Source organism: Phyllostomus hastatus, unplaced genomic scaffold, assembly GCF_019186645.2.
Source record: "Phyllostomus hastatus isolate PE091 unplaced genomic scaffold, TTU_PhHast_1.1 phas_contig_58, whole genome shotgun sequence".
NCBI classification, from domain to species: domain Eukaryota; kingdom Metazoa; phylum Chordata; class Mammalia; order Chiroptera; family Phyllostomidae; genus Phyllostomus; species Phyllostomus hastatus.
This window is the reverse complement of record NW_025333916.1, coordinates 27,953,804-28,075,699: the sequence shown is the minus strand read 5'-3', so window position 1 is coordinate 28,075,699 and position 121,896 is coordinate 27,953,804. Positions and strand designations below refer to the sequence as shown.

Here is a 121,896-nt window from a genome sequence, read left to right as displayed (position 1 = left end):
AATGAGTCACTGTGTGCCACAGGCCTGCTCAGCAATAATCCCAGATCCTAAGACACAACTCTCTGAGGCAGGTAACAAACTAAAAATCTCCAGATCTAAAATTCATCTTGTTACCAAAGGCCAGATGCCTGGTGAGGGCAAGTTTGTGTACCAGCATGGTCATTGAATTTCAGCTCTTCTCTGCCCCCAAGAGTACTAGCATGGTCCATATCACTGAACTACTGCTTCAGATTTTTCCTCAGCTCTGCACTTTTTTTTGGAAAATGGAGCCCAGCTCTGTATCTCAACCCACTTCTCTGTGACCTCAAGTCTTGCTAAGCTCTTGTCTGTTGGGAGACTTACTCCAACAGACCTCACTCACAGAGGATACTGCCACCACTTACATAGCTTCCCCTTTTCTACTTATGTTACTGCAAGTAATGTAAGGGATTTGCCTTATTTGACTTTGTATCTTCAGCAACTAGCACAGAGTAGGTCTGAGTCATGTTTTTTTGAACTCTCCTCCTGCAAAAAAAAAAATCTCTAGTTAAATGAGATTTCCATGAATATTTGAGCTAATATGGAACCCGCCCATTTTGTCCTGACTCTTTGGACATGATAAAATGGACAGTTAGTTCCCCATCAAGGAGCAGTTCTCATTGTTTGAGTCTTGCCCAGACCCTCCTTTCTTGTCAGCTTCTACCACTGACTTCCCAGAATGCCTCACAGTCAGGAATGAGTCATGACATTCAGCATTTGCTATCTCACACTGACATCTGTGTGGATGGTTCTGAGAGTGAAAGTTGTCATCTGATTTCTTGGACTCCCTATTGCATGGCCTAGTACCCTAAAAACACCCGACAGTCAGTAAAGTTTTATTGCTGATGATGATGTGGGTTTACTGTATAAAACTGAAGTGCTCCATTGTCTTTTGGTCTTGTAGTGAAGAACTACCCATCAATCATTCACTCTAAGTTTCTTATTCCTTACTATATCCCTGGATTATGCCAGATTCAAATATTTCTTCCAGATGTGGGAACTCTCAGTGTCCTTACCTAGGAGCTTTTCAATAGTTTTTATCACAGTTATAACTATACAGTACCAAGAAAGATTGGATTTATAAAAAGAAGGAAATTAGTAGTTCTTTTTAATATGCAAAAAATAATCAAGTGATAATAAAGACCTTTCCTTTTGAAATTTCTGGATAAATTAACCTTTATTTCTGTCTTATCTATTTTATGTGTATTCAGACATGCTCTAAAAGCCTATTGTTACACCTTTCTCTGACTAATATTATCTTATAAGGTAAGAATTATCTTATATATGTCATTTGGTCCACAGAGTCAACAGATTATTAAAGCAGTCATTTAATTTTACAAGTAGTAGTTAGAGCCTCAATGAATTATTTAGGTATAATATGAAAGTATAATAAAGTTGCTCTGACTTTAATCAGGTTATTATTAGAAACCTTATTTTAGAGTTTAGTTTTAATTATCTTGAAATAACAAAAATGATTATGCCTATTTTTGAGGGAAGAATGAAGGAACTAAACTATTTTTTGCCAGAAAATAAAAAAGAACCTGAAAGGTGACTTGATATGACTCTTCCAGGATGTGAGGGTCACTGTAAAGAGAGCAGTGGCCACATTGTAGCCATGGTCATGCAACGAGCCCGTAGAGCTGGTGATGAACCCAGCGCTGGCAGTTTTGGAAAAGCAAGGACTGCGGCTGCATTTGTTGCCAAAGTGAAAGTCAGATGCCCTCTCCTTATGCCAGACTACCAGAACAGAGACATCATCTAAGCCCTTCCAACTTCCACAGAAACAGACAGGGGGCAGAATGAGCCAGAACGAAGGGGCTGGACTGTATCCTGGTCTGATGCTGCAACCTCCACCCTGCATCATCGGCCGCCTTGTTCACCAGCTACCTGGTGTTGGGAGTGTCCACTCTCCCAACCTAATTGGTTCTGTCAGAACCCCAGTTCTGTCAGAGTTTATAAATGTCTTAGATACACCATGATATTGAAAAGCCAGCTTTTATTTTAACTCATCTATCTTACTTTAAGTCTGGAAACAAATGTTATTTATTTCCCATATTCACTAAAGAAATGGAATTAAATTGTTCCAGGGAGATACCCATGTATGTATTTAGAATATACATAAAGAACAATGTACTGACTGCAAAGTTTGCTGGATGCTAGGAGAAGTCATCGAGAGGAATTATAGAATCTTTTTCCAGAACCAGCCTTGAGGAAAAAATACAGGCCAGGACCTGAGCTGGCCTCCCTAGTGGGAGACGGAAGGTCCCTTCCCACCCTCCGATGCATCAAAATTTCAGTAATTAGGTTAAAAACTCAAGAGTTTAAATGCCTCAGTCCCCAAAGTCAGCTAATGGTGCTATTTTGTAGCTTTTTACTTATTCAACAGATTATTTTATTAACATATTCTAAGGAACTAGGTACTTTAAACCTGGATTTCATTTTCAGTATTTCACTAAGGTCAACAATCCTGAATTCCTACTGAGAACTCTTAGAAAGATTTTCTAGAGTCTTCTCATTTGTAAAAAATCAGTAAATTCCATTCATTTCCATTTTGGACCACATTCTTTCTCCTCTGATGCTTTCTTTCTGCAATTATGTCTTCTTGTTAAAGCAACATTTCTCTGTGCTTATCCACTGCTTCCAACACGTCCTTTAAAAGGCAGACACACACTTACCAGAACCTGCCATTCTGTAACAACTGTCTTATCTCTGTTCTTGCTCTCTTACTTGTCATGCCTACCTGTGTCTTCCATTTCTTATCCTCATTGTTCAATTACAATGTAGGGTTTACTCCTTCCATTCATGAGATGTGCCAACTTTCCACAATGACTTCTGCTTAGAAAGGTATTTTTCTAAGTCCTTTTCCTCCTTTACACTTCGGGGACAGGGTCCATCTCACTTCTTGACAGTGACTCTGCCTTTTGCTCTGTGACTCAGCATTCAGCGGATCCTCCGTCTTTCTGTCTGCCTCTCCTCCATCTCTGTGCTGATCCTGTGCCTCCTCTCACTTCTTAACTATTGACGTGTCTCAGGACTCATCTTCACTCATCTGCCATTTTTCCTTCCTACACTTAATTCTTCCTAGAAGCACACCCATTCTCAAGGCTTAATTGACACCTTTATGCTTCTTCCTTCCAAGTTTCATCTCTAGCCCTAACCTGTTACCTAGTTTGATATTTTCAGTTGCCCAGTTCTATCAGGGAAAGCTCCATTTTATAATTTCTCAGAGTAGGAAATTCAAATGCATCTTTTACTTTTTTTTCTAATCTCTACACTGCCTCTTTTTCCTAATAGTAAGCAATTTGAAAGCCCACCCTTTCAGAGATGGGCCACACCAATTCAGGGCTACTCACAGAAGCAGGTGTTCTGGGATCATAGGATGTGAGCATGGGGAAGGGAGCATTACCAGTCTGTAGAGTATCAGCCTACAGAGATTCATTGCTCAGACTGAGTCATCGGAAGTCTCAGAGGTAAGAATATAGCATCGAGATAGAAAGTCAACTTGGCATAGATGGTAGGTAGAAAATAGACAGGGGGAGGGTAAGAATAGTATGGGAAAGGTAGAAGCCAAAGAATTTATATGTACAACACATGGACATGAACTAAAGTGGGGGAATGTGGGTGGGAGGGGGTCTGCAGGGTGGAGGGGAGTGAAGGAGGGAAAATGGGACAACTGTAATAGCATAATCAATAAAATATATTAAAATAGAAAAGAAAAGTCAAGTTGGCGCAAATTTAAAAGTTTCATGGTATTGAACTGGCCAGTAGGTGGAGAAACAGGTGTTTACTTTTGTAAGTTTCCAGCATGCATGTAATTTTACATGACCACTTTGGAAAGAAATTTTAGAGACTCCTTTACAAATGTAAATGCATGTACTCTAGGACCCAGCTTCGTTAAGAGTTTTATCACAGCATGGTTAATAATATTAAAATATTGAAATAATATAGCTATCCCAATGAGGGAATGCTTTTGCAAACTATCATGTATCAATTATTCTAGACTACTATGCAGAAGTACATGATTGAGGTATATGTATGCTAATACAAGTCTCTCCAAAGACGTAGTGATGGCTATAAAGATAAAAGGCTTGCTGCAGAATGATACATGTATCCTTTCTATCAATAAATTCACATACATAAACAACACTGAAACACTATATATCTTTACAGGACTAAGTTAATACGCAATTATGTAATAAATAGAAGATCTAAATAGCAAACCGATAAGAAGAATTATTTCTGGGGAAGTGGGAGAGGACTGAGGCAGGGATGGTAGTCGAAGAGGACTTTATCCTTATTGACAATGTATTTTTTTAGAACAAGAAAACTCTATGTTTGTATTGTGTTATTATTAGAAAGACAGAGAAGAGAGAAGAGGGGGTTAAGAAAAAGAGAGAGAGGGGAAAAAAGGAGAGAGAGAGCACTCGAGAGCATGCACCAGCCAGCCAGACACAGGAGGAACCAGAGAATATAAAGCAAAGGTAGGAAATGGAATGGCCAGAAATGAGCCAGGGGGCAGGTGGGTCAAAGGACAGTTAAGGCATTGGTTCTGCAGACACAGCCTGTCCACTGCAGTGTTCCTGCAACATGTTTTGCGGCATACTTGGCAGGCCCAGAAGTGTCCTTAAAGGAACCAGGTTGTATTGGAAAGAATGGCCACTGCAGACAGGGTTGGTAGGACTGGCAGAGGAAAATGGGGCCAGCAAAGCAGTGGCTGACTAGTGCCTGGCTCTGGTGTGGTACAGATGACCTTCAGGTCACAGCCATGGTTAGCTAGAAAGAGGTCTAGTTAATGGGCAAGAGACTCAGTACAACCCACAGACAAGAAAGACTGGAGTATGGCCAGTGGGTACATGTCCCCTGTGTATAGAAGGCAGGAAGTATTCTACAGAGCCAGCATTAAATGCAAATTTCAGGGATAATAGTTAATAACTTTTGTTATCTCCATGGGAGTTTGAAACACCTGTTGCTTTTTACCTTGCTTTTATCTTGGATACTTTAGGTTGTTTTCTAGTCAGTCCTGTTATGAGGTAATGCTTTGACCGTAATACCCTCTTACAATTCTCCCTGATTCTTACTGGCAGTCAGGTTCTTCCTCCACTTGGATTATTACAATAGCCTAAGAAATGGCTTCACTATCTCTTCATTGCAATGCATACTATATATCACTGCCAAATTAATTTCCTTAAAACGTCACTTGCCTCTTATTAATTCACTTAAGAAATGGCAGTGGTTCTCTTTTGTTCGCAGCCTACCACAGCCTGCATCAGGTTCAAACTCCTCTGTTTCACTCTAAAAGTGCTAGGTAATTTGAGTCATGCCTTTATTAGCTAGTGCTAACCCCCAGTCTATCCATAACTTGTATTACTGATTCCTCGAACACTGGAGTTCAGCCTCCAAGTCCATTCCTTCAAAAGTACAGAATGCCTGTGGTAGACATCAGATTGGTCCTTTGGTGTATCAGATTCCGTGTGTACCCTCAAATCATGTACATTACTGTCATCCAAAGAAAATTGTTAGGTTTTCTCTGTTTCTCACCTAATGTCTACTTCCTGTCTGAAACCAAAGGAATCAGGCCATTTATCCTCCTTCTGTGACCTCACCCAAACCACTGTTTCACCCTCCAATTCAGGTCAGGCTCCTTACGTACGCCATTCTTGTGCCTGCACTCCTACTAGTAGCCAACTCCACAAAAGCTTTCCCCACTCCCCCATCTATCCAGATCCTACAAATACCTACTTCAGGCTGCATACCTACCATGTAGCCTTTTCTAATTACTTCAGCCTACGAAAGTTGATCTGGTCGCTAAATTTCTCCAGTATGTACATAAGTCAAAAGATAAAACTAGTAAATATTGTATTGTTCTTCATGATTTCATGTACACATGTATTCATCTTCCCAGTGTAAGTACCTTAGAAGGAAAATATCATATCTTTAATTTTGCGGTATTCTCTTAAGTTTTTTACACAGTGCCTTGTTATAGTGAACACTGAGTAAGTACTAAATGATGAACTGACTTGATGTATCCTGTACTTGTGCACAATTATTACTTATGGATTATATAAATCAGGATTTTAATGCTGCTAAATGGTAGTAACCCAAACCAAACTGACTTAATTGAAAAGTGATTTGGTGGATGATTGGATAAAGAAGTTGTGGTACATATATACAATGGAATATTACTTGGCCATAAGAAAGGATGAAATCTTACCATTATCAATAACACGGATGGACCTAGAAGGTATTATGCTAAGTGAAACAAGTCAGTCATAGAAAGACAAATACCATATGATTTCACTTATATGTAGAATCCAAAGAACAAACTAAATGAACAAGCAAAACAGAAACAGACTCATAGATATGGAGAACAAATTGGTGGTTGCCAGATAGGAAGAGTTTTGGGGGACTGGGTGAAAAAGATGAAGGGATTAAGAAGCACACTTTGGCATTTATAAATGTAGCTACAAGAATGTGAAGTACAGCATAGGGAATATTGTCAATAATATTTTAATAACTATGTATGGTGCCAAGAGGGTATTAGACTTATTGGGGGGTCACTTTGTAAGTTACAGAAATGTCTAATCACTATGCTATACACTTGAAACTAATATAAAATAATATTGAATGTCAGCTATAATTGAAAATGAAAAAAAGAAAAAGAAATAAAATAAATGGGATTTGATTCCCTCAACTGAAATTGTAGGTGTAATATGACTTAAGGCAAAGCTGGGTGTACATGTCCCAGCTTGATTGATTCCCAATGATAATATCATTAAGAATCAATCTCTCTGCAATTGCATCAAAACAATAAAATACCTAGGATAAATTTAATCAAGGAGGTGAAAGACCTGTACACTGAAAACTATGACATTAATGAAAGAAATTGAAAGACACAAATAAATGAAAGCTATTTCATGTTCATGTGTTGGAAGAATATTGTTAAAATGTCCACACTACCCAAAGCAATATACAGATTCAGTGAAACCCCTGTCAAATTCCAATGGCACTTTCTACAAAAATAGAACAAATAATCCTATAATTTGTATGGTACCACAAAAGATCATGAGTAGCCAAAGCAATCTTAAGAAGAACAAAGCCAGAGGCATCACACTCTCTCATTTAAAACTAAATTACAATGCTATATTAATCAAAACACTAAGATATTATCGTAAAAACAGACACACAGATTAATGGAACAGACTAGAGATCCCAGAAGTAAACCCACGCATATATGGTCAATTAATTTCTGAAAAAACAGCCAAGAACAGACAATGGAGAAAGGACAGTATCTTCAATAAATGGTGCTGGGATGGCTATATGCAAAAAAAAAAAATGAGACTGGACCACTATCTTAAACCATACACAAAAAATTAACTCAAAATGGATTAAAGTCCTGGCTGGGTGGCTCAGCTGGTTGGAGCGTCAACCTGTACACCAAGAGGCTGTGAGTTTGATTCCCAGTCAGGACACATACCTAGGCTGTGGTTTTGTCCTGTGGTCAGGACATGTACAGGAGGCAACCGATCTATGTCTCACTCTCTCTCTCTCTCTCTCTCTCTCTCTCTCTCTCTCTCTCTCAAATCAGTAATCATATCCTTGGGTAAGGATTTTTTTTTAAATGGATTAAAGACTTGAATGTAAGACCTGGAACCATGAACTCCTAGAAAAAAACATAGATGCTAAGCTCTTTGACACTGATCTTGATGATGAGTTTATTGAATCTGACACCAAAAGCAAAAAGCAACAAAACAAAAAATAAACATGTGGGATCATAAATTTAAAAGCTTCTGTACAGCAAAGGAAACCATCAACAAAATGAAAACCCAACCTATAGAATAGGAGAAAATACTTACAAGTCGTATATCTAATAAGGGGTTAAAATCCAAAATATATAAAGAACTCATACAACTCAATAGCCAAAAAAAAAAAAACAACAACAGCAATCCAATTAAAAATGGACAGAGGACCTGAATAGATATTTTCATAAGAATGAAATCTTGCCACTTGCAGTTCATCAGAAAAGGGAGAATAAAAACAAAGGAGGTAAAACACCAGATGCCCACAGTGCATATAATAGACACCAAACACAAGGTAAGGAAGCCTAAACTTCAAGGAACCTCACTTGCACAGGCTCTGCCTGAGACCATTTATCTAATTTTGTTTTTAACTTTTGGGATACTTTTTCTTAAAGAAGGGCCCCCAAATTATATAAGCTCTAAGAGCAACAAAACCCAGAACTGCACTAACAAAAACACTCAAAACTATTTGTAAAATTAACAAACAAGTGTTCCTGATATATTGTGCTTCTGTTTGTTTTTAGCGGAAATGAACCATTTATTAGATAGTTTATTCACTATATTCTTCACAATAACTTAATCTCTCTTGACACTAACAGAAAATAACTAGATTATTCCCTTCAGATCTCCCCAATGTCTCAGAACTCAGCATCTTAATGTATTTTTCTTTGCCTCTATCCCAGACGCACACAGGTTAAGGTCCTTCTTCACTTTTGCCCCTCCTTGAACTTTACTCCAAGAAGAAACCTGCCTCCCAGCATCTCCTTTCATGAGAGGCTGGTCCAGTTTGAGATGGGTATCTCTGGGCCCCACCATGGCTTCTTACAACACCAATTTGAGGAAACTTACCAAGTTGCTGACATTCACTCAAAACTAATGTTCATTTGCTTAGAATTCCAAATCGAAATGATTTCCCTAACATTGCCATAAAGAAAACATGAACCATATAGTGGATCTTATATTGGAGTGAATCTAGGATGTGACTCGGGTCAGAGCCATAACTGTATGGAGGACCCATTAATGGAGCTGTGCAAAAATTGGGTCTGGATAACCAGAAAACATGCCCCTGTTGGAATTTCCAACTGCATCTATCCTTCTCTTTGGCAGTTAGACAGCCCCAGGAATGTAAATGCATGCTGTTTTGAATGTGGGGGAAGGTGAGGGAACTAAGCCTGCATGCTGCTATTCTGATTACAGCATTTGTCCCTGGGAGAGACAGCTCTGGGATGGATTCTGTATTTCTCCATTCCCAGGAAAATGGCTTGGGCTGCACCTACAAATGACAGCTTCTGCTTAATCCCCCTGTAGGTTTCCAAATCTGTAGTCCTTCAGATGTGGCACGGAGTTTGACCCATTTTTCTCCTCCCTCCACCTCCTGCATGAAATATGGCATAGCAACATGGCAGTACAATCGTGTTGCACGGGTTTTTGTGGGGTTTTTTTTCCTTTTCACTTGTTGAAATTGTCTCTAGGCAGAAGAAGTGGGGGGGTGGGATGGGGGAGTAGAAACCAGATGGTTGTAGCTGGAGTAGAAACCTACTACTGAGGTCCTTTGAGATGCTTAAATCTGGTGGCAGTCACTATTTCCTGCAGGGAAAGGGGATGAAATAACAGAGTGGTGGCAAAGGATGTCCAGAAGCCTGACCTCCAGTGTTCCGTTTTCTCTATCCTCTGCCTACACACATGTAAAATGCAGCCCCTTTTCCTTTAACTCTCCAAAGCAACTCCAACCTCGGGATGAGCAGACTTTCAAGGTAGGGGTGGGGGGTAGATAGTGATAACAAACAGGGTTTATGTTACAGCACTTAAACTATTTACAAATGATTATTATCCCTCCTTCCTTAAAGCCCCTTAACACGCCCCTATACCTTCCCCCTCTGCATCCCAATCACCCACTAAATCCCAGCAAATCCCACCAAATCACCCCATGTGTTCCTCAAGCTCTCCTCTAATCACAGGAAATAGAAAGAAAATTGAGACCAAGGGAAAGAGGAACAGAGTTGATGAAAAGTTAACCTCTGTTTCCTTCCTATATTTGGGGAGATTTGGCCAACAGAAGAGCCCTTCATCCTGGCCTCTGGGCTATCTGAACGCCCACAGAACAGAAGCACACCAAGGCATTGGGTGGGTGCTGATGCTTCTCTCCCTCACTTTTGTTAGGGAAAACTGACTCTCAATCTTTTGTGCAGTAACGTGCAAATACATTCGAGTACCCGTCATATGTCTACCTATTAGTTTATTTTCCTCCCCAACAAACACAAGGAATCTTTTTCAACACTACTCCAACTCTCCAAAACCAAATGCAAGTCCTACAACTCAACTCAACTCAACTCAACTCAATTCAATTCAATTCGAACACTAACTCTGTCTGCAGACTCCACAAGTTTAAGGGCTCAGTCCCACAAGACTCCCCTCAGTCTTCACAGACGGATCACCAGTATCAAGTCCCTAGGTTACCCACACTTCCATTTGACCAGGCTACAAATTCAGGGGTTCCAACATACTTTACCGTTTAGAGTTAATCATTTGCTAGAATGACTAACAGAACTTGGGAAAGCACTCTCCTTACCTGTTATTATAAAGAATACAATTCAGGAATAGCCAAACTGGAGAGATGCATAGGGCAAAACATGGGAAGGGGAACACAAGTTCCCATGGCTGTCTGGGCAAACCTCCCCCAGAGACTCCATGTCTTCAACCAGAAGCTCCCCAAACCCCACCAATTTGGGGTTTTTATGAAGATCTCATTATAGATTTTCATGATTAAATCATCTCCAACCTCTCTCCCTAGAAGCTGAGGGGAAGAGGGGTTGGACTTGGTCTTTCTAGTGACAAGAGACTTATCATAAGAGTGGTAACTCTTATGACTTATGAAGGTCCAAGGGTTTTAGGAGCCCTGTGTCAGGAACTAGGACAAAGACCAAGTATGTTTCTTATTATATCACACCATCCCATTATTTTTACCTGACTTGTTAAAAAAAAAATCTAACATCTCCTTAGGGTGTTAGCCTTCCTGGCTATATTTGGCTCTCCCTGTCCCTGTGTATACTCTACATATCCCCCTATGAAATTGACCAGGAAGCTCTGTGAGTTCTTCACTAGGCTTTCTCAACACATAATTAGTTCCCCTGTGGGAGACCTCTTTGTCCCCTCCAAAGCTGCCCCAGCACCCAGCATCCTCAGAGCATTGGGATTGAATGCTCACTTCATTTCACTTCCTCCCTGAAGAAACTCAGGCTGTACGCGGTAAGGATGGACGTAAATGGTCCAGGAACTCACTCCCACCCTCTCTCATGCCGGCATCCTCTCCACTTCCGGGGGCCAACTCCATAGACCTCCGTGTTACTAATGTCCCATAAAGGAGAAGAGAGTCATTCCGAGTGGCAGGGAAGGCCTGTTGGCTCTCACTTGTGCATGTCTCTGTTGGGAAACTCTCAGAGCAGGGGGTCCTGACACTCTGGAATGCAAAACCCAAACTTTACTAATTAAAACGGGATGAGATGAAGACCAATTTGACTGATGGCCTCAGTGCATTCTGCCCCACTGGCTTCCTGTCCCCCTTCTCAAAGACAAAAAGCAACAACTCCACAAGAACAAAACCCAGGGAAACAAAGCTTTCCTAGTATGTTATCAAGACATCTTCCTTTTGAGTAAAAACCCCACCACCTCCTCGGTTTGGGCTTTGATAGCCTGTGGCCCAAGGGCCCTCAGACAGGGAGGCCTCGAGCCCACACTAGTTGATTTGAAATCCCTGTTTAGATCCCAGCATGTGACAATGTGCTCCACTCTGGTGACACTTTTCGTTTCTAATAATAGAGCAGATGAAGTAATATTGCCATTGATGTTCCCGGGGATTTGATTGGATAAGTACATAAACTGTGGAGGGGGAGAGGGTTGTATGGACGGATCACATTAGTATTCTGGTCCTATCAATGTGCTGGGCCGCGAAGAACGTCAGCGGACCGATTCCCTGCGTCTGCCAGTCCCGCCACAGATTCATTTGGGATCCTCAAACAGAGGAACCCATAGAGACAAGGGATCAAGGCAGCAGATTAGAGCCAATTGCCTGCTTCGGGGACTGCCAGCCCTTCCAGGCCTGGCAACGGGGAAGGGAGGGGAAAGACGAGCCCAGCTCCTCTGCGGGAAGACACCGAAGCAAGAGCTACACTCGCCCCCCTCCCCTCGCCCCCCACCTTGCAGCACTAGCTTTGAAAGCTGCTCCCCCATCTGAATGGAAACTCGGAACCGTGGGGAGGCGCGTTCCTTCTCGTCCAGCCTTGCAATCTATGCCGAGGGGAAGGTGGTGCGAGCCAGCGCCAGTGCCCAGCTCCCGGGACAGGAACGGCAATGCTGCTGAGCAGAACTTAACTGAGCCTCTTCCTCGCTGCTAGTTGAAGCGATGCTGCACGGCACAGCCAGCGCTTCCCCGGCTCTCCTTCAAGCTGAAGGTTACCCACCCGCGCAGCCAGCCCCAACCCTGTGAGTGCCGCGCCTCTGGTTCTCGCTCCGGCTGCTCCGCTGCAGCGAGCAGGGCAACGACTGGGCCGCCCGAGCCGGGGCGCACTGCACCAGTGGCTTCGGCTTGGTGGATGTGTATGCATGAGTTCTGCACCGAATGGGCGCAAAAAGCGCCCCAGCCGGTCCACCCGCTCCTCGATCTTTCAGCTCAGCAAGCCCCAGCTGCAGAGCGGGGAGTGGGAACGCAGGGGCAGTGGCTCCGATTGCACCCACAAAACACAGCGAACCCTGGACGACTGCAAGATGGTAGGTGAAAACTGCGCCCTTTTTTTTTTTTTGGAGGGAGAAGCGGTGGGGGAATCGTGTATGTTAATCATTTGTTTGAGTGCCAGCCACTCCCCCACCCTTAGCGCTTCCATGCCGATCACGTGCACAAGCACTATTTTTAAATCTGCCGTCCTCCAAATTCGGGGTGACACCCAGGTGGTGGTAATGGCCCCTCAAAGAAGTGCCACGGGCAAGAATCTTGGGGTTGTGCCTCTAACCCCCCTGAGAATGGTGGATACGGAAGACAACGTGAACTGGATTGCTCACCAGGGAGGGAAAGGACAGGGAGGTGGGGGTGCTGCTTTGTGGGGAGACGGTAGAAAACAAACCCAAATAGAGCGTGCGAGGCGATGCGGAGGGAACGAAGGTTCCATCTCAGAAGCTGTAGCAGGTCTTCCCATCAGGCTCTGGAGTCTGAGTAGTTCAGTGGCCCCGCAGAAGGTGAATAGTTTGCCTGTAACAACCCGCCTTTGGCCTTTATCCCCACGCAACTTCAAATTCATATCCTAGCTGTAAGAGACGGGAGAGTTCTATGGGAGAGTTCCCAGCATCGCTCTCTAGTGACCTGGGAGTGGCAATGGTAACGCTCCAAATTGCTTTCTCGGTCTTCAGAAACGGAGTCTGAACGGGTGGGGGTGAGTAGGTCTCGAAATAGAGCTTCCATGACCGGACTTACCGATGGGAGGGAGAAAAAAACCACTTGCCTACGAAAAAGAGAATTTACCATCTTTGCGCCTTAATCTTTAAATAATTTGTAGGCTTTTTAAACTGGAAATTGGGTGTGTGTTGGGGGGGGGCTCCAGTGTCAGTGAAGCCCTTGTTTATGTACCCCCAAAATAGGAAATTTTCTGGTTAAGTGTTTCTTGAAAGAAACTCCCTTCTTTTCCAGCTTGTCCAAGAGTTCAACACGCAAGTGGCCCTGTTCCGAGAGTTGGTCATTTCTATTGGGGACGTCTCGGTCAGCTGCCCCTCACTCCGGACGGAAATGCACAAGACAAGAACCAGAGGCTGTGAAATGGCCCGTCAGGCGCACCAAAAACTTGCAGCCATCTCAGGGTAGGAGACGCTTGGCGTTAGATGGTTATTCACACGGCATGCGTGCATACTGACAGCTATTTTGGTGGTCAAGGACTTATAGGTGAAGTGTGCAAATTTGGGATTTTAACCAATCATCCTGAGATCAGGGTTCTTTAAACAAACTATGGGCCAAAGCTACATCAAGGGCAGTCTAATCATCATGCCCTAAGATTATTTTGTCATCTGCTGCTAAACATCTGCACAAAAGCCCTGTTCAGTGGAAGGAAAATCTTTGGTAAATCCCAGATTTACTAAACTATTTATACCATGAGATAAATAAAATCCCTAACATGAAATCTTGGATCTAATTGACTCTCTGATTTGCTGGAGTTAGGCAAGAGGGAAGTTTTTTCTTGTGTTGTATTTTTGTGTGTATGTGCCTTTGGGGGAGGGAGATACAAGTAATTGACATATAGCATAATATTTGATGCCAATGTTATACATAGTGACCATTATTGGGATATAAAGATTAGGAAACCATATGTTACCTCTCTTAATAACTAGTTTACATTTGAAAACAGGCATTTTCTATGATAAAAACAGATACACTTTACTAACCTCCTTGAAGTGAGTGAGAAATAAAATCTTACAAACCTATTTTATTCAGTAGAAATATTGAGAAGCCTTATCCTTTTCTGTTTTAATTGTTATACTGTACTTAGCAGGAAATGAGTCTGGAAGGTGGAGGGAAATTGTTTCAGGAATTGAGGGAAGAAATGCAACTATAATACATACCAGACAAGAATGGAGAAAAAAGTCAGAAACAGGAAGGGGAATCATGACGGATTAAAAATGATTACAGAAACAATGATTTAAAAGGAAAAACAAGTTTTAAACAGATTATTTTATGCTTAGGGCTCAGGAGTAAATTTTGTGTCCAAGAGTGTCAAATGGGGTTATAGCCATGGTCCCTTTAAGTTGGCATTCAATTTGAGGACACGTCCTAATCAGAGAAGGCGGACTGCCAAAATGAATAAGGTGTTCAATTTGTTCTATTTTACTATGTATGTGACTCAGGTTCCTCTAAAGGCTTAGGAAATAAAAATCCTGAAACTAATGGCTAAAAGTTGAGTTTTGAGGGTCTGAGGTGGATTTTCTTACTCAGGGGTTTGTGGCCTTTTGCTCCCTGCTCACTTGTTACCTGAGGGTTGATGTTATCATGGGCAGTTTTATAAGAATTAATGGGAAAATATATTGTGCTTGGAGCCATGCAAAGCTAAGGCCAACTTGATAAAATATTCTACAGTAGAATTTGAAATGGTTTCCACCTTAAAATAATAATTAAATACAGTTTAACCTTTCTAAGAAATGACAGTAATGTAACTGGAGGAAATCCCCTTAGCTCTCACCATCTGGGCTCCATTTAATGAAGGATGTAATTCCCTTAGCGGAATTCCATTCCTGATGCTGCTAGTTATTTCAGACTTGAGGTGAAGGCTGGTAGGGAGGCTGTAGGATTCATCTTAAAATTTGAAGCATATTAGGTAAGTAAAGCAAAAGTTTTGGGGGGAATGTGTAGAAAGTCTGGATTTTTTGAGAGCCCATTATTTGTCGCACAATCCAGCTAATTCATGGAACAATCCTCTGAAGTAGGAATACTATCTTTGTCCTACAAATGGGCCTCAGAGAGGTTAAGGAACCCCCCCAAAACTACATACTTAACAATCAGCACAACTTTGCTTCAGCCCTACCTTTGCATGCTCCTGAAATTCATGATCGTTCCTCTATATAATATGCCATTCCAAAAAGTGTTATGTAAAAAGGAACGAAGTACTGAGACACACTAACAACATATGGATGAAACTCACAAAAAAGTGTACTAAATGAAAGAAGTCAGTCACAAAATGCCACGTATTATAGGATTTATATGAGATGCTCAGAGAAAGCAAATCTGTAAGAAGCAGTAGATGAGGGGTTGCCTAGCGCTGGGGGTGGGAACAGGAAGTGACTGCAAATGAGCCTGAGGGATCTTTTTGGGCATGAAAATGTTCTAAAGTGGAATTATGGTGATAGTTATGCAACACTATATTTATTGAAAACCACTGAACTGTATACTTAAATGTGTGAATTTTAAGGAATGTAAAGTATACATCAGTTGTTGTTTTTAAAGGTGTGATCACCATCACCATAATTAACATTTTCCTTCCCTTGGCTTTATTCTTTCCTGCTCGTGTAACTATTAGTGAAAGGGAATGAGCTGTAAGGGATGGGAAAGGAAAACTTAGCTCCCCATGCGTTCATCAAGATGCCTGCCCGACTGCTAGCATCTAAGCCTGATGTTTGCTCTGCGTAGGGTTACAAGTGAGAAAAAGGAGTAAATGAGGTCCCTCACTTCTCACCAGCAAAGACCACTCCTTTCCTGTCTACTGCCTGGTTTGGGGCCAGAGGAGAGAGACAGGGTTGAAGGAGGACAGGGCAAAAAACGAGGAGGAGGTGAGATAAAATAGAAAGAGAAAAAACAATGCCTTTGAATTAAGCAAACCACAAGTGCTCCATCCCTTTTATTCCTGACCAGCTGAAACCCTCGAGGACTGGTGACCACAAAAGAACTGTGTTTCTCACTGACTGGCCGTGGGTTGAAAGCCATCTTCACACACACAATCACAACACTCTCTCAAGTTGTGTTTAGATCAGCGGAAGTTTGGGTACAGCATTTTCTTTCTTTCCTTTTTTTTAAGATTTTATTTATTTATTTTTAGAGAGAGGGGAAGGGAGGGAGAAAGAAAGGGAGAGAAACATCAATTTGTGGTTACCTCTCACCTACCTCCTACTGGGGATCTGGCCTGCAACTCAGGCATGTGTCCTGACTGGGAATTGAACTGCTGACCCTTTGGTTCACAAGCTGGCACTCAATCCACTGAGCCACAAAAGCCAGGGCCAGACTTTTCTTTAAAGGCATCCGATGATTTCTGGACTGAGCCAGCCAGGTGAATCAGATGTCTCCTCTGACTGGCTTGATTAACCACGGTTATTGTCCCTTTACAATGCTGATCCTCTCCTAGATATTAAAGCTAAGAGGGGCCTTAAAGATCACTTGGTATCACAAAAGAAGTTTGGTCCCCAAACTTCTTTTAGCAGAAGAACCCCGCCCCCCGCTTTAAACACGGAAAGCCAGAATTATAAGGCCAAAGTGGTGTTGCACTGCAGTGTGTGTATGTTGGGGTTGGTGTGTGTATGTGGAGGGGGGGTGAGTGTGTGTGTGTGTGTGTGTGTGTGTGCGTGTGTGTGTGTAGCTGTCTTGGCCCTGTCTCCTTGGACTTCCTTCTCCAAATGACTTCTGAGACACCTTTGAAGAGTCCCTAGGGCTCCACAGCAGAGAGAGAACTAATTTAGCACAATTACCTTGTTTTATATTTGACTAGTCTAAGATTTAGAGGATTTAAGTGACTTTAGAGGCACCTGGTCAAGTATACAGGAAGATTTTGCATTCAGGCAGGCCTCGACAGAATAACATCTTTTGTGACCTTGATGGAATTAGACTTAACTCTCTGAATCCCAGTTCACTCACCTGTAAACTAAGGGTCATGCTCCTCGAGCGGTTGAGAGCATTAAGGGACTCCGTGGCACGTTGCCAGGCCGAGGCTGCTCTAAGACTGGAACCCAGGTCTCTTATTCCCCAGTCTAGCACCTGTTCCATCAACCACACCACCTCCTGAGAATGAAGAGAGAGGAGCAGAGCACAGCACACAGGCTAGGGGTGACCTGGAAGAGCCAACACCCTCCAGTGAACCCTGAGAGTCTTTGCTGGGGCTGGCAGGCTGGTGGTTCAGATTCCTTTCCCTGTACTGCTTCTGTGGTATCTGTTGCACTGGACTTTCTTCACGGCCTTCTGCTAGTGTCTGCTGATGAAAGTGAAAGTGGAAGTTTACGTATGATAATGTGAGAGGCAGTAGAGTACATGATGGGAAAGAGCATTGATCCTAAATCAGATTAGACCTGGAGAAAACTCCTGGCTTTACCACTTATTAGGGATGCATGTATATTGATAGGCAAGTTGCTTCATGGGGTGGGAACTGGTAGCCTGGTACAGTGGTTAAGTACATAGACTTTGGAGCTAAACTGCCAGTGTTCAAGCTTCAGCTGCACCACTCACAAACAGTGTGATTGTGGACAGAGGTATCGTCTCTTGCCTCAGTTTCCTACTCAGCAAAATGGGATTAGTAAGCAATGGGACCAAAGCATATGGTATTGTGTGGATTGAGTAAGTTACCATCCATCAAGCATTTAAAAGACAGTAAATGTTATTTACTGTTAGTGTAATTATCAATAAGATTTAAAATTCAAGTGGTCAAGATACATTTATATAAAAATATATTTCTCCATCAAATATTTTTTCAAATAAATGTTTTGACTGGAATAAATTTGTTTTACCTTAGTTTCTTACACTATGTTCCAATGAATTTTCCAAGTTAACATTTCCCAGATGGTTATCAAAAGGCCTCTTCTTTAATACCTTAAAAAGATTACGGAAATGTGAGGGTTCAAAAGTAGTTTAAAAATGTTTTCTTTATATAAATTGGCCTGGATGCTTCATGAATCCTATAATATTTATGAAATCTACTCATGTAGCTCTAGTATAATCTGTGTGGCATGGGACAAGTCTGTTAAACTCCAAACATCTCGGTGAGAGGACTGAATCTGCATGGGGAGTCAGTGTATCAAGGTAATTCATGTAGAAGCACATAGACTTGGTTTACAAGCAGAGCTATGAAAACACGCACAATGGAGGAAGTTTGAGGATCAAATTCCAGAAATAATTTGCCAAGCTGTGAACATAGCATGTTCACAAAAAGAATCTTAACCTCATAATGGCTTTCTGGAACAATATACTGGATATCTTAGAGATCCAGATCCACAAGTTTCAGGGTTTTCTCTCCAGCAATTATTTTTCTGACCAACCATGCCTGTGTTCCTCTATTTTTCTCCTAACATCTCTCCTCGCATTCTTTCTTCTATTTATTTATGTGTTGGAGGGCTCTGTTTTAGTTTTATATGACTCCTCGTTGACTTTGCTGCTCTATTTTTTCAGGCCCACTTCTAGCTGGTTCTTCTCTGTTTCCTATTCTGTTTCCTGGCAAGCTGAGAGGTGGGGGAGGGGAGGAGAGCACCAAGGCCCAGTCGGTGATGCTCCCGTGCAACACTCGGGCTGAGGCAGCAGCAGTTCGTTGGGGTGGTAGAGGACAAAGTGCCTGGTGACCTGGAGGCCACTCTCTCACCTCTCTTTGCCCCACATGCTGGAGAAGGCCTTAAGTGTAGGTAACAGAGGCCTGGCTGGCAGGCATGCCAAGCCACCCACTCTTGTCCTTAATTTTCATTCCTAGTACAGGTGCTTTTGCTTTCAAATGTTCAACTCTCACTGATCAAACAGTGAAAGGCGAGTTATAGCTGCACCAACAGAATATGCTACCTATCAGCCATGATGCTGGGAGAACAATTCTTAGTGTGATAGGACTGCAGTATCACAAACTGGGTTGCTTAAACAGCAGAAATGTCTTGTCCCTCAAGTCCAAAATCAAGGTATAAGCAGAGTTGGCTCCTTCTGAGGGCAGAGAAGAAGCATCTGCTACTCTCCTTTAGCTTTTGGTGGTTTGCCGGTACTCCTTGGCTTATTGATGCATCTCTGCCTTCATCTTTCCATGTCCCTCTCCCTGTGTGTATATGTCTGTGTCCAAATCCTCCCTTTTTATTAGGACATCCGTTATATATTGGATTGGAGGCCCACCTTACTGGAGCAGAACCTCATGCTAACTTAGTTTATTATACATGTAACAACCTATTTCCAAATCAGGTCACAGACTGAGGTGCTGGGGGTTAGGACTTCAACATATGAGTTGGGGGAAAAGGAAGGGAGACATAACTCAACCCACAGCAAATTCTCTTGAACCACGTGCAGTGGAATGCACATTTTGGCTTGTTTTGCTCAATGGGGATGGAGCTTTGCCCAGAACTATCTACATACTCTCTCAACACTTTTGCACAAAAACTTACCAGTGCCCAGTGTTTTATTATTTGCAAGACTGCAGCTCATAGCAGGGGGGTTGTGACTGTGGAATAGAGTGCTTTCTGTATGAAATGGATGTGTCCACAAAGGTACTCAGTCCTCAATACGGTTGGCATCTCGCTCTCACCAATTTAATGACTAGTATCTGAAGATGGAACCAAAAATCCTACCACAGAAGAGAATCCTGGCGAGGGATGGGGGTAGGGAGAGGCCGCTGACTGTCCACACAGAGGGCACTCACGTTCTCAGGTGTACATGGGAGAACTCAGCAGGTCCTTGTCACCTGGCGGTGTTAATACTGCTGCTTAAGGACCATAAGCATACTCTAGAACAAGCGACAGAACACTGACTCACGTCAGATTAAAGAAGAGGGCCGTTACTGGCAATGAAACTAAATGCGATATGGAATCTAGACAAGTGCTCTCCGGTTGCTTGTTGAAGCTTAGCCCTTTCATGTTTGAACAATCTAATGGCTTTCACCTTGTTAGGGCCCTCTTAATAGATTTTCCAATTAGAGGGAAAATTAGATGCTAAACCAAACTTTAGGAAAATTTGTCACTTTACTATTCATACTGTGAAATACAAGAGAGCAAGACTGTGTTCATTCATGTTCGCACCTGAGTGGCACTCGGTAAGGAAATGTATGTCTTGTTTGTTCATTAAGGTGACTTAGTATTTTAAAATCTGGTGTTAAAAGAAACTGCGACTTGACATAGACTTTAATTTAGTAAGACTTGAAAAATTAGATTAGCTTACATTTTATGACATTTCTATTATATTTGACTATATTTTTCTGGATTGTGACTGAAATGCCATTATGTTCATTTGTTAAACAAAGGAGGGATTGAGGAGCACATCTAAGGCAGACTCTGGGGCACAGAGTTTATTATTACAACAAATTGGGGGGAGTGTGTCTTTTAGAATTACTGAAACATGAATTGTGTCTAATGGAGGTTATCTGATAGGATATCATCCCAACATCTGTCTGCTTGGTGGCTTTATACTGAGTAGTTACATAACCACTTTCCACTAAGATTACCTTTTAAATCCATTTTAAACTTTTAGCCCTTAAAAGTTTAACTGTGCCTGATCCAGAAAGATACGTGCATAAATCCCAGCTCCCGGGTGGTAGCTATACCACCAGTCCGTTTATTTATTTCCTCTGCTCTACATGACATGACTTTTTAAAAACCTCATGAAAAAAAACTTTTAATTGCTTGTCTAAATACATGTATGTAAACAAATACTAAGATTTGTGAAGTAGACACTTGTTAGGATAAAGTGTCCAAGCCCTTAAATAAAAGAGCTGATTTGGCAAAGAAAGGCCTCCCATCTAATGGGAAGCTCTAGGCACCATCAGGTTAGCAAAATCAACTTAGCATTGGCAGCTGTAGAGGCCCAGCGACCTAGCGGTCAACAGCAACCGAACCGAGCTGGAGCAAAGGAGGGAAGTGCGTACTCACCAGAAGAAGCCAGACCCCTAGTGCAGTCTTCAGCCACTAAGAAGTATTTTCAAGTCCACATCACCCAGACTCTGTCCGCTACTAAGTCCTGTATTGTTTTATCTTTTTCAGTGTCTATTGTCTCTCTTTTTTCCCATTGCTCTGACCACTCTCTTAGTTCAGAATCCTGTCCCCTCAGGCCATCAGCTACTGTAGTGTCTCCCAGTGGGTCTCTGTACTATCAATCTGTCACCTCTTCTTTTCAGTTTATTCACTAGATCCAGAGTAATCCTAAAATTCTTCTCTGATTTCATCACTTCTTTACTTTAAAACTTCCAAAGGTTCCCCATTGTCAAAAGAGGTGTTTCTTCAAAAGTGATTCCTGGATTGCTTGTCTCAGAATCCCCTGGGGGTAGCCTCAGGCCTCGAGAAACAAAATCTCTGAGGAGTAAGGCCTGGAAATCCAAATTTTTAACAAGCATTGCCCCATCCCCCAGGGGACTCTTGAACACGCTGAAGACAAGGCCTGTCCGCCTGCAGCGGTGATTCTCAACTGGGGCTGTGCACTGGAGCCACTTGGGAAGCTTTGAAAAATTGTTGGTGCTTGAGTTGCATCCCTAGGGTTTCGGATTTAAATGCTCTGGGATGCCACCTGGGTATTGGGGTATTTTTGAAAGCTCTCCTAGTGAGCCTCTTTATCAAAATGGATTATATTTGGCTACACTGAACAAAAAATTCAAAGGAGCAGTTGCTTAAAGACACCAGGGTTTATTCTCCCACAGAAAAGCAGCCCTGGAATGGGCAATTCAGAAGTTGTCTTGTGGCTTCATGAAGTCATTGTTCTGTCTCCAGGTCTTAGTTTTCGACTTACCTCAACCTCGCTTTAGGATGCAAGATACTGCAGGAGCCCCACCCTTAGCCCGAGTTCCAGACTAGAAGGAAAACGAAAGGCAAAAGGCCCCACTTCCAAGCCGGGTCAGCCCTCCGGGTGTGGTCCCAAACAAAGCTGCTTCCAAAGCTGCATGGCAGGGCACACCTAGCCACAGGGGGACTGGGAAATGCAGTCTTTGCCACTGCCACCTTGAATTGAAGGAGAATCTCATTACTAAGTGAAAGGGAGAAGATGGACACTGAGAAACAGCTAACACAGCCTGTCATAGCCCCCAGCCTGTATTCTGCGACTTACCTTTTACCACTGAACTTGTAAAAATTCTTTACCTACTCAAACGGTCTGCTCTCTATTCCTTCAGTGTGCATAACAGGATGGCCCTGTCCTATTAGTGTACATCTATGGTTTCTCTATGTAAGGCATACTCTTTAGCCATTAAAAGAAGCGATTGACTCTCCTCAATCTCAAGGTCTCACTCAGCATCTCATCAAAGTCTGCCATGCTTTTCACATGGAAACCGGAACAGAAGGCAGGGTATCAAACGGAATAAGACTGTACTGCTTTGAAATGGACTCATGGAAAAGATAAGTGGTTCAGGAAACCACACGGGAAGGCAGGGAGTTAGGCAAGGTGCCTTTGAAAGGCTCGGATATAATTTCCACAAGACAGGATGTGAAATGGGATAGAGCTTGCAAGGACGTAAGGAGTGACACTCAAGAAATCAATTTTAAAAAAATCTACCTGAGATTGAATGGGACTCTGTAGCCCCTAATTCCATAAACTATAAACCTATCCAACATCTGCGACAGTGTTTCCTGTGGGGAAATATATTCATGCCCAGCTCTGGAAGTCATCTCCTTCCCTGGGAACCTATTCATAGAACACTCACCATAGGCCACATGCTTTTAGGTGCTGGAGATACTACAGTTCTGAGCAAAGCAGACAAGGTCCCTATATTGATGGTAGAGATGATTGAACATTGCTATACGTTCTGCTATATAGTCTGAATATTTATGTCCCCGCCAAATTCACATGTAGAAATCCTAATGCCCAATATGATAACAGTATTGGGATGTGGGGCCTTTGGGAGGTGCCTAAACCCCCAAGAGTGGTGCCCCCATGAACAGGATTAGTGCCCCTATAAAAGAGACCCCCCACTCCTTCCCGCACGTGAGGATGCAGTGAGAAGGCATCAGCTATGAACTATAGGAAGAGGGTCTTCACCAAACACAACCCTGCTGGTGCTTGATCTTAGATTTTTGCAACTCCAGACTGCAAGTGATACATTTCTGTTAGTTATAAGCTGACCAGTTGGCGGTATTTTGTTATAGCACTCAAATGGACTAAGACAAAAAGAAACAAGCCAAGGAGAGAATGTTTCAAATGGTGATAAATGCAGTGAAGAAAATTGGATTGGATAATGCTATTAAAGAATGATGGATGCGGTGCGGGAAATTATTTTCAGAGAGGGCATTCAGAAGGGCCCCTCTGAGAAACTGATATTCTGACTTAAAGTCTGACTTTGAGAAGGGATCAGTCAGGTGATGGCCAAGAGGAAAGCATTTCAGCCAGAGGGAATGGTGAGTGTAAAATGTCCTGAGGTGAACCAGCCCTAGCATGTCTGAGGGGGAAAAAAGACTGGATTATCAATTTGGAATCATCTCATCTTCAAGTAACACAAACCAGATTTCAGTGACTTAATTAAACACATACAGATTTATTTGTCTCACATAATTAAAAACCCAACAGTAGAGGAGAGCAAGCATCAGTTCATAATTCAAGAACATCCGGGCTGAGATTTCTGTAGTGTTCTAGGCCTTTTCCTCAAGGTCCCAAGATTGCTGCTTCAGCTCCAGAAATTGTATCCATGTTCCAGGCAAGCAGGAAAGACAGAGAGCAAAAGGCAATTAAGTGTGTCCCTTTTTGAAGGATTCTCTCAGGAGCCCCGCACAGAAATTTCCATGAACATCTAGTTGACCAGGACCGTGTCAAGGGGCTTTCCAGGCTACAGGTTTTATGGCCTGATTTACATACATCTCTCTCCACACGAGCTGTCTCGTGAGAACAAAAATACTCCGATCTGTACACCAAATTGATGCTTCTTAAGGCATCCTTAGCAAGACAGGCAGGGCAGGGTGCTTAGAAGGGAGAAGTGAGGAAAAGGGTACTGGAACAAAGAGAAAGAAGTACAAGGAGGTCCCTTAGCACCTCCCTCTCCTTTCTGCCCCTCTCTTGTTACTGTGTTTGCCCATTCATCTGTGCATTCAACACTGAGCACCTACTATGGGCCAGACACTGTGCTAGGCTTTGGAAGTGTACAGATGAATAAAACCCAGCCCCTGACCTTGAGGATCATATCACCTAGAATCTGTGTAGGGTCAGACATATGAATAAATCATTGCAAGACAGTGTGATCAGTGCTGTCACAGAAATATGTGGGTGATACTGTAGAGGCGCGACGGAGGCAGCAATCAGCTGTTCTTGAGAGGGTGTAGCCAGGAAGGACGACTTCATAAAGGACATGCTGCCACTCAGACCTGGCTTTGTAAGAGCAAGTGGCAGTGTCCTTTCTCTTTTACTTGTGGGGCCCCGGGCCTCTACAATGAGTAAACCTTAGGGGACACTATTTGTCTGTCTTGAACCACGGGAAACAGAAATAGGAGTTCAAATGTGTGGAGAAGCAATTTCTGTGCCATACCTTTTGATCATATATTACTGCATCATTAAATGAGTTCATCTGAAATGATATTTACTTGGAAATCCAGTGGGATAATGCCTTGAAAGTTCGATAGGCTTGCTAAGAAGTGCATTTACCTGTGAGAAACAGAGATTAGCCGGTGGTGGGCTAATCACAGAGCCCACTCTGTAGGTAGGTAGGAGCTGGGATTATTTCACAAGTTTGAGCATGTCAGCACTGTTGTTCTTGTGATTCTTTTGGCTCTTCCCCTATGGCCCCCCCATGGTGATTCCTTCTATAGCCAATGAGGGTCCAGGGCTGTCTCTTGATTCTAGATGAGACACCTGGAAGCTTTCTAGAGCACCGGATATGCCAGATATTTTTTATGTCTCCACTGTGTAGTGGACTTAGGTTCAGAAAGGTAAAATATTTGGTCAAGACAATTGGTGGGCTGGGGTTTGAACACTGGTCTCTCTGGTGCCAGAGTCCCTATTCTTGACACCACACGAAGCTGTTTTCCCAAAGAGCCCCTCTCTGTGGTGAAGTGGCCCCGGGATCGGCCTGTGTGCTTTGCTTCCCTTCCACTGCCACAAACTATTATTTCCACTCCGAGTGTCTCTCCTCCTCTGGGCACACTTCAGGACAAGGACCTCTTTAGCTGGCACACAGCTGATTTGAGGGTTTTTAAAGTTTACTCAGATAGTAAGAAGGGGAAAACAGAAAAGGAGGGAAAAAATCACAAAATTCTGGCCTTCCTGAAGCCGCCAGCAGATGTGGCCGATCTTGGCTCTGCACTCCAGAGGCCTCAGCACTTCTCTCTGGGCCCCGAAGCTGTCCGGCTTCCTTCCTCCACGCTCAGTCTACTTGAACTGCTCCATCCTCAGGCACCTCCACCTTGTACTTTTGCCTGAGCAACCACTAGAAATGGCTGTGTTGGATCAGACTTGGGCCCAGGCCTGGGTAGGCAGAATTCCCAGTTTCAACAACTGACCTGCTTCTTCCCAGCAGGGGACATTTGAGGAGGAGGAACACACCATCGCCACAGTGACCCTGGCCACCCAGGGCCACTCCAGACACGAATGGGTGCAGGGTGCAAAGAGAAATGGAGGGAAGGGTGAGGAGTGGTACCAAGTGCTGGAGGCACTCAAAGGAGAGAGAGTTCCCACTGGGGTGATGGGAACACTCAGGAAAGTTATGCGGAGGCTGGGTGAAAAGGTGGGAAAGACTCACAGGGAAGGAGAATAGCAGGAGATTCCCAGGCTGATCTCCAAACACCATTTCTTCCAGCACCTCGCGCCCTTGTCAATAAATCCACAAGGGCTCCTGTTCTCCCAGCAAATGGAGTTGGCAATCATACTAGGGATCATCTAAGTTGCCCCCTTGGTGGGATTTCCAGTTTTTGGCCGTGATGATGGCTTGTTAGGGCTTTGGTCTCTAAGTTTTAGACTCTTGCTCCCTTAGTGCATCTAATCTTGAAGTGGTCCAATTTGGCTTAGAATTCTTGATTCCACCCTTACCATCTACTCACTGGGCTAAGGAATTATGTAAAGGTGCTTAATTTTTCTCTCTCTCAGTATCAGGAAACATAATTTCTGATTGTTCATCTTTCAATACCAATCCATCACTCTGGAAATTCTTATTGTGTTAGAATTAAAGAATAAACCATTCTCCCTCATCTGGCACCAAAATATTTCTGAGGGTGAAATATGTTTTAAGCTATCAAGTGTGTTAAGAATGAGTGTGGCTTTACTTTATTCTCTAAATTTTAGAGTTAGGTTATTGTTCAGGCACGAGTTGTAGATGTGATATGAAAATGAACTGAGTACCTATTTAGATGTAATCTTTGCAAAAGAAATGTCATCACAATTCACTCTGGGAAAGTCTCGCCTTATGCCTCAACAATTATAAAGGCATTCTCCGACTTCTGCAAAGGCAGCTCTGTGGGATGTGATGGGGGAAGAGTCAGGAAAGGAGAATGATTCAGCTGGAAAGGAAGAAAGAAATTGGGAAAGGGGGAACTAATGTGTTCTATAGGAACAAGGCTGCTTAAGGAGTCGGTGCTGCGAATGGACAAAGGGAAGGGAAACAAAGGGGAATACATGGTTGGTCGTAGGGTTAGGGGTTGGAGGCCGTGTGTGATTCAGGGTCTCCAAACTCAGGTCCATCAGGGCCCAGGCTGGCGCTGTGAGAAAGGGAAGAGGCTCAGGTGGGGCGGCGTCAGGCTGGGCACACGCCTGCGGATGCGAAGCGGGCAGCGGACGCCCAGACTTCACTGCTTGCTGACTCCCATGTGGAAATGTGGGCTAAGTGTGCAATCTTTTGGCTTTTTTTTCTTAAAAGTATTCATGAATTCCTGTTTGTGTGTGATATATCATGATTTTTAAATGTTGGCCGGCAGAAAATATTCGCCATTGTGTTAGAATTAAAGAATAATATTCGCCAACCAAGAATGGACCTCAGCCATTAGTAACTACCTCTGTAAATGATCACCTGCTTGCTTGCTCGGAACGTGTGTGGACTGTTAGATGTGAACAATGAAAAATACACCAGGATGTGCTATCGTTTGTGTTTGGGTCAGTAACTATGGCCTCTATTGCCTTCTTAATTTCTTTGTTGCTTTCAGAATGGCACATAGTAGAGTGTTAAAATTTGTCAATACCTGTCACCTCATTTTAAAATAAAAGAAACACCAACCAAATATAGCAAAAGAGGGGAAATGTATTCCAGCCGTGAATTGTTACTTAATTAAGGCCAAACATATTTGAGCCTTATGAACATGTTAAACATTTCTGGAATTAAAACTAAGGAAAGAAATTCCTTGCCAGTACTCAATATGTCTCTCCTCCCAACTCCAGATTAATGTAGGCCCGTGGATCATCCGTTCTTCTCTTGCCCTTGCCCCTGCCTACCCTTCCCTCCCTCAGACAACTGGAACAATAGCTGCTGGGGCCCATATTCCTTCCTAGGTGGTCACATGAAGACCCTTTGGGCTCCCTACCAATGCAGGGGTTCATTGAGCTCATAAATGTAAAGTTAACATGGATGCTGTATATAATTCCTTGACTTCCCAAACCTTAGGGGCTCCTGAGAGGTACATGTACCCTTCCCTGAGGAGACAGAACTCACTATCCCTATGCATAACTAGTGCTTTACAGGATGCAAAGTGCTTCCACAATTATTGTGTCATTGCATCCTTTCTACACCTCTGTGCGCTGGGAATTATTTCCCTTATTTTATATATGGGGACACTGAAGCTCTGAGAGGTGAAGCGTCTTGCCTTTGGCCACATAGCCTGGGAGGGACAGAGTTGGAATGAGTAGCCAGGTCTCATGCTTTCCGGTCCACAGCCCTGACCACTGCCCCACAGGTACCACTCTCCCTCATCCCCTGTGATGTGTTTGTAAGGAATTTCTGTACAACTGGAGTTGACACCCATGCAGGTTCTTCTGTCTCTTGTAAATGGATGGGCATCTCCCCATTTGTACCCCCTTGTTTACCCTCGGTGTATGTTCTCAAAGATCCAAGGACTCCAGATCATAGGGCAGGACAGCAAGGAGTTCCCAGGAGCAAAGCTGCCATGAGGAAGAAGGAATCGGCACTTTGCTGCCGTTTCTAAGAGAGTGGTGCTCGGGATTTGGCATGGCCCCTAAACTCTTTCCAACCCAGGTCCTTGGATGGAACCTGTTGGTATGAACTGAAAACTGAATCACTAAATGCTAGAGCTTTGCGGCCCAATTAACTTTGTTTCCAGATGCTTCTGCAAATAAATGGAAGGCACAGCAAGCAGGCTTTTTCTAACTCTCCGTCTCTGACCTGAAGGAGTGGTGGGTAAACTCCTCGTTCCCAGCCTCGGGGTACAATTTCCAGCTCCACTGGAGCCAGAAAGGGGAAATGACAGGAATGGCCAAGTTCTAGTCTGATTGGCATCTCTGTGGGACAGGTGGGGCCTGAGGCTCAGGCCAGTTTATTGTGACAGTGAGCTGTTTAGACACCTACCAGTATTTTCAGAAACACAACCCCAGGGTTCTTGGAGAAGCCTGGGGAGGCTGGCTGCCACCAGGCAGGTGAGGGCTCAGGGCTGGGAGCTGAGGGCTCATGCTAAAGGGCTGTCTAGTTGTAAGAACAGGGGGCCTAAAAGCCCAAAACACAGATTTCCCTCAAGCTGTAGCTCCTCATTTGCCCTCCAGGCCTTCCCTTGTCCCAGCTCTAAAGCAAACATCCAGAGCTCTCAAACCTGAGCAGTTACAGTTGAGAAGTTACACTTCTCTTTCAACTTTCATGATAAAATACCCCGTGAAAATTGACTAAGAAGTCACCAGAGTATCATACGTGGGTGCTGTGGGTGCTGTTCGTGCAAGAAAAAATAATCGTGGGATGTTTCGAGTTCCCCCTTTAACTTGCAGGAGCGAATGCTGGTAGGATCCCAGGACACCTCTCTGTGTGGTCCTGATCCCAGAAGGTTCCTGGTGTAGAGCAGGGATCCTAACCCTGCTGCACAGCTGAAGCCCCAGAGGGGCTTTTGAAAATACGGATGCCCGGCCTCACACCAGATCAGTTCAACCAGAATGTCTGCAGTGAGGCCCTAGACATGATATTTTTAAAAATCTCTGTGGGCGATTTAAGAATCTTCGGTAGGTTGACAGCCACTGGTGTAGAAGAAAGAGGCCCAGAGTGGTAATAGTCTAAACTGTTAGCCAGACTTTCAACTGGGTCATTTTGATCAACTCCCTGACTACTCTGAACTGTAGTTTTCATATAGTTTCTAAGTTTTCTTTAAGCTGCAAAACTATAAGTTCATTACAGCATCGCTTGCAACAGTGAAAGCTGAGTGATCTAAATATCCAAACAGCAATTAAACAAATAACAATATACCCAAGTGCTTACAATACTATACACACATTCAAAATGGCATTAAGTGAAAAAAGCAGATTATAAAAACAATTTTACAGTATGACCCTATTTTTGAAATAAAATGAAACCCTATACAGCTAGATATAATTGCAAATATGTATACCAAAATCTAGTTTTTCCTTTTTGGGAAAGTGACCTTCATTTTCTTCTTTTTACATTTCTGTTTTCTGTATTCTCAGTACCGCTAAGTAGTCTGAACTAAATACTAAGGGGAAAGAATCTACTCACACAGGTGAAGCCTTGAATATCAATCTTGAATACAGGTCTAGGAAATTTCAAATATAATCACACTTATATATGCAGAGTTCCAGCTCTTATATTTCACTGTGTGCAAAAACCTGACATTTTGCTTGCCCTCTAGGTTACCTTCAAAATGTCGTACCCTTGGACTTGTTCATCTTCCTGATTTGGACTTCCTGATCTAAAATATATATATGGAAGCCTTTCTCCTGCAGCATTTGTTTGTCCTGGGTCCTGATGGGGCTGCCCCCGTTTCATTGGTGAGAATAATTAGAGAGGAAGCAGAAGCAAGAAAGTCAGGAGGACAGAGAGCCAGGAGAGAAGGCTCTTGATCTGTTTTTCCTCCTTAGAGCATTCTGTTGTATTTTTGTGTGTGTGTTGGTGGTTATGAAGCTAAAATGAGACACCGTGAAAAGACTTAGCACACATTTAGGCACGCAATTGCTCATTAAATTTCAGTTCATTCACGCATTTTCTCTGCCTCTGAAAGAAATGACTTCACTACCTTAGAGCACTCTCATCCCTAGCAAGCTTCAGTTTCCACCCCTGAAAAAAGTTGGGATAATAACATTACAGTGTTACCTTCACTGGGTGACTGGGAGAATTAAATCATGTGATGCAGGTAAAGCACTAGGAAAACATCAAACACGTAAGTGCTTATTACATGCTGTTATCATCATTACACCTTAGTCAAGTATTCCTTAACCAAAAAGACTCGAATTATTGATAAGATTCTTATCATAATCCAGAAAAAAGAGAATTGTACCAGTTTATGGCTTTAACAGTTTGGGATAGGAATGATAAAAATAGATTGGAAGATTATATTTTGATTAGAAATGTATTTTGTCACCATTTCAGTCCTTAAAAAAAGTATTATTTCAAGCATTGACTCCTCTGTGATTTGACACCAAAAATAGAATATTTCATTTCAGAAAGAATACCTTGGAGAAACAATGAGCCACTGATAAAAGTGGTTATACTAGAAAATGACTTTGAGGCAAGTATTTTTCTGTTGTAAAAATGACTAGAGCTTTAGAAATATTTTCAAAGCAACACAGTATATGGATATAACATAATGAACGTGTCTTGACTTTTGTTGTCAGGCTCAGGGTTCAAAAGAACCAGGACTAGGTAGAGAAATGGAGGGAAAAGAAACTTTTTCAGTTTATAAGCTTTATGGAAATAGAGTATGAGAACAACACTGCCGATGAGCCCCAAATTTGTGATGTCCATTGGAATCCTCTGGGGAGCTTCAGCAAGTACTAGTGCCTGGTCCCACCCTCTGAGACTCTGATTGACATGGCATAGGGTGTGGCCTGGGCTCCAGAATTAATTAAATATCCTCAGGTGATTCAGATGCATAGACAAATTTGGGAACCACTGGCACAGATGAAGGATCCACCTGAGCAAACACTACCCCCAACCCGCCGCTCCGACACCTCGCCACCCCACCACCCCATGTCTCCTTCTCTGTTTGCCCAAGAGGGGGTTCCCAGGGTGCTGCAATGAAGAGTAGCCCTGACATGGGGCCCTCTTTCCTTCCCCCTTTTTCCTGCCCTCTGCTGGAAGAGTTACACCAGCTGCCCAGCAATAATTTATGTTTCATCATCCAAGACCAACAACCCGATGTCACACTGTAGCCGTGGCTGTGCCAGCCTGAGGCCACCTCCTCTTGTTGCCTCTCCACCTCATTTTCCACAACTCTCCCTTTAGCTGCGCCTATGTCACATGACGAGAAAACTTCCATTTGGGTCCACTTAAGAGCCTCCTTCGGCAGGACTTTAATTTATACTAAATGACATCACTAAACCAGGAAAACATGTTTTAACCACTGATTTTAGTTGGAAGCCAAAGTTCGGATAGTGGCCTCTAAGGAGCTGGTGACCAGTGAGCAAACGAGCTGTGGTTGGAGCGCTGCTCATTGTGCGTGTGTCTGTGTCGGGGAGGGGAGGTGGTCAAAGAGAAACTTAGGTTTTGGAAGGAGAACAAAAAAGTTATCTACCCATTTTTTCAACATAGCCTAAGCTTTCCTGCTTACATTACAATAAGGTTTTGTTTTGTTTTGTTTAACTAGAATTTGAAGCCTCCTCCCAGGCTCTATCTAAAAATGAGGCCCTGGCTGGTGTTGCTCAGTGGATTGAGCAGAGGCCTCGAACCAAAGGGTCACCAGTTTGATTCCCAGTCAGGGCACATGCCTGGGTTGTGGACCAGGTCCCCAGTGGGGAATGTGCAAGAGGCAAACACACATTGATATTTCTCTCCCTCTTTCTCCTTCCCTTCCCCTCTCTCTAATAAATAAATAAATAGATAGATAGATAGATAGATAGATAGATAAAAATGAAAGTAGGAAATATACCATGGTAGATGTGGATTGTGTGTAAAATGAGATTATAGCAAAGAGATTTTGTGGCCTAGGATAATAAAAATAGGTCTACAACTTAAAAGTGCTATCATGATCAGACTAATCCCATATTGTCCATAGAGCATAGCTGTGTGATATTTTTATTCTAGTGCTGTAGGTGAGGAAACGGATGCTCATAGAGTTTAACTGTCTTGCCCACGGTCACACAGTCAATAAATGGTAGTAGGGTCAGTCCTTGATTCAAAGGCCACTAGATTTGCACTGTGTTGTGACTGGAAGAACACAAATAATGTCTTAATATAGCTAAAGTTTATTAGATAAATAGATTTATCTTCATTTTATTCATAACTGCCAGGAATAAGCTTAGCTCTGTTATTGATCAGTAATTACGATGTATCAATTACGTTTTCTTTGTTTGGTTGTTTTTTTGTGTTGGTAAGCAAGATTAGCCTGCTCTAGATATCTTAAACAAATAGAATTTCTTGAAAGATTATGGGGCAGGGGGAGGATTGTACAATCAAATTCGAAAGCTCCAGGGAAGGCTTAGAAGATGGACACGAACCGAGAAAACCACAGAGACTGCAGAGCAGAAACAGGCTGGCCAAGATGTTGCCCCAGCCAGCGCTGACAGCCGCTGACGGCCCAGTGAGGCCCAAGCGCCCCTTCCTCCTAGGTCCACACCCTGCAGCGCGGAGCCCTGGCAGGAGGGCCCCATTGGTCAGTAAACATCCTGGCTGCGGTCAGCCAGGCTGAGGCCTTCTTCCTTTCACCGTCTAGAGCAGAAAGCAGGACATTGTGACTACTGATAATGCCACTTTAGTGCCACTGATAATGAGGACTCTCCCCACAACAAGAGGGTTGAATATTGGATGGCCCAAGAAATGACAAATGTCCCCTTGAGAACAACAGTAGTTAAAAATATATATCTCTTTTTCTTGCAGTTTTAGAAACTCTCATAAAAGAGGTTTCTAAGGAAAATTACAAGCTACTGTGAAAACAAGAATATTTTTCTTCATTCTTTTAACTTAAAAAAATCTGTGTTTAATCACTCAAAGTCATTGGAGACATCAGTCAATTTGCACATTGAGAAGCAAACACTCTGCAGCTGGGAGTTTGTGAGGCGCTCTGTGGGCACACAGTCTCTCTCGTTAGCTTTCCGATGGAGCGCCCATGCCTGGAGAAGCTGCCCCAGGCAGGAGGGCCAGTGTGGCTGTGAGCCAGAGTCTGGAAACACGCTCCTTGATCGTCCATTCATTTGACTGACATTTATTGAGTTGGCCCAAAAGTCTGTTAGTTTTTTCCATAAAATAAAAGACATATTTTTCATTTCACCAATAACTTTATTGATTTGGATATTTTGAGTATGTCAGCTATCTCCCACTATTAGCTTCTAGTGGGTAGAGGCTAGGGGTGCTGCTAAACATCTCCCAATGCATAGGACAGCCCCACAGCAAAGAATTATTTGGCCAAAATGTCAATAGTACCAAGAAACTTCGAAAACCATTTTTGACATGTTCCATCATCACTGCACCTTCTCCATACACTGCACAAATCTTTTTTGTGTGTTTACCTTTCTTGAAATAATAAAGTATAATATGCTGAAAATGTTCCATATTTTCTTCGATTTCAATGTTAAAATGGCTACACAATTCACCAATTTTGACAAGTTTTTTTAAATGGACACTGATATGACAGCTGTCACTATACAATATAACAATATTGTTTTGAATGAACTTACAACTAAGTATACTACAGCCACCATACAAAAAAAAACTAAATGTTTTTTTTTTTACTAACCCAATATTATTCACTTTTTAAAAACTGAGGTTTTCAGTACCTGGTTCTGGGAATACAAAAATAAAATAACTCATAGATCCTGGGAAAAAAAAACAACTTTGTTTGTGCATGTATGTAGTGGGCCTGTCCTTGCATGTATGATTTTGAGTGTGTATATGTTGCAATGCAAGAATTAGAAATAATCTAATTTTTCAAACCATGTGGGAGATGTTGGTAATTTACAGAACCTCTTTATCAATAACACTGGAGTAGAGAGGCTAATATGTTTAGACAGTCTTAAAATTTTTATCATCTTCAAAATTTACTTCCTGCTCGATTTTTTTATACCCATTTTGCTACATACATACACACACAACTAAAGAATAAAAATTCCTTCTCAATAGGGAGGTACCATTTTTAGAGAGTGTTTCAGGTCTTGAAAGATTTTGTTTCACAAATCTTTTTGACATGCTTACTTATATCAGAAAAATAAAGAGAACTCACCAAAGACACGTTTATACTTAAAACCAGGCTAATTTCGGTGATAAGAACTGAGCTGGAGCCATACATGGGGAAGAGCTAAACAATGACTTAATGTTATCATGGTTTAAATCTTTTTCTAGACAATGCAAACACCACCGCCGTTTGCTGTAATATCCTCTTTCCTGAAGCTGTACCAGGGTTGTATCAGGTCGGTGTGTGTTTTCATAAACCGAAACAGAAAGAAACCCAGAACAATGAGGCTTAATCTGCAACGGTAGAGGGGTGGAATGGGCATTATAAAGAACATTTACTCTTAGGAGAAACTGTGTAAATACTGTTTCAAGGGTCAAAATAATAACCTTTTGTTTCTGGAAGGTAAATGTTAGAGTATTGATGTTTGCTTTCTAAGTGTTTACTGTAGAAGGCCATTTCCCTTTAAAACAATACATCTAATGATGATCTTAGTCTGCCGTGTCATGGAGAAAGTATGTGAAAGCATCGGCTGCTCAAATATGCCTGTGAATAATGAAAGTTTCTCTGAGTTTCTCAGTTCCTGGGGGACCCCTCTTACCTTCAGTCCCCATCTGATAATCTCTGGGGAACGTAGTGCCCTCCTTGCCCCCATTCTGCTCTGGGTGGCAGGGAACAACGTCTGCTGTTGAGTCAGCCCACGCTGAAGCCTGAATCACTGAAGTTACCAGACTACTTTCTCTCCAGGACCACTCTTGCCTCCTGTGTCTCTGCATCTTTCCTTGCAACTTCATCCCATGCACACACTGATTGAAACCTGGTCTTCATTTCCCAGAGCACTGCTAACTTAAACTTGCTGTTACCAGGTAATCTCCCCTGCTGACCAATCATGCCCTGGACGCCCTCCCTGAGAACTCTTCTACCTAGTGATATGGTCCAGATGATAACCATACCAGCTTCTCCATTGAACCCACATGTAGCCCCTTCATTGCTATTCTCTTGAGTAGAACATCACCTTCCCACCTACATGCATTTCTCTTCTCATTGCTTCTGAAACATCATCAGCCTTTTCATTGCTTTCCCAGTTTTGAAGAGCCTGACGTACTTGGTGATACTGAAATTCAGCCAGGCCTTTCCATCCCTGGGTGTATCAATGAATAAAAAGCTATGGAAACCTCTAATACTAGGTTCTAAAAGCAATGGCTCCATTTTCCAGATTTCATGGACTTTGGAAAGCGTATTTCATGAGGTCCAATTATCCCCTAGAACAGGGATTCTTGACTGTGGCTGCATATTAGAAATACCTGGAAAGGTTTGACAGGTTATGATGCTCAGGCCATAGGCCATGTCAATTGCATCAGCTCCCTGGGAGTGCACCCAGGCTACCTAGTGATCCCAAAGGTGAGAAGCACTGCCTTTGAAAGCAGCAGGATTAGGAAGTAAACATAAAGATCATCACCTGATGTATTTTTTCCCCTGAATGAATTTAACCACCTACCAGAGACCTGAACTTTAAGAACAATTTCACACACATTCAAAGTCTTATGTTTTTTTCTACTTGCACACATTAAAGGCAGTAAAGGCAGTAAGGGCAGGTAAAATGATATTACCAGTAAAGGTTGGAAGTTATCCCAGTCTCTTTTCCTCATGTTTCTTTCTGAGCTAGTTATTCTATCCACAAAGATTTGTTGAGCACCTACTACTATATACCAGGCCTGAGGATATCCCAGAAAATAAAGCAGATGTGCTGTGCCCTCATGGAATTTATATCTGCTAGAAAACACATATAATAAATAAGAAAAATAATCAAGATAATTACAAAACTGTGTGTGTACAAAGACAATAACTTGAAAGGATAATGTGACAGCAAGTGTGTCCCATCCGGGGGCAGGGCAAGGGCAGCTGTCTAGGGCAGTCTTTACATGAAAGTGTCAAGGAAGGTCTTCTCTGAGGAGGTGACATTTGAGATGAGACCTGAATGGAATGACATGTGACAATCTGGGGCAAAGCATTCCAGGCAGAAGGGGGAGCGAGTGCCAAAACCCTGAGGCAGGAACAGAGTTGGCAAGTTCTAGAACCTGCCAGACTGGAGTGTGGCAAGAGGGTGGGAGAGCAGGACAAGACAAGGTCAAGGCCAGAGCTAGCCACCAGCCCACAGGGACTTGTTAGGTCAGAGGGAAGAGGGGATTTGATTCAAAAGGCAGTGAAAAGCCATTGGAGAATGAGATTTGTGATTTTAAAATGTGTGAGGGAAAGAGAGACATCAGTTGCTCGGGTGATAGCAGCTTATTTTAGAGGCATTGTTTGAGAGGTAAGGCCAGAAGGACTTCCAGATGGATTGAGGGCTGGAGGGGGTGGGGTGGAGGGATGAGGGAGAGGGAAGAATCAAAAATGAGTTCTTCATTTTTGGCCTGAGCAACCGACTGGATGGTAGTGCCACGGAACAGGGAGGTCTGGGGGAGGCGCACTTTGGGGATGAGAAAGCAGAAATCCAAAGCTCTGTTTGAACATCATAACTGTGAGATTCCTTTAGGCATCTATTGATATCTTGATATCCATTAGAAGCTAATGTCCATTAGCACAAATCTGGACCTGAGAGGAAAGGCCAGGGCAGTAAATTTAAATTTGGAAATCATTGGCAGGGAGGTGGTATTTAAAACTTTGGGACAGGGTGGGTTCATTTGGGGAGATAGTATGGGCAGGAAACAGAGGACAGCGAAGGACTGAGCACTAGGGTACTCTTAAAGTTTAGGGGAAAAACAGATCGGTAAGTAGACTGAGGAGAGGCCAGGGACTTAGGGCTACAGAGCCCTGGAAGTCAAGAGAAAAAGTGTCTCAAGATACAGGGTGAAATAGCTGTGCCAAGTGCTGCTGAAGTGTCACAGAAGAGGAGGATGAGGGACTGCTGGATTTCGTGAGAGAGGGGTATTTGGTGACTTTGACATGAGTAGTGGGGACAGAAGGTCAGACTAGAAAGTTACAGAGGCAGTGAGAGGAGAGGAACTGAAAACAGTGGCTACTAACGTGAGCACCGAGAAGTGTCACTGTGCCAGGAGCCATGTACTTCCTCCCTATCCTCAGTGAGACCTTTGAACAGAGAGATTCATTACAATGTGCATATTCCTCTTGTTCAGGGCACAAGTACGCACACTAGAAGCCTGACCGCAGTTTGAACATCTTATATTCAGAGGATCCCTTGCTTGGGATAATGGCCTCAAGAAAATTGAATCAGTGTTTGGGATAGAACTGGTTCTGTTCTCAACCTGTGCAGTAACTTCTGGAAAGATGCTTCCTCCCAGGCCCACCTCTCCAGCTAATCATCGTAACAAAAGAGCGAAATATATGGTCAGCTTCAAAAGCTGTAATTAAAAGTTGATTATTAAATGACAGGAAAAGCTACCTAACATAGAGAGATTTGATTCTAAATAGCATAGAGTAAGGCTTCCATACATTCCTACCCATTTCCACTTAAAACTTGAATAAATTTATACGGCTTTTTGGGTGACCTAGATTTTCACCTTCCTAACATAGCAGTTAGGAGCTTCAATAGTCCTGCTAGTACCTTTGAAGCTGTGGCCTCAAGAAGCAACTGAATGCATTTTGCCAGTTACTGTCAGTGGAACAGCTTAATGTCTGTTTTAAAAAGCAAAAAGCTAGTCTTTGGGGAAAGAGTCTCCAGAATCAAAATGGATAACACAAAAAAGACTCAGAGACTTAGATGTCTGGGGTATCCACATAGACAAGCCCCTTGGGGTACAGTCACTGCCAATATAAGGCACTGGAGAGGTACCAATTGAAGTCTCTCTTTTACAGAGGAGGATAATGTATCACTCTCAAAGTCAAAATAGTCTTGCCCTATATAGCAGCACTTTTAGAACCAGAGTCCAGAAGTCTCTTCAGGTAGGTAATATCTTCATTAGACATTAAGCAACAGCCAAAAAGTGGCTCATAATTTTGGAGCAGGGCCAATTTTTAAGACAATATTCTTTCTGCCATAGCAGTAAAAGGAAGATAGTTCTGAGTTCTGTGGGCAAACCTCAGTTGGGAGCAAGAGGCAGTGATTACAGTGAGGAAGTAGAGAGGTGCAGGAAATTCTTAGAGGAGCCATGTGAGGAACCCAGTAGGCATCAGATACCCATGGGAGAGGGAGCCTGGAGAAAAAGAAATTGTATTAACCGGGGTGATTATGTTCCTTCCGGTGTTTGCCATGTACATTCACAACAAAAAATCCAAATATGTTTAGTAGTAGCAAGAGTAGTAGTGGTAGTAGTTGCTTTAGGATGAAAATCTTGATCCTATTTGCACTTATTTCTGCAATTCATCTTTGTGCAGAGAAGGACTGATTTCTCATCAAGACAAGGAACACATATCACACATGTTACTTTTCAAAACAAAATGAAAGCACGCACAGTCTGTCAACCAACCTGCATTCCAAGTGCTGTAGCTATTCTTTAACTGACGTCACTTCCTCAAGGCACTGAATTAAGGGAAGCTATCCATTCTCTCTGTGAAACCTACTAACGCCCATGTTAGCATCTTCTAATTCCTGCCATGGACTACTGCCCCACTAGTTGGGTTGCATGCTTACTAAGTCCGTTATGTTGGTTTATGTTTATGCTGTAATTCGGATTAGGTGATCTGATAAGACAGGAGGGCCAAAAAGAGAACTGTTAGGATAAAAACTAAGTAGCCGAATACTTTGAAAGTGACCATAAATGTGAGCTTGTAAGAAAATAATTGCCATCAAATTAGGTGTATACAAAATAACTGGAAAGGGCTATGAGTAATAATAAAATTCTAGGAGGGTTCTGTGCTTGGTGTGCATCACTAGTGTCTTTCCGTTCTTGCTGCACCTAAAAGAAATTGAAACCAGAAACTGGAGGTAATGTATAATGGGCATAAATTTTGACAAATGGACAACCCCAATCAAGGGATCCATAACTCAAAGAGCAGATTCTCACTAGAAAACTAGTGGATAAGTATGTAATTATCAGCTTAAAATGACAGTATATGGTAGAACCACCCAATTACCAGTCTCAGTGACAACAGGTAAGAAAATCTCTACTGTACCTGATAGTTATGTGCATTGTGGAGTCTCTGAGCTTTTCTTAACAGAATCTTGGCTAATATCATTTGTATTCAAGAGAGCTATCCTAGGAATATGTTAGCCTTGAGTTTCTCTAAGTTCTATCAGTCAGATCCCCAGAAAGCGACATCACAAAACATTTTGTTCCTGATGATGATGGAAATTCCTTCACAGAAATATGATTTTAGGGTTAGACTCTTTGCTTTTATTGAGGGTCCATAAAAGAGATTACTGTATGAAGAATATCTCTGTCAAACTGCTATATAAGCTTTCTGATATGGTATTGAAAGCCTGGTACTTGAAGAACCACATGGTAAACTGCACTCCATGTTAAATGCCTGAAGGCAGCTACGTGGGAAGAGTGGGAATGAGAGGAAAGGAAGAGGAGAGAAATCATAGCCTTAGACATAATTGTCTTAGCCAATTAAATATAAGGCTCCTTTTCTCTCTGTTTTAACATGTTTGCTTTTGGATTTATGAATTTTAAAAGTTGGTATAACTAATAAACATGCTTTATTTTATCCACACAACCTAAAACCATATATATAGCTAATTTCAATTAACATACAAAAATTGTGAAAGTACCTTAAAATTAAACCTTAATTTTTTCTGCTTCAACCATTAACATTGCCCAAATTTTCCCTTTTAGTCCCCTACTTTATTTTTTACACTTAAAAAATTTATTTAACTTACACTTAGTATAATTTTTGTTGTACATTTCAACAAGTTTTGACACATGCATAGAGTATGTAAACTCCAAAGCACCCCCAGCATCAAGATACAGAAGAATTCTATCACCCCAAAACACTCTTATCAGGCTGCCCCTTTGTAGTCAATCCCTCACCCCCATCCCCAACTTTTGGAAAATGCAGATCTGTTCTTTACCCCTCTCATCTTGCCATTGTCGAAATGCCCTACAGCATGTAGCCTTTCAACTCAGGTGGCTTCTTTTACTTCTTTTACTCATCTGAGATTTTCCCATGTTGTTGAATGTTCATTTCTTTTTTTTGTCCAGTAGCACTCCATTGTGAGGATAATCTGTTGTACAGTGTGTTTATCCACCCTTCAAATGAAAGACATTTGTGTTGTTTCCAGTTTTGGTGATTTTGAATAAAAATGCTGCAAGCATTCATATATGGGTTTTTACAAAAATATAAACTTTTATTTATTTGGGGGTCAACTCCTAAGTGTGAAATTTCTGGATCATATGACATTCTATTTAACTTCAAAGGAAATTTCCAAACTGATGTACCATTTTGCATTCCAATGAGTGATGAATAGAATTAAAATTTCTCTGTATCCTTGCCAACACTTAGTATTGTTAGCTTTGGGTTGGTAGTTTTAGCCATACTAAAAGAATATAGAAGTATCTTATTCTGTTTTTAATTTGAATTTGCCTAATGACTAATGATGTTGAGCATATTTTAAAGTGCTTATTTGCTATCAATATACAGTTTTTGGTGAAGTGCCTATTGAAGTCTTTTGCTTAATTTTTATCAAGATGTTTTCTTACTGTTGAATTTTGAAAATTCTTTATAAATGCTTTGTAAATGGAGTACAGTTCTTTATCAGATAGGTGATTTGCAAATATTCCTCTCCATCTGAAGTTTGCATTTTCAGTTTTTTAACAGTGTCTTTCACAGAACAACTAAAAAATTATTTGATGGGCTCCAATTTTCCATTATCTTTTATAAATCATGTTTTTGGTGTCTTATTTAAGACCTCTTTGCCTAATCCAAAACAATGAGGATTTTTGGATTTTTTCCTGTTTTATTTTAAAAGTTTTATACTATTATTATGGCTTACATTTAGATCTGTGGTTCATTTTGAGCAATTTTTTGTATAAAGTATGATGAATAAGCTGAGTTTATATTTCTTAATGTAAATATCTATTTGTTCAGGCACCATTTTTAATCAATTTGCATTTTCAAAAATTAATAAAATCTAATTTCATTGAAGGTTACTTTTAATTTTAGAAAATTTTAAAAAATCAGGAGAATAAAAAATAATATTACCCATAATACTATCAGTCCCCCAAATAACCACTAATTATATTTTGATATTACCCTACTTGTTTTGCAAGTGTGTATGTAAGTTAAATCGCATGTATTTTTGCCATAAAATAATGTGTTTATTATAGAAAATTTAGAAATTACAGGAAAAAGCACAGAGAAGAAAATTAAAATTATATCTTTGACTATATACTTTTTCTTTTGTGTATATGTATGATTATATATACCACTTATAATCTCTTTTCACTTAAAAGTATAATTAACTTCCCATATCTTATAAAGATAAGTGAGACCATCTATGCTATTTTATTTTATTGGATATAATAAAGGATTGGATCCAATCCTTTATCATTAGTTTATTTTCACTTTTTATATTTATTTTTTATGTTTTAATATATATTTGTGTTTATTATAAACAACACTGTCAAATAATCCTCTACAAAATTTTTAAATATACCTGTTTATTTCCTCAGTATCAATTTCTAGAAGTGAAATGTGGGTCAAAGAGTATTACTACAGAGGTGGGCAAAAGTGGTTCAGAGTTGTGAGTAGGTGAAACACTGAGTTTATTCTTTCTTGTGTTATTGTAGTCATGACCTGCATGTCTTTCTCTGTATGAACAACTGTAAGCCTACTTTTGCCCACTCCAGTAGAGTGTCTTCCAGAGAGAGTATACTAATTGCTTTTCTGCAGTTTGGATAAACAGACATTAACATGAAATTAGAAATGAAGGATTAAGGGGAGAGGGAGCAGAAGGATAGGAGGAAAGGAAGAATGGGTAAGCAGAGCCCCAAATTGCTGGGCAGCCCTGAAAAAGTTTCAGCCAGCAAAGGAGGAACTTATGAACACTATTAACTCTGAGAGGAGCCCTACATTGGGCAGAGGTGGCCCAGTTCTAGTGACTCCACCATGCTCAGTAATGGCTGGGAGCCCTGGTGAACATGGCCTCGCAGTGAACACTTGGGTGGATCCCAAAGGCAAAGCAGCTAGAGGCAGTGAGCTGGTGGCACAGCTCCTGGCCTGTTCTCTGTGGCAGCAGCGTCTGTGAGAGCAACTGCATTCTGGAACCCTGGTCAACACTGCAGGGCATTAACATTATTCTTAAAAGTTGTAGACAAAAAAAGAAATCACATCTTATTTTTTCTTGTGAATTTTCTTGATTAGTAATGTAGTTGTTATGTTCATTGATGAAAGTTGATATTTCTGCATTTGACGATTATCATCACCTTTGCCTTTTTCCTGTGGTGATATTAATTTTTTCAATCATTTTTAAACTCCCAACATACTAAATCCACTTTTTTATAATGGGGTGCAAATACATTTCTTTACGTTTTCTTTGTCTATCAATCCTTTCCCTCCTAGTTCATCCTTTTTCAATAGTTCATTTTTGTTGCATTTTTTCCATTACCAGTTATCCCCTACTAGTTCATCTTTTTATTTCTTTTTTTTTTGCTTAGAGTTTACCTGCGCCAAAATCAGAAATATTTTAATATGTTTTTCTATTTTGTCTAGATTTTTTAGACTTCCCCTTTTTATTTTTATAATATATAGTCTAAGAAAGGGATACATTTATTCCTAAATATTTACCAATTTTCACAGCACTATTTTTATAAATAATGTATCCTTATTCTGAAATTCCACTTTTATGAACTTCTTATTACATACAAATCCGTTGTGTGTTAACCAAACAGTTGAGTACCACCCATCTGATCCCATCACACTGTAATGAGAGAGGACACTGGCAGGAACCCAGCCCAGATGGGGCGCTCCTTGCAGAGAGGAGCCTGAGGCCATCACTCTCAGCCTCCCAAACTGTCCCTCTTTCCTGCGTTAGGTTATGTTTTCATTTCAGATTAACAGCTAAATTCTTAACAATTTATGTGAGCCTGTTGTTGTTGTTGTTTTAAAGTCATTTTGTTTGGGGGGGGGGGGTTCAGTTTTATACTCCTTTAGTTAGACAGAAAGTGCTTACATGACTACTTTCCAATCTCTAGCCAGACATACCCCATAAATCCATAAACTGCAGGTTTATTTACAATACACAGTCTAGACAGACCAGGTCTATGCTGCCAAAAAGTGTTATTTTAGATAAGGACTCTCTGGTATCTTTCCACTAATAAATACCATTAACATGTTTTTAAAGAGCTCTGGTTAAGGTCACTCATTTTCCCTGAGTAGGAAGGGAGGGAGTTTCAGGCAGGCTGTTTTTTTTAAAAAAATTTTTATTTATTGGTTAGTGTGCTAAGAATTGAAAGAAGCAGAAGGAATTAAGCATAATTCAGGAGCTAGAATCAAAGGGGTTAATTGCAGCTGAAGAAAGACTGAGAGGAATACATTAAGGCTAACCCATTAAATTCTGGCTTGGTCATCTGAGTGAATGGGATGCCATTCACTGAGATGGGGAATACAAGAGGAGAAGATTTGGGGGCAGGATGATAATATTGATCCAGGGTACCTGTGGGAAATCAAGATGGAATAATAGGCTGCTGTATAAGTGGATCTGGACTTCAGTAAAGTGGTCTGGGCTGGAAGTAACTGTTACAAGTATTAATGGAAGTAACGGGAATGGATCAGATGGAGGGAGGAGTGAGTAATGTGAGATGAACAGTGCTGGGCAGAGCCCTGACGAACACCATCAGTAAGAGCAGAGATAAAGGAGCCACACGGGAGACCAAGAAGCAGCTCCCTGGGACAGAGGAGTAAAACCAAGAAAGGCAGCAGCATGGAAAAAAGGAAGAAAGACTTTTGAAAAGGAAAGAGAGGTCAAGAGTGTGAAATGCTCCAGAAAGGTCATGAAATAACAAATTGTCTATTAGATCTGATAGCAAGAATATCAGGGACCTTGGGAAGAACTGTTCAGGGAGGGAACAGGAGTAGTTGAAGCAAGATTGGGAGATTAGAAATAAAGACGATGAATGCATACATCTTTGAAAGAATTGGGGGGCATAAATGATAGAAAAATACAATTAAAAAAAGAACTTTGTCTACAAAATGGAAGGACAGAACTAGACAGGTATGGGAGGGGACAGGGGGTTAAGGTATTTTTCAAGGTGGGAGAAACTCGAATATATTTATTGGAACTGACATATAATTAAAAACTTCAGTGATAGAATGTTTTTCCCATGTGGAGCAGAACACACACAGAGCACAGTGAGTTCGTGCACTAATCTTAAGTGTACAGTTCATTTGATCCCTACATGTGAGCACACCTGTGTGAAAATCACCTAGATCAAGATGTAGAGCATTTCCTGTACCCCAGAATGTTCCCCCATGCCTCTTTCCACTCAACCTCACCCCAAGAGATAAATGACTGCTATTCTAATTTCTATCACCATAGATTAGTTTTTGCCAGTTCTTAAAACTTACATAAATAAATTTATACAGTATATCTGCAAGACTCATTGATGTGATGCATGTAGCAATTTTTAAAATACAGTACAGTTTATCTGTTTTCCTATTGAATGACTTTGAGTTGTTTCCAATTTAAAGCTATTATGAATAAAACTGCCATGAATATTCTTGTACATATTCTTTTAGTGGACATAGATTCTTATTTCTCCTGGAGTAAAATGCTGGATCATAGGAGAGGTGAATATTCAATTTGAGTAAATGAAAAATTCAGGGTGGGGAAAAAGTAAGTTTACAGTTTTGAGTAGGCAAAACAGAGTGTTATTGTTCTTGTATTATTGTTTATTAATTATTATATTATTTTCTATACAAAGAAATGTAAACCTAACTTTGCCCACCCCTGTAAAACCAGAGTTTTTTTAAGGGGTAGTACCAATTACACTCCCAATATCAAGGTAGAGAAATCCTTCTCACCAAAGCACGATATTGTCTGTCTTTTTAATTTCAGCTTTCGGGTGAGTAGACATTTTGAAAGTCAGGCTGAGATTATGCAGGCCACAGCTTCTCAGTTGGTATTTATAAACATTTCAAAGCTTTCTGCCTTAAGCATTTTCATTGTTGGTTACTGCCCTTCAGTAAGCCAAATCTAATATTAAAAACATGTAAATAGAATTCAGATGTTTCATAAGAAAGAGGTAATTCAATTCTCCTTTAACGTTAGCTAAATTATAACATAATGATCAGGAAAATCCTGTCAGAAAGAATCTCACTCCTAATTATGAAGATGTGAGAAATATTGACATCAATGTCCTAGTAAGAGTTGGGTGGCTTATATTATGATGAAAATTCTCCCTTGTTACATCTATTCCAATTTATATTCCGAGTAACTAGTGAGTTTGGAGGTAATGGCTGTTTCCTCTTCTCATTTTCATTTTAATGAAATATATTTTAAATCATCATTAATGACAATCGGAATTACAGACTCCAATGTTTTGAAGAATGCTACTGAGTCTTTTGGGAGAAAATAATAAAATAAAATGAACTATTGGCATAAAATGGAACACTGACTATTCTGTCATTTGACTCACAAGTTTTCCCCCTCTCTCTGATGCAGATTCTATTTGATGCAATATCTGAAACCTGACAAAAAATAAGTATATGACACTCAATCAACTTGATTGTAGCTCTTGCTATATTTCTAGTTTAAATCTATATTGGGGAACATAAAATACTTTCCCAAATATAAGCTTCCACAAAACCCTCTGAAAGCACTCAAAATAAGTCTGATATCTTACTTTTTTAATTGAGCAAAGAGAAGGTCATAGAGATGAACTGACTCCTTGCCTTCTGTCAGAGGGGAATGGTGGTGAGTGGGGGAACAGGGCTCCTGACTTCTTCCATGGACCCTCAGGAGTTGTTTTTAAGCAGTTTTTCTGTAAAGTTCACCATGCTAACAAAGCCAATTGTGACAGATCTTGTTATTTTTAGGGTTATTCTGTATACTGAACAGTACCTTGAATAAAACCTGAATATTGCTTTTTAAATGAATTTCAAAACAAAATAATTTTTATTAATTTTTAAAACATGATTTCAACCTTACAAAAAGAAATATATAATTTAAAGAATACCTGCATATCTATTGTAAATATTTTATTCACTTACTGCAAGTGCTTTGCCCTATTTGCTTTACCATTTAATACATATCATTAACTATAATTTTCTAAATCATTCGTGGGTACATTGCATACATCATGGCCCTTTATGCCTAAGTATTTCAGTGTCTATTTCCTAAGTATAGGGATCTTGACTTACATATACGTAAGACAGCTTTCAAAATCATATATGCATGCTGAAACAATGATCATCTAATCTACTGTCCATATTCCATACTTATCAGTTGACTTAATATTGTCATTCATAGCATTTTCCTGCTTTCGAGTATAGGTTCCACTCTAGGTCAGGTATTGCAATTAGTTATCATGTCTCTTTAGATTCATTTAATCTGGGATATTTCTACAAATTTTTCTTTATCTTTTATGACATTTTTTAAGTATATAGCCTCCCTTTTGAGTAGAATGTCTTAGTCTGCTCCGGCTGCCATAGCAACATACCATAGAATGGATGCTGAAACAACCAAAATTTGTGTTCTCCAAGTTCTGGAGGCTGGAAGTCCAAGATTAAGGCCTGCATGGTTGGGTTCTGGTGAGGACCCTTGTGCTGCCTTGCATACGGTTCCATCCTCACTGTGTCCTTACCTGGCGGAGAGACAGACAAAACAAGCTCTCTAGTGATTCTTCTAAAAGGACACGAATCCCATCAGGGGACCCTGCCCTCGTGACTTCATCTAACCCTAATACTCTCCCAAAGGCGTCATCTTCCAGTGCTATCACATTGGGAGTTACAGCTTCAACATATGGATTTGGGGGGATGGACACAAACATTCAGTTCATAACAGGACATTTCCCATTTTGTAAAACAAATACACTTTTAAGTATATTAAAAATGAAGGGGTCTAAACCTGTGAAATATAATTTTCTAGCATCATTAAATCAGAATACAATTATAGCAACAATTTCCCAAATTGAATGCTACTGAACTGATATTTTATTTTGTTGAAACCCTAGTCATTACCACGTAGTCTCCATACTGGGATTTCCATGTATGTGTCACCCTGGTTCCAGAATGTGCCCCCTCTGCCAACACAGTCTTAGAATAAAAAAAAGATCCCTCTATAGAACACACTATGTCTTAAGGAGTTTTATGGGAGTCAGCCTATGTCAGGACCATAGCGTGTGCTGCAATTCATTTTGAGACATCAAGTATGCAGAAAATGTATTTCAGATCAGCACTTGGCTAATAAGACCAAAGGGACTTTTTCAGGCAGCTTCTGATCTTTTTAAAGTGAGCATAATATAGTGTGTTTTTGCTGCACTTTGGTGAAGTATTGCATCTTTCTATGTGTTAAGCGGTTGTTAATATTGAATTAATTAGTCATTACATATTAGTATACTACTCTTTATAGTTCATCTAAAATCTTTTACCTTTTAAATTTTAAGAAAAAAAAATTTAAAGAGAGGGAGAGAAATATCAATGTGTGGTTGCCTCTCACCCAGCCTCTACTGGGGACCTGGCCTGCAACCCAGGCATGTGTCCTGATTGGGAATCAAACTTGTGACACTTTGGATCGCAGGCCAGCACTGAGCCACACCAGCCAGTGCAAGAAAAATGTTTTATTGTTCCAATTAGGTATAATCTGGCTCACATATAGTTTCTTTTTAAAACTATATTTGTTAAGTGGTATGCTCACATTCAGTTTACCAATGTACCCAAAATAGTACCAGCTCAGTTTACCAAGTCCTTACAAGCTTGATCTTTACTCATTAATTAGAATCTGCATATGTAGTTTTGTCAGATATTTTTGAAAAATTAAACCATCTCTTCATCTCTTACCTCCAGAATTCATTTTCCTTCCTTTCAAAGTATATACTAAAGCAAATGCCTCTAACACTCAATACAGTATGTCCTTCGATGATCACAAAATGTTGGCAGGGTGTTGTTCTAAGGTAAACAGTCTAGAGAAGGTTACCCCCTAAATAATAGTTTCCAAAATGATCATTTAAAATGTACACATTAGAAAAATTCTTATTTTTCTTAATTTTTTACTCCTTTATCTTCTACCAACTCCAATTTATTGCTTCCAAAGGCAGTGATATTTTCTAAATAGCTTCCCGAAATTTATCTAGTCTTTAGACTATATTAGCTACTTTCCTTGATTATTTGGCCTTTCAACTAGGATGTATGTTATTGCATTCTAAGGGTTTCTTTTTCTTTGTTTTTGCTTTTGCTCTAATTTCTCCAAAAAGTAGAATTTTCCTTTGTTTTAAAACAAAGAAAAACAAGACAAAACAAAACAAAACAAAAAAGCTCATGGACATGGATAACAGTGTGGTGATTGCAGGGCAGGGGGCGGGGGATGTGCAATGAGAATTTCTTCTCTGTACTCTATATCAACTCCTAATACCTAGGTGTGAATTTAAATTGAGGGTTTTCTAGACTTTTAAAGGCTGCTCCCCGCCCCCCCCGCGCCCATCAATGGTGTCTGTTGACCAATTTATCTAATTGGAGGTTCTTGATTTTGTTTTAAAGTCACATGATCATGGTACAGCTGTAAATGCTCAGATAAACTGAAATCAGGATATTTTTATTTACATTGTGTAGAGGAAAACAAGTGATTAGGATTCACCTTTTTCCTCCCTTAACCATGGCTTCTATGGAAGAATCAATGTCAATATCAAATTCACACCTGCAACCTGTACTACTTTATGCTTGCTCTATATTAGTAAATTTCTAGTATTCTTATGTTTTGGCCTATATTTCCTTCTTTTTTGGAGTTGTACAGTTAACCTTACTGCTCACCCCCTCTACCCTTTCTTCTTTTTTCCTTCCCCCCTTCCTTTTCCTTCCTTCTTCCCTCCCTCCCTTCCTCCCTTCCTTCCTTTTGAAAAGGCAGCTACCACAGCATGCTTGCATTAAATGTTTAGTGCAATAGAAAAAGCCTGGACTTCAGAGTCAATGTTCCAATCCCAGCCTCTGTGACCCCTGAGAAAGTAGCCCAGACTCCATTTCTTCATCTTTAAAATGTGAAAAATATCTTCATCAGAGAGCCTTGTGTCTTCTATTTCCAGCAGTACATTGAGTTAGAGAGCTCTAAACATACAAGACATAAGTTGTAGAAGATATGACAAACACTTTTTTTAAATGTACAGTGATGTATAAATGAGATAGTCACAAAAAGTCAAGCCTGCTCTTGCCCTACAGATCCAGTCTTTTCCCTTCTCCACCCTATACCACCAGCCTCCCTTGTCCTGTAGCTTCCAGTTGAGCGACATCAACTGGGAACTCTGGCCGTAGTTTGAAGAGATGGGGAAAAGTGAGGTCAAGGTATTTACTCTTCTGTCTCCCTCCCTATTAGCTCCCTTTGAACTGGCTATGTCCCATAACCACCAGTCACTGTTGTGCCCAAAGAGGCCTGCACTGTACAATGCTTTCTCTTTTCAGGTCCCAACAACCTCCCTCTCCGCTCATCATTAGTGTCGTGAGGTCAACCTCAAGTTCCTGATGGTTCTCTGTTGGCCACACATAGCTTTGCAATCAATCCCTATATAAATAAATGTTCTTTGACTGTTTCATTTGTTTGATGTTAGAATTCTGATACAAACCAAGACACTAAAAGGACTACATGTTTAGTAAAAAGTAGTCTGCAGAAAACGTACCTCCAGCACAAGGAGATAACTAGAATGTTTACTTGACTCAACCTATGAAGAAATTATAACTATACCTTACATTGCCATTGTAATCCAAAAGCAGTACTTCTCAGGAATTTACAGAGAAAGTCCTGCTGAATGAGATCTCAAGCTTAAATTGTAAAACACTTAGAAAAAAGCCTAGCAAAAGTGAGCATGAACATCCCAAATAAACAACAGGATTTGAGTCTCCAAGAGCTCCAGTTAATAGCATTACCTCATAATGACCTAGAGTGTATCTTAAATTATTAAAGACACAAAAGAAGAATTAAAAACATGAGACAATGAGACTATGTAGAAAGACCAAGTATACTTGGGGGAGAACTCAAAGAAATTCTAGAAATAAGAAAATATAATCACTAAAACAAAAACAATGGAACACAGCTGAAAAAAAAAAAAAGTAAACTGGAAGACAGGTCTAAAGAAAATGCCAAAAATGCAACACAGAAAAGTATAGAAAATATAAAAAAGGGGGTAAGAAGACATAAAGACTAGAATGAGAAAGTCCAACATATTTCTAGTAAGAGCTGCAGAAAGGAGAAATAGAGAGAATAGAATGATACCACAGTTTACCAAGGCAACAGAAAGATCTTAAAAGCAACTGGAAAGAAAAGACATTACCTTCAAAGGAACTACAATTGAACTGAGAGCAGGTTTCTCCACAATGAAAATAGAGGCCAGATGACAACGGAATAAACAGATAACAGGCACTCAGTAAATGAGTAATACACTTTCCTTCACCTCTTAATTGACTGTTTCCTTCTGAACTGAATGAATTCTTCATACTTGATGCGTTTGTCTGCTGTACTCAGTGCAATTCAGCATTTACATCTTCCTCTTGTTTTCAAAGTAGTTTAGTTTCTCCACATTTTTAACTGTTACCCTTAACTAAAGTTGTTTTAACCTTCAAATGAGAAGCTCTAAGTGGAAATGCAGAAATATTTCAATGCTTATTGAAAAATAAAATGGAAAAAAATTATACTAAAGTTCTAGGAGATACAAATTAGAAAGCAGTTGAGGAGTATATAAAACTGGTAGTATTTATTGCCAGAAAAAAGAAAAATATGAGAATGTACCCCCAAAATAGCATTTATTTATAAAAATGTGTACATTTATTCTTACATGTTTAAACTTCAGTCATCTTCAAAGTACTGCTCATTTGATGCAATGCACCTGACTATCTTTTTTCCCACTGCTCAAAACACTTTTAGAACTCGTCGATTTTGATGCTTTTCAGTGCTTCTGCTGGTTTTTTGTTTCACCTCTTCCACATTAGCAAAACATTTCCCTTTGAGGCCTATTTTCATCTGGGGAAACAAAAAAAAAAGTCACTAGGGGCAAGATTGGTTGAGTAGGGAGGGTGGGGCATGTGGTCATTCTGGTTTTGGTTAAAAACTTCTGACTAGTCGGCATGGTGTGGGCAGGTGTGCTCATAAACCACCCCTTGTGAAATGGGCAAATGTGTTGAAAGAGTCTTCAAAAAATGTACTGAAGCCAAACACAGCCTCTCACAACACCACCAGCTGGTACACTGATACAGATGGGCTCCTAGAACACTCACCTAGCAGGGGAAGCCTGCACTACAAGGGGTCCACCCTCCAGAAGATAATTCTGGGGATGGTTTTGATTCCCCCTCATATTGTCTGTGATGTATAGCAAAAATTTTAGCTGAAAATGAACAAAGTATATGGATACACAACTGGAATCAATTAACTTGGGGGAAAATATTGACTTCTGTTAATAGTTGAAAAGCCACATGGTAAAACAACATACAGTACTGTATACATTATAAATTAGCAAAATGCCAAAAATGATTACATCAGTCCTGGTAATTCTGTGGTAAAATTGGTATACTTATATGTTGCTAGAGGCACTGACATTTACATTCACAGAGTTAAAATTAAAAATTCAGTTCCTTGGTTACATTAGCCTATTTCAGTTGCTCAAAAGCTCCATGCAGCTATTGGCACCCATAATACTCAGCACAGGGACTGTCTCCATCACCACAGGAAGCTCTAGTGAACGGTGCTGCTCTAGAGTGCAGACACAAGAGCAGAATCGATAGGTGGTCAGAGATGCACAACTTCCCTTGTCCTGGATGCATCAGGTTGTTTTCCAATGGTTGAAGCCGTTGACCTTCCCATGGGCACATTGCTCCAGCTCCTCTTAAACACGTGGTGTTTTCAGACTTTTATTTTTCTAATCCAATGGGCATGACATGATCTGTCTCACTGATCTAAATATGCATTTTCCTGATTATTAATGAGGTTAAGTATCTTGTCACATGTTTATTACCCTTTCATATTTCCTTTTTTGTGAGTTTCCTGTTTGAGTTTTTCCCACATTACCATGTTGAAATTATTTAAAATGGGAAAATGCCTATGAAAAAGGGATCAGTTTTCTTAAAAAAGAAGAGGAGAACACAAAATTAGCCTACAATAATTTTAATTGACTGGAAGTAAACATCGAGATGATCAAAGTTTGGAAAATCTGTCATAATAGTTATCTTAGATACCTTAAAATGTGGGATTTGGGAGTAAATTGCTTTTCATCTAAAAATGATTTTAATATTGACATAATGCTGTTGTATCATTTTCAAAGAACAAATATAATATTGCTCGATGCTTGGGAAAATTGCCCTACAACTTCTTACTCTTTGTTTTCTAAGTCTTCTTCTTGGCTCCAAGTAGACTGAGTGATTATTTTTCTTTATCCCTGCTATTATTGTTATTTGACATTATTCCTTTCTGGTAGAACACTGTGTGCTTGACCTAAAAAAAAAATCTCTGTGTGTGTGTATGCAAGGACAGAGTGGCGAGAAAAGAAAAACATTTCAAGATTTGTATCTTTAATTACATGACATGTTTAAATTGCACTGGAAACTGCATTTCATAATTCACAGGAGATGGAAATTAATTTCTGTGCATAACTCTTGGAGATGTCACACATTCATGTTTGGAAATGTACCTTAAGTACACTCTAGTCTAAGTAGTCCGCTTAGGAAATGAACAAGATTGTTTAAAATGTGGGACTGACTGGTTTAAAACAAAAACAAAACCAAGACAGAAATCGTTGTGTAAAAATTAAATAGAAATTAATTCCTGTCCACCTAAATCCTTGGGAAGGAACAAGCTGTCTGCTGTTCACTGCAGCACTAGCAGCCAATACATGTGACCTTCCACTAGTGAAATGCAGTTAAGTTCCCACAGGCACCCAAGCAGATTTGCAACACCCCCCACCTCTTGCCCCATTAGCCCCTTTCCTCTGTTGTATTGTCAGCCAGCCTTCTTTCTATTGTTTCCATTTCCTGCCTGGATCCACTTTTCCAATTTCCCTGTTACACTCTGCTAAACGATGACACCTACCCCTGGTGCATGCACTTTCTACAGCAGGTCCAAAGAGTGCGACCAGCACCTTTACCCATTCCAAGGACAGACAAGAGCTGCCTTTATAGTTTTTCACTGAGACTGCAGGCCCCAGTGATCCTGCAGCCTTACATTGTTCAGGCAGTTTTGTCAGCTCCTGGCTCTCTGGATATCTGCTGGGGATCTCTGGAATTTTAGCACTGTGAGCTGGAACGTGCCTGTGTGCATTCTCCGCCTTTCCCACATGCTTCCCAGTGAGCACCCTGTAGATGATTTGTTCAGAGCAAAGGCAGAGAGCCTTTGAGTTTATTGTTCTTGCCCTTGCCCAGAACAGCACCGCTTTCCAGTCGTCTCCCTGTGTGGGGGCTGGTTGTGAACTCAGGTACTAATTTGCAGAGTAAATGTTGCTGCATTTCCTTTGATTTGCAATGAGATGTCGGATCATACAGAGTGTTGCAGCATGGGTTCAAGGGCGGAAAATGAAAGGAGGCCAAAACGAAGCAAAACTTTTAAAACAAGATGTTTAAAAAATCAGGATGAAACCTTGCCCAGCAAAACCTGGAGTGCAAACCAAATAGGATTTGCAACTTGAATGCACACCCTCCAGGAGGCCTCTCAGAAGAATCTGCCAAGCGATGCTTGGCTTCTGTGTAGTGGGAGGGGGGTGCCTGTCATGCGGGTGCCGTATCACTGATGTCCTGAGGCCTCCCATGGTCTCTTCCATCTGCTTAAGTTTGAGCTAAGGTGTGGGCTTCAATCTGTTTACTAAGATTTCCCTAACGCATATCCTGAATGTCATCTGAAAACATTTTTTCCTCTATGTGCCTGGAATGTACTTGAATGTTTACTGAGGCTACTCTTTTGCTTAATGGAATTAGCTCTGTGGCTGTGGGTTATGATTTGGGGGCACCCTATAGGGTCGTCTGTTGGAACTGCCGGCCTTACCACTGGCATGGCTGCATTATTGCTTCTTCCCTATAGATGCTAGATGCCTTCCCTAAGGCATACAGCTGTAATGGGCTAACCCATTGCTTCTCAAAGGATGGTTCCTGGATCAGCTGGGAACTTATTAGAAATCAGATGATCAGGCTCCAGCCTAGACCCACTGAATTAGAAACTCTAGGGATGGAGCCCAGCACTGTGGCCTTTTAAGCAATTCTAAAGCACGGTTAAGTTTGAGAACCTCCCAACTAAGCCTGTGGGCTTCAAAGTGATGTATGTGCGAGATGATCTGAAAGAAAATACTATAACTTTGTGTTTTACAGTCTCCTTTTCTAATTTCTCTTTTCATACATTTTTCTTATACTCAACATGTTAGTATCACTGAATAAGAAGAAATTATCAACAAATGCATTTTGTATTTTAAGAAGTCATGTATAATTTTTTATTGATAGGGATGCATGATATACAATGCTTGAAGCCACTTGTCTTAACAATGAAAAATTCTTATGCTCTACATCCATCTAAGCCATTAGCCACCAACAATGCCATCTTTGCATTAATACAGGGGTGGGCAAGAGTAGGCTTGCCATTGTGAGTACTCGAAACACAGACTTTATTCTTGTATTATTATTTAATTATTGTATTATCTTCCACACAAATAACTATAACCTACTTCTGTCCACCCCTGTATATTTATCTCACTGCTCCCTTCTAAAACGCTTTGCAAATAATTTACAGTGCTCATTTTTCCATTTGTGCAGGGAGCGCTCACATTCTCGGTAAAATGGTCAAAAAGAGTCCTCTCCATTGCATCCTGGATGCTTTTGCCTCTTGGACAAGGACACAATAATTATGTCCCATGAGTAGCATCAGTGACACCTTCCTCCTTCCCCTCAGTGCACTCGTTTTTGTGCACAGAGAGGAGACAGGGAACTGGAAGAGGACTCTATGCCCAGTCCTTGCCATGCCTTTTCCCATTCCCATTGCTCTTGCCTGGCGATTTCCCCCAGGCCCCCAAACACAGCAGCCTACGTTAGCCTGGTGTGCCTCCTGTGTTATACGCACACCTACACTCCCTTTGTGTGAGCTAGGTGGAAATTATCATCATACATTTATTATAAAATATCATCATACATTTATTACAGAAAAATGAAAGAACTAAAAATAGGGCCAACTTTTAAGCCAAAATAATTTATGGGCTCCACAAAAAAAAAGTAGAAAAAATAATTATTCAGTAATTATTATTCAACCTGTAAGTTAAGAATAAAGACAGTAGCTACTTCATGAGAATTAAATGAGATGTAAGTGCTTATTTAGCATGGTCTCTGGCACATAGTAAACTCCCAGTACATGTTAGTTCTATAGTATTTTGCTACTGCTGAATCAAAGGCCCAGAAATGGTAAAGTGGGTTTCTACCTTTAAGTCCTTTGTCAGTAAGTTCATTAACCTTTTCCCCCTAGCAAAGGACTAATGATCTTACATAATTTATGCTACTTTGAACATCAAAAGTAATGCTTCTATTGGAGAGACTGACCTAAACATTTGTTAATCACTATCTCCTCCTGCCCATATGTCCGTCTGCCTGGAAGAGCTATTTCTGTTCTTGAGCTTAACAATTGGCAGAGGTGCCAAGTCCTTTCATTCTGTTTCACTTAATGGTACATTATACTTCATGATTAAGAAAGAAAGAAAAAATTATATGTAGCTCTCCACAGTGGAGCCATTTAGTTGAGAGCTTGAAGGCAGTAAAAGGATATCACATCAAAGAAGGAATAAAAGACTGTAAGTTTTCGATCACTATTAAGAAAAATTAATGTGTCTTAAAGGAGACTACAATATGTTATCATCAAATGAAAACACCACAGGATAATAATGGGAGTTTGAATGAATTCTTACAAAAGAATCCCAGAACAAGTAACACTTCTTTCTTATCTTTTCCAAATTCACCCTTTGTGAAGAGCAGGAAATCAATAACTACTTTGTGAATTAATAATTAAATAGGAATAAAGCCTGTAACAAAGGTAGACATACGTCTAGACATAATATGTTGAATTGCCTTCCTGGAATACTTTGCCATTCACTAGTGTTTGTTATGACCATATAGCTCCCATATATTATTTCACTTAAGTCTTTTCATAATGCTGTGAAGTAGCTAATATTATTTTAGTGCACTATTTGAGGCACTGAGTGGTTAAGAAATTCACCTAAGGTCGCATGTCATAAGTCACGAAATCAGAATGTAATTAACCTGGAACCATTTGACACTAGAGCACTTATGCTTCATTGTGGAGGCTAGAAGGTAGCCTTTATGTTAATATTTATTCCTTCTTTGAGAAAATATAAACTACTGTAGGGCAGTGGGCTCTCCTCCTCCTGTAGTCGTATTATTGTTGCTTTTTCACTGACTTGAATACGCTGAAATCACCAGCCTTGCCCCTTTGAGAACAGCACATCTATCACGTGGTCAGCCTTGAACAGTTTGATTCATTTCAACAAATATGGATTGAGAGTCTTTCAATGATCCAGACGCTCCGCTAAGTGCTTGGGAAACAGAAATAATGCATAAAATGTTCTGCACTTGGGGATATTAATCTGGAAGGAAATATACCAAAAGCTTAATAATAGATACCTCTAGTATTAGTGTGTCATCTTTTCCTTCTTTTACTTTTCCACATAAAGCGTCTGTTAGTATGCATTACTTAAAGAAAAAAAAGAGGGTCACAAGAAAAGAAACTCTTAAGAAGCCCATCTCTAATGGTAAAATGTAATCCCAGCCTTCCAAATCCTCATATCACATAGGTACTGCTTTTTAAAGACATACTAGGAACCAATTAATTGAGAACCTACTGTGTACCAGACAATCTGTTACTTGTTGCAGGTTATAAAGATAAACAAGGTAAACCTGCTGGCCTTAAGGACTCTATAATCAGTGAAAAAAACTCACAGTGGAATATGATATTTTTCACGTACATGAATACTAGTTTGTTCTGTTTGCATAAAAGCTTTTGTCTTTTTGTAGAACATAGCTCTTACATCTGTCTAAAAATGCACATTCCCATATTGGCATGAAGTGTCATCTTTTCAGTTATGCAAAACCCACAGATTTTCATTGCACGTCAATAGAAAGAATAACACCATAGGATCCTATTAGGTATAAAATTTAAAAAACCTCTAGTACTGGGCATGAGTCTGAAGATGAAAAAGTAAACTGCAGAATGCTAAAAAAAGTTCTAAATCTTCTATGAATGCTTCATATAAACTAAAGAATGAACCACAGAGCTAACCTGGAAGCAGTGAAGCTCTCCCTGTTCCCTGTTGTTATTAGCATGATAAACAGAGGCCAGTTTTCTGCCCTAACCCTAAACCCCGCCCAAAGAGCCTTTCTGCGTAACTATGTCCATGAATCTAGAAAATAGAATTTCAGGCCTGCGTTGGCCTTATTTTGTATTCTTCGGGTCTTTTGTCACTGCTGTCAAGGAACAGTCTCACACACATAAGAGGAGGCCACTGGCAATGCAGCCATGATGGCTTTGACAATCAGTTATTCTGTAACTATACAACAGATATGTCATAATTAATTTTTAAAGTGTTGATCAACATTTTGTGCTGTTACAGTTAAAGGAGAGGAGGAAATTTCCTTTTTTATCAAAAACTCTCTTTTGGGTTAATTGAGCGAGCTCCATTTGGTCAGCCCAGTTATCTCAGGTTGTTTTAAAACTGTCATCGTTTCGGCAATATTGATGAAGCCTATAGGTTTAGCTAAAGAGAAATACGGCATTGCCTAACTTAATGACATAATTAAGAACGAAGGGCTAAGTACCATTTAGCTAAACCAACAGTTCAATATATTGAGCCCTAAAATCCCGGTGGATAAAAGCAGGAATGAACTGCATGCTTCAAGTAATGACTCAGACTTCAAATATAATGAAAATAAATGAGTTGAATTCTTTCCAGTGTATCACATGATAATTGAATGATAATTGACCTTTAAAGATCATTGGAATCAGGCACAAATAATAAACATCAGAGGTTGAAAATCTTGACTTTAGATGCAAAAAATATTTTCCGGATTAAAATGTGGAAACAGATACATGCTTCTTTAATAAAAACACATACACACACATATATTTAAACACAGGCTGATCCTGGCTGTAGTCGGTGGCAAAGAGCTCTGCCCCATCCATGCAACCCATGGTGCTGATTGTCATTCCAGCCGAGACTGAAGAATCCAAGACTCAGACTCCGTCAGCCACGGGCCTCTGTCTGCTCTCTGTGAAAAATCACAACCCCTGGTAGAGCAGGACCTAATGGGCTGTTTGCAGACTCCATGTCACTCCCGACAGTAGCCTGGGAAGAGAAAACATTGAGAGAATCAGAGGGAAAAAATGGAAGAGCCAAGAGCTCCTCAAGCCAAAAAGGATAAAAGGATGAGGAAAAAGGCCAAGGCAGAGTAAGAAAGATATTTTGGAGATTGAAGAAATAGTACCTTATATGTGAATGTTCCTTTTCTCCTGACCAGTAAACATGAGTCTCAAGTATCAAGAAAAAGAAATTCTGACGGCAGCTCGTTAACTTTCAACCCCTGATGCCCTGAGGAATTCCCAGAAATCTCAGAATTGCTAGAGAAGTCACCACCTATTCCCAAGTCTCCGTAGGAATGCCTTCATCAGTAACTTTTAGGATAAATAAAAGATGATTTACAATTCAATAGTCATATTTTTAGTCTTATTTCATTGTAAGTATCACAGTGTTAGAAAACCGATGGCTATTGATTTTTTTAAGCGTTTACATATAGTTTTTACTCTTTAAATGGAAAAAATTAACTAGCTGTTTGGTAGTGCTACACATTATTTATCAACTCTCCCAACTGGGCCAGGGGGTCGTGTCAAAGGTCCTGCTAGAGAACAAACAACAGGAACAAGGAGACGAGGGCCATAAATACTATGGGCCTAAATCGTAAAAGGTGCAGGCCCCTCTGAACCCACTTGCTTTGTATAAAGGTTCCTGAAGTCACTTCTGGTTTCACTTTGCTGTTAAAAGTCCTTTCATTTCTGACTGAACCCGAACTGTTCCAGGGCAGAGTTTGGTCCTGACTGGTGTTCCGTGGGGAGGAAGTCACATGGCCATATGTTCCCATGAAAGGGAGCGCTGTAAAGGCAGGGGGTGTACTGCAGTGACTTCTTCAAAGGCCCCTGGGGGAACGAAACTTGCTCTGACTCTCTATGAAGAAAATACTGGAGGTTTTCTCCTGAAACACAACTTTCATACAAACTCACTAGAAGATTATGAGAAAAATAGAGATATAGGGAGACTCAACTATTATACCTATAGGTGCCTGGAAAAATGTCCTGTTTCCATTTCTTCTGACTAACTAGACTTCTCTTTTTATTGGCTTATTTTGGTATGAAATAGTGTAGTCATTTAGTAGGTATCTGGCTTCTGTTCTGTGGTTATGAACTTAGATAGACCCTATAATTACTTTTAAGAATGTGAAACCTAAAATAACAACTGGGTCTCACACACACACACACACACACTTACACATATTTGTGCCCTCCCTGTCCTCTGATTATCTGTTGATTACGTACGATCACGGGGCCACCTTGCAAAGCCTACCTCGAGGAAGGCATGTTAAGGCTAGGCTCTAGTGCTGGCCCTGAATTTGGGACAGAATTAGTGCGTATACTTGTAAGTGGAATCCATATGAGAGGAAACCACAGGCGGTATTAGAAGAGGTATCCTAGAGATCAAAATCCATGGATAAATCGTTGAATCCCTTTCCTTCCTAGTTATTTGCTCTGAAAAATAAAGCAAAGGATATCATCCCCTTCACTCATCACATTTGGCTCCTGAATTTTTCTTTGCCATTTGGCTTAATAGCCAACAACAGAAGTGATTGGGAAAAGAAAAACTTAGCAACATTTGCTGCAACAGGAGTTCTGGTTTCCACCCTGGCTGATGTGGCTCAGTTGGTTGGAGCATTGAACAGTAGACAAAAGGGTCACAGGTTTGATTCCTAGTCAGGGCGCATACTTGGATTGTGGATTCGGTCCCCTGTCAGGGTGCTGCATGCAAGAGGCAACTGATTGATGTTTCACTCTCACATCGATGTTTATCTCTCTCTCTCTCAAATCAGTATGTCCTCCGGTAAGGATTTAAAAAACAAAAAACAGAGCTCTGGTTTCCATCTCTACTAGCTGAAAACCCCCGTGTTTATGTCATCACTAAAGTCTGTGAAAGGCTGAGCAGTTGTCAGTGGGGTCACACCTATTTTTCTCAGCCTAATCACATGTTTATTCAAACAAAGTCCATATTTGGGAGCAGTAAGCAAATAAAAAATATTCTAGAATAGCGGACAATTTTTAAACTAAAGACTCTATGCAAGCATAAGGCTAAGTAAACACCACTTTGGTGCACTAAAATGGACCACAGCCAACCTCTGTCCTTCACAATTTTTTCTTGTTTTCCCTCACATGGTCCCATTGGATCCTTGCAACAACCTTGAGGAACTTCAGTCTCAAATAGTTGTTATCCTTATTTCACAGCTCAGGAGTTCCAGAGAAGTTAAAGTAGTTTTCCTAAGATCACAATTCTAAGCAGTAAAGTCTATATTTAGAGCTAAGTTTTCTGACTCCAGATCCCATATTCCTTTTACTATGTCTTACTGCCTTCAACTAAATATATAAACCATTACTGTAGGACAGACTTTCAAAACAACAAACATTTTGCTGGTTTTTAAAGTGCTGTTGGCAGATGCACAGGACACCAACGTCTGGCAAATTTGGCAAAAGAGCAGATGCAGGGCCGACACATTTCATAACTAAAATCCCCAGGGTGTTCACTCTTGAACTTGACCTCACTAGTCATAAAGCTTCTCAGTTGTTTTGTTCAATTTATGCCATGAAATTATTTTGGGAAATGTAAGTCCTTGGACATCAAGAAAATGCCCATCACCTAGATTCTACGGTTAACATCTTATTACATTTGCTTTACCACATATCTACTTGTCATTTCATCCCCGTCCCAACCTGCTAATCCACATTAGTTTTCTGAAGTTGCAGACATCAGTGAACTTAACCCCTAAACAGGTCAATGTATTGAACATGAACTGGGATTCAATATTTGCTTATGGTTCTCTTTCTTAAGTAAAATTGTTGTATAATCCCATGCACAAATCTTCAGTGTACCACTCAATAAGTTTTGCCAAATATGTACACCCACATAACTCAAAGCTCTCTCTGTAGAGTATTGCCCTTGGCCCAGAAAGTTCCCTCCCCTCAGGCCTCTTCCCAGTCAATTCCCTCCTACTATTTATCACTATCAATTAGTTCTATCTATTCTACAACTTCATATAAATAATATCATACAGAATTTACACTTTTGTGTTAAGGATTTTCTTGCTCCAGATCGTATTTTTGAGATTCATCCATGTTATTTCGTGTATCAGGAGTTTACTCTTTTTAACTGTTCAGTATTACTCTATTGTAGGAAGATACTAATTTCTTTATCCACTTTCCTCTTGACAGATACCTGGCCTATTTCCAGTTTTGGGTTATTCTAAATAAAACTACTGTGAATACTCCTATAGAGATCTTTCAGTGAAGGTTTTTATTTCTCTTGGGTAATTACCTAGAAAAGGAATTAACAGGTCATAGGGCAGGTGTATGTTTAGTTTTTATAAGAAACTTCCAGAATTATTGTTAAAGGAATTGTACCAATTTAACCCTTGCCAACAATGCATGAGAGTCTCTGTTGCTTCACATTATCATCAATATTTGGATTTGCAAAATAAGAATATCCACAATATTCTTACATTGCCATTCTCAAGGCAATGTATGATTTAGGCGATATTCACACACCTACCCATTACTGTATCAGTTCAGATGCCAGATGATTAGTACATTAAGTCCTAATTCTCATCTTTAAGGAGTTGATTGAAAATTTCAGAATTTGGCATTTATTTTCAATGTTTTTGCATTCAACTTGAGCTCTAAATCATTGAACTATTGTTGAAGTTCATTTTTAGGATGTTTTCCTATAATTACTAAGGTTTTCAAAATAATCAAAATGATCAGTTTAGCTCATAAAAAAATCACAACCTAGTCACTAACTCATAAAATTTCTTTGAGTGAATTGAGTGAGCACGACTAACCTCAGAGTGAGTCTCACAGACCTAAACTTTAAGAAGAGGGAATCATTGTAGACTAAGTCTGAGGAATATGTGGCAAAGTCACCTGCAAGTTAAGTTGCTGCCAGTTCCTGGAGGAAGTCCTTAAGCTTAATTTTATTTTAACATAAATGTTACTGCTTTCTTGGTTTTCCTCCATTGTCCCTGCTCTGACGCTTGCTCATTTGTGATGAAAATAACCTAAATGCTCTTAATGCTTCTCAAAAACATATTTCAGTTCGCTGCTTATAATATTAGACATATCATAACCCATCTGACAATTTGTCTTTTAATGAGTCTTTAGTAATTAGTAATGCAGCTGAGTGCTCTACAATGGGAGAAATAAAATATACAAGTCTGGAGGCTAGTGTAACCTGCTCAAGGCATCATGAAACACTGACACGAAAGATAACTTTTCTCTGCTCTTTAATTAGCTCCCCTCTTTCTGTATACCTCAGTTTTCCAAGACAGCAAAAGCTAATATATGAGTATGTGTATGAAGTTTTTTAACCAGGAAATTTATAATGCAACTTTAGCATCACTTAATTTTTGTTTGACAGGTTCTATTTCCGGTGGCACCTGTTTAGTTCCTTCCCGTAATAGTTAGGGTAAAATGGTTCCACAGTTTCTGCAATCACCTTTAGTTACAGAGGTATTAGGGAGACAGCCCCCAAGGAAATGTTATGAACCAGGCACTGTAATCTCTGTTTTGATTTGCCTTTTTACAGAAGCACTTAATACATGCTTTATCTCTCTATGTCTAGCTATAACATAATAAACAAAACATACTGGCTCTGAAGATATGTTAAGATGGTAGTCATTTCTTTAAATTATGTAAAATGCCATCTATATCTGAGGTTTGCATATTTTTGGAACTAAGCCACTAGGCACATATTTTATACTTCTGAAAATAAGAATAGTCCATGCCTTGGAATAACTGGCTAATTGTCCCACTGATCAAATGTACAATTCAGACAACAAATTTATTATGGGGCTTAAAAAAATCTGCATATGGGCCACCAGGGCCAATGTTATACATAGGTGACAATAGGCAGCTAGGATTGGGATGATGAAGCAGCACAGGAAAGACCTCCCTGCCTTAAAATATTTTTCCTCTAACCCATCTTTGGGAGGAGGCACAATCTTCAATTTTTTCTATGAAAATCAATGTATTAGCAGGTAATGTGCAGGATGATGTTTCATTACACAAACGATTAATGCCCATTATCCCTTCAGAGCCTAGCAGGGCCGTGAGGGGATGGGACAGAGTCAGAGGTGTTTTAAAAGGCTGAGACGATATGAAATAAAGAGACGTAGTGCGTGTGCAGTGGAGGAATGTGGGGGAACAGCTTGAGGCTGGAAGGCACCTACGGGAGGAAGCTCTGGAGGAAAATCTGGGAACTTTCACCAAAGATACACTTGCTTCCGGTGTTGGCCTAGGGCTGCACCCATGAGACACAAATGAGAAATAAGGTAGTCTTTTATTTTTCGGGTAAAGCCACATTTTGCATTTAAGCCCTTTTGAAACACTTTGTTCTTTCTGACACAGGAAAGACATAGGGTGACTGCACATTACTGGTAATAAAGCAAAGAACGCTGTGCATCTCTTTGTGTTATATAAGCCATACGGTTCGGCACACTCTGGCTCATCTACTAAATAAGTATTGAAAATGAAAACTGTCATTGTAAAGCGCTGTGTAAATACAAATTCTTTTAACTGTGATTCCAGAACTTAATCATCGACACCTCCATTTTTCCCCAATAATTACCTCAGACATTTTGCCACTGACCCACTTTACAAAGGAATCAAATATAAACACGGCATGATTTAATCAGACTTCGTTGCACTTTAAATGAATGGGGATAGAACTAAAGATAACACATTAGGGCAAATGACAGAGTTCACTTTCAGGTTTCTTCCATTTCAAATCTGTCTCTAAACTTTATCCCTTTTGTTTAGTTTGCTTTATTCAACACGTGCTAATTTACTTGCATATAAAAGTTTTATTGACTACTCACTCCTCTCTTCTTAATCAAAATATAAAAGTGATCACTCCCTGTTTTATCATATTTACATTTATATGTTTTATCATAGTTAATAAAGGCTCAAGGACTATAAAACAATTTTTAAAATATAAGTTTAGTATTTATTTAGCATTAGATTGTTAAGCATAATTATGAGTTGTTTTATTACTTTTCTCCTTTTCATAAAAATTTTATGTTTTCATTAAAAACATTTGGCCTCTCATAAATTAACCATAGCAAACAATAAGGGAATATCCTTTAGTCTGAGACAAAAGCCCTTGATAAAAATAACTTATATCTTCTCTCTCTCATCATATTATACAAGGGTTTTAATATTAAAGAACAATCTCATCACTGGCAATTGAATAGCTCTTCATTTGTTTCTTGGAAAATAAGAGCTTCTAATCTCTTCTTGCAGTCTAGGATATTTTTACGGTTTAAGCATATTTTGGAATTTGTTCCAACAGTTAAATTGAAAATATCTCATCTTTTCAATTACTTAAAACATTTATGATTTTAAGGTCCCAGCAGAAATCTGCAGCTGAAAGAGGAAAAAAAATTAAGAGCTGTTAGTCAGAAAGACACTTATGTAAGAACTATGACATTGGTCATTGGTTTGAAAGCAGGAAGTGCTAAATTTTAGATGCAAAGCTTTAAGGAGGCTTTACTGAGCATTTTTGCCTCTGAGAGTGAAGGCAAATGGCTGATGAGTGAAATCCTGAGAACGTTCACAGCTTTTCTCTTATTCTCTTGTAGCCCGGAAGATGGTGAGATCCATCCAGAAATCTGTCGGCTTTATATCCAGCTGCAGTGCTGCTTAGAAATGTACACAACAGAGATGCTAAAATCCATATGCCTGCTGGGGTCTCTTCAGTTTCACCGGAAAGGTATCTACACTTAATATATCACCCTAAACCCTGAGGAATGTTCAACAAAAGCTTATCTTTTGCAAAGCACCTATGTGCACAATATGTTTATCTACACACAATTAGAATGGATATAAATGTTCCAGAAATGTCTCATATTAATTAATAAAAGAAGTCAATATCAATTCTAAGTGCATAAGAACACGGATCTCCTTGAACAGAAATTGTGGAAGAAATGGTTCTCAATTTATTATTTTACCACTTTTGAACATGAGTTTGGTTAGAATCAGCATAAGCATCAAAAATATATAATGATTTTACTAGGCTAGTAAATGCTATCCAAGGTTGTTGCTACTATCCTAAATGAATTAGGTTGCAAGAAGATGAATTACATATTGTATTCCAATAATTTTAAAATAGGGAAAACTCAACAAACAATAGGGAAACTCAACAAACAATATTACTACTAGGAATATCTCATTACCAAGCTTAAACTATAAAGGGAGTATATTGGCTGAAATGACTGAAGCCTCCAGCAGTGGCAGTGGCTTCCAAATGGTTTCATCAGACTATTGTCCCCCATTCTCAGTGATACTCTGCCCTTCCCTGGCTTAATCCTCAGGTTGCCTTTCTCCACTTTAGCAAATTGATTGCAATAGTTCCCATAACAACATCTGCACATCACAGTATCCATAATAAGACAGAACTCCCCACTACAGAACTTCTCCCTACAAGCAAACACCCTAGGCTTCATTCTGATTGGACCAAGTCAGATCATGTGTCTACACTTGAACCAATCACTGTAGCCAGAGAGATGGAATTACACCGGCTAGTTTAGGCAATCCAGGCCCATTCCTGGGACTAGCAGAGTGTCAGCCCCATCCAACCAGTGGCTATTACATGATGTGAGAGGGTGGAATGGAGTAAATACTGGGAGGAAGTGAGAAGTTCTAATACTGAAGGATTGAACCTATTTTTTCTTCACAAATTCATCAACTATAATTTATTGAGAATCTCCTGAATGCAAACATTTTGTGCTTGAGCTCAGGAGAATGAAGGGTGCACTGAATGAAATACTTGCCTATGATTTAACTTTAGAGACAGAAAAGGTCAATAAACTAATACTCAGGGAAAATCTTGTAGAAAGGGTGGGACTTCAGCTGGGTTGTGAAGAGAAGATTCAGGTAGGGAAGGAAAAAGGCATTTCAGGTGAAGAAACAAAGTAGAGATTTGAAATCAAATAAGCATGCAATTTGGAGGGAATTAAATGACATGATTTACTAAGCATGTCAGTGTTTAATAAAATTCAAATCTTGTGCATGTGCACACGGCAGGACTGACACCAGGATTATACTTGCTCTGAGGAGAGAACACTTTCTCCATATATGAATATTGTTTATTTTCCTCTTCATCCTAAAGGTTGACTTTGTAAGGGTTTCTATCTTTACTTGTGTTACTAAGACAAGTGAACGTATTTGGAGAGATTAGCTGTTGGTAGCCCTGAAGCCTGATCAGAAAATGGAGTATCAGACACACTGATGACATCCAAACAGGTGGCCACAGCCCAGTGCCTTCTGTTGTTCTCCCCCTCTGTTCCTGTCTCTGTCTGTGTGTGTGTGTGTGTCTGACACACACACATGTGTTCACATATAAACACACTGACAGAGTACAGAATTTTCATCTTTTTTAAACCTGGGTAGGGTAGTTTTTCCCTCGAGGTCTGCTTGGCTGTGCCTGCAGGGTTGCATGCCCATGTTGCCCCTGGAATCTCCCTTGCTGACGACATGTCCTCCACATCTGGTTATCTCCTCTCGCTCCCACTCTACCTTCTCAGTTGGCCACCTGAGAAGTTAGAAGTCAGTCTCCTTCTGCCATCCACTCCCACTTTTTGTCTTTTCACCATTGACCTTTTAAAAGTATTTTTATTTATTTATTTTTAGAGAGAGGGGAAAAGAGGAGAGAAACATCGATTGGCTGCCTCTCACACAGCCCTATCTGGGGACCTAGCCCACAACCCAGGCATGTGCCCTGACTGGGAATCAAACTGGCAACTTCAGTTTGAGGGACAACACCCAACCCACTGAGCCACACCAGTCAGGACACCACTGACTTTTAAAAGAAAACACTTGTCTACTAGTTCTGTTTAAAAGTAAAAGGGTTCCTTCATATAGATTTCTTCCTTAATGGATTTGATCTCGAGCACACAAATAAATGTATCGCCTCTTCTCTGATCAGCTCTTTTGGTCTTGAGTGCCCTCTGTCTTCACTGTCAGGATCTGACCTGCTTCTTTCCCTTCCTCTTCTTTTAAATATGGTAATCCCTGCTCCCTGTCCCCTGCTCTAGTGCTCAACTTATATACAACTCTAAAAAGAATACACCTGATACAGTAGCACCCCTTAGGCTAGGGAAGGGGCCTATCTAGATGACCTCCTTAAGTCCTTCAAGAAATCAATGCACCACCAATCACCCAGTACCCAAATCATAAACCTTTCTTTTCTCATTCACTGATTTAACAGATATTTATAAGCCAGCTGCAAAGTATTATTAGTCATCCTTAAATTCTACTGCCTTAAACCCCAAATTTAATAATTTACAGTTTATATTGTTTGTTAGCTTTTCTAAACATCTCTCCAATCTTTTGTCCATGTGTTCTCTTAGGCCACCATCAATTCTAACCTATATTATTACAGGTTTATCCCCTTGCTTGCTTTCTGTGGAGAAAGAGGTGGGGGGGGGGGAGAGAGAGGGAAACCAAATAGTTCCTAGAGTCTCAGGGGAATAGTAACTAGTTCTAGCCTGTAACACTCAAAATTTCTTTCTGCTTCGAATCCTTTTCTGGTATGCTTCTTCTAATGCTATTATAAAAACTGATGTTTTGATAACTTTTAGGTTAATTTTTCTTACAGGTTGGCCATTCCCCTCTCCTTTAGTATTTCTTTCCCATCAAGGAAGGAAAAAGAATTGTAATTGAGTCATTAAGCAGGGCTCAATAAGAGTCTCTGGTCAATTTTTCTTTGAGATTAAATACTGAAACCAAATTGTTTCACAGTTATTTTTATTTCTAATCGCCTCTCTGGCTGTCACCAGAGGTCCCACAAGTATTGTATATCACATTTAGTTTTGCTTTTGCACTGAGTGGTGATGAGTTTACTCTTTGGAGGGCACACAAGGTCACTGCAGATGCAAAGAGTATGGTTTCTTTCTGGAAAATGTAAGCCTTGAATTATTTTAAAGTTTCTGCAGTGAGCATGAATTTAGTGATGAAGATTGTCTTTCTCTCCCAATTAAGCAAATTACAATTATCCTTAGTCCTTAACAATATCTTTAGTGGAGCTTCATATCTTTTTGCATATACAATGCTTCTGAATTTTTGCTGTCTCATAAGTTTGATTGGTACAATCTATTACTTGGAAATCTTTTATATTTAACAACATCATGCTATTGCCAAAAAAAATGGAGAAAAATGGTACTAAAATTATTTTCTTTTTTATGGGCAACAAAATTAAATTAAATTACTGAAATGTGAGGAAAAATCCACATTTAATAAAGGCTATTGAGTTACCCCCATGCAGAGTGTGGTTCTGAAAAACTGTGTTTGTTTCAAGAAGACGACAGAAGGGAATAATTTTAGATGTTTTGTAATTTCATATTCTAACACTTCAAGTTGCAGATTGGGCTATTACTTGACAAAGTCTATTTCCTACGTTTATAGTGAAAAACAGTTGCCCGCACTTTTTCACAGTTAGGTCTGGAGGAAGTCTTTTCCCATAACTTAGTCCATGCTTCACATGGACCACTAATGCCTGTCTGCTGCCACCGGATGAGATGAAGCTGTAGGTTTCATTCACGCCAGTGGCAGGCAGCGGAACCAGGTTTCTAAGGGAACCGAATGATCCTGCTCTTGTGGTCACGGCTTTCCTCTCCCACATTCTCTCCCCATTCCGTCGGTTTGGGCTTCCTTCCCATTCTGGAAGGAGCACAGATGACAGAACACTCCAGTGCAGCTCTCCCTCCCCATGACCTTGCTCTTTCCAGCTTTGTTCTCATCTCACTTGTCGGTGGTGGCCAGTGGCCGTCTCTCACTCTGCTCTGCCCCTCGGCTGTAGCTCCCAGCAAAACTGCCTTTAGGTCCTTGGAGGGTGTATCATCTCCCCATCTTCCCCCCCAAATAAGAGGTTCTCTCCCTGACATGTGTACCCAGGATAAACACAGAGATAAAACTATGCAAGGGGAAATGTACTTACAAAAGGGAAAGAATAGAGAAGTGTTGAAAGTTGAAAAATCTTAAAGCAAAATCCAGTGGGAGCTGAGAGCTCAAGAGGCTCTGAGGAGAAATTAATGAACTGCTCTCCAGCAACAAACAGGATGGACTCGAGACAAGGAGCAGACTGTGAGCAGTGAAGACTCCAGTGCATTCAGCCCTGTTTTAAGAAAAGGAAATGACCCACACCAATAAAAGAAACAGGCATTGTAAAGACAGAAATGGCATGTACACACAAGTAAAGACCTTATTATTTTCCAATGTAATGAGGCAGCTGATGCTAAAATAGAACAGTAGGTTAGAAGAAATGAAGCAGACTAAATTTAAAATAGACTATTATTCAAATCCTGAGTGGAAACGTGCATTCTTCATTCTTTGAACAAATATTTACTAAGCACCTGGCATATGTAAGGCACTAATGTAGGTACAGTGATCAGCTAAAGACATTCATGTTCTTATGGACTGCATTGTCTAGTGCAAAGAAATGGTTTTTAATGTTCAAAAATCCCAAATATTAATAACTGCTATTCCAAATATTAATAAGGGCTATGTCAATAATGAAAATAGAATGGGTGATGTGATAGTGGCCGGGCGCTTTAGAAGAGATGGTCAAACTCCCTGAGGAGGTAGCATTTAATCTGAGGTTCGAGTGACAAGAGGAAATGACCGCATATGCATTGGTATCTCATGCAAAGGACCCAAGACCAGAACACACTTACACTGTTTCAAGAAAATAAGCACGACCAATGTCTGAAATCTAAGCATGATCTAAAATTACCTATTATTATTCTATCTTCATGTCTTCATATGCCAAACAGTCAGTCGAACACCACAGTCACCACCTTTTGTCAAAGTAGATGTCAACTGAGCAGTGGAATCAAAGGAATAATAGCTTCCATTGATTGTGCGCCTTCTGCTTGCCAGGTGCTTTATGTGTGTTATCTCATTTTATCCCCAAGTACCATTTCCCCCATTTTACAGATGAAGAACCTGAGGCTGAAAGAGGTAGTCGCCCCAAGGTCACACAGAACATCACTCCCATTGCAAAGTGTGTGATTGTTCCTTTACGCTAGTCGGTTTCCCACTAAGCTACCTTAGGGAAGGGCAAGAGATCATATCAAATGGAGAAATGAATACTGAAAGTGGCATGGTGATTGAATTGTATCCACAGATTTGGCTTGATGATTAGTGTGCACATTTCAAAAACACCATGTTTCATGGATAAAATCCACTGTGTTTAATTCCTTACCAAAATAACACAAAGTTCAGGGAGTAACTTTTACGATGGAAGGGAAAGTTAACTCCATAGATCATTTAATGATTTATAAAATATTTTCCTTTGGGTAAAGGAGTTTAATTTTAAGGAATGATTATACTTTGTAAAGTAAAATAAAATGCACCATTCATGTAATCCAAAAGGACTGTGGCCTTAGACACCCACTGTGGGAAAGCTGAAATCAATTAATTGTAGAGTAAATCCATCTTGTTCATTGTTCTGTCATAAGGATCACAGAGTAGCACTGGGGCAGTGGAAGAGAGGGGATGGTTCTGTGTCTCTCCTGAACTGGCAAAGGTTTGTTTCCCAGTTTGGCGCGAGAATGGAGCTTCGTATATGATGTAATGACTACTTTCCACCATGTATTTCACGACGCTGAGAATGATTTCTTGCCATAGTACAGAAAAGCATTCGAAACTATTTCTTCATATAGGGAAACAACTGAATTAATGTAACTTATTTCTATTTAAAGACATGGTTTTTAGAAACGAGAGAGTAAAAGTGGATTACTTAACAAGCAGCCTACATTTCCCCAGTTTTTTTCACAGTGCGTGGAATTAAAAAGCATCTACCAGTTAGGAAAATGCATGAGAGTGAGAATAACTGTCTGGATAAGCTTCCAGGCATCTCATGTAAGCCATATTCATTTTGTTGTTCACAGTCAGTATGAAAACTATACTGAAGGCCTTCCCTGGGCATAGTATCATAGCAGATAATGCATCAGGAGTACAAAGGACATAGGAAATTTGCCCCTGCCATCAAAGAAATGATAGTGCACAGACACATTATCAGCTCAGAGAAGATTGGTTCATTTTGTTTTGATTCCTGGGAAAATTTACATAAGTGAATAAAATTGACTTCGCTGGACACTAGAGGCACACCCAGGGCCTCCAAAAAAGACACTGTCCATGACAACGCTTCCTATTGTCACTGGTAGGCTGAAGACAGGCAGGAGAGCAACAGGGAATGGAAGTACAAGAGAAGAAAAAGGATGGGACAAATGAGACATCAGGAGAAGGAAGGAGGCCTCTGAAGTGGAGTATAAAAGAAGACTTCCACTCTAAATAAATTATGCCAGCCCAATCTTCCAGGGCCAGTGCCTAGGGCCGCTGAGGCTGAGGGTGCCCTGCGGTAGTCTGAAGTCCTCCTCAAAGTCAGATGTGTTTTTGTTCCCCCAAAACAACTGAGCATTTCTCAGGAATGTAAGAATAGCCAGCCTTCTAAACTGGTATGTGCTTCATGGGTGGTTTCCCTTAACATTTCCTCAAACATGCCTATTATGTTATCCATAAACAGGCTAAAAATACATGGAAATCCCAGAGGAGCTGGGGGCAGAAAGCTTTGCAAGGCCCCGGGAAAAGTGGCCGGCTTTGGGATGTCCTAGTTCTAAACAGTGTTGAAGGAGGCTGGGTGTGAGTGCAAGGTGCTCTAAAGGCTCCCTTCTCCCTTACCTGCATTCCCTATCTGAGGAAAATATTTGTTCACTGAGGCCTGAAATTGATTTTTCAGGGGACAGAGTTTTTCATTTCATAATAAGAAGTGAAATAATTTTAAATGCATATTCACTTTCTTGGGTGAAGTAAAACATTAACTGGAAGATACCATTTGGAAGCAGGTTGACCCCCTTTTCTGAGAGTCCATCCGATATTAGAGAGCAGGGGTTCCATCCCAAGAACACCAGGTCAAAGAGGGGGAGCTGTGGAAGTACTCAAATGGGCCACTGTCCAGGTTTGTGGGGTGCTTCTCTGCTGATTCCTAATGTAGCTCAGAACATCAATGAACTATGACCCCTTATCCTCTCCAGCCTCATCTCTCACCAGCACGACCCCTCCCCACCCCTCACACCATGCTCTGCCCAACCACACTCAAGGCGATGTGTTCCCCAACATTTCCATGGCGCAGACTGCAGCGTGTGTTACACTGAAGGCTAATTGCCTGGTTTCCTGTCTGTCATCCTCTCTGGATTTGATCAACCGGCGAGTATCCGCCATTGCATTCCCAGTATCTAGCACAGTGCCTGGAGCAGAGTAAATTCTTGAATAATAATTATTGAACAAGTGAGTGAATTGCTTTCATTCTGTATCTGTTGTCAAAAGAGGAGTACAATTGGAGCAAAATTTGTCCAGAGATATTGGACGAAATTCATGCATATAGTATTTTCCTTCCTACTGAGAATCTGTTGAAATAACAGAAAAAGATATAATGAAAAGAATAAATCCATATTAGTTCTTATACTTGTCAGGGTAGGGCAACTGTTGCATGAAACAACGCCAAATACCAATGGATTAGAGCTATAAGGGTTCGTTATTTGTCCATGTCAGAGCCCAGTGCCAGAGCTGGAGTGGGGTGGGCAGTCTTGCTCTTTCTGTTCTCCATATCCACTCAGCGGTCAGGGGGAGAAAACAAAGCACAGGGGATCATATGGGAGGACTTTTAGGAGCCAGTCTGGAAAAGACATACATCACTGCTGCTTAGAATCCACTGGCCGTAACTCTGCCCCGTGACCCCTCCTATTTGTAAGAGGAACAGAAACTGGAGGTTGACAAACACAGAACTAGCCATCTCCCATGCCCCTGAAGAACAAGCTAAGTAAAGGATGACTTTAACTAAGTAGAACTTTTGAGGAATTTCTCAAAGCTAGAAAGTAATTAGGATTGGTTTGGAAGATATAAATAAACCGAGGAAACCGTAGCTGGATAAGTAACTCGTGAAGAAACAAATGAAATTCATGCCGGAGAAAATTGCTGCAAAAATGAAACAATTTCAGCTATACTTCAGACTTGGAATCCACAAATGCAAATCGCAGGCAGTGGGAACTGCTGTCAGGGAAATTAAAGTCTGAAGTTGTTTTGGGGGAGGGGGGAAAGCTGGGCTGCCCCAGGCTGAGCAAAGAAGAGTGGCATCACTTGCCCCGGGAAGACTCCTGGTGTGAGTGTGAGGACGGGCAGCCTAGCAGAGCAGAGTGTGCAGTAACTGTGAGCCTCCGGAAGGACAGCTGTGGAAGGAGAGGAAAGGAAGCGCATGACTCCAGAGTTTTTCCCAGGATGGGTTGCTCAGTATATCTCACTGGAGTAGGGGTTTCAAAGAGGAAACTCAGCAGGCATGGGGCTCCCAAAACAGGCTGATGAGAAGCACCTGGAGAAAGGCAATACCAGATGATTTCACTTATATATGAAATCTAAAGAACAAAATTAGTAAACAAAACTGAAACAGACCTGTAGACACAGAGAACAGACTGATGGTTGCCAGAGGGAAGGCGCATTGGGAAGCTGAGTGAAAGGATTAAAAAGCACAGCTTGGACCCTGGCTCGTGTAGCTCAGTGGATTGAGCGTAGGCTGCGAACCAAAGTGTCGCAGGTTTGATTCCCAGTCAGGGCACATGCCTGGGTTGCAGGCCACGGCTGCACATTGATATCTCTCTCTCTCTCTCTCTCTCTATTTCTCCCTCCCTCCCCTCTCTAAAAATAAATAAATAAAATCTTTTTATTTTAAAGTACAAATTGGTAGTTCCAAAATAGTCCTTGGGCTATAATAACTATGTATGGAGTCATGTGGGTACCAGGAATGGCAGGTGGCACTTTGTAAAATGTATGATTGTCTAACCACTATGTTGTACACCTGAACCTAATATAAAATAATATTGAATGCAAACTGTAATTGAAAAGTAAAATTTAAAGTTCTTTTTTTTTAAAAAAAGCACCCAAAAGATAAGCTTTATACACATCTTGTCCAGCCACACATCCTTCTCCTTCCCCATAATAGCCAGAACGAGGACATTTAATCAGAATGATAGGCAAACAGAGATCCTTGAAGACTAATCTGAATAGACATTCAACAATGACTTGATTTGTAAGAAAAAACAACACTCTGAAAGGGAAATGCCAAGCACAATGAACAACCAACTGATACTCGAAGAAGAAATTTTAAAGTGGAAACAGATGAAGAATTTAAAATATATATAACCAATATTCTCAAAGAGATTTAACATAAAACAATAATCGTCTGCAACAAGAAGGAAGCAGCCAGGTTCATTGGAAATAAAAATAGTACCAACCAATAAAAACTCAATAGCTGAGTTAATTATTTTTGGAAGACAATTCTTCTCCTTTAGTCTCTTGTATTTCTGCCATTTTGCAAGGTGAGGCACTGACACCCCTTGTTTGACACCATCTTTTCAAGTTGTTTATTTAGTGAATGCCATGGAAAATAGAGACAGTGTCTCCCTCCAGAGCGAGGCATGCTTACTACTCAGTGTAATGAAAATGTTTCCCTCTGGATCAAAGGGCAGACGTGCTTATAAACCTCAGAACTGCTAAGCTCAGAGTTCCTCCTCTGTCACACAGCCCCCTGTGTGTGCAGACAAGATCTAGCCTGTGTTTATGTCCCTGGCGGAATTAGGATTCAAGAACCAGCATAAGTGCTGATACTCTGGCTACTGTCATTGTGTGAGCAATAAAGCTCTTTGTCTCTGACCCAGAAGTCTCATGTCCTCGTCCAATATCCATCGAAACTGTAAATAGAGGAAAATCTCAGGCCCTTCACAGTTCTTAATTTTTATAATAGAAATACTGAGAAGCTAAAATAGTTAACTGAAAGACCAAGTCCAAGGTATTCTCCCAGAATTTAGCCCCCAAATAAATAGGGACTATGGGGGATAATTAAGAAACTATCCAGAAACTCTAATGTGAAACTAGTCAGAGACGCCAATATGAAGTAATAATATGAAAGAACAGAGAGAATAGAGAGTAGATAACCAAGAAAAATAGAAAAAAAAACTAAGGAAAAGTTTAACTTGAAAAGGCTAAAGCATATCAATTAATTTCTCCATAGATTGCTTAATTAAAACGAGAAAAGGGGCCCTGGCTGGTGTAGCTCAGTGGATTGAGCACAGGCCTGCAAACCAAAGGGTTGCCGGTTCGATTCCCAGTCAGGGCACATGCCTGGGTTGTAGGTCAGGTCACCAGATGGGGGCGTGTGAGAGGCAACCACACATGGATGTTTCTCTCCCTCTCTTTCTCCTTCCTCTCCCATCTTTCTAAAAATAAATAAAATCTTTAAAAAGAGAGAGAAAGAAAGAGTGCACCTACAATGGTAAAAGCCCGCAGAAACCACCGTTACCGAGCAATCCATAATACTTAACTAACATCATTAATAATGGGACAAATGATGCATGTGCTGTCTGACACAATGCACTATGAAGGACAAAATAGCACTTCTATAATATTCTTGCCAGAAGATTTACTCTTAACTTAGACATGTGGAAACCAGACAAATCCAATTTGAAAGACATTCTATAAAACAACTGGCCGGGACTCTTTCTTCAAAAATATTGATGATATGAAAGACAAAAAAAAAAGACAAAGCTATTCTAAATACAAGGAAAATAAAGAAAGAGAACAATTAAATATAGTCCATTATCTTTAACTGGATCCCTTGACTGAAAAAAAACTATAGCCCTGGCTGGTATGGCTCAGTGGATTGAGCCCTGGCCTGCAGACTGACAGGCTGCTAATTCAATTCCAGTAAGGGCACATGCCTGGGTTGCAGGCTGGTCCCTGGTTGGGGGTGAAAGAAACAATGATTCTCTCCCTCTCTTTCTCCCCCCTTTCCCCTCTCTCTAAAAATAAATTAATTAAATATTTTTTAAATAAAAAATATATAAAGGATGTTATTGGAACATATGAAAATTTTAATATAGACTATTAAATATTCATGTTGCATTGAATCATAGTTAATCAAAAATTTTTTGGTGCAATAATTATTTACAGGTTATGTAAAAAAATCCCTTTTCTTTAGGAAATAATACTGAAGTAATAAGAATAAAGTGTCATTAATGTCTGCAACTTACTCTTAAAGGGTTTGCCAAAAATTATATATAATATATAATTTTATGTTAAAATTATATTACACACTACATATTATATATTATATGATATTTAATACATAATTATATTAAATTATATAATATATAATTATATAATTATTATATGCTATAATTTTACATTAAAATTACATGTGACCAATATAATGTATTGATAAAATATATATGATCAATATAATATATATGAAATCTATACACAATATGTACACACACATGTATATGAGACAGAGAGAGACTGAATGATAAAAGAAAATATGGCTAAACATTAACAACTGGTGAAACTAGAACACCTGGGTGTCCACTGTATTATTCTTGCAGGTTTGCTCTAGGTTTGCTAATTTTCAAAATAAAAAATTGGAGAAAATTGATTGCAAATGCCAATCAAATGCCAAAAAATGATCACCGTAAAAAGAACCTGTCCCTAGACATATTTAGGAGTCATTTCATAACTCAATAATTTAAAGATCATATTCTGAAAATTTTGCAGAGAGTTTGTGAGCTGGCACAGGCACTAAACTGCAAGTCCAGCATCCAAGGTTTGCACTCTTGTTCATCCGCGTTAGTAGACTCAGGACTAGAAACGAGGGGAAGGAGGATATTCCTCACCATTACAAGCTCATAGGCTTGTTTCAAGAATACATGAATTGTCATTTTACTTTGAAAAAGCTATATAAATGGCTTATATAAATGACTTCTATAAATAGAATTATTATAGGCAGTAACTGTAAACAAAGTGCTTATGGACTGTATTCTATTGATGCCTTTGTTGTAAAAGGTGTATACTTGAGGAAGATAGAGAGAGGACTCCAAGAAAGAACATTACACTGTTCTTCAGAATAAAACCTTTGGGCTCTGTGGCCCTGACCACGGAACAGGGGCCACTGTGACCCCAAAGCCAGGCAAAGCCCACAGAGCAGAGAACTCCATCTGTGTGTATATTCTTTGCTGTCCAAACCCTACTCCATTCTCCAAGGCATTTCGACCCCACAGGAGTACAACAGGAGCTGTGTGTGCTTTCAGATGACCCGATCCTTCAGAGTTTTGAAAAGCAGGAGGTGCTTTGGGGGACCCCGCTTTGTCCCTGTCTCAGACTTCAGGGGCCCTTGCTCATACTCACATCCCACAGAGGCCAACACTGCCCAGAGGTGGGTGGGAAGAGAACTGCATTTGCTGCACTCTCCCAGGAAGTACAATGCCAATGCTTTTAAGAGGTCAATGCCCTCCAACTGTGAAGTGGTAATATGCTAAATTATTTGCTTAATTAATTTCCACCCAACAGCATGCCATAAAATTGGAAAAGCAATTCCATTACCCAGGATCAATGTGCATAAAGTACACGCAATATGATCAAAACTTCTCATCAGTGAATTTGTGTTTGTACTTTGGCTGAATATTCAGAGGTTCATTTCTACTATAGGCTGATGAATGGTGTGCAGTTAATTACCACTTAATTGCTTGTCTCTTTCTGCTTGTGTCGCTACCACATGGTTTTCAAATTACGGAGGTGAGATTTTTGCTAGTTACCTTCAGATCAAGAATCTAAAGGAAAAGCTTCCTGTTAGATCTTACATTGAACAGCCATCCTCTGCACAAGTTTGTTTCATTTTCTGTTTATTTGTTTTGCTTTTTTTAAAACATGCAAAAACAATCCCACCAAGATCAGGGAAACTAACCTGGTCTAGCTGCTGTCTCATGAATACTCAGTGATATGGGCTGTAAAAATTTTCCAACTAGTCTAGGGCTGTAGCTACATAATACAAACAAAATTGGATGAAAGAGTAACCAATACACCTACCCCCTTTTTTCCAGACTACACAATATTGTATAGCAGCTTTGTAATTATTTATATAATTTTTAAAATTGTCTATCTCTAGCACTTTATGCTCCATAAGACAAAGACTGTGTCTTTTGCCCTGGCCAGGTGGCTCAGTTTGTTGGAGCATCGTCCTATACACCAAAGGCTTGCAGGTTCAATTCCAGTCAGCGTACACACCTAGGTTGTGGATTTGGTCCCCAGGGCATGGACTGGAGGCAACTGATGTTTTTTTCTCACATCAATGTTCCTCTCCCTTCCTCTTTCTCTCTTAAGTCAATAACAGATCCTCAGGTGAAGACTAAAAGGAAAAAAAAAGGCTATGTCTTTCTTTCACTTTTATATCTCTAGCATCAAGACCAACACCTGATATTTAGCTGACACTCAAAAAGATTTGCAAGTGAATGACTGAATGAGTGAGTGAATGCATGACTGACAAAGGCAGGTTCGAAACTCACTAGTTCTCCAGCCACACAGGCCATCCCAATGGTCAGGATATCCACCTTTGAGTACACAAATGTTTAAGGCAGAAATAGACATTAACAAAGGAAACCTGGTCCCAGACTATAATTCCCACTTACTTTCATATAAATTATGGCTGAACCAACTTGGAAATTTGATTCCACAGAGTTGATTTATTCACTTGAGATCAGGCACAGTAAGTCTTAGTGGATTGACAGTGTGTTACTGTGAATGGCTCTCCAGTACATGGCACCTTAGTTGATGGCACTTTATGGTCTTAGCAGAGTAAGGCTGGCTCTTGAGGCTGGGCTCATTCCTCATAGAAGGAGACACCTCAACGGGTTGGAGAGCCAAGGAAATGGAGGGCGGGTCCACAATCTCTGATATTTCCCACAGGCCAAAAGAGCCCACGTCAGATTCAGCAACACCAACAGAAGCTCCCATTCTTCCTGCTGGGTGTCACGTGTGCCTGGGCATCTTACCTGCCCCTGAATCTGAGGACCAAAAAGCAGCCTGATTTTACAGGCTGAGCACCCCCTCCAAAGCTAACTGGATCTAACTCACAAAGCACCAATACTCCATCAAAGACAGGACCTTTGCTTTTATCTGAATCTTCAAATTGCATCTGCCACAAACTGTCTTTCCCAGAATGTTGTGAAAGCATACCACACACGTACACTTATTTTTATATATTATTTTAGTATTCAAAAATTTGTGTTAATAGAGCACTTGATTCAAAGCATAGCCAAGCTCTGTAATGACATCTTGGATATACAACTGCATTTATCCTTTCTTATCTTTTCTTTACCAATACCCCGACCCCCATCCCCACCTCCCTGCTCCTTAGGAAAGGAGCCTGGTGGGGGAACCAAGAGTTTGGATTGCAAAATTGAGGAGAGTGCTGAAACACCCGCTCTAGAGGACTCTTCATCTTCCCCCGTAGATACTCAGCAACATTCCTGGCAGGTTTCCACAGACATTGAGAATACTGAAAGGTAAGTGGGAAGTCACCCTAAATAGACTGCCACTCCTCCTCCACTTAATACTCCTTGGGACTACAGAGAGTCAAGATGTTCTCTTTCAGAGGCAGACACAGAGCTCTTAGAATACTGAGTCAAGGGAAGGTAAGGGGTCCAAATCCTGCAATGGAACGGCAGCAGAAACTCCAGTGGAGGCAGGCTCCCGGGCCCGGGTTCATCCCACTCCACCACATTGCATTTCCATGGAAGCGAAGTGCTCTACACGCCATCACAGCTCACTCAGTGGGCTGGGTCCCCGAATCGCGCCAAGATGTCTCCCATAGCATAGATTCTCGGATTTTAGATGTATGGAACGGCCTGCTTAGCTGCCAGTCGGGGGCTGAGCATTCGGTCTAGTTCACAAACAGCTTTTTTGCACGACTCCCTTTTCTTGTTCTCCCAGCATGTAGCTGGCTGTCCTCTAGTGGTCAAATCGAGTTAATGCATTTGCCTTAGCAAGCCGTTGCTCTCTACTGCAGACGGAGTTTCTTCCTAGTGGGTGGGAGTGGTGGGGGGGGAGAGATTCTACAGTGATTCTGGTTCAATTGAGGAAAGGGTGCAATGATAATATAATAATGAGTGCTGTGTCTCATCTGGATGCTAGAAATTCCATTCTTTAAGGCAGAAAGACAAGGTCCTTGTTTGCTGGTCTTCACACTGATATCTTGTCCTTTGCTACTGATGCCCCCAGCGCCGGCACAAAGCAGATGAATGAATGCCGGGCAATTCCACTGAGGGCTCTGTGAGTGGAGTTTGAGTCATTGACAAGATAATGAACATTTTATTTTTTTTATTTTTAGAAAAGTAATACACGAGGGCATTTATAGCCATTGTGGTTCTACTTTCAGATTGTGATATAATTCTAAAGCTAATTACTGAATTTCTGTGTTTATAGAAAATTGAAGCATGTGGTAATTATGTGCTATTAATAAAACTTGGATTTTGTATAAGCTCGGAAATCCAACATTCAAACAATAAAGCTGTTTGGCGCAGTTTGATAGAACTATAGACAAATGATGAGGGAGTGATTTATCTTAATTTATAAAATGGAGAATGCTTTGCTCTATTCCCAGGAAGAAACATCTGCCAGAGTCCCGTGGTCAGGGTGTAATCTATCAGCAAAGCCTTTTTCCCTTTTCAGAAGCTTTGCAGAGATGCCATATCCAAGCCCCGTGAGCTTGCTTTGCAGAAAGCGAGCTACGGCTGGCAATAAGAACAGGAGAGTATACCCGCAGTACTGGCAGTGTTTCAGTCCTGCCTGAAAGCCTGGATTCAGGTTGTTGGAGGTGGGAATGACTGAGAGAAGTAGGCACACAGACCTGTCTGGGAGGGTGGCTTCCTCAGTTCCCCTGTCTCTCTGCCCTAAGAGACCAGTGGCTCTCAAACTGGGCTTTACATCAAAATCACCAGGAGGACTTTTTAAAAATGTTGATGACTGAGCCCCACCATAAACCAGCCAAATCGGGCTTTTGTGGAGTAGGGCTCGGCATCAGGTGGTTCTCTCGTGCGGCAGCCCAGGCTGAGAACAGGCGCTCTCCAAGGAGACCAGGCCTCAGTCTCACAGATTGCATTACTAGCCCCTTCCTGACATGTGTCTGCCCACCACCCACCCATTCCATCTACTCTTGGGAATTTTACAGGAAAACAGAAGGTGCCTGGATGCAGGGCCCTGTCCTCTGTCTCCCTCTCCCCCACTTCTCTTTCTAGAAATACCCTTTTGGGCTAATCAGCATGCAATACCACGCAGACACATCCTTACACCTGTGGGAAAGGTTTTTGCATTTTTTACAGGTGTGTTTATGCAGATCCACAAGGCTGCTGTCCCCTCCTTGTCACATACTAGTCAATACTCGAGGAGGGAACCCCACGGGGTTTCTGCCTCCCTGAGACAAGTGGTCCTCAAACTATATTCAACAAAACAGTTGTGTTTTATGAAACAGACTGAGTGATTTCAAACTTAAAATTATATGATATCTCTATTTCCTCGAATGGCAGAAGGAAGATAGATTAATAGATAGAATATTCTCAGTTTTATGATTATCCATCCCACCCCAAAATTTTCTTAAACCCTGGGTGCCTGATATTGCTTGACTGTCTCAGAGTTAACTAAACGATATATCTGATTTTTGCTTTTTTAAATGAAATCTACCACCATATCTTGGGATTCCAAGCATGCTGACTCCCCTGGATAACCATTGTTGAATATGTGGGGAACCCCTGTCCCAAAGACCTGAAAAGTCCAACATGCCTCCTGCTACTACTCTGTGGCTCTGTGGCTTCGTGATCATATGTACTCTGGGATGAGGGTGGATGTGGATGCAGTGTCAGACACGCATGCCAGTGTCTAGAGGAAGACCCAGCTGTGCCACCTGCACCCTGCCCCCCAGCCTCTCTCTCTCTGTTTCACCCACTATGAAGAGCTCTTCTCTGACGGTTGTAGAATTTGTCATACTCTCCCATAATTCCAAATCAGTTTAATAAGTGTTGGCCCTCAGGAATTCTTAACATCTGTGTTACACAGAACTCCAACCATGGTAAAGAGAGACAACAGCAACGGGGCCTGCACAACCACAACAGCCGTCTGACCGTCACCGGGCCTCAGCTTTGCCTGGGGTAACCCCACCATTCTAGTTGTGTGTCCTTCACCTCCCCTTGGAAATCTGAAGTCCTGTCCTCAGGACCAGAGGCTCCTCTCTGACCTCAGCCGGGTCCACCTGAGGGCAGAGACGAGGGCACCCCCAGCGAAATGCCCTGTGGAAACGTTGGCCAGGGTCGTGCTCTCTCCTCCCAGAGCCAGCCCATCTCAGACTTCTTTTCATTATAAAAGTAAAATAGATTCAATTTTTGCCTGTTGCCTGTTGCAGATTCAGGGCTAGTACCATTAAGCACAGACTCTTGTCCTTCAGTTGTCTCGTGGAACAGACTGTTTGAGATTGCATTTCAAAAATTTACAGCTGACGATTTTTTTTCTTTTGATCAATTTTACAGAGACATGCGAGAAATGAAAAACCTTTTAAGCAAACTCAGGGAAACTATGCCTTTACCATTGAAAAATCAAGGTGAGTCATGTCATTCTTTTTGAGGCAAATGATGTTTTTATTTTTAACATGAAAACCTTGGAAGTTGTTTCTAGATAAATTAAAGCAAGTTGTGGTGGGGGGGGCAGTTTGCACAAACAACAGAAAGCACTGAATATTCATTTGTCTTTCCCATAAAAAATATGATAATGGGAAAGGAATCTCTCAAGTGAACACAGTTTTGCCTGAGGATAGCCCAGATATGCCCTGACCTTACAACAGACACTTTCCCCTCCGGCCCAGTAGGTCAACAGCATTCATTCACTGCCGCAGCTGTGGAAAGCCCATGCCAAGTACAGCAAACACAGACGGTCTGAAGGCTTGCCCCTTGCCTTTAAGAAGTTTGCAGCCTAGTGGAGGAGACCCAAGAATACTTCCAAAGGAAGATCTCTGCCATCTAGACATTTAATTATCTAAAGAAGTAATAATAATAATTAACATGTATTGAGAACTGACCGTGTGCCGCTGTGATTCCGCACCCAACTCGGGTGTGGTTTCCATACGCCAGACAACTCTCGGGTGCCAGCTGAGTGTCCTACAGTTCGAACTCTGATACGACCTGATATAAAATCAGACCCCACAAGTTAAGGGCTCCGTCCCAGAGACTGCCCCTCCCCCACACACTTTGGAGGAAGGTGGTAATTCAGGGTTGTCACCTGTGCTTCGGACCAGCAGGCTGTAGACTGGAGGTTCCAGTGACTCCTTTCACAGGTTTGATTAGATTGCTAGAATGACTCACAGAACTCAGAGAGAACTTCCCCTAGCAAGATCCCCAGTTTATTGTAAAAGGACATGACTCAGGAATAGCCAGATAGACAAGATGCATAAGACAAGGGGTGGGGAAGGGCACAGAGCATCCACCTCTTTCCAGATGTGCCATTCTCCCCAAATCTCCCCATGTTCACCAGCCTAGAAGTTCTTGGAACCCCGTTCTTTTGGGTTTTTATGGAGGCTTTATTACCGGCATAATTAATTAAGTCATTGGTCATCAGTTTATTGAAATCAATCTCCATCCTTTCTTCTCTCCCAGGAGATCATGGGTTGGGACACAGGCTTCTAACTAGCCCCCATTCTTAGGTGCTTTCCAAAAGTCGCCTCATTAACATAACGAGACACCTTTATAGCTCTCAGCACTTAGGCCATTCCAAGGGTTTTAGGAGAAAGACCAAATATATACTTATTATAAATCATAGTATCACAGCTACTATCCTAAATACTGTAGACCATAACTCTTTTAACTTATTTAATTCTAATAACACGTTTGAAAGAAATGCTATTAATATTCCCCAATTTGCAGAAAACTGAGGCAGAGAGAGGTTAACTAACTTGATCAAGGCCACACAGACTATAGGTAGAAAGGCTGGGAGGTGATTCCAGGCTGCCCTTCCCCAGAACTATCCTGTGGGAGAATACACTCTAACACGGAGAGGGAAAGGCTGTGAGAGGTGGCCGTAAGCTTTTATTAATTATCATGTCTCCAGTACCCAGAGCAATGCCTGGGGGATAGTACAGTAACAGTGGCCATAAACAGTGTTAAATCTGCACTCACTTTGTAGCCCCAGGGTCTGAAGCTTTGTACAAAGGATAATAATAAGCACTTTCACTAAGCATACAGGGCCGGAACAACCTTAAGTGTAGCATCTGCTTCAGAGAGCGGTAACTAGAGGGCAGGGAAAGGATGTTTAAAGGTAAGAAAAAAACTCCTGTGTTTTCACGGAGCAGAGCCTGGGTGGGAGGGAGCACAGGGTGCGGCCTGCCTCTGAGCTGGGAGGGAGAGGATTTGGCAGCGGAGACGCAGCGCCTGTTGGCTCAGGGAGCGTGTGGCAGAAGGTGGAGAGGTGGAAGTGAGAACACCAGGCGAAGAGGCCGAGGAGTAGTGTGGCTTGAGCCAGTTGGGATGGATATGGTGTCAGAAAATAAGGGGCAGGCGAGGCGGTGTATCAGGTAACTGATAAAAAGAGAGTTGTTATGTTGCAATGCATGTCACATATCTACTAGCGACCTTACAGAGCGCAAACATTCAACAAACGTTTACTCTATTGTTGCTACAATTATGATTATGACTATTATTTACTGGCTAACCTACCCAGTTCAGCTCAGAAATACTCTAAACCGTCATCGAAAAGAACAACCTCTGCTTCCAGTGATGATATGTAGTGTCCTGCCATTTAGAACATGGACCCCCAAGACTCTGGAGCTGAGGTTCATGGCTGAAGCTGTCCTCAGCTTCCTAATGTTTGACAAGCCTACCGCCATCAACAGCACATGGGCCTCTGGCTGTATGTCACGTTCAGCTGCCCAGGAGGGTGACTGCCCAGGGTGCCCCAATCTGAATTTCCTGTATGCCGTGGAGCCCCTCTTCTAAACCTGCCCATCCCACTAGTTCCTCTGCTTTCAGTGAAAATTCCTCCAACAGTTTTTAAACTGTGCATTAATGGAAAAAAAATTTCATTTTACATATTAGGACATTGTGTATAATCATAAAAAGTATACTGTATTTTTGTAACTTTATATTATTTTAGAAACAAAAATAATTGTTTTTAAGATTTTATGTATTTTTAGAGAGAGAGGAAGAAGGGAGAAAAAGAGGGAAAAAAACATCAATGTGTGGTTGCCTCTCACGCGCCCCCCACTGGGGACCTGGCCCACAACCCAGGCATGTGCCCTGACTAGGAACTGAACCGGTGATCCTTTGCTTTGCAATCAGGCACTCAACCCACTGAGCCACACCAGGCAGGGCTGATTTTAAATATAATAATAGTAATTAAATAATACCCAGGACATGAACCCTGAATCTATTTGGGGGAGTAAAAAGCGAAAGCTAGGAGAGGCAAGGACTTCTTTAGGAGGCAGTGACCCAGTAGGATTTTAAAATAATAATAAAAAGAGATTGAGGTGAAGTCTTGTGGGTAATTCGGTTTTCTTCATTTGTGGGAGATGTATCTTAGCATGTGAAGATATATCTCTGTTCTCTGCACGTGCAATGGGCACTCACAGCATCACGTCACCGTGAGCTGACCAGTGAAGAAAGAAGGGTGTGAGTCTGGACAAGGGTCCGAGAAGGCCAGAGGGAAGGAGAGCAGGTCTCTGGAGCTGGGAACATTTTTTAGCAAATGCATATGGTGCCACGTCAATGAGCAAATCGGCCAGATTCCTCTCCCTGACTGCTTGTATTGAGCTAGACCACAGGGACTTCCCCATAACCTTCCTGGAATTCTTCCCAGCTGGTTTGTGTATTATGCAGGTCTAGGTTAACAAGTGCTGGAGGTGGTCCGGGGTGCCGTGCAGAAAAACGTATTCCAGTTCTTTTCTGTAGGGCCTTATGGTCAAAACAATACTAACTGGATGAAACCATTACAGAAAGACTTCTGTTTTCTTTCTTTTTATTTGCTTTCTCTTCTTATTTCATTTATGTGTGTGCTTGAAGCAGAGAGAAAGAAGGGAAAAGATAATGCTTCTTGTCCCCTTTTTCCTTCCTCAACCCTTGGCCATGTGAAAATTCTGCCGGGCCGGTGCTGGGGAGCCTCCGCCGGGAACACCCGGGTCCTCCGTTCTCCAGGCTCCGCCCCTGCGCTCCCGTCAGAAACTGCTCCGCATCTGTCTTAGCCTTTAAAGATTTCATCAGATCTCCTCCCCTTCCTACCACAACCAAAACTTGACTGAACAGATTACTCTAAATTGATTTCAGTGGCAAATAAAGGAAAGTGGTCGAGAGCAGGAATTTCAATGATGAGTGGCTTAGGCCCTCATTGTAGACAGGGCCTTCCTTCCCCACCCTTCTAGTTAAAAAGCGGAGTCAAGGAGGTGCGTGAAGAACACAGTGAGCCACCCTTGTTCCTCCAGACAGTGTCCAGACCTCCTGGCTCCCAGCCCGCTGTTCTCTCCGCGGCTTCAGTGGCTCCTCTGCTCTACATTCTGGGTCAGTGACAGTGCTGTGGGGAGCTTCATTAATTATGGTTGTCTGGCTGTGTCAAATGGATTACAAATGGAAATACCTGTGGAGAGCCCGCAAGGTTACTGACAAAGGCTAAAAGGAGATTGGAAAGTGAAGGACAAGTATCTTCTAAGTGCATGTTGTAATCAGACAAAACAAATTGGTGGAAATAAATTAAGCCTAAAAGACAGTTTCACCTTTTCTAAAATTCTGACTGAATGAATGCTCTGGATGTGTTAGAACATTCACTCTTGCCTAGAATTTTGTTGCTAATACTGAGCATTACAATGAGTCAGGAATTCGCTGTTCCAGAATGGGGCCCCTTCTGTGGACAGCCCTACTCCAGACTAAACTGGGACTAGGAGCAGTTTCCCAGACTCATAGCCCTGATCCACTCCCATCTGGACCTCCATATCCAGAACCAGCCCAACTGTGTCAGGCAGAAGAGTTTGAAATCTGGCTGAAGAAAACTGGGCAGTTATGCCACCTGCAAGGCTGGAGGTGACCTTGTAGGTCCTTCCCTTGGGGCCTCATATAAAAACTGTGTGCTTCAAGTTGGTGCCTGAATATTACTCGGGGCAGTTTTACTGATAGCCCTGTATCCTTAGTAATCTCTGCAACCTCTTGTCCAGGATTCATTGTGACATATGTAATCCCTCTCTCTCCTCCAGTCTGATGCATACATACTGATCACACATGAGATTCTTAATGCACTACTCTGATTATGCTGAGCTCCAAGTCAACATTAAGTGCCTGCTCATTGTCTACCGAAGGAAGAACAAGCTTCTCACCTTAGTATCCAATGTCCCCACCATCATCCAACATGTGATGGGCACCTATGAGGTGTCCGATGCTGTGCTGGGTGATGGGGATGTCTCTCCCCTTAGATGCTCTCCAGCTCAACAGACTGGATGGGAAACACCTGAGAAGTATTTTTCAAATGGTGTATGCCTCCTGTCACAGAAGCTGTGATGGAGTCTTCAGGGTAAAGCATGTGAATTCTGGAAATAACTGACACACACACAATTGGAAAGATGAAAGTAGTGTGTATAGTACAACTATGACACAGACACCGATTGCTGCGAGTGCATATTATACTCTCATGTAGCCAGATTTGGGGGAAGTGGAGATATTGAGAACTACTTTTTGGAAAGTATCTGAGCTGAGATCTCTTAGGATGAACCAGAGTTAGCCAAAGAAAAAGATGGAAAAAATACAGTCTAGACAGAAGATCCTGGATATGTGAAGGCATTTGGGGGGATGAAAGAGTGGGGCATTTTGATGAACTGGGAGCACTTCGTTCAAGGGGAACGTGGTTAGAAAAGAGCCTTGGGAGATAGGTGGGCCTATACCACTAAGGTCCTTGTTAGCCATGCTAAGAGGTTTGGACTTTAACCCGAAGCCATTGGAGGGATTTAGCAAGGAGAAAAGGGATACAACCAATTAGATGGGTGGACCAAGGAACAAGGCAGAAACAAGGATGAATCCCAAGGTCAGACTTGGAAAGCACAGTGAGTGATGGAGTCATTCACTAAGTTACAGGGAGAAGAAGAGGAGCAGCAGAGACAGAAGACAATCGAGGTTTTGGACATGGGGGACTCCAAGAGCAACCCCTGGGGGTTAAGAATGGATGTACAAGTCTTACGTGAGTTGAGACAAGCACACTGGGAGCACTGGGAATACAGATTTAAACATCATCGGCATGATGGTAACTGAAGCTCTAAGAAGGGTTGAGGACCCCCAAGGAGAACGTGCATAGAGAAGAGTCCTGGAAGACCGAAACTGAAGGTCTGAGGGGAAAGGAGCAGTTTACAAAAGGGCCTGAGAAGGAAACCTGGAGCGCCTTATGAAATACATAAAGGAAGTTGCAGGGTAGCTCAGCTAAGTAAGAACTGAAAGTGTCTGTAGGATTTACCAACAAGGGAGTCACTGGCGATGCTGGCAGAAGCAGCTGACTTGGGAATTTGGGCCCTGAAGCATAGTTAAGGGGGGTTGAGAGGTGAGTGGGAAATGAAGAGCTGAGGCAGAAAGGGTAAATTGGTGAAGAATTTTATGAAGAGTTGCTTATAGGCTGGTGGAAAGACAGGGTTGGAAGCAGAGGTTGTGGCAAGGGCTGGGACATTTGGAAGCATGAAGGAATGCAGAAGCTTGAAGCAATCAGAAAAGACTGTGTAGGGGGAAATGCTTAAGCTGATCTTCAGGAAGGGGTTGGCATTTCCTTGGGAAAAGAACTGGTGACTGTAAAGGCAGGGAGGCAGGGGCAGGTGCGGCCATATTCAGGGAATTCCTAGTAGTTCTGTTTTGTACTATCCCTTCCTTCATATACTCTTCATTTCAGCCAGGCTGTACTGTTGATTTGGACCCACATTCAGGCTGCCTTTGCTCACCCTGCTCTCTCCATCTAGAACGCCTAACCCCCTACTTCACCAAATGTCCAAGTCCCCCTCACCCTGGCAGCCCACCATGAATACCAAGACCTCCGTGGATTCACAAATGTCTTCTTCCTTCTCCTCCACTTGGGAAAGGAAAACTCCCCTCGGAATTCTAGAATTGTGCCTGTATATTTCCGGCAGCGTTACTATTGAAGTCTCAAACATCTGCAATAAAAATCAAAGATGTCTCAACAAGGTCAGGTGACATAGCCCAGAAAGTTTAGAATGAGTGGGGAAAAAGTCCATTCTGTCCACTCACATTCTTTTGGCAACCCATCACTTCAGACAGACTGGGTTTTAATCAGTGTGGAAAGACATCTTCCCTTGGACTTAATTCACTTCAGACTGTCCAGGCAGACGTACTGCTCTGTGAATGTCAGCACTTATGCAGGTGTCGGCTTCCTGTGGTGCAGAAAGCTGCTCTGAATGTCTGCCAAGAACTTGGGAGTTTTTGTGTCACCTCAGCCCCAGGTGATAATCAGACCAGCTCTGGGCTAGACAAAGGTGTCACCAAAGTGCTCAACAACGACCCCCCACACCATCAGTCGTCCTTAACAGGATCCTGCCCTTTGCTTAACACCCCAGCGCTTTCTCATCAATCCTAACACTTCCTGCTCACTTGTGAGTGCTCTGCATGCTTGTGGGTGTGCATGTAGCACTCACTAGTGACAGAATATATAGGAAAAGAAGACTGAGTGAAGAGAATTGCAGTAGCAAAAAGGCTTCTGATTCACTGTAATGAGTGCACAGACACAAGGGTCCGTCTTTTTTACTTTTCAATTACAGGTTACATTCAGTATTTTTCTATATTAGTGTCAGAAGCACAGCAAAGCAGCCGGAAAATCATGTACTTCACAGAGTGGTCCCCTCACTGCCTTAAATACACACCTGGCCTGATACATATTTATCACAATATTATTGACTATATTCCTCTGCTATAATCTACATCTCTGTGACTATTTTGCAACTACCAGTTCATACTGCTTAATTCCCTCACCTTTCTCATCCAGTCCCCAAACCCCCTCACCTCTGACAACTGTCAGTCTTGATACAAATCTCTTAATATCTGTGTATAATGCCTACATGCTTTTAATACATAAAAAAAGAGAATGGGGGACAAATACACCACCACAGCATACACATACCACAACAACTGCATATACACTCTCTTTGTAAATACAGCATCGTAGGAGACACTTCCTCTTTTAGTGCGAACCATACACATCAGAACTGCATTTTATAACGTGTATAAATACCAGTTAGGTCACTCCCCAAACCTCTTTAATGTTTTGAGCAAGGGAAATATATATGGGAATTTGGGAAATAGATCTTCCAAGCCTTAAAGAAATAGAAATAAAAAGATTTTCATATATATATAATCTTTATAGTTTTGGTAATTCTGTTCCAAGGAAGCATTGAATATCAGATTAACTTGAGTTTGAGTTTCAGGAAATGTACTCAGTATCCGAAGAGATATTGAAAGGTAAAATTCTTTACCCTTCAGAGTCTGATGTATCTTTGCCATATCCATTGGGTTAAGTTCATTGCTTATTTGGTGGTTAAAAAAGTAAGTGTCCGAAACACAGTGAGAAAGTGAGTTATCTTTCTGTTCCAAAGCATACTATGATTCATTGCTAAGATAGTATCCTAAGAAATCAGGCTCATATATACTATCTGACATAGTTTTCAATGTCTTAACATTTGGAGGCATATTTATTTATTTATTTTTAGGGTTTTTTTTTTTACTTTTTTATTGAACTGACTGGGATTACATGGGTTGATGAAATTACATAGGTTTCAGGTATACAATTCTATAATACATCATCTGTATACTGTGTTATGTGGTCACCACCCCACATCAAGTCTCCTTCCATCACCATTTACTCCCGCTTTACCTTCTTCTCCATTCCTAAAACAAGATTAATTATAAAAGAGAGATGCCCTATTTTTAGCTGTCAAAGTGTTAACACCCAGAATGTAGTGAATTATTTTTCACTAAGGAAAGGATGAAGAGAGTCCTATTCTCCTCCATATTAGCAGAATGTGGGGGGGGGGGGTTAGATTTTATTTCTTTATTTTTAGACAGAGGGGAAAGGGGGCAGAAAGAGAGGGTGAGAAACATCAATGTGTGGTTGCCTTTTGAAAGCCCCCCGCTGGGGACCTGGCCTGCAACCCAGGCTTGAGCCCTGGCTAGGAATCGAACTGGCAACCCTTTGGTTCACAGGTTGGCACTCAGTCTACTGAGTCACACCAGCCAGGACAGAATGTGAGTTTTAAGAGAGGATTTTAATCTGTGGAGACTGAAAGTGTGGACTGTGTTTGATTAATTTGATGTGCCCCGCTGAGGCCCCTGTTTTCTTCCCTGGCTCCAACTTGCTATTCTAGTTCCATCTAGACGTATGACACAGTACATACTATTTCGAGGAGCACTGTCAGCTTGGTGGGTGATGCTAGTTCACTTCAAAGTATGACACATGAGAACCTTTGGAGAAGAGGAGGGAAGGCCTAGACATTTGGAGGACACATTTACATAAGAGGACCAGAAAGCCAGGACTTGTTTTTGCTCTTGACAGTTTCCGGAGTGTCTAGGCCCAGTAATCAACAAACACCAACCCTCACCTACAATCCATTTTCTTGAGGTGAGGCACATTCTTCACTTTTTTCATCACTTCACCAAACTCCTGACTCCTGGCTCTTTCCCAACGCCACCTCTGGTCCAGGTTAAGATGGAGAAAGGAGGGAGCCCCTGAGCTCTGCTCTGGGAGGGTGGTGCCACCCATCCAGGAAGATTTTAGGTCCACAGCGGTTGTCAAAACCAACCAGCCAAGGGGCCGCCCCTAGCTCCAGTCTGACCATGCTCTAGCCCTGTGCCAGCTGGCAATCAAAAACTTACTTCTTTGTGGTCCTTCTCAGGCCTCTGGCACTCACACTGGCTAGTTCTGCTCCACAGGGTATTTCTATCCACCCTGTCTATGGACAGCACTATTTCCTAAAATCCCAGCCCAATAAACTAGATTTGGTTTAAGGACTTATTTATTCCTCTACTTGTCATCATGCTAAAAATTTCAAACCAAACTTTATGAATTCAACAGTTGGCAATCGTCTCTTACCCTTGTTACAAATATCTATAGACAGTACCAGGGACAGACTAATACGGAAAAATTGAAAGTTCTTCCTAAGGCATGAAGGTCAATGGAGGCAAGGAGATGGTCCTGTATAAAGGGAAATGATTAGTAATAGCTCTATTTACTAAGTGCTTCCTCTCCACTAGGCATCAAGGTATCTACCCAAGCTAAATGTTTTTCATTTAATCCTCACCTAGGTAATATTAAACCCTATTTTACAGATGGACAGACTAAAGCTTAGTGAGTTTAAGTTACACGTTCAAAGTCACAGAGCTAGTAAATAACAGAGGCAAGTTTATAAAAGAAGCCAGCTTTACTCCAAAGCATGGGCTCTTTCTAAGAATCTATGCTTCTCCCAACTGAACAATGAGCTCTAAACAGTTGAAGTTTAATTCTAAGCAGTGATTCTCAATTGTGGGCTGTTTGCCCTTCCCCCAGGGAATATTTGACCATATCTTGGGATATTTTTGGTTGTCACAACTGGTGGGGGAGCTGCTATTGGCATCTAGTGAGTAGAGGCCAGAGATGCTGCTAAACATCCTACGAATGCCCAGGACAGCCCCCAACAACAAAGAACTATCTGGTCCAAAATGTCAATGGTGATTAAGGTTAAGAAACTTTGATTCAAAGGTGGGGGAGGGGGTTAAAGACGTTTATAAAAGAAGGTTATGTCTGTACCTCACTCATATGTGCTTTGTCCCATCACAGATGATAGCAGCCTTCTAAATCTAACTTCCTACCCCCTGGTGAGAAGACGGAAGAGAAGGTTCTTTGGGCTATGTTGTCTCGTCTCCAGCTAGAAGATTCCTCCTGGAAACCCACCCCAGGGGAGACCAGAAAAAAAGTCACAGAAGCTGAGGACCTCCAGACAGCTGAAACACAGTTATTGGTTTTTGACTATGTTTTCTATGCTTCATTATTACTTTTATCTGCCACTCTCTGTCCTTGTAAATGATTTTACATTTGAAAGGAGTTGCTGTCAAGTGGAAAAAAAAAACAAATTCAAAAAGCAGGCTGTTTTTAAAAGGATTTTTAAAGCCAACATTGTGCATGTCTGCTCCAAACCATACCATGATAGATGCAAGAATTATGATTTTTAAATTACTTAAAGGTTTTTAAAAATGTATTATACAGAGAAAAATTATTTCATGTATAATAGTATATCTATAGCTCTCACTGATCTTTTGTTAACAATTTATCATATATGGAAGAAGTCTTTCAACATAGAAATCTGTTTCAAACGCAAAACTGTGTTAAAAATCCAATCTATCAATATCATTAGAAATAATATCATAAGCAAACATACCACCTCATCTATTGCTTTCTTTGCTTTCATTTACATTTAGTCTTCCATTCTGTCAGAATCTAAGAGCTTCAACTGAAAAATATCTTAATTTATAATGCAAGAAAAACCATATATGAAAAGTATTTAAATTTTGTAAATACACAATAATCCTAATACCTTCGTTCAATGCATATGGGCAACTAATTTCCTTTTGATCCAATGGTGTCTTTTTCAGCTTCTTGGAGAATGAAGTAATCCAGTTAGGAAATGGTGTAGTAACTTATACAACTGCCCTCCAATGTAAAATTTGAATATTATCACATTTTGTTCTAATTGAAATCTGAAGCATGAAGTCTGCACATCAGCATAGTGTTAACTCTTTTAGGGCATGCTGGAATTAGCTCAGGTCGTACAAATATTTAACATTTTACATTGTTAATAAAATCTTTTTAGTTCAGCTAAGCTTGTCTCATTTTAGGTGACTATACAGATGTGACTTTTCCAATGTGTACTTCGTGTCTTACCTTATGAGTTAGATTCTTGAAAGCAGGACACATGAAGCAATACTATTATATTAGAAAGGAGGAAGCCAGGCACCATGTTTTTCTGCTCCCAGCTTTGTTGTGACCTTCCTCCACTAAACTAGAAACATGGTACAAATTTTGTTAGATTTCCCCCGATTCTTCCTTTGGCCCATTTCCCAGACAGAATTTGCCATGGGTTGACAGATCAGGCCTTTGGACTTCTTTTCTTTTTTCATAGTCTGAAAAATCCTGAAGTCAGACAAGAGGCACCAGTGTCTAGTGTAATAAAAGGGTGAGCTAGATGCCTATAAGTTATTTATTCAAAAATCATCTTTAATCCCAACCCTATAATTTCTTCCTACTTATGTACATGGGCTTTTACATGTCCACCAACATTTTGACCTGAAAATGAAGTATATTAAAGCTTTTAGCTTTAGTGAAGATAAAGACAGGTGCAGACAAGTTACTGGAATAATTATTATATTAGGTCGAATTATCTGAAATTGCTGGTATTTGACTGTTTTGACCTAAGAAATAGCAATTTCATATAGTTCGACCTAATATTTCATGTTGTGGAAATTGTCCTTGGAATTGTCTTCTAGCTGCTTTTGATTGAAAGTGAAGTGAAAGGGTTAAAGAGTTGGAAGAGATCTCAAAAGGCTATGCAGGTCTCTATTTAGATCCTACCAGCCTGTTTTCAGCCTCATTCTTAGAGCCCAGAGTTGTGTTCCAATGAAGGGTAATTGATGCCTGATTATAGGTATGTCTGACTTAATAGGAAGTACCCTTGAAAATTACATGATTAAATCATCATATTCTAAATCAAATACTTGCAGAAACAGTTGTGGGAATATGCTATCTAAAAGCTTCCTCAGGTGAAAGTCCCCCGCAGAGCAGGCAACTGTTCCCAGATTTACCTGGTCTGTAAATCCTGATTTTCATAGATCAAGTTTGGTTAAAGCTTAATATCTTTTCCTGACTGTGGTTTATTTTTATTCCCTGAGATAAATTAACTTCAGGTCCACTGTTTTAGAGATTATGAAGTAGCCCAATTTGGCACATTCTTACTCCTGTCTCTTCCTCTCTCCCATCTTTCTACTATATAAAACCCTTAGCTTCATTCTGGTTCCTACTAATTCATACAAAGTTATTAGCTGGTAAGTCCAACCTTGGTGTTCAGCACGTTCTTCTAAATGCTTGGCCTAAATCACTTCTGCTCAGTTAATTTGTGTTCACTCTAGCCTTAGTCTCAGCATAAAAGTAACACTTAGCTTCTGTGCAACTGTCCTTTGTACAACTGAAGACTGTTAATAAATTCAGGTCTCACCTCCGTGTTTGGGAGGATCACAGTAGCATTTCATGGAGATGGGAATTTGTCTAATTCCCTAGTTAGGCTTTCTGTACGCAAGGTAAACAAATTCAGCCACTTTATCCTTTATTCATAGTGCCTGTTTCCCAGCCTTTGATCAGTTTTGTAGTTCCCTTAGACACACTCCAAGATTTATAGATCTTTTTTCAGTAGCAGGTCCTAAAATTAAATTTAGTGCTCAAAGACCTGATAACCTACACTGGCGCATGGTTGCAACAGGTAATTCACCTGCTAGATATGCCAGTGTATCTCTTAGGAATTGACCGCACTCTCCTCTCCCTACCAAAGGACTTTCTCAGGTGTAGTTCCATGAGATAGAGTTCTACTGTCTCAGCTTCCTGCTGGTAACGTGCTATAAGATTAGCAATAACACTGAGCTGATCTCTAGGGATAAGGAGAGAGCATTGAACCCGGTTTGTTGCATGTACTCACATACTTGAAAAACAAAAGGATGTGAACATTTTCTGACACACAATTGTCCATTTTACTGACATATTTTCAATACCCCATGTTGACTTTTTTTTTAAGATTACAGAGGCAATTCATGTTCTTTGTAGGAGATCTGGAAAATTCCACTAAGTATAAAGAAAAAAAAATCACCTGAGTACCACCACAATCGCATTGTTTAAAACTACATTTCCAGGCTTTGTATCAGTCAGTGGTGGGGTCCAAAGGCGATTTTGGATAAGGTTTGGACAGAAATGCCCGTAAGGCCAAGGTGTCACTCTAAAGTACGTTTTGCACATATCTAGGAACAGATTCACTGCACACTTCTGCCTGTGCCCTTGTTCTAGAGTACAGAGAAGACGTTAGAAGGAGCACAGCCCAGGCGCCTCCTCTAAATGAAGGCTCTGGGGAAACTGAAATCCTGCCAGGTCATTCTGTCCCTCTGTGCTGTTTGCAGCACCGGGATGCTTAACTGTTTAGCAATACTGCCACCTACTGAAAGCTGAGCTTTACAGTGAGAGGGGAAAACAAATACCAAGTATAAAAGGATCTATTTAGTTTTGGAGAGCAAATAAATGGGCCAGATTAACAATGACCCCATAGGAATTTCAGGCTCTGGAAATCTCAGAGTTGAAAGGATTAGGGATATCATCCATACTAACTTCCCATCCCACACAGATACCTAAGAAATGTCTATCATATCTTTGCATACTAGGATGTCAGCAAATGCTCAATTTTCAGGTAACTATAGCTAGAATGAAAAAGAGCAGTAATGCTATTGGTTCAAAATAAATCATTAGAATTAAATATAAAGTCCAGAAATAAACCAAAGGACATAGAAGAATTGAGTACCCTACAAAAATGACATTTCAAATCCCCGAGGAAATGTTGGATTGTTAAGTAAATTATATTGTGATAACTGGTTAGCCATTTCTTGGGAGAAATATTATATCTGTGCCTCATAACTTTGATCAGAATAAATTGTAGGTGCAGTAAAGATTTGAATGTTAAAACACATAAATAAACATAGAAGAGGACAAAGCAGATAGTACTAACGAATATTTATGTAACTTTTGGGTGGACAAAAAAGCCTTTCTAAGCATGACACTAAACAAATAAACCACAAAGGAAAAGATGGATGGAATTGACAAATTAAAAATGCAAAACTCCTATATGATACAAAAGTTTTCAAAAAAAATTTGAACTTTATGCAGCGAAAAGTGTGGACCTCTAATACATGTCAAGAGCTTAAACTCCACTGCGTTGGGAGGTTCCCACGATCTACAACCCCCTGACTAGCCAAATGTTCCCATTTCACCCTCTTCTTACTGCACTTTTGTCAACATTGCTTATTGAATTGCCTTTACCCACTAAACTGGAAGCTCAAGGAGGCAGCAGCCATGTCTACTTTGCTTACTGCTGTATCTTCAACACCCAACACAGTGCTAAACACAAAGCAAACCCTAAAAACATATTTATCGAATGAATGAATGGATTTGTGAAAACATGACATTTATGACTCAAAAAAATCAAACTTTCCAGCAGAAAATTGAGACAAGGATACAAACTGGCAATGTACCATAAATTTAAATAATGCATTAATAATAAATATGAAACAATTTGAATATACTAGTAATCAAAAATGCAAATTATTATAATATACTCCTTTTCGTGTATCAGAAAGGCAAATAGTATAAAGATTTAAAGTGCCCAGGGACAGAAGGAAGTGTAGAAATGAATATTCTCTTACAGAGTCAACAAGACTAAACTGAGTCAATCTTTCTGGAAAACACTTTGGCAATTATGTGTATGCCAAGTAATTCCACTTTAGGGAGATTCTCCTTGAAAGGTCAGAGGATAGGAACTTAATATACATTAATTCATTATTCAAAAAATATATGCAAGAAAGGATGTTTAACACAGCAATATTTGGAGGAATGGTAAATATAAATAAGCTTACAGTATAGGGGTGGTTAAATGTGGTATATCCTTTCAGTGGATACCATGCACCAATTAAAATAAGCACCATATGTATATGTATGGAAATGAATAAGCTATATTGTTAAGTGAAAAAAGAAAGTTACAGAAGAAATCTATAGTGTTATTCCATTTTTTAAATATACATATGTAGGTGTGCATTAAAAAGACTGAATGGATATTTGCTAAAATGTTAACGTCATTTATCTCTGGGAGGTGAGATTTGGAGCACTTACATTTTCTTTTGGCATATCTGTAATTTTTGAATTTTCCACAATGAGCATGTAGTATCTGTATAATTTTTCAGGGAATAAACAGCAATGTTCACAATATATATTAAATAAAAAACACATGTTATAAAACAGTATGTATAGTATGATACAATATTTGTAAAAAGAAAATTATATATAAATATATCTATGTATGTATATATATGCATAAGAAAGCTAGAAGGACATACATTAAATGTTAATAGTAGTTATTTATGGGTAGTGGGATTATGGGTGATTATTTTTTCTTTTTGCTTTTCTGTGTTTTCTAATTTTTCTACAATGAATATGTACTACTTGTGTAATAAAAATGATTAATAAAAGTTTTAAAAAAGAATGAAAAAGTGAAAGAAACATTTTTATAAACCACTTGACCTCATCCCCTCATCCTCCCCATTCCAGGACACGGAGAGTGAAGAGGAGAGGGGAGGGGAGGGGAAGGGAGGGGAGGGGAGAGAAGAGGGGAGGAGCGGAGGAGAACAAAAACATTAAAAAAGGAGAGAGGGGGAAAGAGGAAAAAAGGTAAGAAAGAAAGAAAGAAGTAAAAGTAAAACCAGTGGAGGGAGGATTGAAAGATTAAAATAAGTTTTGGAGACTTTTTCACTCACAGTAACACTGTTCTCTAAATTTAGTTCAGTTTTCCTGATAGCTACAACAGCAAAATGCATTGAGTTAAATAATTTTATTTTCTAATAACACAACATTACATACACTTGTGGAGAGACATGTAGGAATTAAACTCTGACAAAAGTGCATCCCAGGAAGTTTGTCAAAAGTCCAACTCTGAGATCCAGCTCCTGTCAAGGGCCGTGCAGTACAGCCAGGAGTTACGCTGACTTTTGCCTGAATCATGGATATTCTGCAACTAAGACCACGGCTATGGCTAGCAGTTCCAGTATCCACTCTCTCTTTTTCTCCTTTAGTGACAGAGACCCCAAATTTCAGTGAGACACTGGCCACCTGAAGTAAAGACTCCATTTCCCAGGCTCCCTTGGTTGTGGGTGTAGCTATATGTCTAAATTTCAGCCAATAGGATATGAGTGGAATTGTGCAATTCCAGGGTTACATTCCTAAAATAAGGGGCACTCATTTTCATGCTCTTTCTCTCCTCCCACTAGGCTGCAATGACAGCATAAGGATGGAGCAGAAACAGCTGTCTTGGAGTCAGAAGTAGGCACTGCATGAAGATGACAGGAGTGCCTTAGCAGATCTGAATCACCTTACTTTATCCTGTGATCTGCTAAATAAATGAATTAACTTCTGTCTTATTTAAGGCATTAGTAATGTGAACCTGTGTACAGAAGAAACCGTTCACTAAATTCATTAACATCTGTGAGGCCCAGTTACCTCAGAGTAAAATCAAGGTATTATCAATATCACAAAATCCCAACAATTGTCCGATCTCTTGTTTAGCACCAAAGCTCTTTTCTGAGAAAAAATACAACAATTAAACATGACATGATACTGTGCACGGAACAGTGGACAAAGGGAAATATTTTAAATAAGTAGTGGTTTAAAATCAAATGGTCAATTGGTGTGCATATGAAAAAAAATTGAACTTCTCTCTTGCCTCATTCCAAGTTGATTATTAACCTTAATTAAGGTAAATGGTAATAAAGTAATAAAGCTTCCTGGAGATAATACCGGAGAATGTCTTTATACCCCATAGAGTTGTGAAATAGTTCCTAACAGAACACAAACCACTTTGGAAAACTGTTTAACACTACAGAATGTATGTTACAGAATTGTAGAATGTATGTGCACCACGTGACCCAATAGTTTCACTCTCAGGTAGAGACCCAACAGAATGGTAAGTGTGTGTGAACTCAAAGACAGGTGAAAAGAATACCCATAGTGGCTTTATTTGTAATAGTCAAAAGCCATAAACAACTCGAAGATCAGAAGAATGGAAAAGTAAATTGTGTTATATTGATATAATTGAACACTATAGAACAGTAAAGAGAAATAAACTCCATTACAGCTATATACAGCAAGATAAAACAATTAAACCATAATAGTGTTGAGGGCAAGAAAGCAAGATGTAGAAGAATACACATCGCCATTAGCAGCCAACCTTCACAGCAGCTGAGAGATGGATGCCGTGGCTCAGTAGAACAAGTCTAAGCACCTACTGCAGTTCACTCCTAGCTCTGCCCTTGTCCACTAGCTCCTCACATTAACATTCCATCCATGTATAGCTTCTGGATTCTTTGGACACAATTCACATACACAAAAAGAGGGATACTGTGATAAACCACAGCCCCCACTTTGCAGTTGGTCCCAAGACCATATAGCTGATACTCATCACATCCCTTTCTAGCTGCCCATTCTGGATCCCCTTCATCCTGCACTGGCACTTGTGAGTTGCAATGTCTGAGTGGTCTGAGACCCTGGTTACCATGCCTATAGTAGATTGTGGCTGCTGTACTTGCCCACTTACAGTCAAACTTGAGCATGAGCAGAACAAGAGGTAGCACGATGCGTCGTCTGAGTGCCAAACATACTCCTCTGTGCCTTCGTTATGTTGCATAACTCTCCCTCTTCATGATGATCAGGACTCATAACCTCTGTCACTTGGTAAATTTTATGTCTACTAGTTTTCTGGCGTAAGGAGCCTGAAGTGACCAAGTAGCAGTGGCAGCTTCAGGTTTAGTGGACTCATTTCCTCTGCTGTTGGACATAGGACCTCCACACACACAGATTCTAGACCCCCATATAAGACGCACTGCAGGATTCCTGCCCTGGCTGGTATGGCTCAGGGGACTGAGCACTGGCCTGGACACCAAAGAGTTACTGGTTCAATTCCCAGTCAAGACACATGCCTGGGTTGTAGGCCAGGTCCCTGGTTGGGGGCCCATGAGAGACAACTACGCATCGATGTTTCTCTCCCTCTCTTTCTCCTTCCATTCCCCTCCCTCTCAAAATAAATATATAAAATCTTTTTTAAAAAGCACAGATGCCTCAGTAGGTCACTGGGATTGCTCCTACTTACCCCTTGATTTTTGAACCCACATAGTCTGTGTGTTGGTGACTCAGAACCATTAACTAGAACCATTGACTGATTTAAGGAGTATAGTGAATTCTGAAGGTTAGCACCCAATGTAGCAAATTGTCCTCTCCTTTAAGAGGCCACACCACCACTCTCTTGGGATGGCAGTGTCTGCTTGGTGGAGTATGTGTAGGAAGAGCAAATCCAAGAGTCGTGTTTTAACTGATGCACCTCCCTTGCTATAAAGTGGGGCCCTTGGTCTTAGCTAGTGTGATGTGGATTCCATGTCTGTAGATCAGACACTCTGTGAGCCAATGGATACTGGTGCTGGCTGAAGCCCTGCAGGTGGCTGGTAATGGCAACCCATATCCAGGAAGCAGGTGAATCCTTGCCAGGCTGGAAATAGTCGACTTGTCACCAAGAAGCAGCTTGTTCTCCCCAAGCAACGGTGTTGCATTAAGGGCGCAGCATCAATCTCTGTTGCCAACGAAACGGGCATTCGGCAGTGGCTGTAAATAACTTCATCTTGGCGAGAAAAGTCTGCATTAGTTTCTTATCGCTGCTGCTGTTAGTGGCTTAAAACAACACAAATTAATCACTTACATTTCTAGAGGTTAAAAATAAGTTTCAGAATCTGGCCTAAAATCAAGGGGTCAGCAGGCCTGCATTGTTTCTGGATGCTCTGGGGGAGAATCTATTTCTTTTCCTTTTCCAGCCTCAGAGGCTTCCTGCATTCCTTGACTCATGAATGACACCTTCTATCTTCAAGCCAGCAGCATAGTGTCTTTAGCTCTCTGTCTCTGTCTCTGTCTCTGTCTCTGTCTCTGTCTCTCTCCCTCTCCCCCACCACTCTATCCCTCTCTCCCTTGCTCCCTGTGTCTCTGACTTCTACTTCCCTCATCACATACCCTTCCTGGACCCTGGCTCCTCTGCCTCCCTCCAGAATAATTTTCCCATCTCAAGATCCTTGATGTAATCAGATCTGCAAATTTCCTTTTGCCAAGTATATAACATATTTCCAGATTCCAGGAATTTGGGTGTGAACATCTTTAGGGGGGCATTATTCCTGAAGTCAATGCTGTTGGATCCATTCAGAGCCCCCATCTCTGCCAGGAGCAACTTTTCAAATGGAATATTGCACTCTGCTTCAGATGGCATGGCCTTGCTTCAGAATTCTAAGGGTCTGCTCTGTGACTCCCTTATTGGGGTTTGCCAGAGTCTCCACGGCATCCTTTTATGCCCAGACACCACTAGTAACGTGGGCTCTGCCAGAAGATAAGGCCCAAGTAGCAGGGCTGTTTATGCTGAAGCCTAAAGCTGCTGCAGAGCCTATTTATTGCCCTGGGACCTACTTAAAACCAGCGCTCCTACTGACTCAATAAATAAAGCAGAGCTCTACCCCACCTGTGAAATATGCTGCCTCCAAAACCTGGAGAGGCTAACCAAGTGAGAGGAGATGCCAAGGGCAGTACCTGGCTTTTCCTTTGGAAGGGATGACCCAGCATCCCCCAGACCAGTGGATTACTAAAAACTTCACTGATGTATCAGGACTTTTTTAAAAATGAAAAAGAAATGTTATTTATTTTTTAGAGAGAAGGGAAGGGAGGGAGAGAGAAGGAGAAACACAAGTGTGTGAGAGAACCAAGGATCAGTTGCCTCCCGCACACACCCAACTGGGGACCTGGTGTACAACCCAGGCATGTGCCCCAACTGGAAGTTGAACTGATGTCCTTCCCACTGAGCCACACCAGCCAGAGCTGTTGCAGGCCTTTGAATCTCTGTAAGGCTTACTTCCCATCCTCTTCAGTCCGTGTGTCTTACCAAGGCATGTGGAATATGCACCACTTCGTGTTCGCCAGGTCCAAGGAACACAATATCATTAACATCGTGGACACAAATGTGAGATCCTCCAAATGCTCAGATCAATAGGATCTGGGTATTCTGCTGCGAGGTATGGTGAGTTCTTCTAGGGGGAGCAAAGCCTAGTTCCAAAAGGTCTTCTAAGGACATGGAGTTATGCTAAATGTCAGGTACCCAACCACTCAATGATTTAAATAAACATTATATAATGAGAATATAAAGTGCTATAGAAATGTGAGGCCTCCTGGTGGTAGAGAATACTGGGTCCAAAAGGTCATCTGAGGACATGGAGTTGGGCTAGAACCCTGGCACATAGCTGCTAATAATAATATTGTACAGTGAGTACGTAAAGTTCTGTTCTCTGCGTTCTCATTGTTAGATAAAAAAGCCCATAACAATCTGGCATAATTTGTAATAGGGCCCATGCACTTACTGGTTGACAAAAACTCATTCTGGATTTTAAGGATTTCCTCTCCACCTTCCCCACATAAAACCTCTGCTGGGGGCACTTAAGGATAGTGAATTTGTTGCAGGGAAGCTAAAAACAGCAACTCTTATTACGGACCCACAGCATCTCTAAATCCTGATCTTTTATGGACTTCTTGTATATTTTTCTGTCTAATGAAGCACAATTAGTAGAGACCTTTGGAACTGTATGAAAGTCTCATGACACATACCTGAGGCTGTATTGATCAGTTCTAGTAAAAACACCACATTCAGCACAGCAGCTATTATTGGTGCTTCTTAGGTAAGCTTGTGGCAGTGCACTTCACCTGTCATGATCCATCTGGCTTTTGAAGGAGCCAAACTGGTGAATTAAATAAGGAATATGATGAAAACCACCACCAATGAATATCTCTCATTAGCCTTGATTTGTCATAACTTTCTCCATTAACTGTCTTGGTGAAGGTGGCAGAAAGTCTTGGGAACTTTCACTTAACCTTTCCTAGTACAATAGCTCTTCCCCTAAATATCAAGAAATCAATATGCTAGTATTGCCAACTGCTAAGTAGGCCTGTAAAATTATACGTTTGGGAACTATAGAAATGCTTACCTGGCAGGTTAATGGACACAGCTGACCCACTGTGAGCAAGATCTGGGTTAGGACTCCATCTTTGACCTTACCTCCATTTGTTCTTCCCTAATGGGTGTTGTGTCCCTGGGTATCAGTGTCAGCTCACACCCTATATCTGAATCTCTTGAAAGATCTAGCTGTTCTCCTCTGTGCATTGTTTGTTACCTGGATAAATGGCTATGGGACCCTTTGGGAAAGGACTAGAAGACTCACTGCTGTATAAACTGTAATCTTGCCACCGTCTTAATGTCCATGCAGCCTCCCCTTCAGTAGACAGGCTCGGGTCTGGATAATTGTCTCAGATCTGGAAACTGGATAAGAGATTGTCACTTTCCTTTGGGGAAGCAGATGTCAGCCTCCTGCTAGTCCATTTTTTTATCTCTTCAAATTCTATACATTAAGCAATACCCTACCTACTTGCCTTATCCCTAGGAATAACTTGATCACCATTATTAGCCATCTCCAAAGATACCTGCAGGTCTGCCTCTCCTACTCCCATTCTGATCCTTCTGCCCATTACAGGAATTATACCTACCATGCTTGTGATGGTTAGGGACTCTCACCTGGCCTTCACAAATCCAGGATCCCATCATCCCCATTGCTACCAGGACCCCAGTTCAGTAACAGCATCTATTCAACACAATCAGCCCTGGCCTATAAAGTTCAGGCACCACCCAGCTCTGTATTGATGCTGCTGTTCTCCACATTCATGCATTCCTCATTGCCTTGGAAAATAAAGAGTCCCTTGAATCCTCCCAAGGAAAAGAATTAGCTGGTTGGTTTTCCAGTCTCATAGTGGATCCATTCCAGCAAATCCTTCCTTCTACAGTCTGCTAATTTTTCTAATAAAGTATGTCAGCTTTATTTAATGTGACCCATAATTTTTACCAAACTTTCAAGTATATATTAAAACCATCCTACAGAGCCCTTACCAGTGTGTTAAATACTGTGTCATGGAAATGTGTCTTTATTTGCATCTTTCACATTCTGTCACCCTTTGATTCTGCAGCCTTCCGATCCACTGCTAGGCATACTCTCCTAGTGTCTGCTGGTACATGGGAGTCAGCTCCTTTGTGTATAATCCATCACCTCCCTTCCTAAGCCTAGCACTTGCTGACTGTACCTCTGATCCCAGTTATTGATTAGAAGACACACAAGACAATGGAGGCAGACCTTGAGGAAAACTGGCATCATCTCATTTGAGGTATCTGCGTCATCTTTAAAGAGGGATGGTGGGGACTTTACCCTCCACATAGTGGGTGTCTGTCTTCAGGACCAAAGGGTTCAGGACAATCTGGGGATTTAATATGCTCACAGGAAAACACTCAGATGTTCCCTTTCCAGATCTCTGGTACTGAGAATTCAGCCTGTTCTGAAACTCTGCCACTCTTACAAATAAGTCTAGTGTCTGGTTTTCAGATATGTCTGCCTCCAGCTACAGGAGATGAGTGTCTCTTTAAGTTCTTCCCAAAAGGCCCACTGGGCCTCACATTTTGCTTTAAATTACCCATTGAGTGCCCTGAGCCTGTCATTTTCTTTCATCAGAGACCACGCAATTCCACAGCCTTCCTAATTGCTAGTTCTCCCACGCCAGAGATATCCCATGAGCCAGTGCATCCTGTTCAAACGACAAAGCATCTGAATTCACTGGAGGGGACTGTCTTAGCAACTGCACTGCTACAACATGCCAGGGCTTGGGGCTCCACCTACCATCAGGGCTAGAAACCTCTCTTCCATCTGTCTTCAGAGTACTCCCATCCTTAGAATCAGCTTCCTGGGACTACTTTTAATGTCCAATGTCTTAGGGTAGGTTTCATAGAAGCAGATCCTATGAAAAGGGTTTGTGTGCATGTAATATATTTTTTTAAGGATTGCTCTTTGGGGAAGATCTGTGAGGGAGAGAAGGAAGGAGGATAGGAAAAAACGGAAGGAGTGGAACAAGGATGTTATCTCAGGTAAAATCTAGGCTGTCAGGGGTAGGAGAGAGGGGGTCTGGAGTATGAACCAAATTGCCTAATTGTGCCCCCTTGAAGCAAAGAGACCAGCTTCTCACCATAGTATTCATCAGCCACCTGGCGGGGGGAATGTGCAGAGTAGCCTCTTAAGGACGAGTGACCAAAACATAGTGACCCAGGGTTACATAGTATGACACAGGTTGCTCACAGTCAAAGCTGGTCCACTGTGGACCATCAGTGGCAACTGGAGGGAGTTGCACTGGCCCCAAAAAAGGTGATACCAATAGCATCCCCAATAGTCACCCTCCACTGAGGTCTCACATGTTCATTCTAATTAAAACAGGAGGCTTAGCCCTCCTTGGCTCCCTTCCTTGATTTATTTTCTTCTGGAGAGCTTATCAGATCCTAACATGTAACCAAATTTACATATTTTTACTTATGCCCTCCTACAATAGAGGGCATAAGAGTACCTACAATAGAGTATAAGCTCCACGTGGGCAGGTTTTACTGCCTGTTTTTGATCACTGATATTTCCCCAGAGTCCAAAAATGTGCTTGGTACAATCATCCGTGAATAACTATTTTGAATGGATAGCCCATTAACATTACTTTCTGGTCATCTGGTATGTCAAACACATGGGTATCTTTTCAATCAACAAAACAATGATATCTCTACCCTTGGCTTTCCTCATAGCGTTTAACTCCTTAATTGGCAATTATTGTCTTCCCAGCAACAGTGAGGCTGAAACTGCCTTTGAAGTTTAACCATAGTCTAAGTTCTTTAAGCTTTGTCTTTATCAATATGCATTAGGTGAAAATAACCCAAAAGCAATAAATTAATACAGATGTCAAAAATATCATTATAGAGCTACAGTTTTATGGTGCTTGGGCCTCCACTGTTAGATATCCACTCTGCAAAAAGAACTTCTAGTTAAGTAAATTGTCACACAAGTTCACAGGGTGAACGCTCCCATTATATTACCCAATGTAGGGCACTAACAAAGGGGAGAGTGCTCTGAATCTAGCTTCATGGGATATGGGTTTTATTTTTAGCTCATGCCTGACTGCAGACGCCTGCTTACTTCTCATTCTGTGCAACCCTGGGTCACTGTGTTTCCAGTCACCTCACCAGGAAGGTGGAATAATGTGCCTAAGGAAAAGCCATCACAAATCCAGTTACTGCAGTAGGTGTCTGAGAGGGAAGAGAGGAAATAAAGAATTAACTACAGCATGCAGGATGGCTTTCAATGGAGAATTTACTCAAATCTAATTCCATTTTTTAAAAATCACTGACTCTCCTAATGGAGTGCACTGTATATCTCTGAGGTTTCCGTTTTCTTCCTTATCTGTATCAGAACTGATCCTCCATATGGATGTGGAGAGGAGTATTCACTCCAAGGTAGGGAGTAGGTGGAGTCAGCATTCATATTGCCCCAAATGTTCAGAGCCCTGATTGTGACACCTGACTGACCAGGCTTGCCCCTTTCACCTCCTCCAGCAGCCCACTGTGGTTATATTAGGGTTGGCCAAATAGTCCATTTAGTTTTTTCCAGACAATAAAAGACACATTTTTCATTTTCATCAATAACTTTATTGATTTGGATATTTTGAGTATGTCAGCTATCTCCCATGTGGTATAATCTTGACTGTATTCAATTTAATGTCCCAAGTAGATCTCTGTCAACTCTAACTGGTCTACCTGACCATGGAACACCGTCCATCGAGATATCTCCAGCACTAAAATTCACAAACCACTTTTGACACATTTGATCAGTCTCATTGCCTTCTCCATACACTGCACAAGTATTTTTATGCATTTCAGTTGCATTTTTACCTTTCTTGAAATAATAAGACATAATATGCTGAAAATGCTGCTTATTATCTTCCATTTTCAATATTGAAATGGCTACACAAAAATTCACCAATTCTGGTAAGTTTTTTAAAAAATGAATGCTGATGTGACAGCTGTCATGATACAATCTAACAAAATTGTTTCAAATGAAGTTGAAAACAACTCAGCACTACTTGAGCCATCTTATAGGGGAAAAAAAAACAGACTTGATGGCCAAGCCAATAGTTTCCCTACTTTTCACTCAATTCAGAAATCACTTTCCCTGTATATTATTTTCTAACAAATTTGAAAGAGATTTATACATACCCTTGAGTTTTTAGATCAATGGTGCAACTGCATGCCTCTCCAGATCTTGACCAAGGTGAAACTTTAATTTTGCTGCATATTGCTATGGTGAGTCTGTCACTGAGCTAAGAAGATTGTGTAACTTGTTAAATAGCAGGGAACCATCTTTAAGTAAGAGGTCAGGGGCATAGAAAATATCAAACTGGAGTCAATGACAGATTGGATGCTTATTGAACCTAAAGTAGCATTGCTTCATGAAAATGTAACAGTATGGTTACGAAAGTGAAGAGTTCTACTAAAAATTGGCACAATGATGAAGGGCAACCAGAGAAATGGTTCAAAGACAATTATGCCACGGAATTCTAAAGACAGAGCCTGTGCTGTGTGCCTCATGTATTTACCATTGTAGAATGAGCCATTAGCCAACAACTACCACACACAGTCAGCCTAACTACACGTTCAAAACCATAAACAGACGAACAAGGTTCAGCAGACACTGAAGACTGTTTACAACAGAAAGGGAAAAACTATCATCAAACAAATGATTCAGAAACCCACACTGGAGAAAACAGAGATAGTTCTAAATATACTCAAAGAAATTTAAAACTCAAATGTAAAATCTAAAACTATAAAACTTCTAGAAAAAATATAGATGAAAATATTTATGACTTGGGTTAGGCAGAGAATCTTTAGCTATGACATGAGAAGCACAAACCCTGGGAGAGACACTGATGCATTGAAACCCATCAACTTTAATAACGCCTTCTGCTCTTTGAAAAAAAATCAAGTAACAGACTGAGAGAAAGTGTTTGTAAAATACATATCTGATGAAAGGTTGAAATCCAAAATACATGAAGAATTCTTGAAGTTTAAAAAGAAAACAAAAACCCAATAAAAACAGGCAACTGATTGAAGAACCATTTCCTTCAAGAAGATACAGATACAGCTGTTAAACATGTAAAAAATACTCAACGTAATTAGTCACTGGGAAAATGCAAAATAAAACCACAGTGGGATAACTTTACACACCTGTTAAAAGTGGGGGGAAAACACGACCTTAGCAACACATAATGCTTCCAAGGACTGGAACACCTGGAACTCCATGCTACTCTGGAGATTAGTGTGGCAGTTTCTTATCAAATTAAATGACACACTTACCATCCCATCAATCGCATTCCAAAGTATTTAACCCAGAGAAGTGATAACATGTCAATTCAAGAGTTTGTATGTGAGTGCTTATAATATTGTCTCTATTCTCTAAGGGCCAAAAGCTGGAAATGAGTGTCCATCGACTGGTGAATAAACAAGTCATCATACATCTGCACAGTGAATATTTCTCATAATAAAAAGGAAAAATGATACATGCAGCAACATAGATGAATCTCAAATATATCATGCTAAGTGAAAGAAGCCAGACTTAAATAGGGATGTACTAAATGATCCTATTTATATGACATTCTGGAAAAGGCAAAAGTATAAAAACAGGAAGATTTCAGTGTTCTTGGGGAAAGGGAGGCAATAAGTTTAGGAAAGAGCATGAAGGGACTTTTGGGGGTAGAGGAAGTATTCTATTTCCTGATTATAGTGGTTATAAGACTATGTATGATCTGTCAAAATTCAGAAATATTCACCCTACACAAGAGTGTATTTTACTGTAGGTATATTATACCTGACACAGATAACTTTAAAAAGTCTTCCTCATTTCCTTGCTGAATTGAACTCCATCTGGGGTTCCAGGTCTCAGTGTTATAACTTCAAAACCTGATTTGTCAGCAGAGTCTCCGGAGAATCACACTAACAGATTGAGAATCACATTAAGTTCACAAAAATTGATGCATACTCCAGAATGCCAATTGATTAATTTGTAATGAGAAATGCAATTGCCAGTGTTAATAGGTATTTATGTTTTCTAGTCAAGTTGTTTTCTTCCTGTAATCATACTTTGTGGAAAACAAAATTATGGTCAAATAGTTATGCTGTGATAATAGAGTCAGAGCTCAGGATGCTAGCTGTAACTTGAATATCCAAAAGCGTCAGGCTGAAACAACCTGATCAACCCACATCCAGAAAAAAAGAATGTTTTGGCTCCCAGGAGTAGATTCAGGCATTCTTTCTCCAGGACAGGTGTGGCTGGGCTCTGCTAACACTTGGCTTCTGCAACTCATTTTCTTAAGCATAGGATGACTGACCTCATCTCTGGCTGATACATCCTCCTTTATAAATAGTAATACCTTCAATTAAATCATAATTGGGTCTGGCAGACCTGGAAACAACTCTGCCTCATTAAGCTGACACTGCATTCTGTGCTGCAATTTATTATGAGCTAATACAATAATTCTTAGAGGGCAACTTCAATTTCAAGTCCTTAGGGGAGTTTTTGTTTTCACTTCCTTGTACCTTCTACAAAGTGGAAGTGGGTTAACATGCAATCATTAACTAAATTATTTTCTGAAATAGAATCTTGAGGATGACTTATCATGGCCCACAGAAAAGACCCCATAGCGAGGCAGCATGTGATAGTGGAGAGCACTCGACTGTAAGTCAAAGGTTCTGGTTTTCAAACTCAGCTCCACCTGCAACGTAGCACCAACAAGTTGCTGACATCTGTCCGCACATTACCAGCCCTGTAGAGATAATCATATCTGTCCTGCTGATCTCCAAACCTACTATGAAAGTTCTGTACATTGTAAAATTCTATACCAATTTAGCAGACCACGATTAGGAGAACTTCAAGCAGTTGAGGAAAGTACCACCATTCTAGAAGGTATCTTGATAACTTCACCACATTCTCTGTGCAAACCATCCCTGGCTGAGCACTGCCTGCTTTCAGGCATCTCACTGTGCAAGAAGCAGACAAACCTTGAGAAGAAGACTGTACTGTAAACAGTAAGCAAGAATTTAAATAATTAGGATGTGCCTGCCTAATGGAGGGAAGGAACAACTTTGCAACTTTGGACCCTAGGCATGAGTGTTGATGGAGTGTTGGATATTCTCCTTTCTCATCTCCAGATCTATCTCTGGTCTTCTCCAACCCACTCTGTGACCCAAGACAATGAAGGGCCCACATGAATTCCATCAGTGGGCCCCTTTAGCCTTTGGCTGCCAAATGTGTTTTGTCAAAGAGGAGCCCTGGCAGGACTGAGGGGAGAGGAAAAGGAGAATGAAGTCAGGGTATGTGTCACCCTGGCTCTGTCCCTCCAGGGTCACAGTGGGCTGGCTGCATTCCTTGACTGAATGTCTCAGCTCCAGGTAGATGGCCCTGTCCACACGCTCTCTCCGGTTCTACTCTGTCAAGGGGGTAAATGGTATCCATTGCTAGCAGCCTGGGGTGCCACACTATATCTTGTAGTTTTCCTTTGCCCCCCATCTGTACTCTATAAGTCCTTTTATTAAATTCCCATCAAATTAACCATATGTATACTACAAATACACAGTTACCTTGTATCTTATATCCTACAGTTACTACAGACACCCTGAGGATCTCACGCTTAAAGGCAGCACAAAGCACTTATTCCTTCAACAAATATGCACCAAGAGCTTCCTTTGTCAGGTCTTAGGGAACACAGGAGGAAACAACATACATCAGTTCTCTCCCTCTATCCTCAGATAGTTGATTGGGGAAGACTTCCTAAAGAAAATGACAATAACATAGAATTCTGGACAATGTGGAAAGATCTTTGCAAGCCAGGCATGAAAAGATCTTTAGGAAGAACTTTCCAGACAGAGGGACAAACAAGAGTCATGACTAAGGCAGAAACAAGATTGGCCTTTTGAGAAATAGATGCAAATCCATGTGGCTGTGGCAGAATGAATGAAAGGGAGAGAACAGTAGGAAATGAGAGACTTTGTAGGTTATGTTAAGAAGTGTGGATTTGATTACATGTGTTAAAGGAAGTCCTGGGGGTGGTTGTAGGGATGGTTGAGTTTAGGAGTAAAATGATTTCAGTTACATTTTAAGGATTCATTGGCTGCTGTGTGAGAACCAGCTGTCATGTAAGAGCGGCAGCAGAGACCAATTGTGAGAGTAGTCAAACATCCGAGGTAAGAGATAATGGTGCATGGATCGGGTCTGTGACAACAGGAGATGGGGAATAAGAGATAATACTCAGAAGGTATCTAAGTTTGCTTTTGAGTTGGGAGGTATGAGGGGGGAAAAGGATTAGAGGATGCTGAAAAATGTTGGTCTCAGTAATTCAGATGCCATTCACTGAGATGTAGAAGCCTGGTTTTTTACAGCTTAGATGGTTGTGGAGAAATAAGAATCTGTGCATCTATTTGATACCCAAAACTGAGGTGTTGAGGAGGCAACTGAGTATAGTCTGGCTCTCAGGAAAGAGATGGGAGTTCAAGACACATATGTGTGAGCCAACCACATATGTGACTAGATGAGATTATCCTGGGAAACAGGGGGACTGAAGAAGATGAGGGACAGGCACTGAGCCAGGAAGAGCAGCTGGGAGAAGAGGAGCTAGCAAAGAAGTCTGAGAAAATCACCCACCAGTAAGAAAGAAACCCACCAGATGATAGTGGTGGGGGCTCGAGGGCCCAAGACTGGGAGCTCTCTCACCCAATGAAAGGGTGTCCAAGAAAAATCAATCTTGCTAAATGTTGCTGAAAAGTAGCCAAAGACAAAGCTAAAAATTAAATCATTTGGCTTGACAACATATATGACGTTGATGATTTCAGCATTGAATGACAGAGACAAAAGAGGTTCATGAAAAAGTTGGAAGTTATAGAATGGAGACAACCTACTCAGTTTTGTTGTAAGAGAGACAGCTGGAGGAGAAGGTGGAGTCAAGGAGGGGCCATTCCTAAGACAGAAGTTACTAGTGCGTGTTGGTATACTGATGGAAATTATCTAGTGGAGGCAGAAAAATTGACCATGAGGAAAATGTGGAGATAAGTGAAGGAACAAGGTTTTGAGGAGTGGGAAGGGCGTAATATCCACTCTATAAACAGAGAAGTTGCCCCCTTCTAGGAGCTCCGACATCCTGAATTCTTGGTTCTAAATTATAGTCATATATTAGAATCCCTTGAGAATTAAAAAAAAAGTCCCATACCAGATCAAACAATTCAGAATCTCTAGGAGTGGCATTTGGGCACCAGGATTTTTAAAATTCTTCAGGTAGCGCCCATTGACAACCACTGATGCAGCAAGACAGGAACCCAGGGCTGGAGTACAAGGGCAGGTCGTCTGATGGACTGGGTGGCTGGAAGACGAGGCAGTGTTCCTCCAATTGCCTCTATTCTCTACGAAATATGAAACAAGGTCTGAGCTGAGAGGCTCTGGTTGGTTTCAAGAGAGAAAGGGTTAGGTATGAAGTAATCTTAGGAAGTAGGAAAGCAAATCTACTCACACAATATAATAGGATTGCAAGGATTTGCAGAGAACGGACTTGAGATTCATGGTGTTAAATGTAATGTGAGACTAAATTAGCACAGCTGTGTTTTTTCTCCAGCTCCATTCATCCGTAGGCAAGGAGTAGGTGGGGATGTTCTTTGTGACATTTGAAACAGTTGCCACTACTTGACTCCTGAGTAAAGTTACAGAGTGGAGGCAGGTCATCTTGGGATACTTCCTACCTCCTTCCTGCTTCCTAAAACCAGAAGACAGCGCAGGATGATCTAAGCCCTACCACCAGAGTCGTGTAAAAGAGGAGGTAGAAAACCCAAATGGAATTCTAATTGGTGGAAAGGTTGAAGGAGAGGAAAGGAGATTTTAACAGCATCTTATTCAGCCTCAAGTCCCATGAAGTAAAAATGTACAAACCTTATGTGTACTGCTTGACAACTTTGCCTGTTTATATGCACCAATATGGGATCACCACTAGATCAAGATTAAAAAAAAATTCCCATCACCCCCACAAAGTTCCCCTTCTGCTAGTACTCATCTTCCTAGGGTGAGAGGCTCTAAGGCTGATTCTCGGATTTCCACCCTCAACCCAGAGCCAGGGTCTGAAATGAATAGGCCCTGCCACCACAGTTTCATTCATTCATTCATTCATTCATTCATTCATTCATTTGCATCTAGATACATAAGTGATACATACATGAACAGCCTGGATGTCTGCTGTCTCTCCCTTATGCCAGAGATTGACTCTTCCTGGGCGGCTCCCACAGCTGAAGTCTAACACTCTTCCTGTTGCTAAGTCCCTGAGCTGAGTTCAGGGGCAGCAGACAGGAAGCCATCTGCAAGGACTGACTTCTAATGTTCCTTCCAGTTTTAACAGCTAATCATTCCAGGAGACCAGCTTCATTCATATTCATACCTCCGTGACAGGTCTTAGTCATTGTTGACTCAATTCCTTACGATTGATTTAGTACCTAAAAAGCCTTCGGGATGTGCACCGGTGACCATAATCACTGTTGCTGGTACATTTAAAACAACTACATTGCTTTTGAAAAACAATTTATTTGAACCACACAAGCGTGTAGTTCAAGATGTGTCCCAAAGATGGCAGTACAATGATACTTTCTGTGCCACTGTATCTTCAAATGTTTTTAACTGGTAAATTACAAAACATGCTGAGGGGAAAACTTCATCATGAGAGATTGGAAAAAACAGAGTTTTTGTTTTCTATTATTCTATTATTGCCACAGTAACATGACTACAAATAAGCAATATTACGCATCTGCACAGTACTTTAAAATATGCAAAACATAATCACATGCAAGATTTCACTTAATCTTCACAACAAAACTTTATGATGGTTATTTTCATTTATATCATGAAGTTCAGTGATTAATTACAATGAAGATCACTCAGCTAGTAAAGCAGCAGAACCAGTTTTCCAAAGACCAGATCTCTTTCCAGTACACCTCTGCTTATAAGTCCATAAATTACTTAAAATATGAGCAGTTATTATTATTTTTTAACTTTAAAAAAATTTAAATTGTACTTTCAGTTGTACAGCAGTGTAGTTAGACAATTACCTACTTTACAAAGTGTTCTGCCTGACATTTCTAGTACCCACCTGGCATTATATATAGTGATTATAATTTACTGGCTATATTTCTTATGTTGTACTTTACATTCCCATGAATAGTTTGTTAACTACCAATCTGTACTTCTCAATCCATTCACCTTTTCCACTCAGTCCTGGAAACCGCCTCCCCTCTGCCAAGCATCAATCTATTCTCTGTATCTACAAATCTGTTTTCTTTGTTCCTTTATATGTTTCATTAAATTCCACATATAAGTGAAATCTTATGTTATTTCTCTTTCTCTGATGACTTATTTTATTTAAGATGATATACCTTAGGTCTATCCCGGTTGTCACAAAAAAATTCATTTTTTATGGCTATTTATTATTTACATATTTTTCTTCTTTTTCTTAAAGAAGATCCTTTAACATTTCTTGTAACACTGGTTTGGTGGTGATGAACTCCTTTAACTTTTTCTTTCCTGGGAAGCCCTTCATATGTCTCAATGATAGCTTTGCTGAGTAAAGTAATCTTCATTGTAGGTCCCTGCTTTTCATCACTTTGAGTATTTCATGCCAATCCCTTCTGGTCTGTGAAGTTTCTGTTGTTAAATCATCTAATAGTCTAATGGGAGCTTGCTTGTAGTAACTAACTGCTTTTTTCTTGCTGCTTTTAACATTCTCTCTTTGTCTTTAATCTTTGGCATTTTAATTATGATGTGTCTTGGTATGGGCCTCTTTGGGTTCATCTCATTTAGGACTCTCTGTGCTTCCTGATCTTGTATGTTTATTTCCTTCACCAGATTAAGGAAACTTCCATCTTTACTTTTTCAAATAGGTTTTCAATTTCTTGTTCACTCTATTTTTTTCCGGCACCGCCATGACATGAATGGTGGTGTGCTTGAAGTCATCCCAGAGGCTCCTTACACTATCCTCATTGAGGGGCAGATTTTTTTGTTTTTACTGTTATGATTGGGTGTTTTCTGCTTCCTTAAAATTGCAAATTGCTGATTTGATTCTCTGCTTCATCTACTTTACTGTGGATTCCCTATAATTTATTCTTCATTTCAATTAGTGTATCCTCCATTTCTGACTGGTTCTTTCTTATGGTTTCCATGTCATCTTTCATGCTCTTGAAGTTCTCACTAAGTTCCCTGAGCATCCTTATAACCATTGTTTTGAACTCTGTATCTGATAGTTCACTTACCTCCATTTCATTTGGTTCTTTTTCTGGAGATTTCTCCTGTTCTTTCATTCGGGACCTGTTTCTCTGCCTCATTTTTGCTGCTTCCTGTGTTTATTTCTATCTTTTAAGTACAGCCGCTGTATCTCCCACACTTGGTAGAGTAGTCTTATGTAGTAGGTGTCGCACAGGGCCCAGTGGTGAACCTCTCCAGTCACTAGAGCTGGATGTCCCAGGTGTACCCCCTGTGTGGGCTGTGTGCACTGTCTCGTTGTAGTTGAGCCTTGATTGGTGTTGGCACATCACTGGGAGTGCTTTAGCCCCAGGCCAATCGACTGTGTGGACTGGCTGCAACTACAGAGGAGGAACAGCTCCTACAGTGTAGGAGCACACCGTAGGAAGAAGGACATGCTTCAGTGTGGCTTTGGTGCTCACCAAGTCTGCCCCTCAAGTGTGTTGCTCATGGAGGTGGTAGGGTTGTAACCCAGTGTGGTCTACAGTTGTCCACTGGGTGCCTGGCTCTGGGGCCTTTGAGGAGGTACAAGGTCAGCTACTGTCTGTGCCCCGCCTGGGGCCACCCAGCACAAGCTACAGACATGTGTAGATGACTGCTACTGGTTCTGGGCTTGGAGGAGTTCAGGAAAGGCCAAGCTGCCAACCAAAGCCAGCTGCCATTAGTGCCAGGCCTGGAGCCCTTTAGTGAGAGGTATGGGGCATGCAGAGGCCATATTTTGTTTGTTTGAGAGATTTTAGTCAAGTCCAAAGCCTGAGGCAAGAAAGCCCCTTTGTATGGAAAAGCCACTAGAAATGGCTTGGGCGGGCTCACAAGCTGGCATGGGTGGGGTCTCAGGGAATCATCCGGGTGGGGCTAACAATATTAGTGAGAGTAATGGAGGCTCAGAACCTGATGGAGGCTCAGCTGGGAAAATGCTCAGAAAAGGAACAATGACCTTCACCAACACATCTGTCCCTCCAGCATTTTTCCTGAAGCCAGACAATTCAGGCGCCCCAGTGCTAGAGCTCAGAGTGAGTAAGTTCAAGTAAGTGTGTGGGGGTCCTTTAAGAGAAACACCTGGTACTCCAGAAGCTCTCCATATCGCTCAGCCACAATCCCCGCTGGTTTTGACAGTCATTAAATTACAGGGACTTCTCTTCTTGGCACCAGAAACTTGAGCTGGAGTTTCTGATGTAGGGCTGGGACAAGGAGGACCTTTGCAGCTGAGATTTCCCTCCTGATTTTTATCCACCACACATGGGTGTGAGATAAGCCCATTCCAGCCCTCATCTCTCTTATCAGTCTCAAAGTGGCTTCTTCTTTATATCTTTATTTGTAGTGCTTCTATTCAGCTAAATTTCAGGTGGTTATGAACGATGGTTGCTCTGTAATTCAGTTGTAATTTTGATGTGGTTGTGGGAGGTTCTGTGAACTGCATTTATCTACACCACCATCTTGACTAGAACTTTCAGGGGCTATCACAATCCAGCTGAAGTTTGGGATTAAAATCATAGAATTTGGAGCTGAGTCTAAGTAGGGAGATCAAGTCATCCTGGTTTACTTGGGAGTTTAGCAGCTTCAGAACTGAAAGCCCCACATCCTGGAAAGCCCACAAATCCCAAGCAAACCAGGGCAGTTGGTAATGAGCACTCGGAATCACCTTGTCTTCTGGTTACCTGACGGCACTCCGACGGTTCTGTGGAAGCCCTGCCTAGTGGTGTCCAGCACACTGCCTCACCCTTAATACTATTCAATAAATATTTATAAAATTTAATTCAGTGTTGTGTTTTATTTGGGGAAAAAGTATTTTCTGCTGTTTTCTAGATAGGACATAATCTTTGGAGTTACTTTTTTTGATTCCAGATTCATCATTTCAACCCATGTGGCATCATTATCCACTGTGATGCCATGTAGTCTCAGTTTGGCTTAAATTTCCTTGAAGTTTTAATACACTAGGCAGAGGCAGCTATTTGAGAGAGGGCAGCAGAGTACAGGAGCTGAAAAATAGTCTGAGTGGAAAAAAAACATTTCTCTACTGGCCTCTACTCTAACACAACATAAAGCAAAACTGAGTTCTCTCATATTTCACATACCTACACACTTCATCAGTGTTGAACTGTGATACACAAATGGTCACTCTTTCATTATCCTTTAAATTATGGACATGTGAAAATTAACGTGCCCCTGGGAACACAAAAACAGTGTTGAGTCTCTCAGAGGTTAGAGTTTTCTTTCTTCTTCCCAGTAAATTAAATTCTCAGGCAGGAAGCTATACTGTCATCATAGCCCAAAGAAGGGAGGAGGAGAGTGAGAAACCCCCTTCCCAGGAAGAAGGACATGATAGAAGGGAAGGGATGGCAGTTGGGACCCTTTCAGGCTCTAGGAGATTATGGAGAAGAGAAAAGGACAAAAAGTAGAGAGAAAGCAAGACTTGAGATGTTTGCTGTCTAATTTCTGATCTGGGCTGATATCCCAGAGAAGATAAGGCTGAAAAGAAAGATGCAGACTTCATAGAGGTACCTAAGGACCCTTGCATCACTCAGTGCCAGGGGCACAACTCCACGGGCAGCCCTTTGAAAACTCAAGGCAGCTGCTTTAGAGTAGACTGGAAGGCTTATGAGATTTTATGGTCTTGGGGGGCTGCCTAGTCTTCCTCAGTTTCTGGTGATATGGAAAGTTGCTAGTAGTTCCCATGTGGCCTCTGGTAGACACACAGGAGTTGATATTGCTGGCTGACAAGCTTTTGGGGTCATCCTACAGTGAGAGCCTTGACTCCAAGATCGTGACTCAGGACAAAACCCAAATAGGATTCACAGCCAGGTCTTAGTGGGGATATGCAGCATCACCAACAGCCCAGATGGTCTGAGCTAACAGACTAGAGTCCTCCAAGAGAGACTAGACTACACGTTCAGCAATGTGAGCCAGCAGGGAGGTTAAGGACAAGATGGACAGGTGACATTATTTCCACAGAAGCACAAGGTTCCACTCACAGATCAGAGCACTCTCCTCCCCTGTCCCCACCACTGCCAAAAGAACACATAAGGCCACGACCCCATCTTTGTTGGGGACAAAGTGGAGAGTGAAGAACTGAGAAAGAATAAATATTTAGTGAAAAGGCATAAACTAAAAGGCAACATTTGAAATCAGAATGTAATGATAAATCCTTAGTTTAAGTGCCCTTGGCCTACACTAATAAGTAGGGTAGGAGTTTGGGGACAGGAAGGAGTGTTCATAAGGAAGATTGAATGAATTGCTGCAAAATAAAATAGCCACATTTCCATTGCACTTTTGTGGATAGAATGAGCAAATATGACATTCTGCTATAGTAATTAATAGAATTAAGTTTTTAGTATATTGATAATTTGGCAAATAGGTCTTTTGATGAAGGAATCAATCAGCTCATTGCTAGTCCATAAATCATGGTTTGGTAAACTGACACTCAGCAAAATGGTTTTTCAGCAAACTGATCTTTTGATAAACTACCATTTAGTGAATTTGTTTCAGACTCCTGGTAAGAAAATACAAAAAAAAAAAAAACCCACTTCCATGGTGTTTATTTTAACTCTATATTGTCTTAGCAACACAAATTTTGCCCTAGTTGAAAATATTGCACTTTAAGATACATTTCTATTGCTTCCATATTGGCACCTGAAGCTTCACCATTTTGCCATAAACACGAAATCTAATGAACCATGCATGACTAGTGACAAATCTGGTGGGGGTGGCTCTCCAAATACAGGTCTAGCCTTTCCAGAACCCTTCCAGGCATGATCTGAATGAAAAAGAGGAAAGAGGGAGAAAATTGGATGAGGGAGGAAGGAGAGGGGGTGGCATGATACAAGTAACCCTGAAACAGCCTGCATTAGTGCTGTGAAAACGTATATCTTGCACTCACTTTGAGGTAATCTTCCCCACTTCAAATCACTTTGTGGTTCCATACCACAGAGAATTCTTCCCCATGGCAAACCTTTGTTGGTGCATGGTATGCAACATTTTTTCTAAGGTCTACTTTGCCTAAGTTGAGACTTGAGAATCTCCGTCACTTCCCTAGCAAGTCCTCCTTACAATAAAAATCATCCCAATGTCATATTCCACAATGTTGAAAGACAGCCCTTCCCACCTAATTGGTTCCATTCTAGCTCCCCCTGCTCCAACTCAATGCAGACAAGTCAGTGCCTTCAACATTTCCCAGATATCACAGCTCATTTCTGCCACAGTACTGTCTCTTGTTCTCCACTGCCCTGCCCTGCCTATGACCTGCTCCATTTTTAAGGCTCTCTGATCCCAATAACCACATAAAACCTTCCACCAGCTACCCCAGCCCACACTGATCTTTCCACTGCTTGCCTGTTCATGTGGCTCTGAAACTCCATACATGACCTATGTATGTAAAAAAAACAAAAAAATTTTTACTTCTTTTATGTATGCGTTGCTCCAAACACCGTAAACTTCTTGAATTCAGATGCTGTATCTTGTACTTCAGCAGTGGTTCTGTGATGAGGACATTTACATCCACTCTAATAAATGCTTACAGAGTTGGATGAACTTTCAGCTGTAACTTAAACACTTTGCTACAATTTAGAAATAATTCTGCTTGCTCATATGCTCAAAATAGACACCATATCAAATCGTTTAGTAGGAAGAATGCTTTCAGAAAGATTTTTATAATGATGGGAAATGATGGTATTCAAAAATGGGACTGAATTTGTTCTTTGAAAAACAACTTTGGAACATAATAATCTTCCTACAAATTTGCTGAACAAAGCATACACATCTAATATATACAGATATTTCCAGGGGGGAATAAATTTAGGGTCAAAATGAGATAATAGAGACAGAGACTCAATATTATATTTAATAGAGAAAAATCTTATAGAATGAAAGACAAATAGAGAAAGAAATTATCTTCGTGTCAAAATAGGTCATAAAATGAATACCAGGATATTTTTAGAGTAAACATGACATCAGGTAGAATGAATAAGGCATATAATACTAATAAACAGGAAACCGGAAACAAAATAATTTTTGAAAAATGGCTCACATGCAAATATATCTTTAAATAGTAAGTTTCTTAAGTTTCCTGAAA

General features: G+C 40.9%; 1 protein-coding gene across 3 annotated transcripts; it reads left to right on the top strand.

Moving 5' to 3' along the window:
- The first annotated feature begins 11,785 nt into the window (after positions 1 to 11,785).
- Positions 11,786 to 98,982, top strand: LOC123824746 (regulator of G protein signaling 7 binding protein). 3 transcript variants are annotated; one of them, XM_045848104.1, is made up of 6 exons: positions 11,786 to 12,578; positions 13,489 to 13,655; positions 65,433 to 65,563; positions 80,084 to 80,231; positions 83,244 to 83,314; positions 93,532 to 98,982. In XM_045848104.1, the coding sequence occupies exons 1-6, from the start codon at positions 12,414 to 12,416 to the stop codon at positions 93,621 to 93,623; spliced, it is 774 nt and encodes a 257-aa protein (XP_045704060.1). In that variant the 5' UTR covers positions 11,786 to 12,413; the 3' UTR covers positions 93,624 to 98,982. The 3 variants fall into 3 exon arrangements, with proteins under 3 accessions (XP_045704060.1, XP_045704058.1, XP_045704061.1); XM_045848102.1 differs by lacking the exon at positions 11,786 to 12,578 and adding an exon at positions 12,768 to 13,040; XM_045848105.1 differs by lacking the exon at positions 11,786 to 12,578 and adding an exon at positions 13,135 to 13,234.
- Positions 98,983 to 121,896: the final 22,914 nt, after the last annotated feature.

Coding starts and splice junctions, on each gene's coding strand:
- LOC123824746 (XM_045848102.1), top strand. CDS start 12,828: ATGGTGGATACGGAAGACAACGTGAACTGGATTGCTCACCAGGGAGGG. Junction 13,656..65,432: donor AAACTTGCAGCCATCTCAGG/GTAGGAGACGCT, acceptor ATTCTCTTGTAG/CCCGGAAGATGGTGAGATCC. Junction 65,564..80,083: donor TCTTCAGTTTCACCGGAAAG/GTATCTACACTT, acceptor CCTGCTCCTTAG/GAAAGGAGCCTGGTGGGGGA.